Source organism: Pleurodeles waltl, chromosome 4_2 (genome assembly GCF_031143425.1).
Source record: "Pleurodeles waltl isolate 20211129_DDA chromosome 4_2, aPleWal1.hap1.20221129, whole genome shotgun sequence".
NCBI classification, from domain to species: domain Eukaryota; kingdom Metazoa; phylum Chordata; class Amphibia; order Caudata; family Salamandridae; genus Pleurodeles; species Pleurodeles waltl.
The window spans coordinates 472,415,394-472,542,764 of record NC_090443.1 but is presented as its reverse complement, the minus strand read 5'-3'; the positions used below and the strand labels follow the sequence as shown (position 1 = coordinate 472,542,764).

At 46.9% G+C, this 127,371-nt stretch overlaps 1 protein-coding gene across 3 annotated transcripts; it reads right to left on the bottom strand.

The window, feature by feature from the left end:
• Positions 1-18,160: 18,160 nt before the first annotated feature.
• Positions 18,161-91,147, bottom strand: EIF3G (eukaryotic translation initiation factor 3 subunit G). Of its 3 annotated transcripts, XM_069231805.1 has the most exons (12): positions 90,987-91,147; positions 90,798-90,898; positions 79,389-79,430; positions 42,581-42,604; positions 42,270-42,355; positions 33,348-33,407; positions 26,840-26,944; positions 22,350-22,542; positions 22,127-22,237; positions 21,228-21,364; positions 20,403-20,509; positions 18,161-18,266 (listed from the first exon to the last, which is right to left on the bottom strand). In XM_069231805.1, exons 1-12 carry the CDS (start codon positions 91,130-91,132, stop codon positions 18,251-18,253), a joined length of 1,128 nt encoding a protein of 375 aa, XP_069087906.1. In that variant the 5' UTR covers positions 91,133-91,147; the 3' UTR covers positions 18,161-18,250. The 3 variants fall into 3 exon arrangements, with proteins under 3 accessions (XP_069087906.1, XP_069087907.1, XP_069087908.1); XM_069231806.1 differs by lacking the exon at positions 79,389-79,430; XM_069231807.1 differs by lacking the exons at positions 42,581-42,604; positions 79,389-79,430.
• Positions 91,148-127,371: the final 36,224 nt, after the last annotated feature.

The window sequence follows — 127,371 nt, the reverse complement described above, 5'->3', positions numbered from 1 at the left end:
TGTTATAAAACCTGCTTATTCCCCTTGACGCCACTGCAGAATGATCAGAGGGAGGTACTGCCGCAGACGGGATTGGACTACAAACTCAACTCCATCAAGTATTTGGGGGTGCAAGTTTACTATGAACCCCATACCCTAACGGAAGGAACTTGGGAAAGTGGTAGCCTCTGTCCGCCACTCGCTTCCCATCTAGACTGAGGCACCACTGTCAACAATAGGCAGGATCGCCATCTATAACATACTGGTACTGCCCAGACTGTTTTACTACTTCGCTGCCATCCCATTGGTAAGGCAGAAGACATTCTTCAGGAAACTAAGATGGATTTTGACAAGCCTAATATGGGGCACTTGTCGGCAACATGTAGCCCTTAGCAAGCTATAGGCCCCCTTGAAAGAGGGGGAACTAAGTGCTCCCAACTACAAGCTTTATTATCTGGTGGCCTCATTGCAGTGGCAGATGAGATAACTAGTGGGTGCACCGCCACTCAAATATGCGGGGATCCTGAATGAGCTCGCGGACGACCACTCTTGCACAGATTCCTAGTCACTGTCCCCAGGACTTTGGACATTGTGCTACTGCGGACAACCCTATATATCTGGAGACGGTATGCCTCCGAAGGCGCAAGATCCATGTCCTATGCGCCCAGTTTACCAATCTGGGCCATGCTGGAATGTGCGCCACTGAGAGAGACATAGCGCACTAGGGATTGGGAAGAAACAGTGATTAGGTGCTTGGCAGATGTGGTGTTGGAGGAGGGGTTACATGCCTTTGTTGCTTAGTACTAGACCAGGGGGTAGGCCAGAACAGTTATTATATCACTTGTGATGCGAAAGAAGTGGGGGTCAGTCCCCTAAAGGGCGCCACTGGAGGCAGTCTTAACAGGGGGAAGCATCACAAACGCCAACACTCATCTATACTCCATAAGTCGAGGTAAAGGTATAGGGAGTTTTTAACTCATGCTAGCCACACATCACCAGCCAGTGTACTCTCTGACTTGGCTTCTTGTTTATTATTTATTCCATCCTTTCGTTCAGTATCTTAAGCAATTTTATTTGTATTATTAATTTTATTAGGTTAATGCTTGGAGGAGGATGTGTTCTCTTCTGTTTGGAAACTGAGTATGTTAATTGCATTTCTTTCAGGAATGTTTGCATAGGGCCATGCTAATGAAAGTAAAGTGAACATTTTTCATTTGTTTCCACCCAAGTTTAAGTATCCCCTGTGCTGCGCCTCAATGGTGCTCTGTTAGTCTATCATTAAATTTTGGCACCCCTGTGTTTCCATTACAGAGCCCTTTTCTTGTGATAGCTAACAAAGCTGAAATCGAGTACCTTCACTTACAACAACAGCGCCCTGGCACATATCGGTGGCATATTTAACTGTACCCAACCATGAAACTTCTCTCATTGAAAGAAGAACGAATAGAGTGATTATGGCACAAGAGCAACACGTAGTGTAAACTGATGTCGGTCTAAAGTGGAATAAAGTTTGTATAAACAGCTTTAACATATCCCTAGAGGGGATGATGGTGTTTATTTTTTGTAACAGGGGAGTTATGAGGGCTCAGCTTTTCCCCAGGAGTTTTCAACATATATTTGACTCCACATGCGTACCACAGTTATCTAAATTACAGTATAGATCACGTGCAGCTTGGTTAGTAAGATTGGGGGGGGGGGGTCAGGTTTCCCAACAATCTCGCAGGCATATAATGTTAAAATACTTCATGTGACAAAGAGGGGGCATGGCAGGGTTTTAAGGGGTAGGGAAAAGAAGAGGAATGCAAATTAGAAGGGGTACTAAGTGAGGGGAAAAACAATATTCTGTAAACTAACATTTTGTTAGGACGTTCAAACCAGTGTGTCTGTGTACTTGTCAAAATTCTTGGTGAAATCCAAAAGATTAATCGCCATACCTGACAGAAAGCATTGTAACACCCCAAACACCTTCCCTGAAGCTACGCCCCCAGACATCTGCTTTAAGAAGTGCTGGATGCCAGCACTTTAAACGGCGTGCAGAGTTAATCAAAAAGGCAAAAGGGAAATTTCCCTGCAAGGTGCTGACAGAGCAGAATGTATCTGCACACCAAGTCTGAATATGTGCCCAGCAAAGATAGGTGGTCTCATCTCCTGCTCCTCACTCAGAGAGTTAATGTGCTCCACAGATATTGAGGAGTATCTTCTCATGAGCACGGATATAGTCATTATCTTCAACCTCCATTGTGGGTCCACTCAGGTATACCTAAATTCCTAGATGAGATGTATCCACCAAACTTCTTGCCCTTGCTATGGTAGCTTGCTCAAGCCACAGAAAAACTGAACTGTTTTTGAGAATGACTTGATCCTACATTCATAGGGGGAACAGTCCATGTAAAAAAAAATCCCATTCTCTCAAAGTATATGTCTGCACAGGACTCTAAAATGTACCCTTCATCATGGATAGCATGGTCTTTGCGTCTCCTTTGGGAACCATTTGCCTCAGAGGATATTCTATAAAACTAACTTATCAAGTGTGTATACCACCATAGGGCTATTAGGTGCTGGAGAAGCATACAAGAGAGCCAATTATCGTTGTATGTGGTGGTATATATAAAGTGCAAACCTAGCTAAGCAGCAGCAGAGCTCTGTACGTTATATTAGGAAGGGGAGTTGGGAGACAACTGTAGATCATGTACATCAAGAGGATATTATTTAAAACTACTGAAAACACTACATTATCTGTAAATGAGTAATATCACAAGGGTAAATTTGCAGACCATTAATTGCTAATTGAGAAAATGTTCTTTTTTAGGTTGAGCATAGCAGCACAGAAGTGCTGCTTTTCCGACCTGTTGGTATGTATTTGGGCTTTTAACCATGCCCCCATCACGTGCATTACTACCACTCGTTCGTGGGCTTGCCCTTCAAAAATCCTTTGATGACATTGGTAAATGGTTTACACGTGTCCTTCCTTGGGGAGGTTTTTTTACTTCCTTGGCCATCGCCCGTGTTACATGGCTAATTGCACTTTTGCCACTAAGTGTAACTGCGAGAGAACTTCTTTTTCCTTTTGTGTCTCTCAGGCTGATATTCATGGTGGCCGAGGCACTGTGAATCGGCTCGTTTATGTGAAACTGTATTACTTTTAGTTTTCAATTTATGTGGCAAGAAAAGTCCAGTTAGGAGTTTACAACGCTAATACCTCTAACTCGAGCAAATGCGAGACCCGTGGATTTGGCAGAATAAACTACGTCTTTCTAAGTCAAAACTTGTTCTACTTGCAAAGTAAGTCACCTAGGCACTCACTGGAAATATTTTTGCCAAACAACTTTACAATTTTTCTGCTCATCAGCCATCAATCTATATCTATATGAGTTACAAGTGCAACAAAATATAGCTGATCCCATGCCCTCCGATTTCTACAGAAATACACAAATGCAAACCCAGCATCATGGAATTCTTTGCAAATGCAAACAAGAGATCCTGGTCTGATTCTGAAAGTAGCATAGTACAACTTAGGTCTTTCTTGCAAGATTTACCCACAGAAGATTTAGAGAGGATGATGGCAAGCAGAGGATTGATTCCACCAGCTCCACTGGAAGACGCTACAATCAAGAACCAAGATGCGGGTGCCACTTTTGAAAGGGATACCAGCTTGCCAGAATGTTGGGACCACAATCAGTGGCTTCAATTTAAAGAAAAGTATCCAAGGTTAAGCAATGAAAATGGACTCATTGGGTGCAAAATGTGCAATGAAGTTAAGCTGCTTGGAGTGTCAGCATCACAGAGTGTGAGTATGTCTAAAGAATGGGTCTCTGAGAGCATTTCTGCATTTGGTCTAACAAAAGCTAGCCAGCTAACCTCACTGTGGAAAAAGAATTGTAAGCACAAACTTTCCGAAGCACATTCTAAAGCATGTGATATCCAAGTTGCATCCAAGAAGGAGGTACTGCGGGTCAACTATCGTTGAACAACAGAGGCATTTCTCCAAAAATCTCTGTTTATATTGACGAGCCAACAACCCTTTCGTCCATGTCAGTTGTAATTCTTGATGTCCATTCTGCAATCAGTGGAAAGAAGCATTTTACCTTTTTCCTTAACTTGGTAGAGTTGACAAGGGGAGATGCAGAGTGCATTGAGGTCTCACTGTTGAAATGTCTTGAAAAATATGGATTTTGCAACAAATTCCTTGCAGACAATTGGATAGAGGTGTGCAGTGATGCCAGTGTAATGCTTGTGAGAAACTTTGGTGTTTTGGAAAAACTAGGTTCAAAATACCCTAAACTTGTAAACTGGCACTGTCTATGCCACTGACTTGAGCCCACTGTATCAGACACAGTTGATACTGTGCCAGGCCTTAAGCACCTTGCATCATTTTCTGAAAAACTGTATGCTTTGTACCACCAGTCTCCCAAAAATCAGTGAGAACTCTCTGAATGAGCGAAAGAGTTAAAAATTGCAATTCTGAAAATTGGGCGAGAATTTTCAGTACAGTGGATTGCTTCTAGCAAAAGGGCAATTAGAGCAGTGTGAAAGTCATAACCAGCCCTTCTTCAGCACTTTTATTCCAGTCAAGCTTAAACACTTCTCGTGATGTCAAACATCGTTTCACTTTCAGTGGGTTGAATAAAATCCTGACATCTTCAGATTGTTTGCTGAATCTAGCTGTTGTTGTGGATGCTGTTTATGAAATTGGAACATTGTCAGAAGCACTGCAAAGGGATGAAGTAACTCTACCTCAAGCTACCCAGCTCATCAATCGTTCTGTAAGGGCAATTGAAAATCTCAGGAAGGACGCTGAACAAGCTATTTGGAGGAGTGCCAATTAGCAGTGAAGACTCACATAGCCAATTAAAAATAAACCTTTCCCAGTTTTACTAAAACCTGGCAGATAACTTGCGCTCTAGTTTATGTGCACAATCATCAAGTAATAGATCTGCCACATCAACTCGGGCATATGAATTTGTAGCACTTATATCAGAGATAGATGTTCACATAAGTGGCCAAACGACATTCAGAGCCCATGGCATAAAGGTGAGGAGAAACTGCAAAACGTGAAGGAGGTTCTCCTAATTATAAGCTCATATCTGAAGGTTTCAGAGACTATGTTTATAATGGTGGTAATGAGATTCTAGATCAATGCAGTCTGTTATGATGGCTATAAACATGCTTCCTGTGACTTCAAGTGACTGCGAAAAGGGGTTTCAGCACCATGAACTTGATATTGTCACACTTACAAAACTGATTTGGTATTGCACACCTTTCTTCATTAATGTTTATAAACCTCATGGGCCCTCCTCTGCCACTTTGGAATCCAATGCCATATGTCAACAGTTGGTTGACTGTTCAGTGCCATGCTGATGATACTCGGTCTAGAAAGTTAGATCCTACAGCCCAGCACAATAAAAGATATGCAGACGCCTGGGAGCTTTTTAAATTGATGGTGGTTTTCAATGATATATGTGGCCTCGCTAACTACTTATTTTTCAGAATCAAACATCCTGTGGCAATATAGCACATTCCATAATGTCTGCAGGAACTGATGTGCAGAGTATCCGGTTCAAACTGTATAGTGTCCAACTTGCATTTTATTTTTCTAAAGGTCACAGTGTGTTACAATTGTCAGTTTATTTATTGGTGGTATGCTAGGTAGGATAATCCATTTTATAGCTTTGAAATTCACAATTGCAGTTTGGAGCTTTTTTTTTGCAATGCATAAACTATGCTTTGTTCATGGTGCCATGGTTTAGCAGGCCTATCTTGCAGTACCTAGTGGCTTAGCTAATGTAGTTAGATACTAAACGTCATCCACATTTGGAATGTTAGTTCCTTCAGACAGGGACCTCAAGTCACAGGCTTATGTACTGAGCATCTTCCATTGTTAAATTTCTCAATATGCTCAAATGATAGATCTGCTGAACATGTGATGTCACTTTCTGTGATGTCACACACTGTGATGTCACTTCCTGTGATGTCACACACTGTGATCTTATTTGCATACTACCTAACTGGGTGAGTCCCCCCACTTCTTTTTTTAGGATTCGTGCCCTGCTCACCTTGCATAAGATTGGGAGGATGCTCTCAGGAGCGAATAGCAAATGTCCCAGGTGCTGAACAGAAGAAGCAGACTTCCCAGACATAGAATGGTTGTGGAGGGGACATGCCCCTTCTGGTTGCAGGTCACACAGACAGTGTCAAAAGCGATGGACTGTCTGTTTCTGTTGGACCCTACCCGGTGCATACTCAATGTAGGGCACGCCCCTTAGAAAACAAAGTGTCTGATGTGGTTCTAAAACCTAGCGCTGGTCTTGGCTAAGTACTGAATTACTGTGACATGGAAGTCTGCCGTAGTGCCTCCAATGTAACAATGGCAGCCCGAACTGCATAAATGGGCACTGGCTGAACTAGCAGCACACAGAAAACTGCGCACAAGAGGGGGCAGGATATATCTGCTGGAATGTTGGGAAACCTACTTAGAAAAATTAGAAGCAAAAGCAGACAACCGCTTTCCATGAGAGCACTGCAGCTTGCTACACACAGTTAAGGGGTACAGGGACTGCATCCAACTAGCGCCACGGCCTGTCATTTGAAAAGGGGGAGAGGGTCAGGCTGACGTTGGTACCGAGTGGGGCCTTATGAGGAACAAGATGCAGGGGGTGGGGGAGAGACGAGGATTGAGTACACACGCATGTGCGTGTGTGCACATGCACGACTTGGGAGGGATATTTGTCATTTGGATTTTGGGGACACCACCACGTCACCTTTTTGTGTAAAAGGCCGCTTTATTGGAAACAGGTGCACTTACAATCCAAAAGAGCCCTTGGCCTATTGCCTTATAAAAACTAAAACCTCACTATACATCAAAATTACCTGCCAATTTCTCCCCCTACCTACCCTCCCCCCTCCCTTTTCCCTTAACCTTGTATTCTCTTAATACACTGTTCCTTTGTAATGATTTCTCTGCTGACTCCGTTTTGTCACCTTAATAATCTCCTGCTGCTCCCTACCCCTTTGAATCTGCAACTCACGAACCCCTAATGTCAAAATATTTGTCTGAGTTGTCCTGCTGTCATCCCTCCCCCCCTTTAAAACCTGAAGGTGTCTTGTCAGATCTGCCGTCCATCCCTGTTATCGTTATCATGTGAACTGTCTCAGTCTCCGCCACCAGAAAAAGGGGCTCTCCTTTTTCTGCCCCCCCAATTCCTCCCCACCTCTGTTGCCCCGGACACCAACCAAACGCCCGTCTTACTTGTAATTTAGGTCCCCTTAAACAGCGCCTTCATGGCTTCCTTCAATTGGAGCAGATACAACTCCATGCCCATGAAGGACAGGTGCACGCCATTGCCCCAAAAAAATCCTCGGTCCTCAAAACAAATGTCCCTGTGTTCTAAGTATGTGATGCTATGTGTCTCACAGAAAACCTTCATCTCCCCATTAATTTTCCTGCAAGCCCTCTATATAGCACCAGGCTTCTTTGCTCCCCTCCAAACTCTCCTTGGAAAAAAAGTCTTCCATACTACATGGCACCCGTACCAGTGTGGTCGTATTGCCAGGAAGTCCAACTTCATGGTCTTAATAACGTCCAAACCTGTCCTTTGCATCAAGTCATTCTCCCCCAAGTGGAGTAACAACATGTCCAGACAAAAACTTTGTCCCTTAAGCTTTTGTAAAATCACCAATAAATTCTGCCACCGCATCCCTCCTTTACCTTCCCAACGAACCAGGTATCTTTCCTTATCCAAACCCAGGTTGTCCCCAATCGCTGTGTTTCTCGCTTGTCTTTGAGCCCACTTGACAAAAGAATGTCCGACGACCCAGATGGACAGGAATTGCACCTCCTGGCCTTGGTACAGAATCTGCAGCAGGAGAAAAATATGTTACTGGGCTACTCTGTCACCCCTGCAATGTCTTGCCTGACATATCTTTCATATACATCCGACTTCCACCTCCCAAGCCTCATTAACTGACAGGTATTCCACCCCCTGGACCCTGCCTCAGTCGCCATGCATATCCAAAAAGAATGAGTGCCAAATTGAGAAGGATCTCCTGCTCACAAAATCGCTAAAAGCTGTTGCGCTGATACCCTTTTCCCATTGTTGTGACAAAAACCCTCCCCATAAATCCCAGACCTCTTGCTGCAAATTGCCGACCCAGCACCACTGGACATATTCCCGCCACCGGGTACGCTGTGAGCACAACCTTGGTCCCTTTACCACGTTTGTCCGTCTTCAATCTTGCAATACCAAACGACACCATGCTTCGACCTAGCGACACATCACGCCACTTCAGCCCTGCCATACGCTCTGAGCCCACTAGTTTTGAAACCCGGAAGGCCCCAAAAAACATCCAAGACATTAAGGTTCTAAAGAGGAGGCACTCATCCGCATTGTAGCAAACGCCTTCAAGTGCCTGCACCTCCTTTAGGAGGCCCAGAGACATAGGCTGTCTTGCCTTACCTTTTTTCACCTCTTCCTTGGCCCAGCGGTCCAGTACACGCCGGCCCAGCTCCCCTGCTGACGGTGAATATCCCCTTAATAGCTTCCCCATAAAAGCAATGCCCGCCAGTTTTCCTGAGATGGTGATCCTCGACTGTCGCCTCTCCACCAGCTCCATAATGAAACACACTACGTCTTCCAACCTGTCCTTCTCGGCTGCCCTCCTGCGTGCCCCAGACCGCCTAAGTTCCAGCCATGCCCGGACGTACGCTTGCAGTCTAGACAGCGCCAACGAATTTACCACCAGGCGCAGCATCCGCCATCGCCTACCGTCCACAGAGCTGTCAGCATTGGTGTCCTGCACAGGGGCTCGTCCGCAACCAGCCCATGGAATTTTTCCCACTGCGTACGAGACAAAGCATCCGCAATGTCATTGTTCACACCTGGAACGTGCTTTGCCCTAAAATAAATGTTGCGGCGCAAACATTCCAGCACAAAAACTCGCAGCAGCTGTAGAACCTGAACACCCCACGCCGATTGTTCACAACCTGCACCACCGCCAGGTTGTCGACACGAATCAGCACTTTTTTGTGTTCCAGTAGATGTCCCACACTGCGACCGCCAACGGAGACAGTTCCAAGAACGCTATGCCCCCCCCCCCTCCCCAGCCAGGCCGGGGGCCAATCCTCAGTGCAGTACCGTCCTTGCCAATACAGGTCAAAACCAGCTACACCTGTGGCATCTGAAAAAATGTGTACATCCCATTCACACACCTGCCACATTCGAATGGGAATGCCATTGAATTGCTCCAGGAAAACACACATCTGCAAATCCTCTTTCACACCCACACGGAGACGCACATGATGATGCGGTAAACGCTGGCCAGACAGACCCATGCCCAAACACCTACAGAATGTCCTCCATGCTTGCAGCATCCTACAAGCAAAGTTAAGCTGGCACACCAACACCTCAATGTCCCTAACTGTCACGTTATTCGGTCGTACCATGCCCTCAACCGTCACAATAATTTCCGTCCTCTTTTCCTCTGGCAACCTTCCTACCATCTACTCCGTGTCCAGTTCAACGTCCAAAAAGGTTAAGGCTGTGGGGCACACCCAGGTCTTCCAGGATGTCCTGAAACTGACGTAGCATGACCGCACAGTGGTCCGAGCCTACCGGTGCTGCAAAGAAACAAATCATCCAAGTAGTGCATCACTGCCTTGTAATGGACGAAAAAATCCATTGTAGACAAGTGCTGAAGCACTCAAATAATGAGCATGAAATTGAACACCACATAGGGAGAGCTTTGTCCAAATACCATCTTCCCTGGAACTGAATACCCAGGAGCTCAAAATCACTAGGGCTGGCTGGTAAGACACGAAAAGCTGATTTTATACCTGTCTTTGCCATCAAGGACCCAACTCCCAATGATTCCACCATAGTAATGGCCACGTCCACTGACACATATGACACATTCGTCATCTCCTCTGGGATGAAATCGTTCACAGAGGGCCGGCCAAGACAAGTGATGAATTAGCCTGATTTGTCCCGGCTCCTTTTTGGGAACCACCCCTATGGGGGACACCATAAGATTATCTAAGGGCCAGTCCGAAAAAGAACCTTCTGCCACCCTCTTGTACAACTTTTGCTGTACGATTGCCTCTTTCCCCTTGACGGACTTTAAATGATCAGCCCAACGCTGTTACCGTGGTCCCATGTAAGCCAAATGGAAACTTTCTGAAAAACCTTTAAACAAAACCTGTGCTGCCTTCTCATCCTCATAACGTCCCAGCCAAAAACACAGTCTGTTGAGTCGAACCGGAGTACCAGCTTTTTCCCCAGAGTACCTTTCCCTCCTCCCGGTTTTCCAGATCCCTGCACCTCCTCACCCCTCCCCCCCGGCTATCCCCATAAGGAGGCTGACCCTGTCCTGACCCCTGGGTTCCCTGGTTTGTCGAAGCATAGTAGTGAATAAGTGCATGTCTCCCGCCGCAACGTGAACATTCATGTTTGAATTTGCAATATTCACGGGTGCACAAGCCTTTGTTATAATCCCAGCATGCCCCTGATTTGGGTGACCCATTCCCCGCCGTTCCTGACCGGCTTTTTGTAATTGACCCCACCCCCACCCTGGGCGGGACGCTCATGAAAGGGTTGATAGGTAATAGGCAGACCACTAGCCGTGAAAACCGTTTTACCAAATTTGGACAGGCCCATCGTCTGCTGCCACAAGTCCGTATCAATCTCTCCCCATTGTGCCTCCGGATCGGCCTCCATTGTTGCCCAAAATTCCTCATCATATTGAACCCAAGCTTAGCCCCTATAATTCAGTTGGGCTTTTCTAATAACTTCCATATATTTAAAGAGCGCTACTGCCCTCTCGGGGAAACACTCACAATATACACTTGCATATACCAAGAAGGCCACCAGTTCTCAATAGTAACTGCCACCCTCAGTCGCTGAGCCAGTTCATACTCCTCCTCCTCCTTGGAACCGACTTTGCTATGCAGAAGTTTTAGCATTTCTACATACTCACCTTTACAAATAATCTCCTTCGTAGTTGACATCAAGTGCGCCCTCAGTGGCTTCGCTGTGCCCCTCTAGGACAGCTTTTTAGCCTTCTCACCACCCTGAGACTTACCTGAACCTTCCTTCGAATCCCCGCCACCCCCTCACTGAGGAAGAACCCTGTGCACTGCTATCACTCTCTGGGCCAACCGCTACGTCTTTGTCAATACACCCACTTACACAAACGCTCCTTAGTACAGTTCACCTGTGCCTCAACTGTTACTGAGACTATCTCATGTTGCACAGAAACCCTTACTTGGCGCCAAGGACAGGAGTCGCTCCTGAGCCGTCTGGCTTGCCAGTAGTGCTCCTCCTTTGTCCTCGCACACCGCCTGAAACGACTGAGGCACAGGATTAGACACCCCCCACGCTTGTCACACCACCAGTCATCCTCATCCCCTTATCTCTACTTTCTTCGTTGTAGTCCAATTCGTCCTCCAATTCAGCAAACACACCAGGCAGTGCGCCCCCAGAAGCCCTCACCTGTTTCCCACCTCTCGGTGTACAAGCTAGGCGTGGAACCCGCTTCCCAATGTAGGTCCATGCTGCTTCAGGCCAGGCCACTGTTCGTCATAAGCCGTGCCAATGGGGGGGTGCAAAACCTTCTCCATCCTGAGGCCCCCTCAGAACAACCTTGGCCCTCGCCTCCATCTGTGACAATATCCAGTCGGGCGCTCGGGGCCCCGCCTTCACTTCCTCCTGAGATCCCCAGGCCGCCCTGGACCCGCCTGGGACGCCTCTCAGCAACTTGCCGCCCTGCCATGAAAAGCCCAGTGTGCCAGTGAGCCCTGTGCCTACACTCCCTTCTTTTCCCTGCCCGCACCCCACGACCCCAGAACCACCACCCACACCCTCCCCCAGTCTGAAAACTCCCCTTCACCCCCATTGCGAACCTCCCACACCACGTCTGCCTCTTCCGCAAACCAAGCCTGCCCGAAAGTGCGCTGAGGACGAAGCACCTTTAAGGTGATCCCATCCTCCTCATCCTTGAGGCCTTCTGCCTCGTCGTCCCCACTCCATTCCAAACTGGATTCCCACGACTTGGATAACCCCCAACTCCCCCACCCGTACCCCCGAAGCGGAAGCACCCTCCGTCCACCCCCCAAATACACCCTCCCTGCGGCCACGTCCTTGCCCTCTTCACCTACTGCAAGCCCATCCTGGCCCCCCGAACCCCCCTCCCATGACCTTCTCCCACCCCTCCTCTTGAAATCCTCCATGGTACCTAATGGCCTCCATGAGAGGCATTCTCCCCCCCCCTCCTTTAATGCACCCTGCACAGCTCCCCCTCGCTGCCTCACTCCCCACCCTCCTCGGGGCTGTCACCACGAAGGCCTCCACCTGCCCCGCCCTCCATTTCAGTGCCAGGACTCCCCACTACGCTCCCGCCGCCCCCAGGGGCCTCAGGGATACTCCCTTTTTGCACTTTGCAACGCACGGTTACGCCGGAGGGAAGGGAAGGTGTCTTCCCCCAAACCTCCCGGGGGGAGACCTCCTTCTGTCGGTTATCCCCACCGGGACCGCTTCTCTTTTTGTTCTGTTCATTTTGGAATGTGAATGTAGTTACTGCATTCACCTTTGTTTTTATATAGTGCTTCACCAGCTTGTTGTCATAGGCTAATGTTTAACGTTTCTGGCCGTACATTCCAGCTCCTCTGGAATAGAAGAGTTTTTGTTAGTGGAGCGGGCAAACCTTGTGTTTTTTTTATTATTAGGTGATATGATCAGACACAATTGAAATGTATTTGACTTCCTTTGATACGGAGTGCTATTATTGAATGCCAAAAGTGGATTTGTTGAATCTACAGAAAACTAATAAACATGTTAATAAAATAGGGGGGGTGTTTCATATTTTGGGTGTTTAGGGAGATTCCTACTTCGGTTTCTTTTTGTTCCTTGCACTTCATCTTCATTGTGGAAATATTTTGGCTTCTGGTGTGCCATGGTTTGCCTCTGGAGGTGTCTTGGCCAGACATGTAGGGGTATCAATTTTAATAGCTGCAAGGAATGCAGGTGGTTTTGTAGTTGATGCGGGCCTGTAGGGAGAACCTGTGTAACCCATAAGCAGTGGCATTATGTATTCAAACTTCTGTAAGCTCTTAATGAGATTTGTAGCAGCAATGATGGTGCCTTTCATGGGTGCCACTATGGTGTCATGGAAGCCACTGAACAGAGCATGGTACCCATCTAGATAGGAGAGCAACAGTGCTAGCACTATTGTTCGGAAGCAGGCTTCCGGAAGGAAGGGTGTGGGAACTTTAAAGAAGTCACTGCGTAGTCATGTGTTACTGGGCTCAGGTAGTTTCAACCAAACTAGTTCTCAGGGGCTTAACCCTACTATTGACTCTCGGGGTAGTGAATATGAGCAGGCTGAGGCTTACTTAGGGAGGTGGTGTTTGTTTAGAGAATCAGCACTCAAACATCGAGCAACAAACAAACTAAATCAAACTACTATCCATTCAATACTTAAGGTTAAGAAAAAAGTATATCTTACATATGACACAGTAGGCGCTATCTATGGTGTATCAAGGGTAAACAGTACTTGTAATGATTAGGGAACAGTCTATTTAAGCAATAACATAGCCCAATGGGGGAAACACAATGCTACCTAATGGAGTGAATCTTGAGGGATTTGCTCTTCCTTTAGTTAGTCTCAGTTTTCTCTAACTTTAATTGCACTGTTCTCACCCATTGCAGGTGCAGTGCAATGGCACCTCTTTGTCCATTGTGGAATAGCTTGCAAGATTTCTCTTGCAGACGGTCCTTGTATGATTCGCTGTCAGCGAGTGGATTCCTGGCAGATAGCAGTAAATGGCTGAGCATGTGCACTTTGACTAGACTCCATCACCACTGAGTGGATCTCTGTATGTGATAAGCGCTGGGACATGCACCCTCAAATAAGTCACAGCTGTGGAGCAAGAGTCCGGCAGCCGTGAGCTGGGAGACAAAAAGCACAGTCATGGAGAGCTAGCCACTTGGGTCACCATCAAGCCAAATTTAAAACACTTGTGGTGGCCACACCAGGTCATAGCGGTTTTAGCACTTTAGCAATTCTCAGTACTAGCACACAAATGGGAATTCTGACAGCAGATTCTGAGATGCTCTCAGCACAGGTGTTGATCTAGTCTCTTCTTAGAAGTCTGGAATTCTGGACTTTCTTGCAGGTTCGGTAACTCTTCACCTCACTGAGCCCCTTCACAGCCTTGGGTTCTTCTGAAAAGGGGCACTGCTGAGAACCAGTCTCAGAAACAATCTGAAGGAATACACAGGGAATGTCTTCAGCTTGAATATGAAGTTTGGGGAGAAAAGTCTGTTAGTGTGCCAAGATTTCCTGATCGAAAGCTTATCTTCCCACACCAGTGGTAATTGGGGGTGAGCTTCCTTAACCTTCAGCTCTGTGGTGCTAACCACCAACTTTTCTTGGTTTAGGCCAAGTAACCTGGGGAAGAGTTGATTAGCTTGTCAGGAGGGGATGCTTGCAACTAATTTTAAAAAGGAGAGCTGACTGAAGGAGCATAGGTGTCAGTGCACGTTTGTGATTTCCACGTATATTGGTCTAGTCATTGTCTTTGTGACACGTGAGCAAAAAGGCATGGGGGAGGTGGGAGTATCTTCCCAGGACCCACCGAAAATAAAAGCACAAAGGCGACTCAGGCACCCCCAAGTTAACTACCTATTAATCTGTTGGTAGCCTCTACCAGAAAACAGTGGGTCGGGAGAATAATTTCTCTTTCCTAAGCTCAGCAACACTCCTCGGTCTAAGCCACTGAAAGATGTCTATAAAAGGTTCTGTGAGAGACCTCAATCATACATTTGCTGTCCAGGCTCGTCTAATCCTCCATCATAGTTACCACCAAAGTATGTTTAATATAAAATGAAAGCCGTAGTAGATTTAGCGTGTTAGACTTGGTATCCTTGGCAGGGTCTCCAGTAACTTTTTGCCTCTGTTTCCCAGGTAGTTGATGTGTGCTGGACTGCATTTTTGCTGTTTTTGTTACTCTGGGCACTTTACCACTGCTTTCCAGTGCTAAAGTGCAAGTGCTCCTATGTAAAATGTGTATGTAATTGGCTTTCCATGATTAGCATATTTGATTTACTGGTAAGTCCCTAGAGGTACACTAGAGGCGCCCACGGCCTGTGAATCAAATGCTACTAGTGGACTGTAGCACTGGTTGTGCCACCCACATGAGTAGCCCTGTATTCATGTCTCAGACCTGCCACTGCAGTGTCTGTGTGCAGTTTTAAACCGCCAATTCGACTTGGCAAGTGTACCCACTTGCCAGGCATAAACCTTCCCTTTTCCTACATGTAAGACACTCCTAAGGTAGGCCCTAGGTAGCCCATGTTCAGGGTGCTGTGTATGTTTAAGGTAAGACATATACTAATGTGTTTTATATGTCCTGACAGTGAAATACTGCCAAATTCGTTTTTCACTGTTACAAGGGCTATCTTTCTCATAGGTTAACATGGGGGCTATCTTTAAATATGATTAAAGCATAGATTCCCTTTGGGAGCAGATAGACATGTGGAGTTTGGGGTCTCTGAGCTCACAATTTAAAAAACACATCTTTTAGTAAAGTTGGTGTTGATATTGTGTGTTTGAAAATGCCACTTTTAGAAAGTGGTAATTTTCTTGCTTAAACCATTCTGTGACTCTGCCTGTTTATGGATTCCCTGTCTGGGTCAGTTGACAGTTGGGCTGTTTGCACCTCTCTCTAAACAGTGACACAAAGGGAGCTGGGGTGTAGCCTACATACCCTGATGAACCATCTGTGCTAGGAGGGAGGGAGTGGTCACTTACACCTGAAAGGGCTGTGCCTACCCTCACACAATGCAGTCTCCAACCCCCTGGTGTGTGTCTGGGGCCTGGACAAGGCAGGATTTCACAAACAAGCGAGACTTTCCTTTGAAGTAAGCCTACTTCAAAGGCCAATATGGTTATAGGAAGAGCACCCAAAACCACTGACTTTGGATCATTTCTGGACATCAAGAGGAACCTCTGCCTGGAGAAGAACTGAAGGGAAGTGCTTCTAACATCGAAATGTGTGGGAAAAGTGTTTTTATTTTTGCCAACTTTTGAGGTTTGCAAAGGATTCTGGTTAACAGAACCTGGTGAGAGCCCCACAAGTCACCCCATTCTGAATTCACCTAGGTGTCTAGTTTAAAAAAATGTATAGGTTTACTAGGTTTCCCTAAGTGCCGGCTGAGCAACAGGCCAAAATCCACAGCTACGCACTTTGCAAAAAAACAGGTCAGTTTTCTTTGGGGGAAAAAAGTGTGCATGTTGTGTTTTGGGGCATTTACTGTTGCAGGCACTAGGCCTACCACACAAGTGAGGTACCATTTTTATCTGGAGACTTGGGGGAATGCTGGTTGGAAGGACATTTTTGGCTTCTCTCAGATTCCTGAACTTTCTATCACCGAAATGTGAGGAAAAAGTGTTTTTTCCCCAAATGTTGAGGTTTGCAAAGGATTCAGGGTAACAGAACCTGGTGAGGGCCCCACAAATCACCCCATCCTGGATTCCCCTAGGTGGCTAGTTTTGAAAAATGCACAAGTTTGGTAGGTTTCCCTAGGTGCCGGCAGAGCTAGAGGCCAAAATCCACAGCTAGCTATTTTCCAAAAAACATATCAGATTTCCAAGTGACAATGTGATGTGTCCATGTTGCATTTCCTGTCGCGGACACTAGGCTTACCCATACAAGTGAGGTACCATTTTCACTGGGAGACTTGGAGGAACACAGAATAGAAGAAAAAGTGTTATTCCCCCTTGTCTTTCTCTACGTTTTTTTCCCCTTCCAAATGTAAGATAGTGTGTATAAAAGACATCTATTTGACAAATGCCCTGTAATTCACATGCTAGTATGGGGACTCCAGAATTCAGAGATGTGCAAATAACCACTGCTTACCAACACCTGATCTTGTGCCTGTTTTGCAAATACAAAGGTTTCCTTGATACCTATTTTTCACTCTTTATATTTCACCAAATGAATTGCTATATACCGGGTATGCAATGAAAACTCATTGCAAGGTGCAGTTCATTTATTGACTCTGGGTACCTAGGGTTCTTGATCAATCCTCAAGCCCTATTTATCCCCGCAACCAGAAGAGTCCAGCAGATGTAACAGTATATTGCTTTCAAAAATCTGCCATAGCTGGAAAAGGTTATAGAAGAAAACCTGGACAGAAGTGGATCTTTTTTCACCTCAATTTCAATTTTTATTTTAGCGGTTACTTTCTGTAGGAAAACCTTGAAAGATCTACACATGATGTCAGACAGGGAGCTGGTGGCCTTAGGCAGTACGCGGGATGGTCGGTGTTCCAGCCAATGTTTTTTTTTCATGGGTATTTGGGGCTCAGGGGGACCAAGGGATGTGGTGATTGTCTTTTTACAGTGGTGTGAAAGTTCAGTGAGCTGGGTAAATCAATAACCTGACTTCAGTGGACTGTTTCTTAGGGCGGTTCGTAATAGCGATACCAGGATGGATCTATAGAGATATTATTTTCTTTTTTTGTGAAGTGAGCTTTCACCAATTTTACTTCGGTTCGCCATCTGAGGGGAACAGTCTGCTTTGCTGCCAGGAGAAGATCGGTAGGGTTCAACCAATCTGCTCCTGATAAACTGATCAGCGAGCCCGAGTCAGGTCCGGCTAGCCAAGAAGAAAAGACGTGGCTCAGCTGACACTTATGGGCGTATCGACAACAGATAGAGCAGTCTAGTTATCACTCAGTTTCCCAGTGTGGAGGGGCGAGCAGAAATACCCCTTGGAAAGGTATGCATGTCTAAAGGGCTGTTTTTCAGATTCTCGAGCTGGTAGCTAATAAAAGCTCTTGTCTCCAATACTGTTGTCTGGGTTTCCAAGTAATCTGCTGCAGTCCTGTGCGCTTGGAAATAGCTTAATTTCTTACAACACGGTGAGCTGCCATTACCGCACTCCACAGGATTCTTAATGCAAGCCATACACTGAATGCAGAGAAAAAAAACACCACTTTGGTACCTTCTCTTCTGCAGAAAGTGAGATTTACTGTCGGAAAATTCATCAGATCCAACATTAGCGAAATAGGTTTTGGGAATTTGTCTCTATAAGTGTAATTTATGGCCAAAAAATAGTTTACGAAACTACATTTCTCAACTGTTATCTTTAAAAAGAGAATGTTTGACTTTAACAAAGACAACAAACTGTGAGTAAAGTATTTTTATTCAATATTAGGTATTTCTGGTCAACAAAATGGAATTATTCAATCGTTTTCAGAGTCCTGCCGTCAAGTCTTCAATTGTTTGAAGGTCTGTGGAAAAGAAGAATGAAATTTTAGTTATGGGGAAAAACAATGTCAAAAATCACAAGAAAATCTTTTAACGCCATTGTTTGCCAGTTTGAAACACGTTTACCAGGAGTCGCTTGTTGCAGTGTGTGAGAAGCCGCAGGACATGGCATCAAGAAAATTGGTCATAAATCAACTACATTCTCAGTTTTAAGTGGTGAAAAACAAAACATCAACACATGTCCCCATTAGGAGACCCAACAAAAAAAACTACACAAACGAGACATGTTTTTAAAACTTTAAAATGAATCCTTAAAGACCCAAGAGGCGTGCATGCGGCCTAATGTATAACTTACTAACATGGAGAAGGATGCAGTGGAAGAGAGTTTTGGATAATAAGGGGATGTAGTAAGTAAAAAAACTAAAGCAGTAGAGAGAAGACATACATTCCTAAGAGGAATTCCACGGTTTTATTTGCAGGAGCCATCTGTTTAGAAACACTCACCTAATGTTTAGGTTTATTTCTTTAAAAAAAAAAAAAAAAAAATAGGTCCCTGCGTAATGCTGCCTGCTCCTCTCTACCAAGTTTCTCCAGCATTTAGATTATAGTGCTGGCATGCTTCGACTTGCTCAATGAAGCATCACACCATATACAAAGACTTTATCGGTGTATATGGTGCAGCCTTGACAACAGCCAAGCAGAATTGTAATAAAATAGGATGGTGCCTGCAAGGGGCGACGTATAAAGTGCAGTTCACCTTCACCACTGGATTCATCAGCCAAGGTATCCATTGCAGCACTATAAAGACAAGGCTGCGGGTGGTTTATAATGCCTACTTGATGCGGCAGAACCAATTTAAAGACGTTCTTGGAGTGAAGAAATTCGCCTTTTGCATACTAATGGAGGCTAAAGCAGATGCTCCAGGTCAGACTACCTTGCACCAAACCTTTTTGCTACAGCTATAAATAATCCTATGTGCTACCTTATAAAAAGAAGCCCGTATTTATTGGTTGTCTATACAATAAAAGCCAGGGTTTGCTGTGAAGCAGGTGTTATGATGCACAGCCCTGGGCCAGCGCAGATCAGGCACTCAAAGCACCATCTGAGCAGTGTTAAATAAATACGCCCGCCCAATACCATATGGCCCTCTTACCACTAGACAAGGCTTCTGAACCTTGGTGTTATGGAGATATGAATTAAAGAACTCTACCGTGATGTAAGAAACCATCCAGAAGTGCATCCATGGTGACGCTTTTGAATAGACCACTTGATAAAGGCTGGATTGATTGCTATATTCTGTCCTCAAAATGAATTAAATCTGTATTTAAAGTTTTTGCAATAAACAGGCGTACATATCGATCATGTGCTTGATAATCCTATCCGCTACTACAGTGAGAGAAATTTCCTAACTTATACCGCAAGTTCAGATGCTCTAGCTCAGTGGTTCCCCACCTTTTGGCTTCTGTGAGCCCCCGCTTTATCATTATTGGAACCCTGAGAACGCCTACTGAATCATTAATAAATCCAGGGACCCCTCCACTGAGTCATTACTGGAAGCTGGAGACCCAAGCCTAAACACTGCTAATTATTTGAACCACAAAACAAACAAAAATACAATAGCAAGCATTCCATAAAACACATACACAAATGATAACATATTTTATTTAATTTGGAAAAAAAAACATTTTCATAGGAAGGCTGGAGCTTTTCTAAATTCATTTGAAGCCACACATCTTCCATTCCATATTCTGTTTGATGCACTTGCACTGCTCCCATGAAACAATGAGGATACTCATTTACTTTAGCCTCCAATTTCAAATTCCTTGACATTTACAGTTTGTTTTAAAATGTTCAACTGAATATTTAGCCACTTTATTTCTATACTCTGTATTAATCTGTTAATATTAGTTAATTTTCTAAGCAGTTGCGGACCCCTAGGGGTCCCTGGACCACAGATTGGGAATCACAGCTCTAGCCCATTCCCCAGGCTCGAATGCATGCCACCTAGAACACTGTAAAATGTTTGCTTGGTGAGCTTTCAAGAACTAGAAAACAGACAAGAACCATGGGCCTAAATGGGCCCTTGCAACAGAGGCACTCCATCTGCCTTCTGATTACCAAACGGATAAGGCAGTACAACAGCAGGATAAAATACTTACTTGGCCCATTCAACGTTGAGGATCAAGTGATCATAACCAAAACCAGACACCCCGGCAATAGCCCTGGCAGCATCTTCCCTGCGGTGGAAGCTGATGAAGGCAAATCCCTGAGTGGAGAAAAAAAATAGTGCATGAAGGTGTCCCAATTCAGGACATTGAAAAAACATAAGCAAGCACCCACCCACATATATACTTCTTTACACACAAGAAATGTGACACCCTAGCATATGGAATCTGAAATGAAGAGAGTGGCTCTAGTCCCCATTATCCATACCTCCACTCTTGTGATAGGTTTCTTGTTAGATATAATAATATAAAGGGGGGGGGGGACTAATTGTTTAAGGCACACTTTTAAATGCTAGGCACCCTACCTTGTGAGCTTCAAGGTGTACTTAAGAGATCCTTCCGGTCAAAAATTGGTATTTTGACAGTCCTACGTGCAGGGGTAAAAGCTGCAACATTCACACTACACATGTAGGCCATGTTTTCTTGCTCATCCAAGTGGATGGCACAATATGCTATTCAGTCCACAGATGACATTCAACTTTTCATGCCACAGGTGTATTTTCAGCACCATATACTACGGTTCTAAAGTTGGAAATGAGAGCTAGGATCTAGTCAGCAGTGCCCCAGTGTGCAGAGTTCAAAGGCCAGTCAGAAAAACAAATGAGGGTGGCTACGCATAAAGAGGGTGTTCCTCACCAAAAAACTGGTAGGCCAACTTATAAAGTGAAAGGACAGCTTAAAGACATCTGTACACTACATTTTCTGATCATAACTTTGCCCGTGATTTCTCTGTAACCTTTGTGAATCGCTGCTGATTACCTTTGACTGTCCAGTGGTCTTATCTTTGGCCAAGTAAATTCGGGAGATGGATCCAAAAGGCCGGAACAGCTCCTGCAAGTCAGTCTCACGAGTGTCCTCAGATAAGTTGGTGACTCGGATTGTAGCATTATCATCAGCTGGGAAAGGCAAAAGATGGTTACAACAGCATCCTTGCCACAGCTCATACTTGAGAAGCAAAGTACTTATACACAGCAACATTGAAGACCGAGATACAAACTCTTCCCATAATGCCACAAAATACGCATCAGGAAAACGGTAAAAAAAAAAGTAGCTTACAAAGCTCCATCTCTCAAATTCTTCTCAGATTACAGCTCTATCTACAGTTAGTGGCTTTGGATGTGCTCTGCTTTGCAACAAAACATTCACTACACAGTTCCCAAAACTCCATTTTCAACCTTGCGGCAATCAGGTTTCTTAATGGCATTGGTTTAAAGTTGGGATTCAAACCGATTCACTCACTTGCAACAAGCAGTGAATGATTCAACTGCAATTATCTGAAAACGTGGATGCAGAGAATAACATTTGGTTGCTTTTACAGTGGGTTCAGAAAAATGCTGTGAATGGGATGGCAAGCATACTGATCACATTTACTCATTCCAGGTTTATGTTGTGGGATGGGAGGAAAGGAGAGATTCCGTAGGGGATTCTACTTTAGTTGCTATCTTGCAGTCACTTCTATGGTTAAAAATTACTTTATAGGAAGTTGTGCAAGGCCAGACCAGAAAACCCAATCTATGTCGCTTTAAATGGATTTTATAGAAAATGCTGCTAAGTGGGCACTGGATTCTTTCTCCAAATTACCCACTGAAGGGTTAATTTAAATAATTTGATTATAAACTAAGAGGAGTTAGTATTGAAACTCTTCACCAGGGGTATACCTCTGCGATTTGGTTGCATGGATTCTCCTCGCCGGGTGGCCCCGTCTCGCAGGCTGGGAGGTACATATTTTCCTGTGGTGCTACTCTTCGCAGCTTGAGCAGCATCAGGTTCTGCACAGAAATAAACATAGTTAAACAGGACATATACTGGTAGTGGATTAATTTATTTAGGTGTATTTCAGGTTTCCAACTGCATTGGAAAGCAACAACTTTGGGCACCTACCTCCACCGGGAACTTTCTCCTTGTCTCCAGTAGTTAGCCCCAGCTGATCTGCCAGCTCTTTTTGCATTGGGCCCAAAGTGTCCTTGTATGGACATCGTGTTGTCCAATGGTCACCCTTGCAGATACGACAGGACACAATCTTCTGGCCCTTGAGCTTATTCATCGGGTCCTCATCCTCCTGAGGGTTCAGGTCCTACATGTTTGACAAAAGTAGCCAAATAGGTGAGCTCTAGGTTGTGAAGCCTTAGGTGAACAATGTCCATTTATTCAGCAAATCAAGTCCATTTATAAAGGTCTAACTTTACACCATCTTACACAAGTGACTGTTCTAAGGCTTACTTGTGGCTATTAATCTTTAGGGCCAATGTTAGTAAACTTTCGAGGAGAAACTTCTCACCTTGAACACAAACTTAAGTTAAACCGAAGCTTCCATATATCTCTTACAAATAGTCTAACTACTTTTCGTGTTTCAGAGAGTGCAATAGTCTTTAAAAGGTCACCAAAGCAATATCCATTTGACATAGGTGGCAAGCCGCTCCTGATAAAATATATATGTTACATACAAATCAGGCCTAATTGCATAATAAATATAAGGCCCTAACTCTTCAGAGTTTGCACGTAGGAGGCTTATAGCTAACAAAACTAATTTTATTGGATGGAATAACAATTACCACATTGACAATATTATTTTAGCAACGGTTTGGTATTAGTCATGCTAACAAAAGTAACAGAAATACTGCAAAGAGGAATCTTCCATTCTGCTTTCTTGCACGCTACGTGTAAGTGACTACCGTTGCAGGGTTATGAATGGAACAGATTTGAAAGGAAGATGGAAGTAAGGTTGAATAGATTTGCAAGCTTTCAGGACATGTCTCTGACTGAGACATTGATAGTTCTATATTGTGCAGATACAAAAACTGTACAGCAATTTCCGCCGCCCCTATCTACTGAGAATCATTGGGCAGTAGGGTATAAAGAGACCTGATGATGTGGGAGTGGTAGACATTGAGACAGATTGCATGAGGAGAGATGCTGGAGGGCCATTATCGGACTGCAGGCACAACAGCGTTCCGAGGGATAAGTACATGGCTTGGCATAAAATACCCAGGGTGATTACTATTCAATCAGCCAATACAACAACCATGAGGCTAATTACAGATCTTCAGGTGTTAGGTGGGGGATTAGACAAATTTAACATAGGTAGTGGGGGTGCGCGGTGTGAAATGCTTTGATTTTCCCTAATGGGTGTAAGGAAATGCCTCCTTGGCATGGTTGCCCCCTGACTTTTTGCCTTTGCTGATGCTATGTTTACAATTGAAAGTGTGCTGAGGCCTGCTAAACAGGCCCCAGCACCAGTGTTCTTTCCCTAACCTGTACTTTTGTATCCACAATTGGCAGACCCTGGCATCCAGATAAGTCCCTTGTAACTGGTACTTCTAGTACCAAGGGCCCTGATGCCAAGGAAGGTCTCTAAGGGCTGCAGCATGTCTTATGCCACCCTAGAGACCTCTCACTCAGCACAGACACACTGCTTGCCAGCTTGTGTGTGCTGGTGAGAACAAAACGAGTAAGTCGACATGGCACTCCCCTCAGGGTGCCATGCCAGCCTCTCACTGCCTATGCAAGTATAGGTCAGTCACCCCTCTAGCAGGCCTTACAGCCCTAAGGCAGGGTGCACTATACCATAGGTGAGGGTACCAGTGCATGAGCATGGTACCCCTACAGTGTCTAAACAAAACCTTAGACATTGTAAGTGCAGGGTAGCCATAAGAGTATATGGTCTGGGAGTTTGTCAAACACGAACTCCACAGCACCATAATGGCTACACTGAAAACTGGGAAGTTTGGTATCAAACTTCTCAGCACAATAAATGCACACTGATGCCAGTGTACATTTTATTGCAAAATACACCCCAGAGGGCACCTTAGAGGTGCCCCCTGAAACTTAACCGACTGTCTGTGTAGGCTGACTAGTTCCAGCAGCCTGGCACACTAGAGACATGTTGCTGGCCCCATGGGGAGAGTGCCTTTGTCACTCTGAGGCCAGTAACAAAGCCTGCACTGGGTGGAGATGCTAACACCTCCCCCAGGCAGGAGCTGTGACACCTGGCGGTGAGCCTCAAAGGCTCACCCCTTTGTCACAGCCCAGCAGGGCACTCCAGCTTAGTGGAGTTGCCCGCCCCCTCCGGCCACGGCCCCCACTTTTGGCGGCAAGGCTGGAGGGAACAAAGAAAGCAACAAGGAGGAGTCACTGGCCAGTCAGGACAGCCCCTAAGGTGTCCTGAGCTGAGGTGACTAACTTTTAGAAATCCTCCATCTTGCAGATGGAGGATTCCCCCAATAGGGTTAGGATTGTGACCCCCTCCCCTTGGGAGGAGGCACAAAGAGGGTGTACCCACCCTCAGGGCTAGTAGCCATTGGCTACTAACCCCCCAGACCTAAACACGCCCTTAAATTTAGTATTTAAGGGCTACCCTGAACCCTAGAAAATTAGATTCCTGCGACAACAAGAAGAAGGACTGCCCAGCTGAAAACCCCTGCAGAGGAAGACCAGAAGACAACAACTGCCTTGGCTCCAGAAACTCACCGGCCTGTCTCCTGCCTTCCAAAGAACTCTGCTCCAGCGACGCCTTCCAAAGGGACCAGCGACCTCTGAATCCTCTGAGGACTGCCCTGCTTCGACGACGACCAGAAACTCCCGAGGACAGCGGACCTGCTCCAAAAAGACTGCAACTTTGTTTCAAGAAGCAGCTTTAAAGAACCCTGCAACTCCCCGCAAGAAGCGTGAGACTTGCAACACTGCACCCGGCGACCCCGACTCGGCTGGTGGAGAACCAACACCTCAGGGAGGACCCCCGGACTACTCTCCGACTGAGTACCAAAACCTGTCCCCCCTGAGCCCCCACAGCGCCGCCTGCAGAGGGAATCCCGAGGCTTCCCCTGACCGCGACTCTCTGAAACCTAAGTCCCGACGCCTGGAAAAGACCCTGCACCCGCAGCCCCCAGGACCGGACTTTCACTGGAGAAGTGACCCCCAGGAGTCCCTCTCCCTTGCCCAAGTGGAGGTTTCCCCGAGGAAGCCCCCCCTTGCCTGCCTGCAGCGCTGAAGAGATCCGTTGATCTCTCATAGACTAACATTGCAAACCCGACGCTTGTTTCTACACTGAACCCGGCCGCCCCCGCGCTGCTGAGGGTGAAATTTCTGTGTGGGCTTGTGTCCCCCCCGGTGCCCTACAAAACCCCCCTGGTCTGCCCTCCGAAGACGCGGGTACTTACCTGCAAGCAGACCGGAACCGGGGCACCCCCTTCTCTCCATTCTAGCCTATGCGTTTTGGGCACCACTTTGAACTCTGCACCTGACCGGCCCTGAGCTGCTGGTGTGGTGACTTTGGGGTTGCTTTGAACCCCCAACGGTGGGCTACCTTGGACCAAGAACTGAACCCTGTAAGTGTCTTACTTACCTGGTAAAACTAACAAAAACTTACCTCCCCCAGGAACTGTGAAAATTGCACTAAGTGTCCACTTTTGAAATAGCTATTTGTCAATAACTTGAAAAGTATACATGCAATTGAAATGATTCAAAGTTCCTAATGTACTTACCTGCAATACCTTTCAAACAAGATATTACATGTTAAATTTGAACCTGTGGTTCTTAAAATAAACTAAGAAAAGATATTTTTTTATAACAAAACCTATTGGCTGGATTTGTCTCTGAGTGTGTGTACCTCATTTATTGTCTATGTGTATGTACAACAAATGCTTAACACTACTCCTTGGATAAGCCTACTGCTCGACCACACTACCACAAAATAGAGCATTAGTATTATCTATTTTTACCACTATTTAACCTCTAAGGGGAACCCTTGGACTCTGTGCATGCTATTCCTTACTTTGAAATAGCACATACAGAGCCAACTTCCTACAATGGGTTTTCTTAATATTCACCTTTCCTAATGTTAATCAGAATGACTGCTGAGGTTACCATGATTACCATTTTCAGATCCACATGGCTTCTAAGTTTTTTTGTTGTTTTTTTTAAATCTGTCCTGATATGTGCTGCTTGTCCTAACATCAAATCCATACCATGCCATGCCATCTTTGTTGTGATGGAATAGCCATACCTTACTCTTAGCTATAAAAAAATAATTAAAAAAAAGCCAGGTACAGCAATTTCCCCAAATGCACACCAACATCACCCTTTACTGAAAAGATGGTCAAGGCGTTTTTTTAAGATCACAAAGTAGGCAGACAACCTTTGCAACTACACCCCCCCCCCCCCCCCCCTAATTTAGGCTGATTGTGATAGTTTTTTTAGATAAAGGACTTTTAGAATGGAATTTATGAGTGCATAAAACATGTTTGAAGTGTTCCGGTACAATAAAATGTGTATTTCCTATTTAATGCGTCAATAAACATAGGCAAAATAGGCAAAGATGAAAAGGCTGATCTTCCACTGTCCCCTTGATAAGACTTTACTGGCTTTTAGACTACCTCTTTGCTGCTGATGAACGTCATGAGTACATCGTCGCTGACCGTGGTAGTGGCAACATTCGGTCCAGGTTGATCAAACTCAGAATTCCCAAACTTCTTCCAGTTCTAATAACGAAAACAAATAAAGAAGGGAAAGAAAACATAAGTATAAACTGTACTTTTTCTGAAAAATACACTTGCATCCCAATGCCTTTGATCACGCTCCACTTTCCCGGGGGAGTGAGCAGTGCAAGACGCACAGATCAAAGTATTCTGTGCAAAATATTATGCTGAAGTCCTTCAGTCTATCCCTGCCGCTCGAGTAAATTGTTTAGAGTAACTCAGCAAAAACACAACTGAAAATGCGGAGCTGAAGTTTCAGCACTAAACCTCACAAGCTGTTGGGCATATAGACTTGGGATATAAAAAAAAATAAAAATAAAAAAAAAAGTGCATCGATAGGGAGAACGGCTGCTCTTTTTAGATCTACCGTGTGAGGGCAAGCTCTACAGAGAAGGGTAGCATGTTGTGTTGCAAATATGCTATGGAATACTAGCAACCTTAAAGATTCAGTTTTGTGGTAACACCTCCCAAAGAGTGCAGAGACTTTGAAGATGGGGTTTTGTCACTGTAAATGTATAGATATGGAGCGTCCATGTTACAAATATGCCACGAATTAAAAGGAGTAGATCCCCAGTCCCACACCTGTGATGGAAGTGCAGGGACAGTGTTAAAGAACTCTTGACTTAGCATCGTGCTCTAGTCTGCTCCTAGGGTCTACAGTTACTACACAAGCACCTGTACTGGATCAGTGTTTTGCCATTATACAAAACATTTGTTTCCATTTAGTACCACAACGTGTGAGTAAACACTGATGTTTTAACAAGCATTTCCACCGGTTCAGCAACAGACAAACTGCATGGTGGATAGTCTGTGGAATGTTCCGTTTGCTTACATATGAAGGACTACATCTGAAACAGAAGTCTCACAAAAGAAAAGCGACGTCATTGAATGATGTTTAATAAACACAGAGTTTACTTCAAGTGATATCCCCGCACTGCCCACACCGATTACATACAATACCAGCTGTTTTCCCTATTCCATAAAGAGCGATCTTTATGCACTGCAACAAATGAAACAGACACCATGTCAAACAGCATTTTCATTGAGCCAATGTATTCTCTGGTATTTGAGAAAATACAGAAGGGGGTTTTGAAAACAACCATCCATCAGGAACCTATTCACAGATCTGATGGATGCAAATTCAAGCAAACATTTGGTGTGACCACTGAAAGAACCACAAGCTATTTTTTAAAAAGCACCCTAAAGCTGCTGTAATGATATGTACATCAGTGCAAAAGTTTATATAGCTATAAGAAGGGAAAGCCGTGGAGTGGAGATATGAGGCAGCGAAACTATTGGTGGGCCCAACATCAACAAAACAATTTTCATTGAGTGATTCTAAAACTAATCTTATAATATGCAAAATGGATTACATTGAAACAAGAAGGAGAAATATTTGTGTGTAATGTATTTAAGTATGAAGTGCTTAAAAGGAGAGGATTAAGAAGCAACACGATGCCAGACAAGTGAGCAATAATCATGTGTAAGTGTAAACCCTCGGACCATGCAAGACCTGTCAAGAGAAGGCTAAAAAGAGGGAGAGTAAATGACCCAAGTTTCGTCAGGAAGTGTGGATAAAGATTCAAAGGCGTGTGACCTATTGTAAAGAAATGGCTCCCTGTTGCAGTTACCCCCCACTTTTTTCCTGATACTGATGCTGACTTGACTGAGAAGTGTGCTGGGACCCTGCTAACCAGGCCCCAGCACCAGTGTTCTTTCACCTAAAATGTACCATTGTCTCCACAATTGGCACAACCCTGGCACCCAGGTAAGTCCCTTGTAACTGGTACCCCTGGTACCAAGGGCCCTGATGCCAGGGAAGGTCTCTAAGGGCTGCAGCATGTCTTATGCCACCCTAGGGACCCCTCACTCAGCACAGACACACTGCTTGTCAGCTTGTGTGTGCTGGTGGGGAGAAAATGACTAAGTCGACATGGCACTCCCCTCAGGGTGCCATGCCAACCTCACACTGCCTGTGGCATAGGTAATACACCCCTCTAGCAGGCCTTACAGCCCTAAGGCAGGGTGCACTATACCACAGGTGAGGACATAGGTGCATGAGCACTATGCCCCTACAGTGTCTAAGCAAAACCTTAGACATTGTAAGTGCAGGGTAGCCATAAGTGTATATGGTCTGGGAGTCTGTCAAAAACGAACTCCACAGCTCCATAATGGCTACACTGAATACTGGGAAGTTTTATACCAAACTTCTCAGAATAATAATCTTAGAGATGCCCCCTGTATTTTACCCAATTGTTCAGTGCAGGACTGACTGGTCTGTGCCAGCCTGCTGCTGAGAGACGAGTTTCTGACCCCATGTGGTGAGGGCCTTTGTGCTCTCTGGGGACAGAAACAAAAGCCTGCTCTGGGTGGAGGTGCTTCACACCTCCCCCCTGCAGGAACTGTAACACCTAGCAGTGAGCCTCAAAGGCTCAGGCTTCGTGTTACAATGTCCCAGGGCACTCCAGCTAGTGGAGATGCCCGCACCCTGGACATAGCCCCCACTTTTGGCAGCAAGCCCAGGAGAGATAATGAGAAAAACAAGGAGGAGTCACTGGCCAGTCAGGACAGTCCCTAAGGTGTCCTGAGCTGAGGTGACTGACTTTTAGAAATCCTCCATCTTACAGAAGGAGGATTCCCCCAATAGGGATAGGAATGTGCCTCCCTCCCCTCGGGTGGAGGCACAAAGAGGGTGTACCCACCCTCAGGGCTAGTAGCCATTGGCTACTAACCCCCCAGACCTAAACACGCCCTTAAATTTAGTACTTAAGGGCTCCCCAGAACCTAGGAAACTAGATTCCTGCAACCTAAGAAGAAGAGGACTGCTAAGCTGAAAAACCCTGCAGAGAAGACGGAGACACCAACTGCTTTGGCCCCAGCTCTACTGGCCTGTCTCCCCACTTCTACAGACACTGCTCCAGCGACGCTCTCCCCAGGGACCAGCGACCTCTGAATCCCCATAGGACTGCCCTGCATCTAGAAGGACCAAGAACTCCAGAGGACAGTGGCTCTGTTCACCAAAGACTGCAACTTTGTTACAAAGGAGCAACTTTAAAACAACTTGCGTTTCCAGTCGGAAGCGTGAGACTTGCTACTCTGCACCCGCCGCCCCCAGCTCGACTTGTGGAGAACAAACACTTCAGGGAGGACTCCCCGGCGACTGCGAGACCGTGAGTAGCCAGAGTTGACCCCCCTGAGCCCCCATAGCGACGCCTGCAGAGGAAATCCCGAGGCTCCCCCCGACCGCGACTGCCTGCTCTCAGATCCCGACGCCTGGTAAAAGACTCTGGATCCTTCAGGTCCTGGGGGCTGCGGGTGCAAACTCCAGTGCAGGAGTGACCCCCCAGGAGGCCCTCTCCCTTGCCCAGGAGGTGGCTACCCCGAGGAGCCCCCCCCCCTTGCCTGCATCGCTGAAGAGACCCCTTGGTCTCCCATTGATTCCTATTACAAACCTGACGCTTGTTTGCACACTGCACCGGGCCGCCCCGTGCTGCTGAGGGTGTACTTTCTGTGTGGACTTGTGTGTCCCCCCCGGTGCCCTACAAAACCCCCCTGGTCTGCCCTCCGAAGACGCGGGTACTTACCTGCTGGCAGACTAAAACCGTGGCACCCCCTTCTCCATTGAAGCCTATGCGTTTTGGGCACCACTTTGACCTCTGCACCTGACCGGCCCTGAGCTGCTGGTGTGGTAACTTTGGGGTTGCTCTGAACCCCCAACGGTGGGCTACCTTGGACCCAAACTTGAACCCTGTAGGTGGTTTACTTACCTGCAAAAACTAACAAACTCTTACTCCCCACAGGAACTGTTGAAAATTGCACTGTGTCTAGTTTTAAAATAGCTATATGTGATTTATTTGAAAACTGTGTATGCTATTTTGATTATTCAAAGTTCCTAAAGTACCTACCTGCAATACCTTTCATTTGAAGCATTACATGTAGAATTTGAACCTGTGGTTCTTAAAATAAACTAAGAAAATATATTTTTCTATACAAAAACCTATTGGCCTGGAATTGTCTTTGAGTGTGTGTTCCTCATTTATTGCCTGTGTGTGTACAACAAATGCTTAACACTACTCCTTTGATAAGCCTACTGCTCGACCACACAACCACAAAATAGAGCATTAGTATTATCTCTTTTTGCCACTATCTTACCTCTAAGGGGAACCCTTGGACTCTGTGCATACTATTCCTTAATTTGAAATAGTACATACAGAGCCAACTTCCTACACCTATAACCTGTAATTACCATAAAAATAAAATATATTCCCCAACAAGAGTGGTCTTGTTTTCTCACAACCACAAATCAAAACCAATTGTTCCTCTTAGCAACTATGAACAGGAGCTGAGCAAACGGCACAGCTTTTCAGTTGGCCAAAGATCCATTGAGGCTATTTCAGTAGCTTATGTACCGGGCTGGAATGCAGAAAGAGCAATTAGCTTCAGCAGAACCCTGAAATGAACAATAATTGTCCAAAGATGAACCTAGATTGGCAAAGATGAACCTAGATTGGCAAATCTGAAGCTCAGTAGCAGGGCTCGCATGGTTGGCTCACCACTAGGTGAAGAGTACAGATGCTTGAGGAAAAGAAAAAACAAGCATTTGCAATACAATAGGTCTCGGATTTGCTTGAGTTAAGAGCTATTGGTGTTGAAAAATTCATAACTGTACTTTTCTTGCCCCATAAATTGGTCAACCCTACACCATAATTTTATTGTCTTTTCCTGCCACATAATTCCAGTGTCCCTGCATATAACTAAAGCACTTCCATTTACCTTCTTCCTCTATCTGCAGCCAAAAACAAAATGTTGCCATTTGACATTTTAATTTAAATCTGCCATGCTAATTCCAATAGAATACCACTTTCACCATCCCACCATCCCACCATCAGAGTTGCTGGCTGGCTAACACAATTCCCCCCAAAAAGACACAAGACAGCCACGGAGGAGTAATGAGAGAAATAAACTAGAAGGGTTACCCAAACATATCAAGAGTGTTCACACTCTTAGTGTAATAAGGATGTTAAGTTGGCCTGAATCATAGTCATAACTACAATAAGGGGTGATTAATATAGACTGTAATGCTCAGAATAGTCCCTAGAGGACAGCACATTGAAAATAAAATTCATAAGAAACATGGCCATGTAACCATGTAGTTAGCACCTAGAGGGAGTAACCACGTGAAAAGAAAATATCAAAACGTAATGCAGTATAACCATATATTTAGCCCATAGAGGGCATAGCGCATTACACATTTTCCGAGCTAACAGGCCTACCACAATATTACTACAATCAAGGCCATTAAAACACAAACTACTCCCAGCTGTAAAACAAAAGTTCTAGCAATGAGAGAACTTAAACAGACACTGAATGGTGTGAGGGGTTATTATTTCAGAGTCCCCACTTACCTAGTGTGGGGATCAGAGTTGATGTAGACAGAAAGAGCATGTTGTCATCAACATTTTGGTGGTGGCCCTATTGTCACCACAGGCTGAGTTATGAACAAAAATGTTTTCTAAAAGTAATGGCCTGTGAAGCATTCTGGGACAAGTTTCCCAAGTGCAGTGAATACTGTAGTATGAGCTCTCCCGATGTTTCGGGAGAGCCGATTTGAGGATTTCTTTTTTTTTTTTTCATAAAGCATTTATCAATTACAAGTGTTTTCGTGAAAGCTATGGAGCGTGAAGGAGAGAGCCAAAAGAAACTACTGATTAGGTAACAGTGTGAACAATGTGACCAGCGCTTCAATACCGGCAATGGATTTCACACTGTTCTGCACTGTGAGCGTCATGGCCGCCACGGAGCATGAAGGGAAGAGATAAAAGAAAAACATAGTTCACCCACACTGAAGTATATTGGCAATCGTGCAATAATGCATGTAATATGGTCACTCTGTAAGGCAATAGCAAACCAGCCCCAAGGCAGGACAAACATAACGCATTTATAAATTAAATCAGGGATTTTTGAAAGGCAGGCCCATGAACGGGTGAAAGCGATGGGTGTGGTTTAAAGCCCACAGAATACTTACAACAGGTCAAAAAGTGCTTGCACACTCAACTTAACAAGGCTGCACATGCATCTGACTGATGATGCAACCCAGAAGAAGGGCATTGAAAAACAAGGCAAAGGATTGTGGAAGGGACAATATGACACAGAGAAGCACAAACTGTTTTTTCAGGCTTGGGTACAGTCATTGAAAGCAAAGTGTACTGAAATCATAAGCATGAAAAATGTTTAAGGAAGAAAAAAAAATAATAAAGAAGAAAAAAGTATGAGTTGGGTACAGAAAATCAATCAGCTTCTTCGATCACTAACAAAATATTATAAATAAATGTAAAAAAAAAGCCTTGTTTGAGAGAGAGATCATTAAAATCGACTAACAGCTTGACAACATAAATTTTAAGCTTACCTTCCTTCTTGCTACAGATTTGGAGGCCTTTCTTGTTTCAACTCTGAAAGTGCGGATAATCTGCAAGAATAACAAATTTGTTTGTTTAAGAGAGGTTGGAAGGCGACTCTCGTGAGGAGGGACACTGCATGTGGCCTTATGTGATTCAATAGATTTTGTCCCTTAGGGAGAATCTCTTTAGTAGGGTCTCAAAAAATGTTATTCTATGTTTGAAGGAGAACGCAGAGCAAGTAAAAGAGGTTGGACAAGGAAAGAACTAGTATATCAACTACCAATTAACCGAATAGGCAGCATGCTCGAAATACTTCAATGGAACAAATAAAATAAAAATAAAAAAACAAGTTTACATATATTACCACAGGTGAACATGTGTGCTCTACAATTAGTCTTTAATATGCAACAAGGCAAATTCATAGCAGTCAGTTAACATTTGCGCTTAAGCGACAAGCCTTTGTCGTCAAGACAAGTGTAATGCTATGTGTATTTGACCACCAACTGCATCTTGACTACTGACTCCATTTTGTGCTTAGCTTCAGGTACCGTCACAGCAGCGGCGCAAGGGTTTTCCACACAGAGTTTGTTTCCCCACATAGGACGTGCTTGTGCTTTTCTCACCAGCACAGGGTTACACCGTGTTGGAATACAACATGGGAGATGTCGAAGGTAGACATCAGAGTCTCAGCTTGGGAATGTTTTCAAAGAAAAGTACAACTCTGTCTCTGTAACGCGCATTGGGTGGGGCCCATTCTTTTGAATGATTTTGATGCAGAGTTCAGCCAGCTCTTGAATTTCATATACAAAGGGAGGGGGTGAGTGCTAGAACCTTCCTCTCGAGTTTAAGGTATATAAGGTGGGGAACTTGGCACTGAGGAAGGAACTCGCCTGAACGTGGCCGCACGGTTCAGGGAAAAAAATCCCACATTGGGAAGACTTCCAGCCTCACCGATTCAGAGTTCCTAGGCTTGAAGCTGGCAAGGATGAAGGACTCAAAGCCCATGGTGACGCATTTTAAGTCTTAATTATTTAGCTTGACTATATATATATATATATATAATTATTATTATTATTTTTTTTCACTGCATATATTCACTGTTGATGTATTGCACATTTTCTGCCCATTGTTTAACTGCTGTGAGTATTTTGGCATCTACACCATGTTTCACTGAATTCAAGTTAAATGTTTATGTTCGTATTTTCGTGTGCTTTTATTTGATATCTGGGAAGTGCCTTAATACATTCATTACTTAGACTAAGAGTGCTGCATTCTTTGGCATTGTTCCCCCTAATTTAAAGTAGAGCAACACAACGTGGCGTCACTCTGCAGGATTTTTGAAGTAAATGAGTAAAGAGTGAAATGTTTGGCAAAAGAAATTTACAAGGTGCCAAATGACATACCAAGGTGGGAAAAAGCACCCTACAATGATCTTGAGAATGAATGGGCATGTGGTGAGGGGTTAAATGAGAATTTTGGCCCAAGACTGGTAGATGCTGAACCAACTCAGGCATTAAATTGTCTGCAAAAGTGCCCATCTATAAGGGGCGGGAATTTATCTTTTAGGCAGACTGGGCTGGATCCTGTTATCTGATTATAGAAAAATGCATGAGAAATGTGTTCAGTTAGAACAAGAAAATCAGCAATTGGAGAGGCAGCTAGCTGACGCCAAGAATAATCTGACCTTGCTGCCATGTCAGAATAAATTACTGCAAGAAAAAATTGATACTTACCAGTCCATAGCAGAGAAAGCTGCAGTACACGTTGCTCAGTATATACACCAAATGCGCAAGGGAAACGTTAATAAAAAGAAAGAGTTCATTTAGCCATTGCTAAAGCAGGGCTAGACTGGAATACGGACGTTTGGCATGCAAATATTTCAGATTCCACTGACTTTTGTGATTCTGCTGAAGTGCTTTGTTAAAATAGTGGTGGTCAGGAGTGAGGACAACAAACAGAAAATGATTCATGCGGAGCTCATACACAGCCAAAAGTTACAACATGGACCTTAATACCCTGGGGGTGCAGTCATGGACTCTCTAGAGGATTATACACAACAGGAGATAAATTATATCATAGACAGATTAAGGCAGAGATCTGGGGAAACAATACTTACATGGATGGTGCGATTACTTGACACAGGAGCATCTGGAGTGATACTAGATGTAAGAGACGCTCCAAAGTTTTGCATACCTAGCACTGATCTCACTGTACAGGAGCAGTTTATGGGCTATCAGGGTAACCAACGGGTCACCCCACTGCAGTTATCAGTCATGGGGTGTAACCATAAGTATCCTACAGAGTCAGACTGGCCACAAAATGATAAGCCCTAGTATACATTAAAAGATGCAATGCAGTGAATTAAGAAGGGAATTAAAATTGCCATTTGTCTAGGTGATGCTCACCATCTGTTGGACGGACCGCTCTCTGTATCAGTGCGAAACAAAATCATTTGCAATGCTCCTCCAGCCTACAAACATGTGATAATGACCCTATTAATGAATCCGTCAGGTAATCCCTGAAAGGACGCACTGGAGGCAGTTCGTGAGTTAGGAGAGCTCGGAGACTGGACGAAACCTAAAAGACCATCTAGGTTTGAAGGTCGCACAGATAATAACAGAGAATCCAGATATGTTTATGGCATTGCTGAAGGATGGTGTCAACAAAGAACAGACAGATGGGCTAGATACCAAGATTCTGTGGGAGATGTATTGCAAGAGAGGAATGGACAGAAAGGAGGGGAGCAGAAAGGTGAATAAGCAGGATAACCAACAAGTGAATCAGGGCAAATCACAGATGCAGGAGGAAGAAAAAGACGGAGAAAAATGTTTCTCCGAGGTGGAAGGAGGAAGAAGATTTGAATACTGACTGGTTGACTGAGGAAAACAGAGAAGGAGAGGACTCTCCTCACAGACATGAGGGCATTTATCCAGACTTGACTTGGACAAAAGTCAACAGGTTTAAATCAGATTAGGAATAGGCTAAACAAGTGAGGCATGGACTCACAAAGATAATAGACCCCATGTTGATTTAGACATTCACTGGAAACATAAAAATGTTCAAAAGGTTCGGCCCTTAGCGGACAGCGGAGCGGGGGCCTCGTTAACATATGGTAATCTGAAAAAGTTTACAGATCAGCACTACACCAACACAGGGTTGGGTGGAAATCAAACCCAAGCAGTGCAGACTAATGTTCTATTGAAAATTTGGATAACGCCAAAAAGAGAATCCACTGTTCTGATTGTGCCCCTGCTATAGTATAATCTGGGAATTTACATTTTGAAGGGGATGACTTTATACTTGGATGATGGTTGCTATCAATTTGGATCCAGCTACGAAGGTGGTTTATTTGAAACAGTACAGAATCCCGGGAGGGCAGGAGGAGATAAGTAAGTCTGTATAACATTTGATAGAGGCAGAACACCTGGATGAAGTACCTGTCATTCCAGGGGTGCAGTTGTCTCATATCGATGATGTGATGATTCAGGGAGAAACACAAAAACAGGTGCAGACTCAGTTGGGCAGGGTTGTGGAACATTTGCAAAGCAAAAGGTGGATGATCAATCCAGATAAGACACAAGGACCCTCTCAAAATGTGACGTTTCTAGGAATTCAGTGGAATCAGGGACACAGGGAGGTGTTACCGCAGGCAAGACAAAAGATACTAGAATTTGCTACACCCCGTAAAAAGCAGGAGACTCAGCGGTTCATTAGATTGTTTGGTTTTTGGAGACAGCATACCCCTCACTTGAGTCAGATTTTGGCCCCTTTGTACAAAGTGACTTGAAAGAAGCATGAGTTTGAAAAGGGAGAGCAGTAGCAGTGTGCGTTTGAATTGGCAAAGGAGGCGATTCAACAGGCATTAGACTTATGGCAAGTACAGGAACTGAGTTACATGTAACCGTTCAGGGGCAATAATCAACTTGGAGTATGTGGCAAAAACAGGGAAGAAAGAGGGTGCCCCTGGGTTTCTGGACCAAAACGCTGCCAGATGCTGGAGAGGGATATACTCCCTTTGAGAAACAGTTACTAGCGTGCTACTGGGCTTTAGTGGATACTGAGCATATGATCATAGGGCATGATGTGATTCCGAGATCCCGATAATGCAGTGGGAAATGAGTTCACCGAAAACTCACCAAATAGGACATGCACAGGAAGCAAGTGTCATTAAGTGGAAATAGTACACAGAGGACAAGGCCCGAGTGGGACCAGCAGGAACAGTGGCCGTGCATGAACAACTGGCACAGGTCCCCATGCAGGATGATGAGATGGTGCAGGAGCTGCCAGAGACAAGAGTCACCCGTGAGGTGGGGTGAGCCATTTGAATCCTTGTCCCCTGAGGATAGGAAGCATTTATGGTTCACCGATGGTTCAGCCAAGTATGTAGGGGCCAAGAGATATTGAAAGTCAGTGTCACATAACATAGTAAACCAAGAAGCTGCTTTCCACTACAGGAGAAAGGAAGAGTAGCCAATTCGCAGAAGTGTACGCTGTATATCAGGAGTTAATACAGGAAATTCCTAGGACATGTCACATTTATACTGATTCTTGGTCAACCGCCAATGGGCTAGCTACTTGGCTTCCCACATGGCATGCACATACCTGGCAAATACATTCTAAGGAGATGTGGGCCAAAGAATTGCGGCAGGAAATTTGGGAAATGCTAGAGCAAAGTACTGTTTCGGTATATCATGTAGATGCCCACTCTCCCACCAATTCACTGGAACAATGGTTCAATTCCTTTGCAAACGACAAAGCCAAAATCTCAGAGGCAGGAGGGATGGCTAAATGGACACACCAAAAATGTGGACACCTGGGTGAGAAGGCAACTAACAGGTGGGCAGAGATTAGAGGGATGCACATTCCACTAGATATAATCAAAACTGTCATAATGCAGAGAATTCTTCTCAACACACACAACAGAGATCTGTCCCACAAACTGTCAGAGGTCAGTTAGGGAGAGGGAAGTTGCCAGGGCAGATATGGCAAATCGATTGCACTGGGCCAATACCAAATAGTTGCGGGTGTCAATACGCCTGCAGGGTGATGGATACTTATTCTGGACCTCTGATGGCATATCCACGTAAACTGCTACTCAATTCAACACCATCAAAACGTTGGACTTGTTAATGTTGCATTACGGAGTCCCACTGCAAGTCCAAAGTGACAATGAGTCACATTTTAAAGGCAAATTGGTGCAAGACTATTGTTCACAACACAATATTGTGTGGATTTATCATATTACACGCAAGCTGCAGGATTGATTGAGAGAACGAACAGCTTATTAAAAGCCAAATTACGAAAACCAGCAGACAGTACTCTGAGAAATTGGAGAGATCATTTGAATGAATTAATTTAATAGACCCTCGACAAATGCATAGACACTATTAATGAGAATGTTAACCCCAGCATTACAGATACAACCCCATGTCGCAACAAATACTATCATGTATTGGGAGACAAAAATAGGAGCCTTCGCTCCCTACCGAGCCACACCAGAATCTGCAGGTTTTGATCGTGTACAGATTGAAACCAAGAGACATGGCGCTTAAGGAGACAGGTGTTGGGATACGAATTACCCCAGAGCATTTCAGATTGATTGCTCCTTGATCTTGGTTGCCACTCAAAGGTATTCAGGTCTTGGGGGGAGTGATCGATGCAGACTACCAAGGAGAAATTATGGGAATTTTTATTGAACAGTGGAGACGCTGATTTGATAATACAACCTGAAGACAGAATTGCCCAGATTGTCATAATTCCAGTACATGGAGATATAGTTAAAATGGGACTGCCCCAGCCCTTCGTACAGTATGTGGGGAGGGAGGCTTTGGCTCAACTGACAAAAATCCTGGTGCTTAGGTGGGGGTAGAATCCCCAAATCATCCTCCTGAGCCAGCAGAAATCATAGCAAGAGGGAAGGACAAGGTGTTGGTAGTCATGAAACCAGGACAGGAGAAATGGGAGTATGTACCAGCTGATAAATGTTAATTGCGAGAATTATCATACTGTCTCTTTTACAGATCATACTATGAGGTGTCTGTGTGCTAGCTGTTCTGCGTGGCCACCCTTCGGACGTGTGCGACTGGGGTCGGGACAGACTGAAAGCTCCCAGTCCTGATGTGACTGCACGACAGCGCCAATCGACATCTCTACTGCACCAACCTCACAAGGTCTGGACTTAACTGGCACAAACTGTGCTTAACTGATCGGATTTCTGTATGACGAATATGAAAAGTACTGTTGACATAATTTCAATGTGTTTAGTTGCTACACCGACTCCTGCCAGCATTTTCTGCAAATCTTCAATGCCATCAACAAGGATAAAGAGTTGAAAGAAAGTGACGCATTGACACACTTCACACTATGAATATTGCCAGTTTATCCATGAGACAACGGATGAAAAATGGAGCAATCTAACACACGTGATTACTTACAATATTACTGCCGGTGATGTCTGCCACAGCTTAACCTGCGACACTTACAATATAGGAAAATGTGCTCAAATGCATCTGAAAGCGACAACGGAGTCTCCTCAAGAGATCCCGTGGGAACAACAAGTACTATGTCAGCAAAGAAATGATAAAACATGTAGAAATGTAAATAATAGCATGTATTGTAAACATAGAGTGACTGCTGCTAGTCACATCAAACATGTCAAACTACTGGTGGGGTGATTGTTTTCTGGTGGAAATACCACATATACGTACATTCCTGCCAATATAACCGGAGGACCATGTGCTTTTACGCAGTTAGAACTTATGATGTTTCCATTTCACTCTGTATTACATACTCGACACACAAGGGAAGCAGTTCAATTAAGTGAAGACTAACACTGAAATTCAGTTATTATCCAAGTCTGAATGTGTGAGTTTAAGTCTTTCTATAGTAGGAGTTCCAGGATTAGCTGTTTACAATACACACGTTATTCACAAATAAGCATGTTTGAGGGTCAAGAATATCAACTAAACTTCTATCGCTTCTGTAGAGTTATTATTATTATTAGATATACAAGACACTAGAAAAGCTGCATTGCAAAACAAGGCAGCCATTGACAACTTACTGTTGAAACATGACCACGGTTGCTCAGAATTTGATGGTATGTGCTGCTTTAACCTGTAGGATCACTCTAAATCCATCCAAACCCACACTGGGGCCTACATGAATTGGTGAAGGGAGTGAAACAAGATGTAGACGAAGGGAGTGAAACAAGATGTAGACAAAGAGTAACGGGACTGAGTATTTAGCTGGCTTCCTGATTTAGGTTACCTTAGGCCCATTTTAGGTGGAATACTAGTAGTAATCTGTATTGTAATCATGTTATGCTGTTGTATAGAATGCATACCTAACCTAATCACGATGTTAAGACAAAAAGGGTTACTTTTAGACCAATATGCTAGTAGAGTCATTGGTCAAGGGGTGGAGTGTAATGCTATGTGTATTTGACCACTGACTCCATCTGGACCACTGACTCCATTTTGTGCTAAGCTTCAGGTGCAGTCACAGCGGCAGAACAGGGTTTTCCCTCATCCAGCTCGTTTTCCACATAGAACGTGTTTGTGCTTTTCTCACCAGCACAGGGTTACACCGTGTTGGAACACAACATGGGGGATGTGGAAGGTAGGCATGAGAGCCTCAGCCTGGGAATGTTTTCATCAAGAAAAAGTACAGTTCTGTCTCTGGAATACGCATTGGGACAGGGCCCGTTTCTTTGCATGTTATCAACGCAGATCAAGTACAGCCAGAGCTTGAATTTCAAGTGAAGGGAGAGTGCTAGAATCTTCCTCTTGAGTCTGTTTAAGGTATATAAGGTGGGGAAACTTGGCACTGAGGAAGGAGCTTGCCTGAACACAGACGCATGACTCAGGGGGAAAAAAATCCCATGTTGGGAAGACCTCCTGCCTCAGCAATTCAGGGTTCCTCGGCTTGATGCTGGCAAGAATGAAGGATTCAACCCCCATGGAGATGAACTTTCTTTCTTAATTATTTAGCGTGACTATATATTTATTTTCACTGCATATATTCACGGTTGATGTACTGCACGTTTTCTGCCTATCATTGTTTAACTGCTGTGAGTATTTTGGCATCTACACGTGTTTCCCTGTAATCAAGTTAAATGCTCATGTTCATATTTTCGTGTGCTTATATTTGATATCTGGGAAGTGCCTTAAATTCATTACTCGAACTAAGAGTGCTGCATTCTTTGGCATAGTTTCCTCTTAGTTTAAAGTAGAGCAACGCAAAAAGTTATCAATGTAGTAGCATGATCCTCCCAAACATTCTGACTCAATAGGCTAAATGGTGAGCACAATATGATAAAGTGATGAGTGCATAAATGCCGAAGGAAATGGTTGTGAGAGCATTTTAAAAAAAACAAAGAAATGGATGGATGAAAAAGATGTAACGTGTATTTACTGAGCACAGTGATACGCCAAGCGCAAAAAGCGCATAGCCCCTACAAGCTTAAATCAGACAAGCCTTCAAAATCTTTTAAAAAGACAGGGCTCGGGTAGGCAATATTCTTACAAGAGCACAATCCAGAAAGCAGTCGCTCTGTGTGTGTGTAGGGGGGGAGGGGGGAGGGGGGGAGGAACTGCTGCCTGCTTGAGTGTTACATGCAATGTTGATTAATATGAAAAAGGTTGTCACCAGATATAAGATCACTTGCAGAGAGATAATTTTGTAATTGGTTTATCAAGTATGTAAAATAGATGTAGTGAACGCTTAGTCACCACAAAACATACGGAAACTGCTAAATTTTCCTCTAAACTACGCAAAGTTTTCAATTTTTAGACCCAAGTCAAATCTGCCTTCTTCAGGGAAGCCATATTACGATGAGAGCTGCAAGTTGCAGACTGATGCATTTTCCTAAAAGCCTTGGAATTCCAGTCTTAAGCTACCATGGATTTTAGAATAAAACATCACAGACTCACCTTGTACTTCTTGCCATCCTCGTCTGTCTTGTAATCTACAACAATCTTATGGTTTTCATCAAGAACTAGTTTTGGTGCATCCACGCCTGCAAAAAAGCAAGGTAAAGTGATGATAATCTACATGGATGTCCAGGAAAGCCACATACCAGATGTGTACACAGATCTTATACTGAAGATGGCAACTGCACTGCAAAGCGAGGGATGTGTTATGATCCTTTTAGAAACTGTTTTACAATTGTTTTTTCAGACTCCTGAGGTGTTAATATCAACCTCCTCACTTATACCAAAAATCTACTAAGACATCTACTTACCGGCAGCTTTCAAAATGCCAATACCTAAAAAACACAAAGCAAAAGCTCTATCAACACAATGGCTGTAGGAAGCTGGCCTGGTGTGTGGTGGACACCTATGGTGTGCGCACCTTATACCAGGTCCAGGCAACCCCTATTAGTTAGTGAAACAGTGTCTAGGAAGCCAGGGGTCTCTAGTGATAGCTGTGGTGAGCAGCCGAGACTTATCTAGGAGTGTAAAGCACTTGCAAAACCACAGTAGTCACACAGTAACATCTCACATGAAAGGAACCACAGTGTTGCAAAAATAAAGGTACTTAATTACAGTAACACTGAACTAGGTTACTTATAGGCAGTTCCCAACTTGAAGCAAGTACACACTATATATACATGGCAAGTATTAGGAATACAACAAGCACTGGCAAGAAAAAGCACAAAGTAAGCTACAGCCTTATGGTGGCCGGGGGGAGGGGGGAGCACAAACCATATAATAAAATAGTGGCATGCAAAGTGAGGACCCCCACACAAGGATGTGGAGCAGTTGGGAGGGAGCTGGGAGAACTTGGGACCCCTGAAGGTGAGTATCTAGATGACTCCCAGCGACCAGGGGAGCAGAGGTAAGTTACATGGTCTCCCCATAGACTAACAAGGGGACCCACCCTTCTGATGAAGATGATCCAGGTCAACGATGGAAGATGAAGGCCAGCTGTGGAGCCCAGAAGCTCCAGAGGAGCCCCTGAAGTCGTGCAGAAGCTGTCCCACGCCGGTCGCTGGGTCGCAGTTTGGTTCAGTGCTAAGGTGGACCACCAACAAGCCTTGGCAAATGCAAATCTGGACTGAAGAGGATTCGCAGAGCTGAAGAGGACCACCAAGGTCCAGGGGACTCGACCCTTGAAGGGGAGTCCAGGCTGACCCTCAGCAGTCAGGAGAGCCAGCAGAAGCAACTGTAACCCCCACAGGCAACCCACTGGCAGCAGGCACATTAAGTTGCAGTGAGACCTAGTCAGCACACCTGGAGAGGAGTCCCACATCGCTGGAGCAGCAGAGGAGAGACTGTCCTTGCAAGGATGCAGTGCTGGAGGCCGGGGCTACTTGGAGCCTCAAGATCCCTTCGAGTATGAGTCAACAAGCCGTGGTTGCTGCAAGAGTTGTGGTGCTCAGGGATACTGTCCTACAAAGAGAGGTAAGGGCTCACTGTTTCCAAAGTTGGAAAGAAGGCAGAGAGGACCAAGAGAACAACTCAGAACCATCACCTGTGTTGCAGGATCCACGCAGCTCCATTTGAGAGCAGATCCCGGCAGCCGGACATCGTTGCCTTAGGTGCCTGCAGATGCAGGAGAGCAACTCATTCACACCAAAGGAGATTCCTTCTTGCTTCTTTGGTGCAGCTGAAGTCTTGCCAACCCCTTTCGATGCGATTAACTTCTGATTCAGAAGCGCCGCGCAATGAATTGAACGCGGCCTTCTGAGGTGAATTACTCAATGCCAGATATCCAGAGCAAATTTAAGATTTTGGATTTATTAGCTGTGTTTAATTACATGAAAGCCCTGATGAAGTCTTTGAGAGCGATTATCTCATAGGACGAAACACGTGTTATCTGTTGTTGTAATAAGGATATTGGTTCCAAGGACTGCTGTTATAGCTCTGATGGACTTCCTATCTCAAGATTAAAATTGTGTTATTTTCCCACGAATCCCGGTCCGACTGATATTTTGATGCTATTTCCATGGAACAATGAGTTTGGAATTTAATAAGCTTTATTTCTTGAGTGCCCTGACACCTACTTATCAATATTTGGTTTCCATCCGAAAACACTAGAGGAGTGAGGAAGAACCGTGTTAGAATCTTTGTTCATTCTTGATTTGATGATTCACTGTGAGCGCTGTGTCCTATGACTGTCTTCCCATATGCTGTTTGTTGTGTCATTTCAACCCCAGAGGATGTACAGCCGTAGAAATGTTGCAATTGCTTTAAGGAGCCGGAGAAACAATGTTGCGACGTGAGGTTGGCTCAGGAGTTGCAGGCTTGTTTGGTTTCCATGAAGTCTAGCAGCGGTTTCGTGGCCAGGCGCAGAAGAGGTTGATGCAGAGAAGTTCTGGTGGAGTCTTGCATGCTGAATCTGGTGGCTCACCGACAGGGGAGTCCCTAAATAGCCCTAACAGGGGGCTTTGTCACACTGCAGGGAGACCATCTATTGTGGGGGTTGGGTCGCTGACATCAGTTACCTGTCCTGACCAACCAAATGCTACCAGGGCCTCTGAACATCTTGTTTCCAAGATGGCAGATTCAAGGGGCCACCTGAAGGAGCTCTGGGCACCAGCCGTGGGGTGGTGATGGACAGGGGAGTGGTCACTCCCCTTTCCTTTGTGTGGTTTCGCACAAGAGCAGGGACCGGGGGTCCCTGGACTGGTGGAAAATGGATTATGCAAGGAGGGCACCAGATGTGCCCATCAATGCAACCCGGTCCCCTCCCCAGCCTTGAAACACCTATTTACAAGGGAGAGGGTGTTGCATCCCCTTTCCCACAGGAAATCCTTTGTTCTGCCTTTCTCAGCATTAGCTGGACAAGCAGCAGGAGGGCAGAAACCTGGCTGGCGTGCTGCAGCAGCATGGGTTGTTCGCAAAACCCTGGAAGACTGGCAGGAGCAACTCTGGGCAGTCCTCTAAGGAGTCCCCAGAGTGCATGGAAGCATGCCACAAATATTGGTATTAGTATTGGGGTATAATTCTGACATGTTTGATACCAAAGATGACTAGGCTCAGACTTCCCATTATTTAGCTGGACCACCTATTGCCAGTACACGGGCAGAATGGCTTCCATGCACTTACAAAGTCCAGTGCATTGGAACTGGAGTTCGTAGGGGCACCTCTCCTCGTGTAGGGGTTCCCTCACACAGAGGAACCTGCACCCTGCCCTATGGGCTGAAAAGGCCTACCACAGGGGTGACTTACAGTGACCCGGTACAGTGACCAGCAACGAAAGGGTGCACAAACCTTTTCATGCAGACTGCAAACGGTAGGCCTGAAGACAGAGTTTGCATAGGCTCCTATCGGTGGCATATTACATGCTGCGGCCCATGGGGGACCCCTGGTGTACCAATGCCCTGGGTACCTATGTAACATCTACCAGGGACTTACAGCGGTACACCAGTATGCCAAATGTGGGATGTAAAGGGCACCAAAGCAACCACATTTAGAGGAGAGAGCAAAATCACTGGGGTCCTGGTTAGATTTAGTTCCCAGGTTACAGGCTATTAATGCCAGGAAAAACACAGGAACCATATTGTCTGGTTAAAATTTAATTAGTAGCCAAGTTTCACAAAATGTGGAGATGAATTCTGGGAAGCACCATGTCAGGCATAATTCACAACCAGGGATCATAACAAAAATGCAAGTTCTGACCTTTTCTTAAAGAAATTACTGCAATCAAAACAAAGGGTTAACATTTACGAGATAAAAGTTGATTTTATAGAAGAAAACTCCAAAATCAGGTACGAACACTAAGCAGGTGCAAACAGACCAAGAAGCTGCAACTGAACTTCCAGATCCTTTAACAACAATATACAAGTTAAGTGATTCTGTGCTTTCAAATTACACTACGTTCAGCTAGCCATGAGTCTGGGGCTAAGGCTAGTGAATGGGAACTCAAGGTCAGATTCCCCAACCTTACCTATGTTTAAAAGAGGCTCCTTCACAAGTCACCTTGACTAGATCTATGCTCTGGCCCCCTCTTTTGGATACGACTGTGGTCCTGAGAGCTGACAGTGATCATCAAGAGCTATGTTTTGATTTTGCAGCCGCCTGTTTAAATATAGTAGTAGGACTTCATGGATAATGGTTAACAATAATGAGGTGTCAAATAATAGGAGGGCCATAAAATGGTCACTGGTGGCAAATAACAGAGGTCTAAGCCTCAATTTACAACATGGTTATTGAGAGATTGGCCCAGATGGAAAACTGGAAACTATCAATTATACATTATGTTTTGGTACATTGTGAATTGAGGGAACAAATGAGGTCTCTTTTTACAGTACTAAAGTGTGACAAGGGGGGGGGGGGGGGGGAGATTTCTTGGTACAAATAAAATGCAGAGGTGGTTTATTTAAAAAAAAAAAAAAAAAAAAAAAAAGTCGCCTGGCCAAATCTTCGCTCTTAGTGGCTATAAAAAAGGGGAACATGGCTGAAATAAGAGCAGCAAGGGGGTTCTATAAAATTACGCTAAGAGATGCTAAAAGGTATTGGGAAGCTGAACAATGGGCAAGTTTAACTCGACAAGATGGTAAGCACACTAATAACAGTTTTTATTCAGTAATTCAGCCCGAGAGCTGGGTAAAGCACTTTGAGGACCTTTATATGGATTGGTCCAGTGGTATGGTGCAGCCACTAACATACAAGGGCAGAAGTGACACTTCCCATTTTGTGGTTCAAGGAAGAGGGGGGTGGGAGGTCATAGAACTGAGTGGCAGGCTTCACTTAAGAAAAAAATGCCCAGGCCCTAAAACTATTGCAAAAAGGTAAGGCACCTGGAATTGAGGGAATCCCTGGTGATTTGTTTTTGTCTCACCCAGAGATAGAGGTACTGGAATTTAAATGCCCTGTGGGGGGGTTGGAGTTCACACAATGCGAAAGGTTAGAAAGGGAGGCGTTTTGGCACCCACCCTGTTCAGCCTCTATATTAATGGTGCAGTGTACTCGCTAGCTCAGAGTAATCATGATGACCCCAAGTTAACTGGAGTCCCTGTTCCCATTCTAATGTTTGCCGACGATACCCATCTCATTTCAAGAACCCTGATGCCCATTCAAACAGAATTAGATGCATTTGCAGTGTTTTGTGTGAGCAGAGGTTTAGAAATAATCCCTGCTAAATTTAAGTTTAAAACCGCACAAATTATTTAGGGGAAAAATTTCCATAGGGGGGAGTTCCTATTGAACAGGTTAGGCTGTTTCACTACTTGGGGATAAGGTTGGCAGACAATTTAACGTGAGCCTCACAAATTGAGAAAAGTACTACTATCCCTCAACAACGGAAAATGGTAATTGGGAAAAAATACAAGGCTTCTAAAGGGGGGGGGGGGGGCACTTTCACCTGCCCTTATAGTGTATAAGGCCACAGCAGTGACAGCTGCAACATATGGTGCCAAGCTCTGGGGATATCATAATTGACAGAAGATAACCCTGATTGAAAATAAGTTTATTCACTCATTGCTACGTTTGCCCACAAGTATCCCGCTTATACTCCTTAGACTGATTTGGCCCTTAATTAAATTCATTGTGCAACATCACTAAAGCTGCTAATGTACTGGGTACGACTATCGACATCTGAGGATTTGAACTTATAAAGGGAATGCTCTGTTAGAATTACTCAGGTTAGATAAAAAAAAAATCCCTTCACTCAATGGCGCAAGCATGTTCAGAATCAGTACCAGTTACTTAACCCCTTCCCCGCCACGGACGTAATGGTTACGTCCATGGCAGCGCCCGTGTGGCGCCATGGACGTAACCATTACGTCCAGGGACTGGCAGTCGGGGGAAGCGCTAGCGCTTCCCCCGAGGGCCGCCCCCCAACACCCCCAGGCCAGGGCTGAAAGGGGAATCCCTTCCCCTTTCACGCCCACCCACCCCCGCCCCCCCCCCCATGACGTCAGCGCGCGATCGCGCGCTGATTTCATGGAAACGGGGAATGACGCGCTGGAAGCCATTTGCTTCCAGCGCGTCAAGGGAGAAGGTGAGTATTTCACCTTCGTGCGGGGTGGGGGTGCTCTCAGAGAGGCATCGAGGGAAAGGAAAGGGTTTTCCTTTCCCTCGATGTCTCTTTGAGCATTCCTGCTGCCCGATCGCGATGCGATCGGGCAGCAGGAATGCCCACTAGACACCAGGGATTTCTGTATGTGTGTGTGTGTGAGTGAATATTAGTGTAGGGGAGCGACCCCTTGGGCAAGGGTCGCTCCCCTTTGGGGGCACATGCTTTTTACGTCGTTTCTGCCCCCCCTGGGGGCAGATTGGCCCTATTTTTAGGCCGATCTGCCCCCAAGGGGGGCAGAAAGCCACTAGACACCAGGGATTTTATTGTTGCTGTGTATTTTTTGTGTTGGGGGGCGGCCCCTTGGGCAAGGGTCGCTCCCCTTTGGGGGCACATGTAATTTACGTCGTTTCTGCCCCCCCTGGGGGCAGATTGGCCCTATTTTTAGGCCGATCTGCCCCCAAGGGGGGCAGAAAGCCACTAGACACCAGGGATTTTATTGTTGATTTGTATTTTTTGTGTTGGGGGGCGGCCCCTTTGGCAAGGGTCGCTCCCCTTTGGGGGCAAATGTATTTTACGTCGTTTCTGCCCCCCCTGGGGGCAGATTGGCCCTATTTTTAGGCCGATCTGCCCCCAAGGGGGGCAGAAAGCCACTAGACACCAGGGATTTTATTGTTGATGTGTATTTTTTGTGTTGGGGGGCGGCCCCTTGGGCAAGGGTCGCCCCCAGGGGCCCTCATGTATTTTTGGGCAGTTCTGCCCCCCTTGGGGGCAGAGAGGCCTATTTTTTTTAGGCCTTTCTGCCCCCAAGGGGGGCAGAATCCCAATAGCGCCAGAAATAGTATGTATGTATGTGTGCTTTGTGTTGGGGGGTGGCCCCTTGGGCAAGGGTCGCTCCCCCCAGGGGCGCAATGTATTTATTGTCGTTTCTGCCCCCCTTGGGGGCAGATTAGCCCTATTTTTAGGCCGATCTGCCCCCAAGGGGGGCAGAAAGCCACTAGACACCAGGGATTTTATTGTTGATGTGTATTTTTTGTGTTGGGGGGCGGCCCCTTGGGCAAGGGTCGCCCCCAGGGGCCCTCATGTATTTTTGGGCAGTTCTGCCCCCCTTGGGGGCAGAGAGGCCTATTTTTTTTAGGCCTTTCTGCCCCCAAGGGGGGCAGAATCCCAATAGCGCCAGAAATAGTATGTATGTATGTGTGCTTTGTGTTGGGGGGTGGCCCCTTGGGCAAGGGTCGCTCCCCCCAGGGGCGCAATGTATTTATTGTCGTTTCTGCCCCCCTTGGGGGCAGATTGGCCCTATTTTTAGGCCGATCTGCCCCCAAGGGGGGCAGAAAGCCACTAGACACCAGGGATTTTATTGTTGATGTGTATTTTTTGTGTTGGGGGGCGGCCCCTTGGGCAAGGGTCGCCCCCAGGGGCCCTCATGTATTTTTGGGCAGTTCTGCCCCCCTTGGGGGCAGAGAGGCCTATTTTTTTTAGGCCTTTCTGCCCCCAAGGGGGGCAGAATCCCAATAGCGCCAGAAATAGTATGTATGTATGTGTGCTTTGTGTTGGGGGGTGGCCCCTTGGGCAAGGGTCGCTCCCCCCAGGGGCGCAATGTATTTATTGTCGTTTCTGCCCCCCTTGGGGGCAGATTGGCCCTATTTTTAGGCCGATCTGCCCCCAAGGGGGGCAGAAAGCCACTAGACACCAGGGATTTTATTGTTGATTTTTATTTTTTGTGTTGGGGGGTGGCCCCTTGGGCAAGGGTCGCCCCCAGGGTCCCACATGTATTTTTGGGCAGTTCTGCCCCCCTAGGGGGCAGATATGCCTATTTTTTAGGCCTTTCTGTCCCCAAGGGGGGCAGAATCCCCATAGCGCCAGGGATACTATGTATGTGTGTGTGTGCTTTGTGTGGGGGTGTGGCACCTTGGGCAAGGGTCGCCCCCCCCCAAAGGGTGCAATGTAATCTGGGTGATTTCTGCCCCCTCCCCTTGGGGGTAGATTGGCCTATTTTTTTTTTAGGCCCATCTTCCCCCAAGCAGAGAAGACTAGACTCGGGAAAATGAAAAAATGGTTAGTGGCGGAGTGTTTGTCAACTGGCGAAGTATTTACTTTTATGATAATAACAGTTTTTCTCCTTTTTGTTTTAGTTCTAAGCTTTTGCTGACTTTGCTGTGGCTTGTTGCAGTTTTGGCAGTAGTTGTCCTGCGGTTTGCGTAGTTGCATGTTTTAGGTAAGTAAATAAATTTACTCCAAGTGAGTATTGTTGCAATGCATGAATGACATGTTTGTAGGTGGTGTACTGAATGCAGGATTGTGTGTGAAATTGTCCTTAGAGTTATGCACAATGATTATTGTGTTGTCTTATGTCTAATTTGCTTTTTTTTTTCTCTTTTTAGTGGGATATCGTTGGTGATTGCTGTGGCTGTGCAGAGTAGTTGCTGGTGAGTCAAGCTTTTTCAGGCAAGTGAGCAGTATAGTTTTTGAGTTTATAATTCTTAGTGATAAACCTATACTTTGTTACTTATCTTACACAGTGCTGGTTGTTGGTGGTGTATTTGTCCAGTTAATTTTAGTAGGAAGGATCATGGCCAGCCGTAGGATGACCGCTCAGCAGGTTGTTAGTGTGCTTTTTGAGTCATCTTCTGACCATGAATATGAGACTGACTCTGCATCTGAGGCAGAGGAGGAAGTGCAGGATTCTGGAAGTGAATTTTCTGTCAGAGATGAATCATCTGATGATGAAGCCACTCTCAGTGCTGATGAAGGGCCTGTTTTAGAGGAGGACAGTGATGTGCCAATGGTGCAGGAGCCAGCGGCTGAAAGGCTTCCCATTGGAAGACCTGACGCATGGGTTGCACCAAACATGGAGCAGCCACAGTTGCCTGCGTTTACTGGTTTTCCAGGGTGTCGAGTTAATACGGAAAACTTTTTGCCCGTCAACTTTTTTGAGTTGTTTATGGACGATATATTTTTGGAAGAGATTGTTGAGCAGACTAATTTGTATGCAGAGCAGTTTTTGAGGGACAACGCTGCCAGACTTAGGCCACACTCTAGAGCTAGCCGGTGGATTCCCACAAATCTGGAAGAGTTGAAAAAGTTCTTGGGTTTAACTTTTTTGATGGGGCTGATAAGGAAGCCGTCGCTGTCTTCATATTGGTCTACTAGTCCCTTGATGGCAACTGCTATATTTCCTGCCATCATGAGTCGTAACCGGTATGAGCTTCTTCTTCGGATGTTGCATTTTGTAGATAATGCTTTAGCCTTGCCACGAGATCATCCTGATTCTGACCGTCTTTTTAAGATTAGACCTGTCCTTGATCATTTGGTAGATCGGTTTTCAGAGATCGATGTTCCAGGGAAAGAAATATCTGTAGATGAGTCTTTGGTCCTGTTCAAGGGTCGTTTGGTTTTTAGGCAGTACATTCCTAGCAAGAGGGCACGGTATGGAATTAAATTGTATATGCTGTCAGAAAGTAGTACAGGATATGTTTATAATTTCCGGGTCTACACTGGTAGGGATTCCAATATTGACCCCCCTGGTTGTCCTCCCACTTTTGGAGTTAGTGAGAAAATTGTGTGGGAACTTGGTAGACGACTGTTTAACAAAGGTCACCATTTATATGTAGATAACTTCTACACTGGAGTTCGGTTGTTCAAGGAGCTGTTCAGAGTGGACACTGTTGCTTGTGGCACAATCCGCTCTAATCGGAAAGGCTATCCAAAAGAGCTTGTCTGTAAAAAACTTGAGAAGGGACAGTGCAGTGCCTTGCGGAATGATGAGCTGCTAGCTCTGAAATTTGTAGACAAGAGGGATGTATACATGCTAAGCACCATCCATGATGAGAGTACTTCACCTGTGGCTGTTTGGGGTCAGGTTGCCGAAGTGCGCAAACCTGTGTGCATCTTAGACTATAATAAGCACATGGGTGGTGTTGATAGAGTAGATCAGAGGTTAGAACCTTACACTGCTGCTCGTAAGTCTTATGTGTGGTATAAGAAATTAGCGCTTCACTTGTTCCACTTGGCAACTTTTAATGCTTTTGTTGTGTTTAAGGATAGTTCTCCAGAGTCAAGGATGACATTTGTGAAATTTCAGGAGTCTATCATAGCTAGCCTTGTTGTGCTGGAACAGGCAAGAGTTCCTAGAGAAGCAGTGGTGGAGGATGTGGCTAGATTGAAAGATCGTCACTTTGCTGAGCACATTCCTCCCACGGCCAAAAAAAACTTTCCTGCTAAGAGATGTAGAGTCTGTGCTCGAAGAGGTATCAGGAAGGAGACTAGGATGTACTGCCCTGATTGTCCTTCAAAGCCTGGGCTGTGTGTGGGTGGCTGTTTCAGGAGCTACCACACACAGAAGAATTATTGGGAAATTCCGTGAGCGTAAACTGGTGTTTTATATTTTTATATGTTCGGTTTCACGGTTGGCATTAGTCATGTATTCAGTTAGAGCTTTTGTGTTTGTAGTTTTGTACTAATTTATGATTAGTGGTTTCTTTGTTGTTTAAAAACAAAAAAAAGGGGATGGCATGTGTAAAGTGGCGCTTGGCTGGCGGCGTGGGTGTGGTGGCGCTTGGCTGGCGGTGTGTGTGGGGTGGCGCTTGGCTGGCGGTGTGTGTGGGGTGGCGCTTGGCTGGCGGTGTGTGTGGGGTGGCGCTGGGCTGGCGGTGTGTGTGGGGTGGCGCTGGGCTGGCGGTGTGTGTGGGGTGGCGCTTGGCTGGTGGTGTGGGTGGGGTGGCGCTTGGCTGGCAGTGCCGGCCAAACGCCAGTCCACACACTCATCAGCTGGTGTGATTGCTGTATCAGGCATGTGGGCGTATGAAAGTGATGGGCCCTTGACTGGCGCTGTCTGTGGATGCGAGTCTTGTAATGTGCTGGGCCCGTGGCTGGCGGCGTGAATGGTCTAGTGCATGTCATGTATGAAAGGTGTGTGAATGGACTGTAAAGCGGTTGGTGCCTTGTCGTGGCTTTACAGCTCACGAGCTGTGAGTCATTGGTTCAGTTTTTTGGCCTTTCAGTTATTACCAGTGCATTTCACTTTTGTGAAATCTCTTGTTAATAAAATTTGATCTACTGAACCATCACTCACCCTCGTGCCAAATCCAACCAGTATGTGTGGTACAAATGACAAAACCTGCTCCGCTGTAATCAGGCGTCGCAGCACACTTGAGACACGCTAGGTGCCTCAGGTGGGACCCCGATGATGAAGCATGCCACCAACTTGGTTGGTGGGTGAGGGGTCTTCTTCACATAACCTAAGTGTGTTTCTTTTCACAATTTTAGTGTTTGGCACATCACGGACGTATGTGCACACATCAAAGTGATATATTCCAAAAATACCTGTGTTTGGGGGGGAGGGCCCACCTATGTTTTAGGTCCTGGGTGCGGCCGTCATGTAGGGAAACCTACAAAACCCAGAAACTTTTTAAAACTAGGCACCCCAAGGAGTCTAGGGAGGTGTGGCTTGTGTGGCTCCCCCAACATTTTCTTACCCAGACTCCTCTGTAAACCTCACAATTTGCATAAAAAAGCATATTTTCCTGATTTTTCTTAGTAGGATCACCGCTCCAGCACAAAATTCCTACTCCCCAGTTTTCCCCTCAGTCTCCCAAGTAAAATGACACCTCACTTATGTGGGTCCCCAAAGCAGAGTCCGTCTAAAGATGTATAAAAGAATATGCCCTTATAAACTTGCTGTGCTATCCCTTCTATCCCTTCAGGTTTTGGGCCTTATTATTTTGCAGGCACCTGGGCCACCCACACAAGTGAGGTATCATTTTTATCGGGAGACTTGGGGGAACGCTGGGTGGAAGGAAATTTGTGGCTCCTATCAGATTCCAGAACTTTCTGCCACAGAAATGTGAGGAACATGTGTTTTTTTAGCCAAATTTTGAGGTTTGCAAAGGATTCTGGGTAACAGAACCTGGTCCGAGCCCCGCAAGTCACCCCTCCTTGGATTCCCCTAGGTCTCTAGTTTTCAGAAATGCACTGGTTTGGTAGGTTTCCCTAGGCGCCGGGTGAGCTACAGGCCAAAATCCGCAGGTAGGCACTGTTTTCTCCCAAAATTGTGGATGTGTCCACGTTGCGCTTTGGGGTGTTTCCTGTCGCAGGCGCTAGGCCTACCCACGCAAGTGAGGTATCATTTTTATCGGGAGACTTGGGGGAACGCTGGGTGGAAGGAAATTTGTAGCTCCTCTCAGATTCCAGAACTTTCTGCCACAGAAATGTGAGGGACATGTGTTATTTTAGCCAAATTTTGAGGTTTGCAAAGGATTCTGGGTAACAGAACCTGGTCCGAGCCCCGCAAGTCACCCCTCCTTGGATTCCCCTAGGTCTCTAGTTTTCAGAAATGCACAGGTTTGGTAGGTTTCCCTAGGTGGCGGCTGAGCTAGAGGCCAAAATCTACAGGTAGGCACTTCGCAAAAAACACCTCTGTTTTTTTCCAAAATTTAGGATGTGTCCACGTTGCGCTTTGGGGTGTTTCCTGTCGCCGGCGCTAGGCCTACCCACGCAAGTGAGGTATCATTTTTATCGGGAGACTTGGGGGAACGCTGGGTGGAAGGAAATTTGTAGCTCCTCTCAGATTCCAGAACTTTCTGCCACAGAAATGTGAGGGACATGTGTTTTTTTAGCCAAATTTTGAGGTTTGCAAAGGATTCTGGGTAACAGAACCTGGTCCGCGCCCCGCAAGTCACCCCTCCTTGGATCCCCCTAGGTCTCTAGTTTTCAGAAATGCACAGGTTTGGTAGGTTTCCCTAGGTGGCGGCTGAGCTAGAGGCCAAAATCTACAGGTAGTCACTTTGCTAAAAACAGCTCTGTTTTCTGTGATATGTCCACGTTGTGTTTTGGGGCATATCCTGTCGCGGGCGGTAGGCCTACCCACACAAGTGAGGTATCATTTTTATCGGGAGACGTGGGGGAACGCTGGGTGGAAGGAAATTTGTAGCTCCTCTCAGATTCCAGAACTTTCTGCCACAGAAATGTGAGGAACATGTGTTATTTTAGCCAAATTTTGAGGTTTGCAAAGGATTCTGGGTAACAGAACCTGGTCCGAGCCCCGCAAGTCACCCCTCCTTGGATTCCCCTAGGTCTCTAGTTTTCAGAAATGCACAGGTTTGGTAGGTTTCCCTAGGTGGCGGCTGAGCTAGAGGCCAAAATCTACAGGTAGGCACTTCGCAAAAAACACCTCTGTTTTTTTCCAAAATTTAGGATGTGTCCACGTTGCGCTTTGGGGTGTTTCCTGTCACCGGCGCTAGGCCTACCCATGCAAGTGAGGTATCATTTTTATCGGGAGACTTGGGGGAACGCTGGGTGGAAGGAAATTTGTAGCTCCTCTCAGATTCCAGAACTTTCTGCCACAGAAATGTGAGGGACATGTGTTTTTTTAGCCAAATTTTGAGGTTTGCAAAGGATTCTGGGTAACAGAACCTGGTCCGAGCCCCGCAAGTCACCCCTCCTTGGATCCCCCTAGGTCTCTAGTTTTCAGAAATGCACAGGTTTGGTAGGTTTCCCTAGGTGGCGGCTGAGCTAGAGGCCAAAATCTACAGGTAGTCACTTTGCTAAAAACAGCTCTGTTTTCTGTGATATGTCCACGTTGTGTTTTGGGGCATATCCTGTCGCGGGCGCTAGGCCTACCCACACAAGTGAGGTATCATTTTTATCGGGAGACGTGGGGGAACGCTGGGTGGAAGGAAATTTGTGGCTCCTCTCAGATTCCAGAACTTTCTGCCACAGAAATGTGAGGAACATGTGTTTTTTTAGCCAAATTTTGAGGTTTGCAAAGGATTCTGGGTAACAGAACCTGGTCCGAGCCCCGCAAGTCACCCCTCATTGGATCCCCCTTGGTCTCTAGTTTTCAGAAATGCACAGGTTTGGTAGGTTTCCCTAGGTGGCGGCTGAGCTAGAGGCCAAAATCTACAGGTAGTCACTTTGCTAAAAACAGCTCTGTTTTCTATGATATGTCCACGTTGTGTTTTGGGGCATATCCTGTCGCGGGCGCTAGGCCTACCCACACAAGTGAGGTATCATTTTTATCGGGAGACGTGGGGGAACGCTGGGTGGAAGGAAATTTGTAGCTCCTCTCAGATTCCAGAACTTTCTGCCACAGAAATGTGAGGAACATGTGTTTTTTTAGCCAAATTTTGAGGTTTGCAAAGGATTCTGGGTAACAGAACCTGGTCTGAGCCCCGCAAGTCACCCCTCCTTGGATTCCCCTAGGTCTCTAGTTTTCAGAAATGCACAGGTTTGGTAGGTTTCCCTAGGTGCCGGCTGAGCTAGAGGCCAAAATCTACAGGTAGGCACTTCGCAAAAAACACCTCTATTTTTTTCCAAAATTTAGGATGTGTCCACGTTGCGCTTTGGGGTGTTTCCTGTCGCCGGCGCTAGGCCTACCCACGCAAGTGAGGTATCATTTTTATCGGGAGACTTGGGGGAACACTGGGTGGAAGGAAATTTGTAGCTCCCCTCAGATTCCAGAACTTTCTGCCACAGAAATGTGAGGAACATGTGTTTTTTTAGCCAAATTTTGAGGTTTGCAAAGGATTCTGGGTAACAGAACCTCGTCCGAGCCACACAAGTCACCCCTCCTTGGATTCCCCTAGGTCTCTAGTTTTCAGAAATGCATAGGTTTGGTAGGTTTCCCTAGGTGGCGGCTGAGCTAGAGGCCAAAATCTACAGGTAGTCACTTTGCTAAAAACAGCTCTGTTTTCTGTGATATGTCCACGTTGTGTTTTGGGGCATATCCTGTCGCGGGCGCTAGGCCTACCCACACAAGTGAGGTATCATTTTTATCGGGAGACGTGGGGGAACGCTGGGTGGAAGGAAATTTGTGGCTCCTCTCAGATTCCAGAACTTTCTGCCACAGAAATGTGAGGAACATGTGTTTTTTTAGCCAAATTTTGAGGTTTGCAAAGGATTCTGGGTAACAGAACCTGGTCCGAGCCCCGCAAGTCACCCCTCCTTGGATCCCCCTAGGTCTCTAGTTTTCAGAAATGCACAGGTTTGGTAGGTTTCCCTAGGTGGCGGCTGAGCTAGAGGCCAAAATCTACAGGTAGTCACTTTGCTAAAAACAGCTCTGTTTTCTGTGATTTGTCCACGTTGTGTTTTGGGGCATATCCTGTCGCGGGCGCTAGGCCTACCCACACAAGTGAGGTATCATTTTTATCGGGATACGTGGGGGAACGCTAGGTGGAAGGAAATTTGTGGCTCCTCTCAGATTCCAGAACTTTCTGCCACAGAAATGTGAGGAACATGTGTTTTTTTAGCCAAATTTTGAGGTTTGCAAAGGATTCTGGGTAACAGAACCTGGTCCGAGCCACACAAGTCACCCCTCCTTGGATTCCCCTAGGTCTCTAGTTTTCAGAAATGCACAGGTTTGGTAGGTTTCCCTAGGTGCCGGCTGAGCTAGAGGCCAAAATCTACAGGTAGTCACTTTGCTAAAAACAGCTCTGTTTTCTGTGATGTGTCCACGTTGTGTTTTGGGGCATATCCTGTCGCGGGCGCTAGGCCTACCCAAACAAGGGAGGTATCATTTTTATCGGGAGACTTGGGGGAACATAGAATAGCAAAACAAGTGTTATTGCCCCTTGTCTTTCTCTACATTTATTCCTTCCAAATATAGGGGTGTGTGTAAAAAAGACATCTATTTGAGAAATTCCATGTAATTCACGTGCTACTATGGTCACCCCGGAATTCAGAGATGTGCAAATAACCACTGCTCCTCAACACCTTATCTTGTGCCCTTTTTGGAAATGCAAAGGTTTTCTTGATAGCTATTTTTTACTCCTTATATTTCAGCAAATGAATTACTGTATACCCGGTATAGAATGAAAACGCACTGCAGGGTGCAGCTCATTTATTGGCTCTGGGTTCCTCGGGTTCTTGATGAACCTACAAACCCTATATATCCCCGCAACCAGAGGAGTCCAGCAGACGTAACGGTATATTGCTTTCGATAATCTGACTTTGCAGGGAAAAGTTACAGAGTAAAAAGTAGAGAAAAATTGATGTTTTTTTCACCTCAATTTCAATATTTTTCTTTTTCAGCTGTTATTTTCTGTAGGAAACCCTTGTAGGATCTACACAAATGACCCCTTGCTGAATTCAGAATTTTGTCTACTTTTCAGAAATGTTTAGGTTTCTGGGATCCAGCATTGGTTTCATGACCATTCCGGTCACTGACTGGAAGGAGGCTGAAAGCACAAAAAATTGCACAAATGGGGTATGCCCCAGTAAAATGCCAAAATTGTGTTGAAAAATTGGGTTTTCGGATTCAAGTCTGCCTGTTCCTGAAAGCTGGGAAGCTGCTGAGTTTAGCACCGCAAACCCTTTGTTGATGCCATTTTCAGGGGAAAAAGCACAAGCCTTCTTCTGCAGCCCCTTTTTCCAATTTTTTTGAAAAAAACGAAATTTTCACTGTATTTTGGCCAATTTCTTGGCCTCCTTCAGGGGAACCCACAAAGTCTGGGTACCTTTAGAATCGCTAGGATGTTGGAAAAAAAGGACGCAAATTTGGCTTGGTTAGCTTATGTGGACAAAAAGTTATGAGGGCCTAAGCGCGAACTGCCCCAAATAGGCAAAAAAAGGCCTGGCACAGGAGGGGGAAAAGGCCTGGCAGCGAAGTGGTTAAGATGGATGAGGTATGGGATTTCCCTCAGAAAATAACGAAAGGAGTACTACCACGTATAAAGCATGCACATCGGGAAGCCGTAATATCTCAGATCTGGAGAGATTGGGCAGTATAACTGGGCAATTTTTTAATTATTAGTGCTCTCCCAAGTACAAGCAATATTTGGATAAAAAATATCCACCCCAGGCTAAATACCTGTATATAAATTTCAGGCTGGGCATTCTTACACTGAATTCTGTTACAGCAAAATGGAAAAATGTTGGTTGGAAGAGCAGTATTTGTATGTTCGAAGGCATGTGTAGCTGCAGATACATATGCATTGCATTATTCTGCCATCTAGTGTTAGGTTTGGAGTGTTACAAGTTTTTTTTTTCTTCAAAGAAGTGTTTTCGAGTCACAAGATCGAGTGACTCCTCCTCTTTGGGTCCATTGCGCATGCTCCATTGTTAGACTGTTTTCTTGCCGCCGTCGGGTTCGGACATGTTTCCTCTCGCTCTGAGATTTCGATTCGGAAAACTCTGTATAACTCTCTTTTCATCGGCATTGTATCGTTCGGGCTAATATCTTCCATCGACACAGCAGTACAGCCGGGAAAACAACTTTGTTTGCCCTTCGGGGCGCGCACGCCCAACTCGAGCCTATACGGGCCGACAGCGTGGAAAGCCTTGTGGACCGGAATCCATTCAGATTCTGTCCTCAGTGCCACGCAAAATACCCGTACACAGACCAGCATCTGGTTTGCAACCTTTGCCTTTTCGTGGCTCATCGAGAAGAAAATTGTGAGGCCTGTCGATCAAAAAAGACTCTGTGACAGGAGGGCACGAAGACTCGAAATGGTGTCAAGAAGCAGCGAGCATCTCAACGTAGAGGAAGAAGAACTGATTCAATCAGCGGTCTCGGTTCGAGATTCCGAATCTGAACAGGAATCAGAAGAAGACAGACCAGTCACTGCTGCACAACATGTGAGTATGTCTGCCCCTGTACCCTCACAAAAGGTGAAACACAAGGCCTTGGGTATGCCACTGCCAGAAGGCCATGGCTCGACCCGAAAAAAGACTAGCAGTGACCAACTTTCCAGTTCGGCACCGAAAAAGTCCACTCCTACGAAAACAGAGGCAACAAAAAGCTCCGTGCCCGACTCCAGTAAACACCATTTTTCGGAGTCGAAGATTAGAAAACCCCTTTCGGAGTCGAAACCTTTGTCTGCAAAATCTTTTTCGATCCCGAAAAAGCATGCTTCGGAGCCGAAAAGGCCAACGTATACAGTGGAGCATGCACTTTCCCAAAAAAACTTAAAGAAAGCCACAAAACCTCTGAAGAGGAGTTTGAATTACAACCAATAATTGAAGTTATGGATGAAAGACAATCCAGAATCCATATCGATAAGGAAACTGGGAGAATTCAAACAGCACCTCCTTTGAAAACAAAAAGGAAACTAGCCTTTCAGGAGTAATTATAGGCACTATGCAACCTCCAGCAAAAGTGCCAAAACAAAAGGAGAAACCACCACCTCCTCAGTCTTCTCTGCCTCATTCTCCACACCTACCTACCTCTCCTCCTACTAGTCCTACACCAGTGCAGTCACCCACTCACTCTTATGACTCACAACAGGACAATGTGGATCCATTGGATCTTTATGATCCAGATCCCATTCCTAGTAATGATCCAGACAGCTATCCCTCTAAACCATCACCACCTGAGGATAGCACTGTTCACAACCAAATTATAGCTAGGGCTGCAGCATATCATGGTGTCACCATGCATACAGAACCCCTAGAAGAGGATTTCTTTTATTTAACACCCTATCCTCAACACACTCTAAATATCAATGCCTTCCCAGGGATGGTAAAACACACAGATCAGATATTTAGTGAACCTGTTAAGGTATGTATTATAACACCTAGGATAGAGAAAAAATATAAACCTGCACCTTCCGACCCTTATTACATCACCCATCAGGTACCTCCAGATTCAGTGGTAGTTAGCGCTGCCAGGAAAAGAGCAAACAGCCAGTCATCAGGAGATGTGCCCCCACCTGATAAAGAGAGCAGGAAATTTGATGCTGCAGGGAAAAGAGTTGCATCCTAGGCAGCAAATCAGTGGAGGATAGCCAACTCACAAGCACTTTTAGCTCTCTATGACAGAGCCCACTGGGACGAGATGCAAGACATAATCCAGCATCTCGCCAAAGAACACCAAAAAAGGGTACAACAAGTAGTGGAGCAAGGGCAAGCCATTACTAACAATCAAATTCGATCTGCCCTAGATGCAGCAGACACCGCTGCTAGAAGAGTCAATACTGCAGTCACAATACGCAGGAATGTATGGCTCAGATCTTCTGTATTTAAACCAGAAATACAGCAGGCTGTGTTAAATATGCCATTTGACAAAAAACATCTTTTTGGGCCAGAAGTTGACACAGCCATAGAAAAATTAAGAAAGGATTCAGACACAGCAAAAGAAATGGGCGCACTTTCCTCGACACCATACAGGGGATCCTTTCAGAAACCTCAGTTTCGAGGTGGGTTCAGACCACAGAGGCATCCACATCACAGGGAAAGCCAACCTACCAACCACAATACCAACGGGGTGGTTTTAGGGGCACATATAGAGGACAGTACCCAGGAAATAGAGGGAAATTTCAGACCTCTAAGCAACCTCCACAGCACCCTAAACAGTGACTTACCTTATTCTCTTCCACTCCACACCTCTCCTGTGGGGGGAAAGACTACAACAGTTCCACACAAATTGATAAAACATTACCACAGACAATTGGGTACTGTCAATTATCCGCAATGGCTATTGCCTAGAATTGATACACAACCCTCCAAATATTCCACCAAGGTCACACAAACTATCCACAGAACACATCAGTCTGTTACAAGAAGAGGTCCAATCTCTACTAATCAAACAAACAACAGAATAGGTACCACAATCTCAGATAGGAACAGGAGTTTACTCACTATATTTTCCAATTCCCAAAAAAGATGGCACCCTCAGGCCAATATTAGATCTCAGGGCCCTCAATCTTTACACCCTGTCAGAACATTTTCACATGGTAACGCTACAGGATGTCATCCCAATACTACAAAAACACGATTTCATGACAGCATTAGACCTCAAAGATGCGTAGTTCCATATACCGATCCATCCTGGACACAGAAAATATCTATGGTTTGTCATTCAAGGAAAGCACTACCAGTTCAAAGTGCTGCCCTTTGGAATAACACCAGCTCCAAGGGTATTCACAAAGTGCCTAGCGGTAGTCGCAGCCTACCTAAAAAGACAACATATACATGTCTTTCCATATCTAGACGATTGGCTAATAAAAATCAAACAGTCATATGCAATGTCAAAATCATACGCATTATGTACTACAAACCTTGCACACACTAGGGTCCCCATTAAACTACCAAAAATCACACCTACAACCTGCACAAATACAACAGTATTTGGGTGCAATACTAAATACTCAGCAAGCGCTAGCATGTCCAAATACACAAAGGATACAAGCTTTCCAAAATGTAATCACACAAATACAGACAGATCAAAGAAACACTGTCAGATTTGTCATGAAACTTTTAGGGATGATGGCATCATGTATTGCAATTGTTCCACACGCAAGACTAAACATGCGGCCCTTACAACAGTGCCTTGCACAACAATGGTCACGGGCACCCGGTCAACTTCAAGATCTAGTGTTGATAGACTGCCAAACATGCATGTCCCTTCAGTGGTGGAATTCCACAAATCTAAGCAAAGGGCGGCCATTTCAAGACCCTGTGTCTCAGACCACAATTACAACAGATGCATCAATGATTGGTTGGGGAGCTCACCTAAACAATCACAACATTCAAGGGCAATGGGATGTCAAACACAAACAGCTACATATAAAACACTTGGAGTTGTTAGCAGTCTTCCTACCATTCAAACCTTTTCAACCTCTTCTCACACAGAAGAATGTTCTTATCAAAAGACACATATCATCTAAAAAAAACAAGGAGGGACACATTCATCCCAACTCTCCCTTCTAGTCCAGAAAATTTGGAAATGGGCAATCGACAACCAAATTCACCTGTTAGCAAAATACATTCCAGGGATAGACAATCAATCAGCAGATATCCTCAGCAGAAATCACCAACACACACACGATTGGGAGAATCATCCTCAAGTACTTCAAAACACCAAACATAGATCTGTTCATCACAAGAGAAAAACACAAAATGCCAAAACTTCGCATCCAGACACCCACATCCCCTATCCAAGGGCAATGCTTTATGTATCAATTGGTCAGGGATATTTGCTTACGCTTTTCCCCCGCTCCCACTCATTCCGTTTCTAGTCAACAAGTTGCGTCAAACTTCACTCAACATGATACTCATAGCACCAACCTGGGCACGTCAACCGTGGTACACAACATTATTAGACCTGTCAGTAGTACCAAACTCCCAGACAGACCAGATCTGTTGACACAAAACAAAGGCCAAATCAGGCACCCAAATCCCAAGACACAATCTAGCAATTTGGCTCCTGAGGTCATAGAGTTTGGATATTTACAACTCCCATCAGAATGTATGGAAGTTATTAAACAAGCAAGAAAACCCACTACTAGACAGTGCTATGCAAACAAAGGGAAACGATTTGTATATTACTGTCAATCTAAACATACTGACCCTCTTACAGCATCAACACAAGACATTGTATGCTTTTTACTTCATGTAAAGAAATGGCTCCCTGTTGCAGTTACCCCCCACTTTTTGCCTGATACTGATGCTGACTTGACTGAGAAGTGTGCTGGGACCCTGCTAACCAGGCCCCAGCACCAGTGTTCTTTCACCTAAAATGTACAGATGTCTCCACAATTGGCACAATCCTGGCACCAGGTAAGTCCTTTGTAACTGGTACCCTTGGTACCAAGGGCCCTGGTGCCAGGGAAGGTCTCTAAGGGCTGCAGCATGTCTTATGCCACCCTAGGGACCCCTCACTCAGCACAGAGACACTGCTTGCCAGCTTGTGTGTGCTGGTGGGGAGAAAATGACTATGTCGACATGGCACTCCCCTCAGGGTCCCATGCCAACCTCACACTGCCTGTGGCATAGTTAAGTCACCCCTCTAGCAGGCCTCACAGACCCAAGGCAGGGTGCACTATACCACAGGTGAGGGCAAAAGTGCATGAGCACTATGCCCCTACAGTGTCTAAGCAAAACCTTAGACATTGTAAGTGCAGGGTAGCCATAAGAGTATATGGTCTGGGAGTCTGTCAAAAACGAACTCCACAGCTCCATAATGGCTACACTGAATGCTGGGAAGTTTGGTATCAAACTTCTCAGAATAATAAACCCACACTGATGCCAGTGTTGGATTTATTAAGAAAATGCACACAGAGGGCATCTTAGAGATGTCGCCTGTATTTAACCCAATTGTTCAGTGCAGGACTGACTGGTCTGTGCCAGCCTGCTGCTGAGAGACGAGTTTCTGACCCCATGTGGTGAGAGCCTTTGTGCTCTCTGAGGACATAAACAAAGCCTGCTCTGGGTGGAGGTGCTTCACACCTCCCCCCTGCAGGAACTGTAACACCTAGCAGTGAGCCTCAAAGGCTCAGGCTTCCTGTTACAATGCCCCAGGGCACTCCAGCTAGTGGAGATGCCCGCCCCCTGGAAAGAGCTCCCACTTTTAGCGGCAGGTCCAGGAGAGATAATGAGAAAAACAAGGAGGAGTCACTGGCCAGTCAGGACAGCCCCTAAGGTGTCCTGAGCTGAGGTGACTCTGACTTTTAGAAATCCTCCATCTTGCAGATGGAGGATTCCCCCAATAGGAATAGGGATGTGCCCCCCTCCCCTCAGGGAGGAGGTACAAAGAGGGTGTAGCCACTCTCAAGGACAGTAGCCATTGGCTACTGCCCTCCCAGACCTAAACACACCTGTAGGAAGTTGGCTCTGTATGTGCTATTTCAAAGTAAGGAATAGCATGCACAGAGTCCAAGGGTTCCCCTTAGAGGTAAAATAGTGGTAAAAATAGATAATACTAATGCTCTATTTTGTGGTAGTGTGGTCGAGCAGTAGGCTTATCCAAGGAGTAGTGTTAAGCATTTGTTTTACATACACATAGACAATAAATGAGGTACACACACTCAGAGACAAATCCAGCCAATAGGTTTTGTATAGAAAAATATCTTTTCTTAGTTTATTTTAAGAACCACAGGTTCAAATTTAACATGTAATATCTTGTTTGAAAGGTATTGCAGGTAAGTACATTAGGAACTTTGAATCATTTCAATTGCATGTATACTTTTCAAGTTATTCACAAATAGCTATTTCAAAAGTGGACACAGTGCAATTTTCACAGTTCCTGGGGGAGGTAAGTTTTTGTTAGTTTTACCCGGTAAGTAAGACACTTACAGGGTTCAGTTCTTGGTCCAAGGTAGCCCACCGTTGGGGGTTCAGAGCAACCCCAAAGTTACCACACCAGCAGCTCAGGGCCGGTCAGGTGCAGAGTTCAAAGTGGTGCCCAAAACGCATAGGCTTCAATGGAGAGAAGGGGGTGCCCCGGTTCCAGTCTGCCAGCAGGTAAGTACCCGCGTCTTCGGAGGGCAGACCAGGGGGGTTTTGTAGGGCACCGGGGGGGACACAAGCCCACACAGAAATTTCACCCTCAGCGGCGCGGGGGCGGCCGGGTGCAGTGTTAGAACAAGCGTCGGGTTCGCAATGGAAGTCAATGAGAGATCAAGGGATCTCTTCAGCGCTGCAGGCAGGCAAGGGGGGGGCTTCCTCGGGGAAACCTCCACTTGGGCAAGGGAGAGGGACTCCTGGGGGTCACTTCTGCAGTGAAAGTCCGGTCCTTCAGGTCCTGGGGGCTGCGGGTGCAGGGTCTTTTCCAGGCGTCGGGACTTAGGTTTCAGAGAGTCGCGGTCAGGGGAAGCCTCGGGATTCCCTTTGCAGGCGGCGCTGTGGGGGCTCAGGGGGGACAGGTTTTGGTACTCACAGTCGTAGAGTAGTCCGGGGGTCCTCCCTGAGGTGTTGGTTCTCCACCAGCCGAGTCGGGGTCGCCGGGTGCAGTGTTGCAAGTCTCACGCTTCTGGCGGGGAGATTGCAGGGTTCTTTAAAGCTGCTCCTTTGGATAAAGTTGCAGTCTTTTTGGAGCAGGTCCGCTGTCCTCTGGAGTTTCTTGTCGTCGTCGAAGCAGGGCAGTCCTCAGAGGATGCAGAGGTCGCTGGTCCCTTTGGAAGGCGTCGCTGGAGCAGAGTTCCTTGGAAGGCAGGAGACAGGCCGGTGAGTTTCTGGAGCCAAGGCAGTTGTTGTCTTCTGGTCTTCCTCTGCAGGGGTTTTCAGCTAGGCAGTCCTTCTTCTTGTTGCAGGAATCTAAATTCTTAGGTTCAGGGAAGCCCTTAAATACTAAATTTAAGGGCGTGTTTAGGTCTGGGGGTTAGTAGCCAATGGCTACTAGCCCCGAGGGTGGGTACACCCTCTTTGTGCCTCCTCCCAAGGGGAGGGGGTCTCATCCCTAATCCTATTGGGGGAATCCTCCATCTGCAAGATGGAGGATTTCTAAAAGTTAGAGTCACCTCAGCTCAGGACACCCTAGGGGCTGTCCTGACTGGCCAGTGACTCCTCCTTGTTGCTTTCTTTGTTCCCTCCAGCCTTGCCGCCAAAAGTGGGGGCCGTGGCCGGAGGGGGGCGGGCAACTCCACTAAGCTGGAGTGCCCTGCTGGGCTGTGACAAAGGGGTGAGCCTTTGAGGCTCACCGCCAGGTGTTACAGCTCCTGCCTGGGGGAGGTGTTAGCATCTCCACCCAGTGCAGGCTTTGTTACTGGCCTCAGAGTGACAAAGGCACTCTCCCCATGGGGCCAGCAACATGTCTCTAGTGTGGCAGGCTGCTGGAACCAGTCAGCCTACACAGACAGTCGGTTAAGTTTCAGGGGGCACCTCTAAGGTGCCCTCTGGGGTGTATTTTGCAATAAAATGTACACTGGCATCAGTGTGCATATATTGTGCTGAGAAGTTTGATACCAAACTTCCCAGTTTTCAGTGTAGCCATTATGGTGCTGTGGAGTTCGTGTAAAACAGACTCCCAGACCATATACTCTTATGGCTACCCTGCACTTACAATGTCTAAGGTTTTGCTTAGACACTGTGGGGGCACAGTGCTCATGCACTGGTACCCTCACCTATGGTATAGTGCACCCTGCCTTAGGGCTGTAAGGCCTGCTAGAGGGGTGTCTTACCTATACTGCATAGGCAGTGAGAGGCTGGCATGGCACCCTGAGGGGAGTGCCATGTCGACTTACTCATTTTGTTCTCACTAGCACACACAAGCTGGTAAGCAGTGGGTCTGTGCTGAGTGAGGGGTCTCTAGGGTGGCATAATACATGCTGCAGCCCTTAGAGACCTTCCCTGGCATCAGGGCCCTTGGTACCAGAGGTACCAGTTACAAGGGACTTATCTGGATGCCAGGGTGTGCCAATTGTGGGATCAATGGTACATTTTAGGTGAAAGAACACTGGTGCTGGGGCCTGGTTAGCAGGGTCCCAGCACACTTCTCAGTCAAGTCAGCATCAGTATCAGGCAAAAAGTGGGGGGTAACTGCAACAGGGAGCCATTTCTTTACACACGCCCCCCCCCAGCCCACAGGCCAGGAGACTCAGCCAAAGCTGGGAGAGTCTTCCTAGTCTGTCAGGCGAGGAAGAGTAGAGGAAATAGGCTGGTTTGTTGCAGGGCCTACTCTGCCTTATATCCTCCTGTCCAGGTCATTCCCTCTGGGGAACTGACCCACTTCCACAGTGATAGGACCTAATCTGAACTGCCTCTTGTCTGTGCTTTTTATGTCTTCACCCATTCTCTCTATTTTGGGGTTAGAGGTATCCACCTCTGCTAATCTTATCTTAGCCAGGGTCACCCCTAGCTTACCCAAAGAGGTTACCCAGAGCTGGAGTAACCCCACCATGACCAACAGGGTCAGGGGGCCTAACTTGTTATTTGGCATGGGGTCAGACCACCATGCCAAGGATAGTGCAGCCATAAAGGCTAACACCCAGCAGAGGCCACTGACAGCTGTCAGTGCCCAGAACCACACCTTTAGCTCTTCACCTACAAGGGAAGGGGCTAAGTTACAGGCTTCTTTGGGTTCAGGGTGCCTGTCTGCTGTATTAGAGTGGGGGGTTACCACATCTTGTAGTAAACACCCTTCTTCCACTCTTTCTTCTGTTAGCTGAGGAGCCACCCACTCAGGCTTAACAGTTGCCTGACTAGCCAGGACTTCTTGTGGGTCAGGTTGGACTTTATCAGAGCCACTTTTGGAGTTCTCCTCTACTGGAGCAGAATCTCCTTGCCTTGCTGGACCCTTGGCTAAAGGTTGTCCACCTTTCCTACTCTGTTTCCTTTTCTTTTTCTTCTGGGGCCTACTTGCATTTACTGCAGAGGCAGGCACTCCAGAATCCTTGGGAGAGGACTGGCCCTGGACCAGTTCTTCTCTTGGGCTCTGACTAACCTCTGGGTAGTCATTTCCAAGGAGACAATCAAGGGGGAGGTATGTACTGACTACCACCCTTCTCCAGCTAAAAGTCCCACCCACTTCTATGGGCACAAAAGCCACTGGCCTACAAGTGACCCTGTCTGGGCTAACTCTTACTCTGGCCATCTCACCTGGGATGTATTGGTTTGAGAACACCAGCCTGTCATGCACAATAGTGTGACTGGCACAAGTGTCTCTCAGGGCAGTGGCTGGGATTCCATTCACCAGTAGGTGGTGGAAGTGTCTACTTCCCTCTGGAATCTCCAACTCACCTGTTGGGCCCTTTTTCCAGTTGAAGGCTATGAAGACCTCCTCATCTGAGGAGTCATCTCCAATGGCTACACTGGTTACCCCTGGGATTTTGCTAGGGGGTTTGTTTTTGGGACAAGAAGTGTCCTTGGTGTGGTGCCCTGTCTGTTTACAGTTATGGCACCATGCCTTAGTGGCATCCCAGCTCTTACCCTGGTACCCACCTTTGTTTTGGGTTGTGTCTCTGGGCCCACCCACCTGGTCTGGTTTTTGGGGGCCTACAGGGGACTCTCTTTCTTTGTTTCTAGTGTCACCCACTTTCTCCTGGGGAGGCTTTGTAACCCCTTTCTTTTGGTCACCCCCAGTGGAAGTTTTGGTTACCCTAGTCTTGACCCAGTGGTCTGCCTTCTTTCCCAATTCTTGGGGAGAAATTGGACCTAGGTCTACCAGATACTGATGCAACTTTTCATTGAAGCAGTTACTTAAAATGCGTTCTTTCATAAACAAATTATAAAGCCCAACATAGTCATACACTTCATTTCCAGTTACCCAACCATCCAGTGTTTTCACTGAGTAGTCAACATAATCAACCCAGGTCTGGCTCGAGGATTTTTGAGCCCCCCTGAATCTAATCCTATACTCCTCAGTGGAGAATCCAAAGCCCTCAATCAGGGTACCCTTCATGAGGTCATAAGATTCTGCATCTTTTTTAGAGAGTGTGAGGAGTCTATCCCTACACTTTCCTGTGAACATTTCCCAAAGGAGAGCACCCCAGTGAGATTTGTTCACTTTTCTGGTTTCACAAGCCCTCTCAAAAGCTGTGAACCATTTGGTGATGTCATCACCATCTTCATATTTAGTTACAATCCCTTTGGGGATTTTCAACATGTCAGGAGAATCTCTGACCCTAGTTATGTTGCTGCCACCATTGATGGGTCCTAGGCCCATCTCTTGTCTTTCCCTTTCTATGGCTAGGATCTGTCTTTCCAAAGCCAATCTTTTGGCCATCCTGGCTAACTGGATGTCCTCTTCACTGGAGTTATCCTCAGTGATTTCAGAGTTGTTGGTCCCTCCTGTGAGGGAACCAGCATCTCTGACTATTATTTGTGGAGTCAGGGCTTGAGAAGCCCTGTTCTCCCTAGATAGGACTGGTGGGGGGGAATCACCCTCCAAGTCACTATCATCTTCATCTGTGTTGCCATCCACAGAGGGGTTGGCTCTGTCATACTCTGCCAACAGCTCCTGGAGCTGTAGTTTGGTAGGTTTGGAGCCCATTGCTATTTTCTTTAGTTTACAGAGTGACCTAAGCTCTGTCATCTGTAGATGGAGGTAAGGTGTGGTGTCGAGTTCCACCACATTCACATCTGTATTAGACATTATGCTTCTAAAAGTTGGAATACTTTTTAAGAAACTAAAACTAGTTCTAGAATCTAATTCAAACTTTTATCAAACTTTTAAACTCTAAAAGAAATGCTAACAGGGACTAACACAAGGCCCTAGCAGGACTTTTAAGAATTTAGGAAACTTTTCAAATTGCAAAAATCAATTTCTAATGACAATTTTGGAATTTGTCGTGTGATCAGGTATTGGCTGAGTAGTCCAGCAAATGCAAAGTCTTGTACCCCACCGCTGATCCACCAATGTAGGAAGTTGGCTCTGTATGTGCTATTTCAAAGTAAGGAATAGCATGCACAGAGTCCAAGGGTTCCCCTTAGAGGTAAAATAGTGGTAAAAATAGATAATACTAATGCTCTATTTTGTGGTAGTGTGGTCGAGCAGTAGGCTTATCCAAGGAGTAGTGTTAAGCATTTGTTGTACATACACATAGACAATAAATGAGGTACACACACTCAGAGACAAATCCAGCCAATAGGTTTTGTATAGAAAAATATATTTTCTTAGTTTATTTTAAGAACCACAGGTTCAAATTTAACATGTAATATCTTGTTTGAAAGGTATTGCAGGTAAGTACATTAGGAACTTTGAATCATTTCAATTGCATGTATACTTTTCAAGTTATTCACAAATAGCTATTTCAAAAGTGGACACTTAATGCAATTTTCACAGTTCCTGGGGGAGGTAAGTTTTTGTTAGTTTTACCCGGTAAGTAAGACACTTACAGGGTTCAGTTCTTGGTCCAAGGTAGCCCACCGTTGGGGGTTCAGAGCAACCCCAAAGTTACCACACCAGCAGCTCAGGGCCGGTCAGGTGCAGAGTTCAAAGTGGTGCCCAAAACGCATAGGCTTCAATGGAGAGAAGGGGGTGCCCCGGTTCCAGTCTGCCAGCAGGTAAGTACCCGCGTCTTCGGAGGGCAGACCAGGGGGGTTTTGTAGGGCACCGGGGGGGACACAAGCCCACACAGAAATTTCACCCTCAGCGGCGCGGGGGCGGCCGGGTGCAGTGTTAGAACAAGCGTCGGGTTCGCAATGGAAGTCAATGAGAGATCAAGGGATCTCTTCAGCGCTGCAGGCAGGCAAGGGGGGGGCTTCCTCGGGGAAACCTCCACTTGGGCAAGGGAGAGGGACTCCTGGGGGTCACTTCTGCAGTGAAAGTCCGGTCCTTCAGGTCCTGGGGGCTGCGGGTGCAGGGTCTTTTCCAGGCGTCGGGACTTAGGTTTCAGAGAGTCGCGGTCAGGGGAAGCCTCGGGATTCCCTTTGCAGGCGGCGCTGTGGGGGCTCAGGGGGGACAGGTTTTGGTACTCACAGTCGTAGAGTAGTCCGGGGGTCCTCCCTGAGGTGTTGGTTCTCCACCAGCCGAGTCGGGGTCGCCGGGTGCAGTGTTGCAAGTCTCACGCTTCTTGCGGGGAGATTGCAGGGTTCTTTAAAGCTGCTCCTTTGGATAAAGTTGCAGTCTTTTTGGAGCAGGTCCGCTGTCCTCTGGAGTTTCTGGTCGTCGTCGAAGCAGGGCAGTCCTCAGAGGATGCAGAGGTCGCTGGTCCCTTTGGAAGGCGTCGCTGGAGCAGAGTTCCTTGGAAGGCAGGAGACAGGCCGGTGAGTTTCTGGAGCCAAGGCAGTTGTTGTCTTCTGGTCTTCCTCTGCATGGGGTTTTCAGCTAGGCAGTCCTTCTTCTTGTTGTTGCAGGAATCTAAATTCTTAGGTTCAGGGAAGCCCTTAAATACTAAATTTAAGGGCGTGTTTAGGTCTGGGGGGTTAGTAGCCAATGGCTACTAGCCCTGAGGGTGGGTACACCCTCTTTGTGCCTCCTCCCAAGGGGAGGGGGTCACATCCCTAATCCTATTGGGGGAATCCTCCATCTGCAAGATGGAGGATTTCTAAAAGTTAGAGTCACCTCAGCTCAGGACACCTTAGGGGCTGTCCTGACTGGCCAGTGACTCCTCCTTGTTGCTTTCTTTGTTCCCTCCAGCCTTGCCGCCAAAAGTGGGGGCCGTGGCCGGAGGGGGCGGGCAACTCCACTAAGCTGGAGTGCCCTGCTGGGCTGTGACAAAGGGGTGAGCCTTTGAGGCTCACCGCCAGGTGTTACAGCTCCTGCCTGGGGGAGGTGTTAGCATCTCCACCCAGTGCAGGCTTTGTTACTGGCCTCAGAGTGACAAAGGCACTCTCCCCATGGGGCCAGCAACATGTCTAGTGTGGCAGGCTGCTGGAACCAGTCAGCCTACACAGACAGTCGGTTAAGTTTCAGGGGGCACCTCTAAGGTGCCCTCTGGGGTGTATTTTGCAATAAAATGTACACTGGCATCAGTGTGCATTTATTGTGCTGAGAAGTTTGATACCAAACTTCCCAGTTTTCAGTGTAGCCATTATGGTGCTGTGGAGTTCGTGTAAAACAGACTCCCAGACCATATACTCTTATGGCTACCCTGCACTTACAATGTCTAAGGTTTTGCTTAGACACTGTAGGGGCACAGTGCTCATGCACTGGTACCCTCACCTATGGTATAGTGCACCCTGCCTTAGGGCTGTAAGGCCTGCTAGAGGGGTGTCTTACCTATACTGCATAGGCAGTGAGAGGCTGGCATGGCACCCTGAGGGGAGTGCCATGTCGACTTACTCATTTTGTTCTCACTAGCACACACAAGCTGGTAAGCAGTGGGTCTGTGCTGAGTGAGGGGTCTCTAGGGTGGCATAATACATGCTGCAGCCCTTAGAGACCTTCCCTGGCATCAGGGCCCTTGGTACCAGAGGTACCAGTTACAAGGGACTTATCTGGATGCCAGGGTGTGCCAATTGTGGGATCAATGGTACATTTTAGGTGAAAGAACACTGGTGCTGGGGCCTGGTTAGCAGGGTCCAAGCACACTTCTCAGTCAAGTCAGCATCAGTATCAGGCAAAAAGTGGGGGGTAACTGCAACAGGGAGCCATTTCTTTACAACACCCCTAAATACAGTATTTAGGGGCACCCCAGAACCTAGGAAACTAGATTCCTGCAACCTAAGAAGAAGAGGACTGCTAAGATGAAAAACCCTGCAGAGAAGACGGAGACACCAACTGCTTTGGCCCCAGCTCTACCGGCCTGTCTCCCCACTTCTAAAGACACTGCTCCAGCGACGCTTTCCCCAGGGACCAGCGATCTCTGAATCCTCAGAGGACTGCCCTGCATCTAGAAGGACCAAGAACTCCCGAGGACAGCGGCTCTGTTCACCCAAGACTGCAACTCTGTAGCAAAGGAGCAACTTTAAAACAACACGCGTTTCCCGCCGGAAGCGTGAGACTTGGCACTCTGCACCTGACGCCCCCGGCTCGACTTGTGGAGAACAATCACTTCAGGGAGGACTCCCTGGCGACTGCGAGACCGTGAGTAGCCAGAGTTGCCCCTCCTGAGCCCCCACAGCGACGCCTGCAGAGGGAATCCCGAGGCTCCCCCTGACCAAGACTGCCTGCTTCTAAGAACCCGACGCCTGGTAGGGACACTGCACCCGCAGCCCCCAGGACCTGAAGGATCCGACCTCCAGTGCAGGAGCGCCCCCCAGGTGGCCCTCTCCCTTGCCCAGGTGGTGGCTACCCCGAGGAGCGCCCCCCCCCCCTTGCCTGCATCGCTGAAGAGACCCGTTGGTCTCCCATTGCTTTCTATTACAAACCTGATGCTTGTTTGCACACTGCACCCGGCCGCCCCCGTGCCGCTGAGGGTGTACTTTCTGTGTGGACTTGTGTCCCCCCCGGTGCCCTACAAAACCCTCCTGGTCTGCCCTCCAAAGACGCGGGTACTTACCTGCTGGCAGACTGGAACCGGGGCACCCCCTTCTCCATTGAAGCCCATGCGTTTTGTGCACCACTTTGACCTCTGCACCTGACCGGCCCGGAGTTGCTGGTGTGGTAACTTTGGGGTTGCTCTGAACCCCCAACGGTGGGCTACCTTGGACCCAAACTCGAACCCCGTAGGTGGTTTACTTACCTGCAAAAACTAACAAACTCTTACTCCCCCTAGGAACTGTTGAAAATTGCACTGTCTAGTTTTAAAATAGCTATATGTGATTTATGTGAAAAGTGTATATCTATTTTGATTATTCAAAGTTCCTAAAGTACCTACCTGCAATACCTTTCATTTGAAGTATTACATGTAAAATTTGAACCTGTGGTTCTTAAAATAAACTAAGAAAATATATTTTTCTATACAAAAACCTATTGGCTTGGAATTGTCTTTGAGTGTGTGTTCCTCATTTATTGCTTGTGTATGTACAACAAATGCTTAACACTACTCCTTTGATAAGCCTACTCCTCGACCCCACTACCACAAAATAGAGCATTAGTATTATCTCTTTTTGCCACTATCTTACCTCTAAGGGGAACCCTTGGACTCTTTGCATACTATTCCTTACTTTGAAATAGTGCATACAGAGCCAACTTCCTACACTTCATTTCTTTCATAAAAATTCTTCTTACTGCAATTTCAGCATATTTACAAAATATACAGCACAGCTCCTTATTTAGAGTTCCTGTCATTAAAGCTTTCATGGAAGGTTTAAAACGAATCATTCCACCCAGGACACCTCCAGTCCCCTCTTGGAATTTAAACATAGTGCTTACACGACTTATAGGACCACCATTTGAGCCCATGCACTCCTGCAAATGCAATTCTTAACATGGAAGGTTGCCTTTCTAGTGGCAATTACTTATTTAAGAAGAGTAAGTGAAATCCAAGCCTTTATTCTTGAAGAACCGCTCTTACAAGTACACAATCATAAAGTTGTACTAAGAATAAACCCAGCATTTCTTCCAAAAGTCGTATCACCATTTCATATAAATCAAACAGTAGACTGCCAGTCTTCTTCCCACAGCCAGATTCTGTAGAAGAAAGAGCTCTACATACATTAGACATCAAAAGAGCTTTAATGTACTATGTAGACAGACCTAAACCATTCAGAAAAACTAAACAACTATTTGCAGCCTTCCAAAAACCTCATGCAGGCAATCCCATATCAAAACAAGGTTTAGCAGGATGGATTGTAAGATGCATTCAAACATGCTACATTAAAGCCAAAAGACAACTCTTTGTTACTTCTAAAGCACATTCTACAAGGAAAGAGGTGCTACAATTACTTTTTTTTTTTAGGGAATGTAACAATGGCTGAAATATGTAAAGCAGCCACTTGGTAAACACCACATACATTCGCTAAACACTACTGTGTAGACGTTTTATCAAGACAACAAGCCACAGTAGGCCAAGCTGTATTCAGAACATCATTTCAAACAACTTCAACTCCTACAGGCTAACCACCGCTATTTTTATGAGAGGACAAACTGCTTTGTAGTCTATGCACAGGATGTGTATCTGCAGCTACACATGCCACTGAACTGAAAATGTCACTTACCCAGTGTACATCTGTTCGTGGCATGTTCTGCTGCAGATTCACATGCACCCTCCCACCTCCCCGGGAGCCTGTAGTCGTTTAAGTTACAAACATTTATACATATATATGTGTGTGTGTGTGTATATATATATATATATATATATATATATTTGCATTAGCATGGACATCTCTTATCTTTTATCTATATACTCTATCCCTCCTTCTTTACCCTCTGCGGGAAAACAATCTAACAATTGAGTCGATGCGCATGCGCAATGGAACCCGAAGAGAAGGAGTCACTCGATCTCGTGACTCGAAAACACTTCTTCGAAGAAAAACAACTTGTAACACTCCGAGCCCAAAACTAGATGGCAGAATAATGCACAGCATGTGAATCTGCAGCGAACATGCCACGAACCGATGTACACTGGATAAGTGACATTTTCCATATCGCCCACTGGATAGTGAGACTATAGAACATTTCGGGTTTTTTCTGCCCCAAATATTTAAAGCCCCAGAGAAAGTGGATTGTTCCCTTGAGTAGGAATCTTGATGCTTAGAATTACCGGAAGATGCTTAGGATCCTAATAAGTGATTAAGGTGAAACGATTGTGTTTGAAGTCTCCCAGTATTTACCATGGGATTAGAATTTGAGACTGAAGGAGCCTTCTATCTAGGTAATTGCAACTAATTATGTCTTGGCACCAGTTGTCTGTTTTTTTAAATGGTTTTAATTGTTTGTTATAATGATTAATTGCCTTCTGTCTGATTTAATTGCTGAAGTCAATTCTGTTGAAGAGGGTATTATTGTTCATTATTTTTTGTTAAAACTAAATGCATTTGACCATCTGTAAATAAATGATAGGCTAGTTTGTATGTATGATTTTTATTGTTGCTATCCTTGCTTTTATGGCTTTTAGCTGAAATAAGGAGATATGATGATGATGATGAAATGACACTAAACGTAACCTAGTCTTAGCCAAACACCAGCACACCTATCCTAAAGGGTTAAATTGTACCTCAACAAAAATGCAATGTTACTTTTATAAAAATACACTTTACTAACAGAAAGTTTCCTATTCTGTTTTCACTTCAAAAATCTAAACGGACATTCTAGATCCTAACTTTAGCCTCTAAGCAGGAAGTCGTTCATAATGATCGTCCATAATGACTGGCAGCTGGGGAATGGTATCAGCCAACAGACAGATGAGATATGACCACACTAAATGCTTGATTGTAGAATCCAGCCACACACTGGCTGGAAAGCTGTGACCCAGAACTATTCATGCGTACAGCTTTACTTTTTCAGATTGAGCACTCTTTGGTGTGGTCTTTTGCTAGAGGAGAAACCGAGCGGGATATGGAATTTCAATTGCAATCGTCCCCAGCTTGTAAGTTTGCAAAGATGCCTCAAGTTCATAAACTCTTTTTTGTTGATGTTAAATGCTACTGTGTTGTTGGGGGCCGGCACTGAGACGTTTAGGGACTTTTGTAAAAGGGACATTAGGCATGCTGCAGGATCTTCAATATATGCATGGACTGTGCAGGAGAATGGCTTGAGTAAAATACCCTGATATATATGATCAGATACATAAAAGGTGAGACCCGAAGAATGGGTCGTATCGGCTGCACTGCAGCTACTGATCACACATGGCCGATGAAGGAGGGCAGTGTCATGTATCTATGCTGCACTATTACTGCCATGTGTAACTTCCTAGCTGCCCGCATGCGGAAAGTGAGTACAGGACTCGAGAGACAGGACATAACGGATAAAGACTGAACTTTTGTGTTGGAAATTGTAAAAAGGGTGTCTTGACACTCTAGACTGAAAGTGAGGTATGTCTACGGGATGTAGTTGTATTGGGTATATTTCAAACGCATAGGAGGTATATTGAATGGACTCCTTATGGCTGTCATCAGACAGAAGCAGACCTTTTCAGCATGGTGCGACAATACCCACACATGATACAGTTTTGAGGCGAGGTATTGGAGTTGTTGACAGTAATAGCAGGAATATGACTGTCCATAGAGCCAAGGATGGGTTTGATAAGCCTTATGCCCCAACTAAAGAAGACAAAACATGCCAACATGTTCACAGACCTGGCACTAATGCTGGCAAAACTAGGTCTTGGAAGTCCCCAGATTTGGGTGTCTGGTTGAGAGACTTAAATAACCCATTGCAAAGACAACGTATCTTATGGCAATGCCCGACAGGCAAAGTGAAAGGGGGATGAGGGTGGACCTGATCATGGCTTGGAAGAAGTTTCTGTTGAAGGTGGAAGCCAAATCGGACACTAGACCACCTAGAGATAAAACTCTGACAGTATAAGTGATTAAGGTTGGGAGTGACGGCAAACGGTGGAGAGGTCCTTTACTGTTAGATTTTGCTGGAAGTGCCTAACTACTGGGTCAGGCTAAATGAGAAATGTGGACCACAGGCTGGGCTAGATAGGCAGGAGAGATACATAATCTGAATCATGAGTGGGTAAATAGTTGTATGATAAGTAAAAACTTTGTTTTGACAATGTGCATTTGTGTAATTGATTTAACTTCTACTGCTGACCTTATTTTGTTGCCCGACTGTCGGTTGTTGCTGCAAAACATTATGCAACTGTACAATGGTTTATTGTAAACCATTAAAATAAATAACAAATAAAAGTGCAATTAAAAAAACACAACTGCAGTGTTCTGTACAAAGTGGTACTCTGCAAACGCTTTGCCATTTAAAAGCCTGCACGGCTCTTCGCATATGTGCATCAAAAACGTACCTAGTTTTATGTGTTAAGTCACATCTTGATGATACTAAATAAAGGTTATGTACCTCTAACTCTCCCCAAGGGATCCGGAGTAGAACAACTTCCTATAAACTTGGCCCCAGTTTCCTCCATTCGGGATTATTTTAAGGAGGTTTCTTTTCAAATCCAGGCCATTTTGTTCTACAGCTTTTCACCTTCTTGGTTAAGGTGGTCTCTACTTAGATTTTGTCTCATCCTCATTTCTTGTAAACCCCCTCCGGTTGCCTTCTTGCCCTCGCTACATTTCTCTACAGTGCAGTCTCTTGGTTTTGATTATTTTCCAATATTTTCCAATACCTTCCCCTATTCCTTTTTTCTTTCTTTACTTTCATTCTTTACTCGTTCTGTACTTTTCTTTTTTTTTTCTGTTTGCTTCTTCCTTTTGCCTCTATCTTTTTCTACTGCAGAAATATGCCCCTTACTCCCAACGGAGAGAGAAGTCGGCACAACCGTTCACTACATATTCTGAACTGTTAAAGTAACCAGGTGCAAGTTAGCGCTTGGGTGAGAAGGATTTATCAGTGGTAGACAGAAGTGTACAACATTTTGGCAACAGTTGTTTAGTGCCCGAGTAAAAAAATGTAGCACGACACTAGTGGCCATTGGGAACAAGTGGCATCTGCTCCCTGGCTGCCACATGACTAATTGTGTCTGACTATTGTCTTACGAGCATTAATACTGTACTGTTATTCATGATGTGGTAGGGTCTCATGTCTGAGAAGGCTGCAAGGCGTGCAAGACATGAACTGTTGTGCAATAATTGTCACAATCTAGTTGTCATCTCATGTTTTTTGTTTAACATAAGGTGTGGGGAGGCCCATGTCTTTACCCTTTGCCGATTATCTGACTGCTACTTGCTGTCTTTATGTCTGCTTGGGCACTGGAGAGTTTAGCAGGTTGTAAGGTGAATGTATAAGATAGATTTGTTGGAGATTGAGTGACTGTGAATGATTATTCCTGTACTTTATATGCTAGGGCATGGATGTTTTTAGTTTTGTTATTTGTAAGAGAGAGGTGTATAGTATTCTGTATGCTACCATTCCATGCATGTCTGATGTAACAGAATGTTGGCGTGAGGTCTAAAGTAGAAGCCATGAGATTGGATGAGATGGGGGTGGGGAACAGGACCAACCTGCACTTGATGTAACCAGAGGGTCTAAGATGGAATAAATAACTTACCAGAGTTGCTGCAGACTCTTTTGTGACGACCCTGCCCTCCAACTAAAACAAGAAGCAAAGAGCCACCACTGTGAAAAATCGATGAGCCACAAAAAACATATTCCCTCAGATGTTTGCCTCAACTCTTTTGCTGGCCTTAGAACTTGGTGCCTTCTATTCCTGTTAGCAAGCAGTGTGTGTCTGTGCTCCTCCTTTAAGCATGATGGAATTGGTTTCCATCAGATTGGCACATTCAGCTTACCTACAAATCCATAATACATGGTACCTAGGCCCTTTGTAGCCTGGCAGTGCAGTCTTAACTGCAAATTCGACCTGTAAAAATAACCACTTGTGACAGGCCTAAACCTTTTTTTTGTAAATATTTATAAGTCCCCCATAAGCAGGCCTTATTGCCAAAAAGGCAGGATGCATGTTATGTAAAATTAAGACATGTGAAAGTTTGATGCTAAGCATGTCTTAACAATAAAACAGCCTTCAAACCCCCAGTCATAGATCTGGGTTTAACCCATTGTTCTTTTGCTCACCATGCCACCATAGTTTGGACCTAGCCTTTTGCAAATCAGTCCTGATCCTGCTCCCCATGGGAACAGCCCAGCCCGAACTGCCAGACCAGGACCCCCTGAAATGGAAACAAGCACCCTGGGAGCAGTGTCGGGGTATCACCCCTCATCGGCCAGGCTAGCTTGAATCCAGTAGCACAGCAAGAAAGGGACCCATGTCTGGGCATACCCTGACCAATTTACGGTGACTTTAGCAATAGAAAAGGATGACGGACAGAGTGTGAAACTTCAAACACTCACCCCCAGTCACAGATCAGGGTTTAATTGATCTTTCTCTTTTCACCATGCCATCCCATCATCCTTTTGTGTTGTTAAAGTTGCCCTAAGTGGGAAGGGTATGCCCAGAAGTGGGTCCCGTACTCACTGTGCCACTGGATTCAAGCTAGCCTGGCTGATGAAGTGTGATAATCCCTAAAGTGGGTAGGATTAGCCCCAGGAACCACTACCCCATTGGTTAGGGCTTCCCCAAGAGTAATTGACACTGGAAGAGCAGCAGAGGACAGAATCTGCTGCCTGCGACCTGAGAAGAGCCCTGGAAGACTGAGGACTGGGTCTTTTTTTCCCCTCTCTCTCGACATGGATTCCAAGGGTTACAAGGCAGAACTCCAGTTAAACCTGTAAGGACACAAGCGTCAAGAGGCTTTTTTCTGCAACTGCTCAGTGGCAACTAGACAAGGACATGACTCTACCTTTGGCTTGCCACCTTGTAAGTCCTTAAGTGGCTCCCATGAGGAGCCTTAGAAGTGTACTCCTGTGGTAGATTGTGGCTTAAAAAACAGAAGTCAGAATGTAAAATCTTTGACCAGAACAAACCAAGGGCCAGATGTATCAAAGGGTTTTACCCATTCTCTGTCTATGGGAAAATGTGTTCATACATATGGCCCCAAGTGTATAAGGCCCACACTGCAAACGCAGTCACTGTCAAACTGCAACTAGGTCCTATTTTACTATGACTATGGACCTTCACTAGACACTTTGCGATTCTAGGCGCTATTGCTTCTTAAAATTTTACACATTCATATTTCCTGTTCTTCTTACTGATTTTTTGACATTTTGTGACAACTTGTTTGCTCAAGTTTATTTAGTGACTTAAGTGGTTTACCCTGACATGGACTGTGATCATTCCTTGTGCCCCCCCCCCCCTTCCAATAAATAACACAACATTTCTTAAAACCCAATCAAAAACAGGAATCTAGAGATAACACCATCATTAAAGCTTTCCTTGCATCAGTTGCCCTAAAATCAAAGTATTCAACTAACATGATCCACCACCGAGAGCACAAATTCCAGACTGCCCTCCCCCCCAAAAAAATAAACTAAAACTTACAAAAGGCCCAAATGAAACTAACAACTGTCTGAATAATTTGCAAAATTATACTTCAAAGCAGGGGGTTTCATTCAAGTGGAACAAAATACTACTGTCTGCTGGCTTTACCGTGAACAATGTATATTAGTGGGACTACATTGTGGTTGTACTAGAGACAAAAATACACACTTTCAGGCTTGGATCGCACTAGCAGTAAATGGTAAGAGAATTCTTCCAAATTTAAGGGCAAAATGTTGCCCTTAGTTCCAAATTTATAGCACCACGAGGCACCATCTATAAATACCCGAGATACTTCTCTACAAAACGTGATGTGGACATTGAATCAGCTTTCTCCACATCACCCCCTCCCCCAAACCGCTCGTCACTCTCTGCAGAACTCTTTCACTGTAAGAACACCATCTCCAAGCCTGGTGCGCCAATGTTACTTTCTACAGACCCCTGGTCCCTTAGAACATTAACTCAAGGCTCAATGCCCCAGTGACCTTCCACACAAACCACTAACCTCTATATAACACCATCTTCAAAATACTATGTCCGTCTTTGCAGAGCCCCCTGAAAAGCAGTCTCTAGGGCCAGGTGTCCAAATAATTATTTCTACGGATCTTTACTCAACTGATGACAGACCCAGCAACCCCACCCCCCCCACCCCACCCCAATGTTACTCTCATCAGTAGGATGGCACTTTCCATTATCACTTCGCAGGACACACTGCACGTGGAGACACACTGTACACATTTAGACACTGGGCACACAGAAACACTACATATATATATACACACCACGGTTGACCACCTTCAATATGTGGTCAACACATATATACATATATATTTGGTGGTAAATATGCTTGTTTTGTGAATGGGAATTGCTTGTATGCAATTTATTAGCATATAAACTCCCTAAACCAATGAATTAATTATAATGTCATGGTCTATCATGGATGACATGTGCAGAGCTATGGAGAGCTGCAATTTATCTACATCATGTTTCTTATGTCACAAGACTTTTGTTCTGGAGATGAATCTATGAATCACATAGAACATTTTTTGCGTTTCATTCTATACCCCAATCCCCTAATTCAGACCATCAAAAAACATAACTCGACCAGAGATTTAGCTTACTGAGTTTGATTACTATTCATACTGTATTAGAGTTCTCATCTCTTCACCATCTCCCGGAAGAAGCCTTGCATGCTTGGTATTGCAAATTTTGAGACAAGTTTAGAAAATGCACAACTAGTTTTAAGCTTTCAAACACTAGTCATAAATATCCTTATCAAATATATTGCCTAGTAACCACCTACTGCCACCGGACCTGGTCTTGTGGGTTTTAGCTATGGAACTAGGATACTTGACATCCAATCTCAGCTTTACTACTGCTCCTAAATACACTGGAAATAAATACAAAGTGGGCAGGGCCACAACACTGTGAAGAACAGCCACTTGGCCTTGCTATCAGAATCACTGCCATCCCAGTTGTGCTCTAGTGTGGAAACATGGACCCAGGAGACTGTATTGAATCTTGGAGTCCCATTTTCCCAAATTGTGTGCTCTTGGGCAATCCCTTTTTTTTTAAAGACGTATTGCTTTGTTCCTTTTTGGCAAGACTGGGAGCATTTGGAATCAGTGGAATCCTCCCTCCCCCCTCCCTTCTTAATGGCTGGCGCTGCGCGTCGCGAGTGAGCGAACTCTGACCTGTTTCAGGTCCTGAGCTCGCCCCCCACGACCGCAGCACCAACCTGCTGCCTCCTGCCTGTGTCCCCCGTCCACGCTGCCGTTTGCGTGTTCGAGGCCCTCCTCCACCCGCAGGCATCCTCCTGCGCCTCATCCCTGGTGGCTAGTGGGCTCACTTGACCTGTGTGCCGCTTCCGCCGTCCTGTAAGTTGTTTTTTTCGCTTTTTCTGCGCCTCGCCGCCGGCGCTTCTGCCCCCATTGTGCCCCCCTGATTGCTGTCTCCCCGATTGTGTATTGTGCCATTATTGTATTTCTGATGGTGTGGTTTTCTTATTGTGACTGCCTTTAATTTTGCTCGTTTTCTGCGTTTTTGCCCCTTGTGCGCTCCCCGATCCCTGCCGCTGCCTCCCTGCGGCCCCGCCCCCCTTGCGCCCCCATTTGCCGCTCCCTCCCGCCTCCCAGCTGCTCCTCCCTCCCCCCTCCCTTCTTAATGGCTGGCGCTGCGCGTCGCGAGTGAGCGAACGCTGACCTGTTTCAGGTCCTGAGCTCGCCCCCCACGACCGCAGCACCAACCTGCTGCCTCCTGCCTGTGTCCCCCGTCCACGCTGCCGTTTGCGTGTTCGAGGCCCTCCTCCACCCGCAGGCATCCTCCTGCGCCTCATCCCTGGTGGCTAGTGGGCTCACTTGACCCGTGTGCCGCTTCCGCCGTCCTGTAAGTTGTTTTTTTCGCTTTTTCTGCGCCTCGCCGCCGGCGCTTCTGCCCCCATTGTGCCCCCCTGATTGCTGTCTCCCCGATCGTGTATTGTGCCATTATTGTATTTCTGATTGTGTGGTTTTCTTATTGTGACTGCCTTTAATTTTGCTTGTTTTCTGTGTTTTTGCCCCTTGTGCGCTCCCCGATCCCTGCCGCTGCCTCCCTGCGGCCCGCCCCCCCATTTGCCGCTCCCTCCCGCCTCCCAGCTGCTCCTCCCTCCCTTCTTAATGGCTGGCGCTGCGCGTCGCGAGTGAGCGAACTCTGACCTGTTTCAGGTCCTGAGCTCGCCCCCCACGACCGCAGCACCAACCTGCTGCCTCCTGCCTGTGTCCCCCGTCCACGCTGCCGTTTGCGTGTTCGAGGCCCTCCTCCACTCGCAGGCATCCTCCTGCGCCTCATCCCTGGTGGCTAGTGGGCTCACTTGACCCGTGTGCCGCTTCCGCCGTCCTGTAAGTTGTTTTTTTCGCTTTTTCTGCGCCTCGCCGCCGGCGCTTCTGCCCCCATTGTGCCCCCCTGATTGCTGTCTCCCCGATCGTGTATTGTGCCATTATTGTATTTCTGATGGTGTGGTTTTCTTATTGTGACTGCCTTTAATTTTGCTCGTTTTCTGTGTTTTTGCCCCTTGTGCGCTCCCCGATCCCTGCCGCTGCCTCCCTGCGGCCCCGCCCACCTCGCGCCCCCATTTGCCGCTCCCTCCCACCTCCCAGCTGCTCCTCCCTCCCCCCACCCTTCTTAATGGCTGGCGCTGCGCGTCCGCGCCGCTGGCGCGCCAGAGGCAAGCCCGTCTGCGCCCGTCCGCGCCTGGACCGCGCCCAGCGCCACCCCCCCTGGTCCTCGCGCCCCCCGCGTCCGCTACTCAGCCAACGAACTCCGCGCTTTCAACACCGGCTCCTCCACGGAGTGCTTCCTGGCGTCCTCGAAGCACACTAAAGGACCTTTTTCCTGCCGCTCCTGCAACTTCTCCTGCATCAGAACGACAAAACCAACAATAGAATCACTCAACCCCAACCACCTGAACTGCATCCTCATCAACACCCGCTCCGCACGAAAACACGCCATCGAGCTCTGGGATTTGCTCGACTCCACTGCACCCGACGTGGCCTTCCTGACCGAAACCTGGTGGAACGACTCCTCGGCTCCGGACATCGCCATCGCCTTACCGGACGGTTACAAAATCACCAGAAGAGACCGAACCAACGGAATCGGCGGCGGAATAGCCATCGCTCACAAAGCTACCCTCAAAATCCACACCCACACTGACGACACCCTCAAGACAGCCGAACACCTTCACTTCCAGATCCACACAGACCCCAACACGACCCTCAGAGGAACCCTCATTTACCGCCCTCCAGGATCAAGAGCCCCCTTCAGCGACACCATCGCCGACCTCGCAAGCACCCACGCCCTCGCTTCCCCGGATTACATCCTCCTGGGAGACCTAAACTACCATATGGAAAATAACAACGACGTCAACACCGCAGAACTGACCTCCAACCTCCTCAACCTCGGACTCCGCCAGCTGGTCAACACTCCCACCCACATCGCTGGACACACCCTCGACCCCCTCTTCACCTCAAGCAACCACATCTCTTTCAGCCACACCTCCGAACTCCACTGGACCGACCATCACTGCGTCCATTTCTCCTATAAGAAAATTACCGAGCAGCACCGCATCCATCTACCCCCCTACCGCCGCTGGGGCAAAGTCACCCAAGACCAACTGACCAGCACCCTCGTTAAAAACCCTCCACCCGACGCGACCGACCCGAGCACAGCCGCCATCAACCTCCATCAATGGATCCTCGACTGCGCCAACACCTTAGCCCCACTCAAGAAGCCCACCGCCAACCAAGGAAAGAAAAAACCAGCCTGGTTCACAGACGAACTGACCACCTCCAAAAGCCGTTGTCAGAAGCTCAAAAAGAAATGGATCCTAGAACGCACGCCCGACAACCTTACCTCCCTCAAAGACGCAAACCGTGAACACCACCAACGGATCCGCGTCGCCAAGCGCACCCACTTGACCGAACGCATCAACAACAACGCCCACGACTGCAAAGAACTCTTCGGCATCGTGAAAGAACTCTCAAATCCAAAAGCCAACGCCAACGACATCCCGCCCTCCCAGAAACTCTGCGACGACCTCTCCACCTTCTTCCACCAGAAAATCGCTACCATCCACAACAGCTTCAACACCGGCCCACCACCAGATCCCCCCCCCCCCCGACGTCTCCAACCGCGACTGCCGCCTCACCGCCTGGACCCACGTGGACGACGCAGAAACCATGGCAACCATGAACACCATCCACTCAGGCTCCCCCACGGACCCATGCCCTCATCATGTTTTCCACACAGCCAACGCCACCATCGCCCCCAAACTCCGCAAGATCATCAACCTCTCCTTCACTTCCGCCACCTTCCCGGACAGCTGGAAACACGCTGAAATCCAACCCCTCCTCAAGAAACCCAAGGCCGACCCCAACGATCTCAAAAACTTCCGTCCAATCTCTCTCCTCCCTTTTCCAGCAAAAGTCATCGAGAAGATCGTCAACACACAACTCACCCACTTCCTCGAAGACAACTCCATCCTGGACCCCTCACAATCCGGATTCAGACGAAACCACAGCACGGAGACTGCTCTCCTCGCCGCCACAGATGACATCAGACATCAAATGGACAACGGCGAAACCTCGGCCCTCATCCTCCTCGACCTATCAGCCGCTTTTGACACAGTCTGCCACCGCACCCTACTGACCCGCCTCCAGGAAGCCGGCATCCAAGACAAAGCCCTCCACTGGATCTCATCCTTTCTCTCCGACAGAACTCAGAGAGTCCGACTCTCCCCCTTTCGCTCCAAAGCCACCAACCTCATCTGCGGCGTCCCCCAAGGATCCTCCCTCAGCCCTACTTTGTTCAACGTCTACATGGCCCCCCTCGCAAAACTGGCCCGCCAGCATCACCTCAGCATCATCTCCTACGCCGACGACACCCAGCTCGTCCTCTCCCTGACCAAAGACCCACTCACCGCCAAAACAAACCTCCACGAAGGACTAAAATCCATCGCCGCATGGATGAACAACAGCCGCCTGAAACTCAACTCCGACAAGACGGAAATCCTCATCCTCGGGCGCTCTCCTTCGGCCTGGAACGACTCATGGTGGCCCGCCGACCTCGGACCCCCACCCACCCCTGCCAGCCACGCAAGAAACCTCGGCTTCATCCTGGACTCTGCACTCACCATGACCAAACAGGTCAGCACCGTCTCCTCCTCCTGTTTCAACACCCTCCGCATGCTCCGCAGAATCTTCAAGTGGATTCCAACAGAGACCAGAAAGATGGTGACCCAAGCCCTCGTCAGCAGCAGACTTGACTACGGCAACGCACTCTACACAGGCATCCCAACCAAAGACATCAAACGACTCCAGCATATCCAAAATGCCTCCGCCCGACTGATCCTCGACATACCCCGCCGATGTCACATCTCCCCTCACCTGAGGGAACTCCACTGGCTCCCGGTGGAGAAGAGGATCACCTTTAAACTCCTCACCCACGCTCACAAGGCACTTCACAACGCCGGACCCGCCTACCTCAACTCCAGACTCAATTTCTACGCTCCCACACGTCAACTTCGATCCGCCAACCTCGCCCTCGCCGTCGTCCCCCGAATGCAGCGCAAGACCTGCAGCGGCAGATCCTTCTCCTTCCTCGCCGCCAAGTCCTGGAACTCTCTCCCCACATCTCTACGCCAGACCCAGGACCTCCTCGCCTTCAGGAGACTCCTCAAAACCTGGCTCTTCGACCGCTAACTGCAGCACACCTACACCCCCCACCCCCTTCCCCCCAGCGCCTCGAAACCCTGACGGGTACATAGCGCGCTTTATAAATATTGTGATTGATTGATTGATTGATTGAGTGTAAAGGCTGCTAGTAAGTGCGTGAATAAGAACAGACTGGGTGTTACCTGTGGCAGTGTAGAAATGCCTGTTCTCATGGTATACTCACCAAAGTACAATACCGTGGTAAATGTATAGCACTTGCAGCAGGTAGGAGTGTGCTGCATTTTCAGGTCTGTTAATTTAACAAACTGTGTGACCATAAGCAAACTATACTATACTATGCCTGTACCTTTGTCCACTGATCTGACAATGTGACAGTACTTTGAAACAACCACAATGGAAGAAATATATTCCCAGTACAGGCTCCGGCATGGTTTTCATCCACACATTCATGCATGTTTATCTGTAGGTGGCAAGATTTACATCTCAACTAAACGCACTCCTGAAGCTGCATTGTGCAGGTCTCCTCCTGTGCCCCAGTTCCCAGTTACTTATACAGCTCATAAAAGCAGCCCAGCTTTTCGCAAATTGCATATTTACCGCAAAATCAGCCATGGTGCGGGATGCCCACAATGTCATGCCCGGGGGCTGCAAAAAAGCAAACGCGTGGCTTCCTTGACTTAGGTATTGTTTTGATGCAGACTGCCTAGTGTCCCTGAATACCAACACACTATTGTGTTCCTTTGTGTGTTAGAAAGGCAGCAGAACAGAATATCTGTTTGCAAATAGCCAAAAACATGGTTTCAATAATGTAACATCACCTTCCTGTGTTCTACCTCCTCCTCCCTTTTACTGGAGTTGCTCCAGGGGCTGGGGAGAGCGAGGGAGCCAAACCAGCATCAGTATTTTCTTAAGAGTTTCCAGAAGAAAGTACAAGCTTTTATGTAATAAAGTCTGCTATTTTTTTTTTTACTACTACCCGCTTTTACCCATCACTTTGCCTACTCCTTAAACTTCCTTCAAAAAGCAAATGTGTTTCACTTTAGAACATCAGATTATATTTCTGCATTGAGAAGTACTGATTCAAATGAAGAGTTTTCAAACGTGCAATGATAAACATTCCTGCTCCTGCGCAGATGATAAAGCTATTAGTGAACTAACAGGCAATTCAGCTGTCATGTTTGCTTCATCAGTGGCCTGGAATCTTATTATAATTGAAGCAACATTTCAGATTAATATATCAAACATAAGAAAAGTTGTTGTGAAAGCGCACACCCTGAATTTATATATTTGACGGTGCTATCACGTATGGTAATGAACAAAAGGGATGCTCAGTGAAATTAACTGTTTGCCCAAGATCACACAATTTGATCAAGAAGGGAAGCCACGATTGATCCCAGATTTTCCAGTTTCAAGCTGTGCAATTCAACGACTAGATGGGATTCTCTTTCTGACATCAAAGGTTAATGCTTTATCCATAAGCCTCAGAGGCTGAATTTAGAGCCTGGGTGAAAGGCAGAAGCCACATATTTTTGACAGTTTACATAGTAAGAACTTTGCCAAAGGCCATAAGTGTGTTTCACAGCAGACAGAAACTAGGTTAAATTTTTTTCCACACAAGGACGTGATATTTACAGGATGCTGAGCCGAGGTAAGGATTTGAACCTGGTTCCTCATGTTACATAGATGGCAGCTGTATCCACTATGCTACATCACCTCACATTAAAGCTCATTTCATTTTGGGCTTAAGGTTCCAAGAGTACCTCAAGCAAAGCCAGGCATCTGGCTCAAGCTTTCAGTGGCTCACCCACCTCTAATCAGGGGTCAAGTTTGCTGCAGAGGCGACAGTGAGTACGAAGCCATAACAAATTCTGAAAGTAAATATCATAATTTTGCATTCTGTTCCTGCACACAAATGTATTGAGTTTAACTGTTCCTTTCCTATCATTGACAGGTGGTTATCAGATATTTTGTTAACATGCAATTGCCCTGTCCTCAGTTACTGGCCCTGCTGTCTCTTGGACGAGGAGATGGTTTGATGTTTCTTCTGACTTTGAAGCTGTAATCTCTGCACGTAGGTAAACACATTTGCCCTCTTACACCGTTTGAAGAGCAGGTGAGCAAATTCTGGCTACTCAGGATAAGGTCATGATATGAAGCTTCGCCACCAACATTAAAATCGAGCCCCAAGTATAATTAACCCATGACACTTTTGCCAGTTATTTTTCAGCATTCTGCTTATATATTTGGATTATTATGTTTTTTGTTTTTTTTAAAGCTTGTAATTGTGACTGTTGGTGAGGGTCAATTGTAGCACTAGCATCTACCAGGCAACCATCATAGAATGTAACCATCTGCGGTCACATCTGCCCAGTCTGAAAATCGTTTTGTTTTAATTAAATGTTAACACCACATGCATCATCTCCACAGACCGTCAGTCAGAAGCTAAAAGTCTACATAACTGTTAAACAACACTAAAAAGAATACTTCAGGTTATGTGTGACTCAAACTGAAACATTAGTCTCAAATGTATGGATTTAACCTGTTTAAGTACAGCAGCCCTCACCCTCCCCAGTGGTCGCATGTTTCATCGCAGAGCTCTTACTATCATCCACTGGGAGCAATAATAAAATGTGGGGTCGATCATAAGTAGTTTTAGCATTTATACTCCAACCCCTCTGTCCATCCCACTTAATTAGACTTAAACATGCATACCATGCCTCATAAAAAATGCTCTTGCACACATTTTACACATCAAGAGCATTCTTCACCACGACTGTATCCCACGCTAGTACATCGACATGTAGTCGGCATAAGAGCCTTATCTGCTTTGATTATAAGAGCATACATCATGTTTTTGTAACCAGATCCCTTTTTAATCGGACATAACTGTTAAATTAAGGAAAGTAAGATGCTGCAAAAATGCAAGTGCGCCGCAAAAGGTCCTAATAAATGCCGAAATATACTAGGGGTGCTTAAGCTCGGACACTGAGAGTTGCGTGCCCTTTGCTGGGGTTAAAAGTGCCATGGAACCAAAATATGGATCAATAGGCTGAGCCGGCAGCGGGAAAGGAGCCACGACTGCAGGACTAACCAGCAAAATGCGGGATAGTAGCCCACCCTTCTCAGCACGCTCATATCAGCAGCTAATCCTACTCAAGCACGTCACACAAAAGTCCCGATCCCTGTCCCACGTCACACTTCGTAGTGCTGTGACCTGCGTCACCGTCCTCAGTAACTTGGTCCTCCGCGTTAACGTCTTCAGAACACCCTGTCACTCTTTCAAGAACCATATGCCACCGTGCACGCCCCAGGCACTCACCAGGGGAGCTGGGTAGCTCAGTGGAAGCGAGCAGCGGAAGGCTCCCGGATTCTCCATCCTCGCCCTCTTCCTCCACTTGATCTGCCCAGCTGGGCTTCGAGCTGAAAAAGAGAGGTGTTGGATAAGACACGGAGCTCCACTCAACTTCCCCTCCCCGTGATAAGGCATATTGCACGGTCTTCCACTCACTCGTAGTCGCCGGTCGGCATGGTTGCAGGAAGGCCTACGAACACAGCCCAAAGAGGAAAGAGAAACCTCACACGCGTGCGCGGGCCTCGAGCTTCGATGGGATGTAGTCTCTTTTCCCTCTCCATGCTAGAGTCATCGAGCGCCATTTTGGATTGGGCTATATGCCTTGAGGTATACTGACGGAGTATTTTTGGATCGTTGAAGAGTTTACTGGTGTAGATTCATTGTGAGGGAGAGAGAGAAAGATATATTTATAATGGATTCATGGGACATATACTGTTTATGGTGTTTTCTCGTTAACCTTTGAACGTGCTGTTAATAAAGTGTGAAGAAAGAACTGCATAATCCTGGCCTCCATGTCCTTAACCCCTTCGCTGCCAGGCCTTTTCACCCTCAGGTGCCAAGCCTTTTTTGGGCTATTTGGGGCAGTTCGCACTTATGCCCTCATAACTTTTTGTTCACATAAGCTACCCACGCCAAATTTGCGTCCTTTTTTTCCAATATCCTAGGGATTCTAGAGGTACCCAGACTTTGTGGGTTTCCCAGAAGGCGGCCAAGAAATTAGCCAAAATACAGTGAAAATTTCGTTTTTTTTTAAAAAAATGGGAAAAAGGGGCTGCAGAAGAAGGCTTGTGGATTTTTCCCTGAAAATGGCATTAACAAAGGGTTTGCGGTGCTAAAATCACCAGCTTCCCAGCTTTCAGGAACAGGCAGACTTGAATCAGAAAACCTAATTTTTCAACACAATTTTGGTATTTTACTGGGACATACCCCATTTTTACGATTGTTTGTGCTTTCAGCCTCCTTCCAGTCAGTGACAGAAATGGGCATGAAACCAATGCTGGATCCCAGAAACCGCAACATTTCTGAAAAGTAGACAAAATTCTGAATTCAGCAAGGGGTAATTTGTGTAGATCCTACAAGGGTTTCCTACAGAAAATAACAACTGAAAAATACAAAATATTGAAATTGAGGTGAACAAATCAGCAATTTGTTCTCTACGTTTTACTCTGTAACTTTTTCCTGCAATGTCAGATTTTTGAAAGCAATATACCGTTACGTCTGCTGGACTCTTCTGGTTGCGGGGATATATAGGGCTTGTAGGTTCATCAAGAACTCTAGGTACCCAGAGCCAATAAATGACCTGCACCCTGCAGTAGGTTTTCATTCTATACCGGGTATACAGCAATTAATTTGCTGAAATATAAAGAGTAAAAAATAGCTATCAAGAAAACCTTTGTGTTTCCAAAATGGGCACAAGATAAGGTGTTGAGGAGCAGTGGTTATTTCCACATCTCTGAATTCCGGGGTGCCCATACTAGCAGGTGAATTACAGGGCATTTCTCAAATAGACGTCTTTTTTACACACTCTCTTATATTTGGAAGGAAAAAATGTAGAGAAAGACTAGGGGCAATAACACTTGTTTTGCTATTCTATGTTGCCCCAAGTCTCCCGATAAAAATGATACCTCACTTGTGTGGGTAGGCCTAGAGCCCGCGACAGGGAATACCCCAAAACACAACGTGGACACATCCCATTTTTTGACAGAAAACAGAGGTGTTTTTTGCCAAGTGCCCACCTGTAGATTTTGGCCCCTAGCTCAGCCGGCACCTAGGGAAACCTACCAAATCTGTGCATTTTTTAAAACTAGAGACCTAGGGGAATCCAAGATGGGGTGACTTGTGGGGCTCTGACCAGGTTCTGTTACCCAGAATCCTTTGCAAACCTCAAAATTTGGCTAAAAAAACTAATTTTCCTCATATTTTGGTGACAGAAAGTTCTGGAATCAGAGAGGAACCACAAATTTCCTTCCACCCAGCGCTCCCCCAAGTCTTCCGATAAAAATGATACCTCACTTGTGTGGGTAGGCCTAGCCACAGGAAATGCCCCAAAACGCAAGGTGGACACATCCCATTTTTTTTTTTTTACAGAAAACAGATGTGTTTTTTGCAAAGTGCCTACCTGTAGATTTTGGCCCCTAGCTCAGCCGGCACCTAGGGAAACCTACCAAACCTGTGCATTTGTGAAAACTAGAGACCTAGGGGAATCCAAGATGGGGTGACTTGTGGGGCTCTGACCAGGTTCTGTTACCCAGAATCCTTTGCAAACCTCAAAATGTGGCTAAAAAAGAAATTTCCCCACATTTCGGTGACAGAAAGTTCTGGAATCTGAGAGGAGCCACAAATTTCCTTCCACCCAGCGTTCCCCCAGGTCTCCCGATATAAATGGTACCTCACTTGTGCGGGTAGGCCTAGCGCCCACGAAAGGAAATGGCCCAAAACACAACATGGACACATCACATTTTTTCACAGAAAACAGTGCCTACCTGTGGATTTTGGCCTCTAGCTCAGCCGGCACCTGGGGAAACCTAGCAAACCAGCACATTTCTGAAACCTAGACACCTAGGGGAATCTACGATGGGGTGACTTGTGGGGCTCTGACCAGGTTCTGTTACCCAGAATCCTTTGCAAACCTCAAAATTTGGCAAAAAAAACACGTTTTCCTCTCATTTCGGTGACAGAAAGTTCTGGAATCCGAGAGGAGCCACAAATTTCCTTCCACCCAGCGTTCCCCCAAGTCTCCCGATAAAAAGGGTACCTCACTTGTGTGGGTGGGCCTAGTGCCCACGAAAGGAAATGGCCCAAAACACAACGTGTTGTTTTTTGCAAAGTGCCTATCTGTGGATTTTGGCCTCTAGCTCAGCCGGCCCTGGGGGGGGCAGAAATGGCCTAAAATAAATTTGCCCCTCCAGGGGAGCGACCCGACCCTTGCCTAAGGGGTCGCTCCCCATCTCTAAAAAACAAACAAACTAAAAAAACAAAAAAAAAGAAATTTGCCCTGGCACCTAGAGGTTTCTGCCCCCGGGGTGGGGGGGCAGAAATGGGCTAAAATTTGCACCCCCACCGGGGAGCGACCCTTGCCTACATGGTCGCTCCCCTTGCGTGACGGCGCAAAAAAAAGATCCCTGGTGCCTAGTGGTTTCTCCCCCCCTTGGGGGCAGATTGACCTAAAATCGTCCGATCTGCCCCCAAAGCAGGCAGAAATGGCCTAAATACAATTTGCCCCTCCAGGGGAGTGACCCTTGCCCAAGGGGTCGCTCCCCACACCTAAAACAAACAAAAAAAATAAAATACAATTATCCCTGGTGCCTAGAGGTTTCTGCCTCCCCTGGGGGCAGATCGGGAGCAGAAAAGGCCTTCAAAAAAATGCCCCCCCCTGGGAGCGACCCTTGCCCAAGGGGTCGTTCCCTTATGCCAGTTTCCAAAAAAAGAATATATCCCTGGCGTCTAGTGGGCGTTTCAAAAGCTGGATTGCAAGCAATCCGGCTTTTGAAACGCTTGGAGAGACTTCAAAGGGAAGGAAATTCCTTTCCTTCCCTTTGAAGCCTCTCCGGGCCTCCCCCACGTGATCGAAAGAGAAATGCTGAGCATTTCTCTTTCGATCGCACTGGAAGCTGAGCTTCCAGCGCGATGGGGGAGGCTCCTGTGATTGTCAGCGCGTGCTCACGCGCTGATGTCACGGGGGTGGGAGGGGTCGGGGGTGGAAGGGGAAGGGATTCCCCTTTCAGCCCTGGCCTGGGGGGGTGGAGGGGCGGCCCTCGGGGGGAGCGCTAGCGCTTCCCCCGAGGGCTGGTGGCAGGACGTAATGATTACGTCCATGGTGCCACACGGGCGCTGCCATGGACGTAACCATTACGTCCATGGCGGGGAAGGGGTTAATACAATTGAAACTTCCCTTCTGGATAGCTAGGAAATTTCTCATTCTATGTCAGGACCGGAGGCTCAGATTATGCTTCTGTTTCTATGCTTTATTACTCCAGGAGCCAATCAGAGAAGTTTATCTCAAACAAAACATATCCCATAATTCAACAGATCACATGACTAACCATAGATACATTATATAAAAGGCACTAGCACCAAAACCCATCCTCTTTCTTTGCTGCTTCTGCAGCCAGTTAAGTCCCCTTATCGTTATTGTAAATTTTGCTTGTATTGTTCTTATTGTGTACTTTGCAAACGCGCGCTGCGCTCGCGTTCATTATATTGTTGGAGTGGGAGCAGACGGCGGTGCTTTGCACCAGCAGTCCTAGTTTTACTCCCTCTGGAGTATGAGCACACGCGTGCGCTTGTTTTTCCGATTGCCACACGCTTCAGTAAGCGCGGCGGTGCTCGGTCGCGAGCAAACGCGTGGCAATTTTTCAAAGGATCAAAGGGAAGGCTCCCTTATTATTGCGTGGCCCCCTGCTGCTGTGGCTGATAATTTTGCCTGATAATTTGCTGGCTCTGTTTCAGGAGCAGCTTCAAATTGCTCTTCTTTCTCCCTGAAGCTCAGGATTGCTCAGGGTTGTAAAATATTTCATAGGCTCTGTCTAGAGTGCCACAGGCAGCTCCCTCCATGCTTTATTGTTTCACCTTACGTCTGCTGGGGTTGTGCACTCCCCCTGACTGTATCCCTTGGCTATCCATAATTGGCAGTCCTTTTGGGACCCTTCTGAAGGAAATTATGGCACACTCATATTCCTATGATGAGGATGAATAATTTGGTGGTGATGTTCCTTCTTTAGAGGAAAACCTGGTTGGGGCCTTAGATAATAGAGTACAACTCTCTGTCAATAAAGCCTCAGTGAAGGCTCTAGGACCCCTTACCCACCATTTTGAAAGTTTTGCTGACATAAAGGTTGGCTGCCGCCCTCGCACCATCAGATGACAATCAATCTGGACAACCTGCTACCACGAAGGGTAAATCAAAAGCCGAAAAATGGCCCCATTCGGAAATCTTTGATCGGTTATCAGCCTCCATTCAGAAAGAACATGGGTATAGTTCCTACCAACAACAAGATTGGCAAGAAGCTGATCATTCTTCAGATCAGTCAGTTTCAGATCCCGCATCGGATTCCGATTCAGATCAAGGGGACCTCCCGGGTCAAAGTAAGCGAAAAAAATAAAAATAAGTCCAAAGGTCACGCCACAAAGGTTGCCCAAGTTCTGACATTCAACATGGGGGACATTGTCCATCCTCGCTCGACTAGTTGGACCCCGCCTCCTGAGGTAGTGTTGTACATCCAAGAGAACATCAGAGCAGGCTTTGAAAAGGAGGTGAGAGCCAGACTTCTAGCAGAGTACCCCAGACCGGACCTTGAAGGAAAGGTCACCGATACGCCAGATATTGACCCCACGATGGTCACATTCATGAAGAAATGGTCCAAAGACCCCAAGAAAGGCCTAGACCATGCTTGGAGGTCTTGTCAGGACAAGTTACTTGATTTATCAGGCCCTCTTGCAAAAATTCTGGAGCTGGCCTTCATGGCTAAGGAATCTAACACTCTTATTGATCCTGATATACTGGTGGGATGGGTGCTAAGAGCTATTTGCGACCTGGGTAATGCTAATGTGGCAATCTCCACGGAAAGGAGACGATCCATCCTTATTCAAATAGATCCCCAACTAAATGAGCTTGCTACCTTGGAGGCAGGGCCAGTGGCTCAGGGACTGCCTTTTGGAGCTCCCTTCATCAAGGACCTTTCAAAATTCGCAGCTGCATTTAACTCAATGGATAAAGCCCAGTTGTCTCTCAAGAAGGTATTTCGAGACACTCTTTTTCAAAGGACCGGACATATGCGTGGTCGCTCCTGCTACCAAGGCCCCAGATGTAAGTCCTTTGGTCGTGGACAAGGATACGATAGGGGGCGAGCTGCAGATCCAACTTTCTACCCCTCCTGTTCCCGTGGGGGACGTCTAGATATCGCAAGAACTACCATAAAGGACATCAAAATGCCTCTCAAGAGTCCTCCAATGTAGGTGAGAATTATTCCTTATAAGGAGGTTATTCTTGGGGCAGAGTTCAGTTATTTCTGACAGAATGGCAAACATTGACCAAGGATCCTTGGGTGTTGGAGACAGTGCAGGGCTTCAGGCTGGAATTCTATCAATTCCCATTCCAGTTTCCCCTTCTCCATTTTTCCCTGCACAATCAGCATAACATAAGCTTAGAGGTGCAAACTCTTCTAAAAAAAAAAGGGGCCATTTGTTGGTCTTCTTCCCATCCCAGGGGCTTTATCAGCCCCATATTTCTGGTGGACAAGAAGGGAGGAGGTTCAAGGTTAGTTTTAAACCTAAAAGAGTTCAATGCTTGGAAAGTTTACAGGCATTTTTAAAATGGAAGGAATCCATCTTCTGAGAGATATCCTACAAGAAGGAGATTGGATTGTCCGTTTGGACCTGAAAGATGCGTATTTGAGCATTCCAATATTTCCTCCACATCGGTGTTTTCTCCAATTCATTTGGCTAGGCCAATGTATCAAGTTCCAGGTCCTTCCCTTCGGACTTTCTTCCACTCCTTGGTACTTCACCAAGGTGATGAGACCTGTGGTAGAGTCCCTTCGCACCTGAGGAGTAAGGTTAATCGTTTATCTCGACGATTTGATCCTCATGGCTCAGGACCTTTTAGTTCTCCACAAACACCTTTCGTGGACGATTCAACTACTCCAAGACCTGGGGTTCTTGATCAACCAATCCAAATCTTGCCTTCTTCCATCCCAGCAGATAGACTTCTTTGGGTTCCAGATAGTCTCTGTAAAGACTCAGTTTATTTTGCCCCAACAGAAAGATTGCAGCAAAAAGAAATAATTACGCCTCCAATTGTCCAAACAATTTGTGCCTCGAAGGAACTTAGCTCAGATGGTGGGACTCCTATCGTCCTCGATCCAAGCTATCTTCCCGGGTCCCCTTCATTACAGAGCTCTTCAGAGGCTCAAGATATCTCATCTTCGAAGGAGATTGTTGTATGCGGACAAGGTCCCTCTTTCTGAGGAAGCAAAGACGGAAATAGCCTTGTGGCTTGAACATATGGAAGCCTGGAATGGCAGAGCGATCTTCGGCAATTCTCCGAATGTCATTCTGGAGTCCGATGCAAGCAGATGGGGTTGGGGAGCCCGTTGTGGGACCATGACTACAGAAGGCCAGTGGTCAGAGGAGGAACTCCAGCTTCACATCAATTGTTTGGAACTACTAGCAGGTTCATTTCCGATCCGGAGTCTATTGCCTCTTCAGTCGGATTGTTGCATTCTGCTGCAGATGGACAATATGTCAGCAGTCAGATATGTCAACAAGCTAGGTGGTACGAAATCAAGGAAGTTTGGCAATTTTGTCTTCAAAACTGAATTTCGGTGATAGTGGAATATCTCCCGGGAGTGAACAACCCTATAGCGGACTGGAACACCAGATTTCTCCGGGATGGCAGCGACTGGAAGTTCCTCCCTTAGAGTGTTTCACTGCCTCAACCAGTGTTGGGGCCCGTATTTGGTGGACTTGTTTGCCTCTTGTCTGAACCATCAATTTCCAAGGTTCTTCAGTTGGAGACCAGATCCGGAAGAGTTAGCCGAGGATGCTTTTCTTCAGGATTGGTCCTCTCTCCTGGGCTATGTGTTTCCTCCCTTCAGCATGATTCCCCGATTTCTGGCGGAGGTTCGCCGGCAGCAGTCAGAGATTCTCCTGGTAACCCCTCTATGGAGGGCTCAGGTTTGGTTCCCTCTTGCTTTGGAACTATTATGCAACTTTCCTCTTCTGATTCCATTTCAGGACAACCTGTTACAGCACCCGTTGGGGAATCCTCATCCCTTGATTGTGACAGGCAAACTCCGGCTAGTAGCATGGAGAATTTCCGGCAATAATGGCCCCTGCCAGGCATTTCAACGCAGTCTTTGTTCTACATTTGCCAAGCTTGGTCCTCTAGCACACATAAACAATTTGCTTCATCTTGGAGACAATGGGTACATTGGTGTACAGAACGGTATTCCGATCCCTTTAAAGCCAATGTCAATTTAGTCGGTAATTTTCTAGCACCATTGGCAGCATCTGGCCTTGCTTACAGGTCTATTAATAATTATAGATAGTTGGTTTCTCTTGCAGACCAATTGGCGAACACTTGGTGATTTGTAAACTTATGAGGGGCATTCGTTTATCTAATCCTCCTCTGCCTCGTTATTCATCTCTTTGGGATGTTAATGTGGTGTTATCTTTTCTTATTTCATGGCCAGAAAATAAATATTTGTCTCGCAAACAGCTGTCAGCCAAACTCACTTTACTTTTATGTCTTATTTCTTGTAAAAGAGTAGCGGATGTCAAGTCTCTAGATTTAGCAGTAAGGATTTTCTCCCCGGACATGGTTTCCTTTTTCATTTCCAGGCGTACTAAAACGGGTACTAAATCGGTGTCCAAACCAGCGTTTCTACACAATTCTAAGTTATGTGTGGTGCAATATCTGACGCCTTATGAGGCAGCTACGAGTGAATTCAGTAGAGACCCAGGTGGTCAGGTTTTAATTGCTCTCTTAAAAGCGTTTAATCCGGTATCTTCTGCTACCATGGCTAGATGGATTAGATGGTTATTATCTGAAGCGGGCATTGATATCTCCATTTTTGGAGCCCATTCAGTTACACGTGCCATGGCTTCTAAGTCTTTTAATTTGGGGGTCCGGTTAGTGGATATTATGAGAGCGGTAGATTGGTCGTCTGAATCTACATTTAAGGCTTTTTATTACAAGCCTATTGTAGATATCGCATCTGTGGCAGTGGATCAGCTTTAAACAAGCATATTCTGAGCCTCCAGTCCTGACATAGAATAAAACATTTTCGAGCGTACGCATCAAGAATTTTCAATTCTATTAAGGACACGGAGGTGAGGATTATACCACCCTGTTTCAATTGATGTCTCGTCTTACAAGTTAAGTATCACTTTTACCTTGAGATGTCATTTTACTTTACCCTCCCTGCTATGATAAATGTTATATCAATGATTTTACCATGTTTAAGTTTGTTATATCCCTTGTGGGTTCTATGATTGGTTTTTTATGTTGTCTTTTTCCTAGGGTTTGAGCAGAAATAATTCTGGAATCTTCAGTTCGTGGTGGTCATTGGACTATGTTCGTTCTTCCTAAATTGGACGTCTTATGTTTGGATGGATCTTCATGTTCCGGTGTGGGATTCTTTTCATGTTGGAGCACCTGGTTCAATTTATTGACTTTAGTTCTACTGTGCTCATTGACTCTTTTGTCTGTTTGAAGGCGTACGCAAAGAAAGAGGAAGGGTTTTAGAGTTACTGCCTTTTATATAATGTATCTCTCTATGGTTAGTCATGTGATCTGTTGAATTATGGGATATGTTTTGTTTGAGCTAAACTTCTTTGATTGGCTGCTAGCGTAATAAAGCATAGAAAGAGAAGCATAATTCTTGCCTCCGTGTCCTTAATAGAATTGAAAAGTCTTGACGCGTAAGCTCACATTTTTTTTATTCTATGTCAGGACCGGAGGCTTCGGATTATGCTTCTCCTTTTTTACTGTTTATTACTGTCAAACTTACAGCAGCTAATAAAACCAAACTTAAAAAAAAAATACATTTCCCAACAATATGACATCACATTCTCAGTGCCAATCACAGCATACACAGCAATATAAACACGGCGACCATCATAACCCTTCCTCTTTCTTTGCTGCTGCAACAGAAAGATAAGTACATGTCCTCACCTTTTTCTATAGTATTCACACGCTTTTAAGCTTATGAGCTAACGTGCTCACTCTAGATGGTGCATTTCGGTTCAGTTAGTGTGTTTTGCTACCCCTCGCTAATTATTCCCATTGATGCGCAGGGTGTCAGAACGCCCTTGATTTATAGGAACAATCTCTTAGATCCCTGCAGAGCGGAGTGACAGTATCAGTTACACAGGCAAGCCGCTTCCCTCCGGCAGCAAGAGAAAGGCCATTTATCCACTTAAGGGACACAGGGGAACAGGTCTGAAGACGTGAGGACGGTTGTCCACTTTTTGGCTCGCTGCGAGTGTGCTGCGTGTCAATTCCAGATTCGAATTCTGGAAAGCACGACTACGCCACTTGACTCTACAGGTTGGAGTCGGCTCCTGTGTGCTGTGTGCGGTAGAGCAGAGCGTTCCCCTCACACCTGTGGGCCAGGGCGGTTATCATGCTACAACAGGGACTTTGTTCCTGAGAGGGAAATTGACTTAAGACTAGAATTAAAGGGTTTAGAAGCAGAAGCTTCTCTACCTGTTACGAGTGCCTTCCAAGTACGGCCTAATTTTGTCTGGGGTACCCCCTCCATATACTTGCTGTACAAAGGAAAACCCCCTTTTTTCCTCTGGGTTCACGACTGAAAAACACAGAAATGATTGACAGGCAGAGCCACGAAGATGCCTCTTTCGCCTAAGACCAGGAGGACCTACTCCTTGCGGAGGACATCATACATGCCCTAGATGCCTCTGTGGTGCAATCGGTTAATAGGGCCTTATCTGCTGCCCTACAACCGATTGCTGGACAGCTCAAGAGGTACACCCTGATGGTTCCTCCCTATGGACAATCCAACCCCATGCCTATCACTACACATAATGAGGAAAGGTCTCCTCAGGGCCCTGAATGGCCTCACGCAGCTCCCATGGCCCGACTTTCTCAGTCTTTAACAGCGGATCACCAGTACTCGGCGCAACCCTCCACCAGCACCCAAGCCCTCTCTTTTTCTCCCCCTGATGACTCCACAGATGACTCACATTCCCCTAGGTCAGACTCGGACAACAACTCACAACCACAAAAACGTTGTTGCCATTCATCTGATGATCAGGCACTCCCCCGACAAAGTAGACCACACGTCATCCCTTACCTTTGACCCAGATGCAATTATCCACCCCAGATTCTCAGAGAGGACTCCCCTTCCTGCAGTAACTGATTACTCCAATACGTGACTACGAAAGGCCCTAGACAAAGACGTAAGAAACCGCCTTCGGTTGGAATGCCCACGACCTGATATCGCCAACAAGGGGGCCATGACTTCTGAATTAGACTCTAGCCTAGCTACTATTATAAAACACTTTATGAAGGACCCCCCCAAAGAAGGGCATCAACAGATCTTGGAGGTCCAGTTAGGACAAAGTTCTCGACCTTGCAGGATCATTATGCAAGATCTTAGATTTGGCGGTTCACACCAAAGAGTCTGGCTCCGGGATAGACCCTTGCTGGTTGGGCCCAGTGTGCTTTATGCATTCTTGGTAATGCGAACTGCGGCATATGCATGGAGCAGAGAAGGTCCATTTTGCTACGTATAGATCCCAAATTAGCGGATTTTCCTAACACTGAGCTGGGACCTTTCGCCAATGGTCCCCTTTTCGGGGACAACTTTGTCAAGGACTTGGGCAAGTTTGTCCACACGTTTACGGCCCTTGACAAGGCCCAGACCTCCATGAACAAAGTGTACCAAAATCGCCCTTTTGCCAGGGCCGGCAGACGTAGAGGGTGCTGTCCGGCCGCTTTATCGCTCGCAACTCTCAACTATGGTATGCCCCTGAAGGCAGGAAGGACACAGGGAAGACGTGCCCGGGGCAGCAGAGGTGGCTACCCGAATAATATTTATAGAGACGAAGGGTCACGCTTAGTAATCAACCTGAAGGAGTTCAACAGCTGGATCCTCTATTGCCACTTCAAGATGGAGGGGATCCATCTTCTCAGAGACATTCTCAGGGAAGGTGACTGAATGGTTCATTTGGACCTCAAAGATGCCTATCTTACAATTCCAATTTTTCCATACCACAGGAAGTTCCTTCAATTCAGTTGGGAGGGTCAATGGTTCCCTTCAAGGTTCTCCCTTTGGGTCTTTCTTCTGCTCCTTGGTGCTTCACCAAGGTTATGCGTCCAGTGGCAGAGTGTAGGAGGCTGGACTGGCTTGTAGTGAGTACCAAGGGGTACTTACACCTTGCACCAGGCCCAGGTATCCCTTATTAGTGTAGAGGGGTGTCTAGCAGCTTAGGCTGATAGAAAAAGTAGCTTAGCAGAGCAGCTTAGGCTGAACTAGGAGACGAGTGAAGCTACTACAGTACCACTAGTGTCATATGCACAATATCATAAGAAAACACAATACACAGATATACTAAAAATAAAGGTACTTTATTTTTATGACAATATGCCAAAGTATCTCAGTGAGTACCCTCAGTATGAGGATAGCAAATATACACAATATATATGTACACAATACCAAAATATGCAGTAATAGTAATGGAAAACAGTGCAAACAATGTATAGTCACAACAGAATGCAATGGGGGCACATAGGGATAGGGGCAACACAAACCATATACTCTAGAAGTGGAATGCGAACCACAAATGGACCCCAAACCTATGTGACCTTGTAGAGGGTCGCTGGGACTGTAAGAAAACAGTGAGGGTTAGAAAAATAGCCCACCCCAAGACCCTGAAAAGTGGGTGCAAAGTGCACCTAAGTTCCCCAAAGAGCACAGAAGTCGTGATAGGGGAATTCTGCCAGAAACAACAACACCAGCAATGCAACAACGATGGATTTCCTGACGAGAGTACCTGTGGAACAAGGGGACCAAGTCCAAGAGTCACGATCAAGTCGGGAGTGGGCAGATGCCCAGGAAATGCCAGCTGTGGGTGCAAAGAAGCTGCCACCGGATGGTAGAAGCTGAGGATTCTGCAAGAATGACAAGGGCTAGAAACTTCCCCTTTGGAGGATGGATGTCCCACGTCGTGAAGAGTCGTGCAGAAGTGTTTTCCCGCAGAAAGACCGCAAACAAGCCTTGCTAGCTGCAAGGATCGCGGTTAGGGTTTTTGGATGCTGCTGTGGCCCAGGAGGGACCAGGATGTCACCAATTGCGTGAGGGGACAGAGGGGGCGTCCAGCAAGACAAAGAGCCCACTCAGAAGCAAGCAGCACCCGCAGAAGTGCCGGAACAGGCACTACAAAGTGGCGTGAACAGGAGCTCACCCGAAGTTGCACAAGAGGGTCCCACGAAGCCGGAGGACAACTCAGGAGGTCGTGCAATGCAGGTTAGAGTGCCGGGGACCCAGGCTTGGCTGTGCACAAAGGAAATCCTCGGTGAGTGCACAGGAGCCGGAGTAGCTGCAAAACACGCGGTTCCCAGCAATGCAGTCTAGCGTGGGGAGGCAAGGACTTACCTCCACCAAACTTGGACTGAAGAGTCACTGGACTGTGGGAGTCACTTGGACAGAGTTGCTGCATTCAAGGGACCTCGCTCGTCGTGCTGAGAGGAGACCCAGAGGACCAGTGATGCAGTTCTTTGGTGCCTGCGGTTGCAGGGGGAAGATTCCGTCGACCCACAGGAGATTTCTTCGGAGCTTCTAGTGCAGAGAGGAGGCAGACTACTCCCACAGCATGCACCACCAGGAAAACAGTTGAGAAGGCGGCAGGATCAGCGTTACAAGGTCGCAGTAGTCGTCTTTGCTATTTTGTTGCAGTTTTGCAGGCTTCCAGCGCGGTCAGCAGTCGATTCCTTGGCAGAAGGTGAAGAGAGAGATGCAGAGGAACTCTGATGAGCTCTTGCATTCGTTATCTAAGGAATTCCCCAAAGCAGAGACCCTAAATAGCCAGAAAAGGAGGTTTGGCTACTTAGGAGAGAGGATAGGCTAGCAACACCTGAAGGAGCCTATCAGAAGGAGTCTCTGACGTCACCTGCTGGCACTGGCCACTCAGAGCAGTCCAGTGTGCCAGCAGCGCCTCTGTTTCCAAGATGGCAGAGGTCTGGAGCACACTGGAGGAGCTCTGGGCACCTCCCAGGGGAGGTGCAGGTCAGGGGAGTGGTCACTCCCCTTTCCTTTGTCCAGTTTCGCGCCAGAGCAGGGCTGAGGGATCCCTGAACCGGTGCAGACTGGCTTATGCAGAGATGGGCACCATCTGTGCCCATCAAAGCATTTCCAGAGGCTGGGGGAGGCTACTCCTCCCCAGCCCTGACACCTTTTTCCAAAGGGAGAGGGTGTAACACCCTCTCTCTGAGGAAGTCCTTTGTTCTGCCTTCCTGGGCCAAGCCTGGCTGGACCCCAGGAGGGCAGAAACCTGTCTGAGGGGTTGGCAGCAGCAGCAGCTGCAGTGAAACCCCGGGAAAGGTAGTTTGGCAGTACCCTGGTCTGTGCTAGAGACCCGGGGAATCATGGGATTGTCTCCCCAATACCAGGATGGCATTGGGGGGGCAATTCCATGATCTTAGACATGTTACATGGCCATATTCAGAGTTACCATTGTGAAGCTATACATAGGTAGTGCCCTATGTATAGTGCACACGTGTAATGGTGTCCCCGCACTCACAAAGTCCGGGGAATTTGCCATGAACAATGTGGGGGCACCTTGGCTAGTGCCAGGGTGCCCACACACTAAGTAACTTAGCACCCAACCTTTACCAGGTAAAGTTTAGACATATAGGTGACTTATAAGTTACTTAAGTGCAGTGGTAAATGGCTGTGAAATAACGTGGACGTTATTTCACTCAGGCTGCAGTGGCAGGCCTGTGTAAGAATTGTCAGAGCTCCCTATGGGTGGCAAGAGAAATGCTGCAGCCCATAGGGATCTCCTGGAACCCCAATACCCTGGGTACCTCAGTACCATATACTAGGGAATTATAAGGGTGTTCCAGTATGCCAATGTGAATTGGTAAAATTGGTCACTAGCCTGTTAGAGACAATTTGGAAAGAAATGAGAGAGCATAACCACTGAGGTTCTGATTAGCAGAGCCTCAGTGAGACAGTTAGTCATAACACAGGTAACACATACAGGGCACACTTATGAGCACTGGGGCCCTGGCTGGCAGGGTCCCAGTGACACATACAACTAAACTAAAACAACATATATACAGTGAAATATGGGGGTAACATGCCAGGCAAGATGGTACTTTCCTACACAGAGCACCTCCGATCCAAAGGAGTTCAGATGATACTCTACTTGGACAACATTTTGTTCATGGCCCAGAATGCCCGGACACCTGTACAACATTTAAAATGGACCATTTGCTTGCTCCAAGATCTTGGTTTCCTGATCAATTCAAAGAAATTGGCTCTGACACTGTCTCGTCATATAGAATTTCTGGGTTTCCAGATTGACTCCTCTTCTCTTGCTTCCAATCCAGAAGTTACACTCAATCCAGAAGGAGATTGGGTCCACTCTCCTCAAGGACAAAATCTCTTGCATGGTCCTAGCCAAGATATTAGGCATTCCGGCATCTTCTATACAGGCCATCTTTCCAGCGCCTCTGTATTACAGAGTGCTTCGACGTCTAAAGATCCATCATCTCCAGAAAGGCCTTTCTTACTTAGAACTTATAGGTCTCACCCCAAAGACTCCCAGCGAACTCCAATGGTGGCTGGACCACATGTCAGCGTGGAACAGCAGAGCTATCTTCGGCTCTCGTCCGGATGTCATATTAGAGCCAGATGCCAGCAAGTGGGGCTGGGGCGCAAGGTGCAATTTCCTCTCCACAGGAGGCCGCTGGTCGCAAGAAGGGTCTCTCCGGGACTCTTGCTAGATCCGGCAAGGGTGTCCCATCCTCTTCTCAGTCAGAACAGGCTGCAACTCGTGGCCTGGATCCCTTGGGGGCCCCCATTACTGCTATAGTAAATTTCCTAGCAGGGATGGCTTCTGAAGGTTTTAGCTATTTCTCACTCAATAATTAACGGTCAGTCATTTCGGCAGGCCACACATTCTTGGAGGGCAAGACGGTAGGAGAACACCCCCTAGTAAGTAGGATAATGAGTAGTATCCGTTTGGCTAATCCTCCACAACACAAATATGCACAATTATGGGATCTTAAGATTATCTAACATTTCTTACGGTGCTGGCCTTGCAACACCGACCTATCCAGGAAACAACTCTCAGCTAAAGCTGACAATGCTATTGTGTTTAATATCATGTAGACGAGTATGAGATGTGAGAGCTCTAGACATTTCTGGACGTACCAGATGGAGTTACCTTTTCTATCTCCAGAAGAATGAAAACTTTTTTCCAGGCAAGCATCATATCCTAGTTTTCCTGAAGATCCTAAACTTTGTGCGGTACAATGTTTTTGGAAATGGCCTTTCTGCAGGGTCACCCTGTAGGAAAGTACCATCTTGCCTGGCATGTTACCCCCATTTTTACATGTATGTCAGTTTGTTTTTGTCTGTCTCAATGGGATCCAGCCAGCCAGGACCCCAGTACTCATAGTTTGTGGCCTGAATGTGTATACCTGTGTAGTGACTAACTGTGTCACTGAGCCTCTGCTAATCAGAACCTCAGTGCTTATGCTCTCTGTGCCCTTAAAATTGTCACTATAGGCTAGTGACCACTTTTACCAATTTCAATTGGCATACTGGAACACCCTTATAATTCTGTAGTATATGGTACCTAGGTACCCAGGGTATTGGGGTTCCAGGAGATCCCTATGGGCAGCAGCAATTCTTTTGCCACCCATAGGGAGCTCAGACAAACCTTTACACAGGACTGCCACTGTAGCCTGAGTGAAATAACGCTCACGTTATTTCATTGCCATTGTCACTGCACTTAAGTCACTTATAAGTCACCTATATGTCTAACCTTCACTTGCTGAAGGTTAGGTGCAAAGTTACTAAGTGTGAGGGCACCCTTGCACTAGCAAATGTGCCCCCACATCGTTCAGGGCCATTTCCCCAAACTTTGTGAGTGCGGGGACACCATTACATGTGCGCACTACATATAGGTGAATACCTATATGTAGCTTCACAATGGTAACTCTGAATATGGCCATGTAACTTGTCTAAGATCATGGAATTGTCCCCCCATTCCAAATCTGGTATTGGGGAGCCAATTCCATGCATCCCAGGGCTCCACTATGGATCCCAGGTACTGCCAAACCAGCTGTCTGGGGTTTTCTCTGCAGCTACCGCTGCTGCCACCCCATAGACAGGGTTCTGCCCTCCTGGGGTCTGGGTAGCCCAGTCCCAGGAAGGCAGAACAAAGCATTTCCTCTGAGAGCAGGGTGTTATACCCTCTCTCTTAGGAAATAGGTGTTAAAGGCTGGGGAGGGGTAGCATCTCCCAGCCTCTGGAAATGCTTTGAAGGGCACATATGGAGCCCTCCTTGCATAAGCCAGTCTACACCGGTTTAATGAACCCCCCGTCCCTGCTCCAGTGCGAAACTGGACAAAGGAAAGGGAAGTGACTACTCTCCTGTCCATCACCACCCCAGGGGTGGTGCCCAGAGCTCCTCCAGTGTGTCCCACACCCCTGCCATCTTGTTTCCAGAGGTGTGAGGGCACTCTGGAGGCCTCTGAGTGGCCAGTTTCAACAGGGGACGTCAGAGACCCCTCCTGATAGGTGGTTACGCGACTAGGTGGCTAATCCTCCTTTAAGGGCTATTTAGGGTCTCTCCAGTGGGCTTTTCCTCAGATAACAACTTGCAATAATCCAGCAGGACTCCTCTGCACTTCTCTCTTTGACTTCTGCCAAGGATCAACCGATGACTGCTCCAGGACGCCTGCAAAACTGCAACAAAGTAGCCAGAAGACTACCAGCGACATTGTGGCGCCTAATCCTGCTGGCTTTCTTGACTGTTTCCTGGTGGTGCATGCTCTGGGGGTTGCCTGCCTTCACCCTGCACTTGAAGCCACGAAGTAATCTCACATGGGTCGACGGAATCTTCCCTCTGCTTCAGCAGGCACCAAACTTCAGCTTCACCGGTTCTCTGGGACCACTCTCACCCTGGCGAGCGTGGCCCCTGGTACACAGGTGGTGGACCCAAGTGACCCAGACTGTCCAGTGGTCCAACTGTCCAAATTTGGAGGAGGTAAGTCCTTGCCTCCCCTCTCCAGACAGTAATCCTCTGCACCGGATGAACATTTCCAAGAAACCCTGCATGCACAGGCGAGCCTAGGTCCCCAGCACTCTGTCCTGCGATGCTCAGCTCCCTGAGTTGATCTCCGGTGTTCTGGGACCTCCTTTTGCAGTGTTGAGATGACCGCCGTGTTCAGTCTTCTTAAACCCGTGTTCAAGGACTTCTGTGGGTGCTTCCTGCTTGTGCAGGGGCTCTCTACGTTGCGGAGGGCCCCCCCTGTCTCCTCTCCCAAGTGGCGACATCCTGGTCCTTCCTGGGCCCGGGCAGCACCCTATTTCCCCAACGGTGACTCTTGCATCTAGCAAGGCTTGGTTGCGGTATTTTGCCAAAGAAACACTTCTGCATCCTCTGGCACGCCGTGGGACATCTTCTGCACGAAGAAGAACTTCCTACCTCCTTTCGTTGTTGCAGAATCTTCAGCTCCTTCCAAACGGAGGCAGCCATTTTCCACCTTCATCCGGGGTTTAGTGTGCTCCTGCCCCCCCTGGACACTTTAGCGACTTTTGGACTTGGTCCCCTTCCTTTGCAGGTCCTCAGGTCCAGGAATCTGTCTTCAGTGCTTTGCAGTCTGGTGTGGTGTTTGCAAAATCCCTTATCATGACCTTAGTGTGTTTCTGGGGAAATAGTAATACTTTACTCATACTTTCCAGGGTCTTGGGGTGGGGTATCTTTTACACCCTTAGTGTTTTCTTACCTTCCCAGCGACACTCTACACACTACACTAGCTTAGAGGTACCATTCGTGGTTCGCATTCCACTGTCTTAGTATATGGTTTGTGTCTGTTGCCCCTAGGCCTATTGCATCCTATTTTATTCTACAGTGTTTGCACTACTTTCTGACTGTTTTACTTATCTCATTTTATTTGTTGTGTATGTTTTGTGTATTTTACTTACCTCCTAATGGAGTATATCTTCTGAGATATATTTTGGCACATTGTCACTAAAATAAAGTACCTTTATATTTGGTAACACTGAGTATTGTCTTTCTTATGATATAGTACCTATATGATATAAGTGGTATTGCATGAGCTTTGCATGTCTCCTATTTCAGCCTTGGCTGCTCTGCTATAGCTACCTCTATCAGCCTAAGCTGCTAGAACACTACTACTCTACTAATAAGGGATAACTGGACCTGGCACAAGGTGTAAATACCATTGGTACCCATTATAAGCCAGGCCAGCCTCCTACATTGGTGGTGCAGCGGTGGGATAAGTACTTGTAACTGCTTTACCACATTGTCATTGGTGCTTTTAATAAGAAAACCATATTCTAAATACTTAGAGATATACACAAGTAACCTTAACAGTCTTACTTTCATTCTAAAAACTTTCTAAAAGGTTTCAGAAAAGTTTGAAAAAGTTTTTCTCTTTTCTTTAAAAGTTTTCTAAACTTTTTCTCCTACCCCTAATCTCTTTCTTTTCACCATGTCTGCGGTAGAGGCCACCCCCAAAGTTGTGCAGACAACTTATGATAATCTAAACTTTAAAAGTGTCAGAGGTCTCTGTATAGAAAGAAGTTTGGGGATTGGTAAGAACCCTACTAAGGATCTTTTTCTTAGCCTTCTCCTTGAAAGTGACCAGACTGGTCAAACCCAGGATCAGATGGTAGAGGAGGGGGTACCCAGGTAGAATCAGGGGAGGGCCCTGAGGACTCTGGGGAGGGTACTTCCAAAGACCTTTCAGCTATCAGGCCACCTAGTGAAGCTGGTAGTGGGAGGAGGTCACACATCAGTAGGGCACCTTTCACTCCAAAAGGCCAGGTCACTGGTTGTAAGGAAATGCCTCCTTGGCATGGTTACCCCCTGACTTTTTGCCTTTGCTGATGCTATGTTTTGATTTGAAAGTGTGCTGAGGCCTGCTAACCAGGCCCCAGCACCAGTGTTCTTTCCCTAACCTGTACTTTTGTTTACACAATTGGCACACCCTGGCATCCAGGTAAGTCCCTTGTAACTGGTACCCCTGGTACCAAGGGCCCTGATGCAAGGGAAGGTCTCTAAGGGCTGCAGCATATCTTATTATCTTATGCCACCCTGGGGACCCCTCACTCAGCACAGACACACTGCTTGCCAGCTTGTGTGTGCTAGTGAGGACAAAACGAGTAAGTCGACATGGCACTTCCCTCAGGGTGCCATGCCACCCTCACACTGCCTATGCAGTATAGATAAGTCAACCCTCTAGCAGGCCTTACAGCCCTAAAGCAGGGTGCACTATACCATAGGTGAGGGCACCATTGCATGAGCACTGTGCCCCTACAGTGTCTAAGCAAAACCTTAGACATTGTAAGTGCAGGGTAGCCATAAGAGTATATGGTCTGGGAGTCTGTCAAACACGAACTCCACAGCACCATAATGGCTACACTGAAAACTGGGAAGTTTGGTATCAAACTTCTCAGCACAATAAATGCACACTGATGCCAGTGTACATTTTATTGTAACATACACCCCAGAGGGCACCTTAGAGGTGCCCCCTGAAACCTTAACCAACTAACTGTGTAGGCTGACTGGTTTTAGCAGCCTGCCACACTCGAGACATGTTGCTGGCCACATGGGGAGAGTGCCTTTGTCACTCTGTGGCTAGTAACAAAGCCTGCACTGGGTGGAGATGCTTATCAAAGGCTCACCCCCTTTGTTACAGCACCACAGGGCATTCCAGCTAGTGGAGATGCCCGCCCCCTCCGGCCACGGCCCCACTTTTGGCGGCAAGGCCGGAGGAGATAATGAGAAAAACAAGGAGGAGTCACTGACCAGTCAGGACAGCCCCTAAGGCAACCTGAGCTGAAGTGACTCTGACTTTTAGGAATCCTCCATCTTGCAGATGGAGGATCCCCCCAATAGGGATAGGAATGTGACCCCTCCCCTTGGGAGGAGGCACAAAGAGGGTGTACTCACCCTCAGGGCTAGTAGCCATTGGCTACTGCCCTCCCTGACCTAAACACACCCCTAAATTCTGTATTTAGGGGCTCCCCTGAACCTAGGAACTCAGATTCCTGCAACCTAAGAAGAAGAGGACTGCTAAGTTGAAAAACCCTGCAGAGAAGACTGAGACACCAACTGCTTTGGCCCCAGCTCTACCGGCCTGTCTCCCCACTTCTGAAGACACTGCTCCAGGGACGCTTTCCCCAGGGACCAGCGACCTCTGAATCCTCAGAGGACTGCCCTGCTCTAGAAGGACCAAGAGACTCCAGAGGACAGCGGCTCTGTTCACCCAAGACTGCAACTTTGTTTCAAAGGAGCAACTTTAAGACAACTGCGTTTCCCGCCGGAAGCGTGAGACTTGCTACTCTGCACCCGACGCCCCCGGCTCGACTTGTGGAGAAACAACACTTCAGGGAGGACTCCCCGGCGACTACGAGACTGTGAGTAGCCAGAGTTGCCCCCCTGAGCCCCCACAGCGACGCCTGCAGAGGGAATCCCGAGGCTCCCCCTGACCGCAACTGCCTGACTCCCAGATCCCGACGCCTGGAAAAGACTCTGCACCGCAGCCCCCAGGACCTGAAAGATCGGAACTCCAGTGCAGGAGTGACCCCCAGGAGGCCCTCTCCCTTGCCCAGGTGGTGGCTACCCCGAGGAGCCCCCCCCCCTTGCCTGCCTGCATCGCTGAAGAGACCCCTTGGTCTCCCATTGATTCCAATTGAAAACCCGACGTGTGTTTGCACACTGCACCCGGCCGCCCCGTGCTGCTGAGGGTGTACTTCCTGTGCTAACTTGTGTCCCCCCCGGTGCCCTACAAAACCCCCCTGGTCTGCCCTCCGAAGACGCGGGTACTTACCTGCTGGCAGACTGGAACCGGGGCACCCCTTTCTCCATTGAAGCCTATGTGTTTTGGGCACCACTTTGAACTCTGCACCTGACCGGCCCTGAGCTGCTGGTGTGGTAACTTTGGGGTTGCTCTGAACCCCCAACAGTGGGCTACCTTGGACCCAAACTTGAACCCCATAGGTGGTTTACTTACCTGCAAGAACTAACAATTACTTACCTCCCCTAGGAACTGTGAAAAGTGCAGTGTCTAGTTTTAAAATAGCTATATGTGTTTTATTTGGAAAGTATATATGCTATTGTGATTATTCAAAGTTCCTAAAGTACTTACCTGCAATACCTTTCATGCAAAGTATTACATGTAGAATTTGAACCTGTGGTTCTTAAAATAAACTAAGAAAATATATTTTTCTATACAAAAACCTATTGGCCTGGAATTGTCTCTGAGTGTGTGTTCCTCATTTATTGCCTGTGTGTATGTACAACAAATGCTTAACACTACTCCTTTGATAAGCCTACTGCTCGACCACACTACCACAAAATAGAACATTAGTATTATCTCTTTTTGCCACTATCTTACCTCTAAGGGGAACCCTTGGACTCTGTGCATACTATTCCTTACTTTGAAATAGTGCATACAGAGCCAACTTCCTACATTGGTGGCAGCGGTGGGATACAAGACTTTGCATTTGCTGGACTACTCAGCCAATACCTGATCACACGACAAATTCCAAAAATTGTCATTAGAAATTGATTTTTGCAATTTGAACTATTTTTCAAAATTCTTAAAAGTCCTGCTAGGGCCTTGTGTTAGTCCCTGTTAGCATTTCTTTTAGAGTTTAAAAGTTTTGTGAAAGTTTGAATTAGATTCTAGAACTAGCTTTAGATTCTTAAAAAGTATTCCAACTTTTAGAAACATAGGCCCTCATTCCAACCCTGGCGGTCATAGACCGTCAGGGTGGCTGTCCACGGAAGCACCGCCAACAGGCTGGCGGTGCTTCATGTGGTATTCCGACCGCGGCTGTAAAGCCGCGGTCGCCCAGCCGGGTCCGGCGGTTTCCCGCCGGATTAGCCCCGGCTGGGAGAATCCTCCATGGCGGCGCTGCAAGCAGCGGTGCCATGGGGATTCCGACCCCCTTCCCGCCAGCCTGTTTCCGGAGGTTTTCACCGCCAGAAACAGGATGGCGGGAACGGGTGTCGTGGGGCCCCTGGGGGCCCCTGCACTGCCCATGCCACTGGCATGGGCAGTGCAGGGGCCCCCTAACAGGGCCCCAGCATGATTTTCACTGTCTGCATAGCAGACAGTGAAAATCGCGACGGGTGCAACTGCACCCGTCGCACCCCTGCAACACCGCCAGCTCCATTCGGAGCCGGCTTCTGTGTTGCAGGGCCTTTCCCGCTGGGCTGGCGGGTGCTCCCTTGGCGGGCGCCCGCCGGCCCAGCGGGAAAGTCTGAATGGCCCGTGGTCTTTTGACCGCGGAGCGGTCATTTGGCGGCGTAAGTTTGGTGGGCGGCGACTGCCGCCCACCAAACTTAGAATGACCCCCATAACGTCTAGTGCAGATGTGAATGTGGAGGAACTCGACCTCACACCTTACCTCCATCTTAAGATGAGGGTGCTAAGGTCACTCTGCAAACTAAAGAAAATCACAATTGGCTCAAGACCCTCCAAACAACAGCTCCAGGAGCTTTTGGCAGAGTTTGAAAAAGCCAACCCCTCTGAGGATGACAACCCAGAGGATGATGATAGTGACTTGGAGGAGACTTCCCCCCCTCCAGTCCTACATTGGGAGAACAGGGCCCCTCAAGCCCTGTCTCCAAATATACTAGTCAGAGATGTTGCTTCCCTCACAGGAGGGGCCAGCACCTCTGAAATCACTGAGGATAGCCTCAGTGAAGAGGACCTCCTGTTAGCCAGGATGGCCAAAAGATTGGCTTTGGAAAGATAGATCCTAGCCATAGAAAGGGAAAGACAAGAGATGGGCCTAGGACCCATCAATGGTGGCAGCAACATAAATAGGGTCAGAGATTCTCCTGACATATTGAAAATCCCTAAAGGGATTGTAACTAAATATGAAGATGGTGATGACATCACCAAATGGTTTACAGCTTTTGAGAGGGCTTGTGTAACCAGAAAAGTAAGCAGATCTCACTGGGGTGCTCTCCTTTGGGAAATGTTCACTGGAAAGTGTAGGGATAGACTCCTCACACTCTCTGGAAAAGATGCAGAATCTTATGACCTCATGACGGGAACCCTGATTGAGGGCTTTGGATTCTCCACTGAGGAGTATAGAATTAGATTCAGGGGGGCTCAAAAAACCTCGAGCCAGACCTGGGTTGATTTTGTGGACTACTCAGTGAAAACACTGGATGGTTGGATTCAAGGCAGTGGTGTTAATGATTATGATGGGCTGTACAATTTTTTGTGAAGGAACACCTTTTAAGTAATTGTTCAAATGATAAACTGCATCAGCATCTGGTAGACCTAGGACCAATTTCTCCCCAAGAATTGGGAAAGAAGGCGGACCATTGGGTCAAGACTAGGGTGACCAAGACTTCCACAGGGGGTGACCAAAAGAAAGGGGTCACAAAGCCTCCCCAGGGGAAGAGTGTTGAGACATCCAAAAACAAAAATAGTAAAGAGTCTTCTTCAGGCCCCCAAAAACCTGCACAGGAGGGTGGGCCCAGAGCCTCTTCATAAAACAATTTTGGGTACAAGGGTAAAAACTTTGATCCCAAAAAGGCCTGGTGTCGTAGCTGTAATCAGCCTGGACACCAAACTGGAGACAAGGCCTGTCCCAAGAAAAGTACCACTTCCAACTCCACTCCAGCTAACACTGGAGTGGCTAGTCTCCAAGTGGAATCAACAGTGTGCCCAGAGCAAATCAGGTGTCACAGTGAAGCTACATTAGTCTCTGAGGGTGGGGTGGATTTAGCCACACTAGCTGCCTGGCCTCCTAATATGCAAAAATACAGGCAGCAGCTCTTAATTAATGGGACAAGCGTAGAAGGCCTGAGGGATACAGGTGCCAGTGTCACCATGGTGACAGAGAAACTGGTTTCCCCTGGTCAATACCTGGCTGGACAAACTTATCCAGTCACCAATGCTGACAATCAGACTAAAGTACATCCCATGGCTATGGTAACTTTAGAGTGGGGAGGGGTCAATGGCCTGAAACAGGTGGTGGTCTCCTCAAATATCCCAGTAGACTGTTTGCTTGGAAATGACCTGGAGTCCTCAGCATGGGCTGAGGTAGAACTGAAAACCCATGCAGCCATGCTGGGTATCCCTGAACTGGTGTGTGTCAAGACAAGGGCACAGTGCAAGGCTCAGGGTGAAAAAGTAGAGCTGGAATCTGGAAAAAGGGCCCAGCCTACCAAGAGGAAAGGAAAGACAACTGGGAAACCAGCTGCAACACAACAACAAAAAGAGAACCTGTCTTCTCAGGAAGAAGTTCTGCCCTCTGAGGGAACTGAGCCTATGGAGTTGGAACCTTATCAGGTTGAACTCTTAGGCCCAGGGGGACCCTCAAGGGAGCAGTTGTGTAAGGGGCAAGAAACCTGTCCCTCTCTTGAAGGCCTTAGGCAGCAAGCTGCTGAAGAGTCCAATGGCAAAAAAACTAGAACACATAGGGTCTATTGGGAAGATGGACTCCTGTACACTGAGGCAAGAGATCCCAAACCTGGTGCCACTAGGAGAGTGGTAGTGCCTCAGGAGTTCAGAGAGTTCATACTGACCTTAGCCCATGATATTCCTCTTGCTGCGCATTTGGGACAAACCAAGACGTGGGAGAGACTAGTCAACCACTTCTACTGGCCCAACATGTCCCAGAAAGTCAAGGAGTTTTGTGTCTCCTGTACCACCTGTCAAGCCAGTGGTAAGACAGGTGGACATCCAAAGGCCCGCCTCATTCCACTTCCAGTGGTGGAGGTCCCCTTTGAAAGAGTGGGTGTTGACATAGTGGGTCCACTTGAACCTCCCACAGCCTCAGGGAATATGTACATACTAGTAGTAGTGGATCATGCTACTAGGTACCCTGAAGCTATTCCCCTTAGGTCGACCACTGCCCCTGCAGTGGCCAAGGCCCTCATTGGTATCTTTACCAGAGTGGTTTTCCCTAAGGAGGTGGTATCTGACAGAGGTACCAACTTCATGTCAGCATACCTGAAACACATGTGGAATGAGTGTGGAGTGACTTATAAATTCACTACACCCTATCATCCACAAACTAATGGCCTTGTTGAGAGATTCAGCAAGACATTAAAAGGCATGATCATGGGGCTCCCTGAAAAACTCAAAAGGAGATGGGATGTCCTCTTGCCATGTCTGCTTTTCGCTTACAGAGAGGTGCCTCAGAAGGGAGTAGGGTTCTCACCCTTTGAACTTCTGTTTGGCCACCCTGTAAGGGGACCACTAGCTCTTGTGAAAGAAGGCTGGGAGAGACCTCTTCATGAGCCTAAACAAGACATAGTGGACTATGTACTTGGCCTACGTTCAAGGATGGCAGATTACATGGAAAAGGCAAGTAAAAACCTTGAGGCCAGCCAACAGCTCCAGAAGTTTTGGTATGACCAAAAGGCTGCAATGGTTGAATTTCAACCAGGGCAGAAAGTCTGGGTTTTGGAGCCTGTGGCTCCCAGGGCACTTCAGGACAAATGGAGTGGCCCTTACCCAGTGCTAGAGAAGAAGAGTCAGGTCACCTACCTGGTGGACCTAGGCACTAGCAGGAGCCCCAAGAGGGTGATCCATGTGAACCGCCTTAAGCTCTTCCATGATAGGGCTGATGTGAATCTGTTGATGGTGACAGATGAGGACCAGGAAGCTGAGAGTGAACCTCTCCCTGATCTCCTATCATCAAACCCTAAAGATGGCTCAGTTGATGGAGTGATCTATTCAGACACCCTCTCTAGCCAACAGCAATCTGACTGTAGGAAGGTCCTGCAGCAGTTTGCTGAGCTCTTTTCCCTAACCCCTTGGTCAGACACACCTGTGTACCCATGATGTGGACACAGGAGACAGCATGCCTGTCAAAAACAAATTTTTCAGACAGTCTGACCAAGTTAAGGAAAGCATCAAAGTGGAAGTCCACAAGATGCTGGAATTGGGAGTCACTGAGCACTCTGACAGCCCCTGGGCCAGCCCAGTGGTCTTAGTCCCCAAACCTCACACCAAAGATGGAAAGAGAGAGATGAGGTTTTGTGTGGACTACAGAGGACTTAATTCTGTCACCAAGACAGATGCCCATCCCATTCCAAGGGCTGATGAACTGATTGACAAATTAGGTGCTGCCAAATTCTTAAGTACCTTTGACTTAACAGCAGGGTACTGGCAAATCAAAATGGCACCTGGAGCAAAACAAAAGACAGCATTCTCCACACCTGATGGGCATTATCAGTTTACTGTTATGCCCTTTGGTTTAAAGAATGCCCCTGCCACCTTCCAAAGGTTGGTGAATCAAGTCCTTGCTGGCTTGGAGTCCTTTAGTGCAGCTTATCTTGACGATATTGCTGTCTTTAGCTCCAACTGGCAGGATCACCTGGTCCACCTGAAGAAGGTTTTGAAGGCTCTGCAATCAGCAGGCCTCTCTATCAAGGCATCCAAATGCCAGATAGGGCAGGGAACTGTGGTTTACTTGGGACACCTTGTAGGTGGGGGCCAAGTTCAGCCACTCCAGCCTAAGATCCAGACTATTCTGGACTGGGCAGCTCCAAAAACCCAGACTCAAGTCAGGGCATTCCTTGGCTTGACTGGATATTACAGGAGGTTTGTGAAGGGATATGGATCCATAGTGACAGCCCTCACAGAACTCACCTCCAAGAAAATGCCCAAGAAGGTAAACTGGACTGTAGAATGCCAACAGGCCTTTGACACCCTGAAACAAGCAATGTGCACAGCACCAGTTCTAAAAGCTCCAGATTACTCCAAGCAGTTCATTGTGCAGACAGATGCCTCTGAACATGGGATAGGGGCAGTTTTGTCCCAAACAAATGATGATGGCCTTGACCAGCCTGTTGCTTTCATTAGCAGGAGGTTACTCCCCAGGGAGTAACATTGGAGTGCCATTGAGCCAACTTCCTACACTAGGGTTCAGGTAGTTAGAGAAAGATCCACTTCTGCCCGCTCTCACATTACCTCTGTGTCAGAGAATTTCCAAAACTTCCACCCTGAGGACAACACCCTAGACAGGGGACTCAGAAAGCTGAGGTTGGAAGAGGCCAGACTGAAGCTAAGGCAGCAGCAGTTGGCCACAGATAGGGAATCTTTAGATGCAGAGAGAGAGAGAGACAGAAGTTGGGGTTAGTTCCCCATGGTGGCAGCAACAGCAGCATTCTTGATAGTCATCCTGTTAGAGAAACAGATTCAAGAAATCTGCACAATATTGTCCCCCCTTACAAGGAGGGGGGTGACAAAAACAAGTGGTTTTCTACACTTGAGAGGGCCTGTATGGTACAGTCGGTCCCTCAAAGGCAGTGGGCTGCTATATTTTGGTTATCTTTCACTGGCAAATGTAGGGACAGACTCCTTACTGCCAGGGAGTGTGATGCCAACAATTACAAAGTTTTGAAAGATGCACTCTTAGATGGATTTGGCTTAACCACTGAACAGACATCAGAGATACCAGAAAAGAGTCCTCTCAAGACTGGACAGACTTTGTAGACTGTTCAGTGAAGGCCTTGGAGGGATGGTTACATGGCAGTAAGGTGACTGACTATGAAAGCCTGTATAATCTAATTTTGAGAGAGCATATTTTGAATAACTGTGTGTCTGACTTGTTGCATCAGTACTTGGTAGACTCAGATCTGACCTCTCCCCAAGAATTGGGAAAGAAGGCAGACAAATGGGTCAGAACAAGAGTGAGCGGAAAGGCTCATACAGGTGGTTACAAGGATGGCAAGAAGAAGGATAGTAAGTCTCATGACAAGGGTGGGGACAAAGACAAAATGAATTCTGAGTCTTCATCAGGCCCACAAAAATCATCTGGGGGAGATGGGTCCAAATCCTCTTCACACAATCAAAAGAAGCCATGGTGTTATTTATGTAAAAGTAAAGGCCATTGGGCAAGTGATTCCACTTGTCCAAAGAAAAACACCAAGGCTCCCACCACCACAACCCCAACTGCGTCTACTAGTGCCCCTAGTAATAGCAGTGGTGGTGGGAAGAACACTGCAAATAGCCAGTCAAAGGGTGTAGCTGGGCTCACCATTGGTGAATTAGTGGGGGCTGGTCTTGTTAGGGAGACCACAGAGGCTGTTTTAGTCTCTGATGGTGGTATTGATTTAGCCACCTTGGTTGCTTGTCCCCTTGGTGTGGGTAAGTACAAGCAACTGCCCCTAATAAATGGTGTTGAGGTTGAGGCCTACAAGGACACAGGAGCGAGTGTCACCATGGTGATAGAGAAACTGGTTGCCCCTGAACAACACATACTTGGTCAGCAGTACCAAGTGACTGATGCTCATAACAACACTCTTAGCCACCCCATGGCTGTTGTGAATCTCAACTAGTGGGGGGGGGGGTTACTGGCCTAAAGAAAGTTGTGGTAGCCACTGATTTACCTGTACACTGCTTACTAGGAAATGATTTGGAAACATCAGCTTGGGCTGAAGTGGAGTTGGAGGCTCATGCAGCAATGCTGGGCATTCCAGGGCATATCTTTGCTCTCACAAGGGCTCAGGCCCAGAAGCAAGAAGGACAGGGAAACCTGGATCCTGGAAAAATTGACCAAGTGCTCCCAAAAGCTAGGGGTAGAAAGGGTAAATCCTTTCCCACTATCCCTCCCTCTCCAGAAGATTCCCCTTTTGAGGAAGATGAATCCTCTCCCTGTGCAGAACCTACACCAGATGAGCTAGCAGCAGACACTGCTGAGCTTTTGGGTGCAGGGGGCCTGCTAGGGAAGAGCTGAGTGTGGCACAGCAGACCTGTCCCACACTAGAGGGTAACAGCAGAATGGGGATGTCACTGATAGCCACAAAGTCTATTGGGAAGATAACCTTCTCTATACTGAGTCAAGGGACCCTAAGCCTGGAGCTGCCAGGAGATTGGTCATCCCTTTGCAGTATAGGGAGTTTCTTCTGACTTTGGCACATGACATTCCTTTGGCTGGGCATTTGGGCCAAAGTAAAACTTGGGACAGACTGGTTCCATTGTTTCATTGGCCTCATATGTCAGAGGACACCAAGGACTTGTGTCGCTCCTGTGTGACCTGCCAAGCCAGTGGCAAGACTGGTGGGATACCTAAGACCCCCTTAATTTCACTCCCAGTGGTTGAGTGCCCTTTGAGTGGGTAGGGGTTGACATTGTTGGCCCCCTTGACCCTCCAACAGCTTCAGGAAATAGATTTATCCTTGTGGTAGTGGACCATGCCGCTAGGTATCATGAAGCTATACCCTTAAGGACCACTACAGCTCCTGCAGTGGCAAAAGCCCTCCTGGGAATATTTTTCAGAGTGGGTTTCCCTAAGGAAGTGGTATCAGACAGAGGTAGTAACTTAATGTCTGCATATCTCAAGGCAGTGTGGAAGGAGTGTGGTGTTACCTACAAGTTCACCACCCCTTATCATCCTCAAACAAACGGATTGGTTGAGAGGTTTAATACAACTCTCAAAGGCATGATCATGGGACTCCCTGAAAAACTCAGGAGATAGATGGGATGTCCTGTTGCCATGCCTCCTTTTTGCTTATAGGGAGGTACCCCAGAAAGGAGTGGGCTTCAGCCCATTTGAACTCCTCTTTGGACACCCGGTAAGAGGTCCCCTTGCTCTTGTGAAGGAGGGTTGGGAACAACCTTTAAAAGCTCCCAAACAGGACATTATGGACTATGTACTTGGCCTCAGATCAAGGATGGCTGAGTACAGGAAAAAGGCCAGCAAAAACCCTCAGGCCAGCCAAGAGCTCCAAAAGAAATGGCATGACCAGAAGGCTGTCCTGACTCAGTACCACCAAGGACAGAAGGTGTGGGTATTGGAGCCTGTGGCACCAGGAGCACTCCAGGATAAATGGAGTGGACCCCATCTCATTGTGGAAAAGAAAGGTGAGGTCACCTACTTGGTGGACCTGGGCACTGCCAGAAGCCCCCTTAGGGTGCTTCATGTCAATCGCCTGAAACCTTACTATGACAGGTCTGACTTAACCCTGCTCATGGCCACATATGAGGGGCAGGAGGAAGAGAGTGACCCTCTCCCTGACCTCTTCTCCACCACTGAAGCTGATGGCTTAGTGAAGGGAGTTGTATTAGCAGATTGCCTTACTGCTGAGCAGAAGGACAACTGCATAAATCTCCTTGATCAGTTCTCTGACCTCTTCTCACTGATTCCAGGTATAACTACCTGGTGTGAGCACACAATTGACACTGGAGACAGTTTACCTGTCAAAAGTAAAATGTATAGACAGCCTAACCATGTCAGAGACTGTATTAAACAAGAGGTACAGAAAATGTTAGATCTTGGCGTGATTGAACCTTCTGAAAGCCCCTGGACCAGCCCAGTGGTACTTGTCCCCAAACCTCATAGTAAAGATGGGCAAAAAGGAAATTAGGTTTTGTGTGGGCTATAGGGGTCTCAATCAAGTAACAAAAACTGATGCTCACCCTATACCCAGGGCAGATGAGCTGATAGATACACTGGCTTCCGCCAACTATCTAAGCACTTTTGATTTAACTGCAGGCTACTGGCAGATTAAGTAATCAGAAGATGCCAAACCAAAGACAGCATTTTCAACCATTGGAGGGCACTGTCAGTTCACTGTTACGCCCTTTGGATTGAAGAATGCACCTGCCACTTTTCAGAGGTTGGTGAATACAGTCCTCCAATGATTGGAAGCCTTTAGTGCAGCATATCTAGACGATATTGCTGTCATTAGCTCCACCTGGGATGATCACCTGGTCCACCTGTGGAAAGTTTTGGAGGCCCTGCAAAAGGCAGGCCTCACTATCAAGGCCTCAAAGTGCCTTATAGGACAGGGGAAAGTGGTTCATCTGGGCTACCTGGTAGGTGGGAAACAGATTGCACCACTGCAAACCATTATGGAATGGGCTCCCCCTTCGACTCAAACCCAATTGAGAACCTTCCTGGGCCTCACAGGGTACTACAGGAGGTTCATAAAGAATTATGGCACTATAGCTGCCCCTCGTAATGACCTCACATCAAAGAAGATGCCTAAAAAGGTATTATGGACAGCTAGTTGTCAAAAGGCTTTTGATGAGCTCAAACTGGCCATGTGCTCTGCACCTGTCCCAAAAAGCCCTTGTTACTCCAAAAAATGTATAGTTTACACTGATGCTTCTGAATTAGGGGTAGGTCAGTTCTACCACAGCTTAACACTGAGAGCCAGGATCAACCTGTTGCTTTTATCAGCAGGAGGTTGACCCCTAGAGAAAAGCGTTGGTCTGCCATAGAGAGGGAGGCCTTTGCTGTGGTCTGGGCCTTGAAAAAGTTGAGACCATACCTCTTTGGTACTCACTGTATTTTTCAAACAGACCACAAACCTCTTTTATGGCTTAAATAAATGAAAGGTGAAAACCCTAAATTGTTGAGGTGGTCCATCTCCCTACAGGGAATGGACTATACAGTGGAACATAGACCTGGGAGTACCCTCTCCAATGCAGATGGACTCTCCAGATATTTCCACTTAGACAATAAAGACTCATCTGGGCAAGGTTAGCCTTAATGTCCCTTATTTGGGGGTGGGGGTTGTGTAGGAAAGTACCATCTTGCCTGGCATGTTACCCCCATTTTTACATGTATGTCAGTTTGTTTTTGCCTGCCTCACTGGGATCCTGCTAGCCAGGACCCCAGTGCTCATAGTTTGTGGCCTGAATGTGTATGTATACCTGTGTAGTGACTAACTGTGTCACTGAGGCTCTGCTAATTAGAACCTCAGTGCTTATACTCTCTCTGCCTTTAAAATTGTCACTATAGGCTAGTGACCACTTTTACCAATTTCAATTGGCATACTGGAACACCCTTATAATCCCCTAGTATATGGTACCTAGGTACCCAGGGTATTGGGGTTCCAAGAGGTTCCTATGGGCTGCAGCAATTCTTTTGCCACCCATAGGGAGCTCAGACAAACCTTCACACAGGACTGCAGCCTGAGTGAAATAACGCACACGTTATTTCACAGCCATTTTCACTGCACTTAAGTAACTTATAAGCCACCCATATGTCTAACCTTGCTGAAGTTTAGGTGCAAAGTTACTAATTGTGCGAGGGCACCCTTGCACTAGCAAAGGTGCCCCCACATCGTTCAGGGCCATTTCCCCGAACTTTGTGAGTGCGGGGACACCATTACATGCGTGCACTACCTATAGGCCAATATGTAGCTTCACAATGGTAACTCCGAATATGGCCATGTAACATGTCTAAGATCATGGAATTGTCCCCCCATTCAAAATCTGGTATTGGGGAGCCAATTCCATGCATCCCCGGGGCTCCACTATGGACCCCGGGTACTGCAAAACCAGCTCTCTGGGGTTTTCTCTGCAGCTACCTCTGTTGCCACCCCACAGACAGGGTTCTGCCCTCCTGGGGTCTGGGCAGCCCAGTCCCAGGAAGGCAGAACAAAGCAATTCCTCTGAGAGCAGGGTGTAATACCCTCTCTCTTTGGAAATAGGTGTTAAAGACTGGGGAGGGATAGCCTCTCCCAGCCTCTGGAAATGCTAGACAAAGTAAAGGGGAGTGACCCTTCCCCTCTCCATCACCACCCCAGGGATGGTGCCCAGAGCTCCTCCAGTGTGTCCCCGACCTCTGCCATCTTGTTTCCAGAGGTGTGAGGGCACTCTGGAGGCCTCTGAGTGGCCAGTGCCAGTAGGTGACATCAGAGACCCCTCCTGATAGGTGCTTACCTGACTAGTTGGCCAATCCTCTTCTGAGGGCTATTTAGGGTCTCTCCATTGGACTTTTCCTGAGATAACGACTTGCAAGAATTCAGCAGGACTCCTCTGCAATTTTCTCTTCGACTTCTGCCAAGGATCGAGCGCTGACCGCTCCAGGACGCCTGCAAAACTGCAACAAAGTAGCCAGTAGACTACCAGCGACATTGTAGTGCCTAATCCTGCCGGCTTTCTTGACTGTTTCCTGGTGGTGCATGACCTGGGGGATGCCTGCCTTCACCCTGCACTGGAAGCCATGAAGAAATCTCCAGTGGGTCGACGGAATCTTCCCACTGCTTCAGCAGGTACCAAACTTCCACTTCACCGGTACTCTGGGACCCCTCTCATCCTGACGAGCTTGGACCCTGGAATACAGGTGGTGGACCCAAGTGACCCAAACTGTCCAGTGGTCCAACTGTCCAAATTAGGAGGAGGTAAGTCCTTGCCTCCCCTCTCCAGACAGTAATCCTCTGCACCGCGTGAACTGCAGCTACAAGGGCTTCTGTGCACATTTCCAAGAAATCCTGCAGGAACCAGCACTCTGTCCTGCGATGCTCAGGTCTCTGAGTTGATCTCCGGTGTTGTGGGACCTTCTTTTGCAGTGTTGAGTCGACCGCCGTGGTCAGTCTTCTTGAACCCGTGTTCAAGTATTTCTGCGGGTGCGTCCTCCTTGTGCGTGGGCTCTCTATGTTGCTGAGGGCCCCCTCTGTCCCCTCTCCCAAGTGGCGGCATCCTGGTCCTTCCTGGGCCCAGGCAGCACCTTTTTTCTGCAACCATGACTCTTGCAGCTAGCAAGGCTTGGTTGCAGTATTTTGCCAAGGAAACACTTCTGCATCCTCCAGCACGCTGTGGGACATCTTCTGCACGAAGAAGAACTTCCTACCTCCTTTCGCTGTTGCAGAATCTTCAGCTTCTTCCAACTGGAGGCAGCCATTTTGCACCTTCATCCGGGGTTTAGTGGACTCCTGTCCCACTGGACACTTTAGTGACTCTTGGACTCAGTCTCCTTCCTTTGCAGGTCCTCAGGTCCAGGAATCCATCTTCAGTGCTTTGCAGTCTGGTGTGGTCTTTGCAAAATCCCTTATCATGCCCTTTGTGTGTTTCTGGGGAAATAGTAGTATTTTACTCCTACTTTCCAGGGTCTTGGTGTGGGGTATCTTTTACACCCTTAGTGTTTTCTTACACTCCCAGCGACCCTCTACACACTACACTAGCCTAGGGGTCCATTCGTGGTTCGCATTCCACTTTCTTAGTATATGGTTTGTGTTGCCCCTAGGCCTATTGCATTCTATTGTATTCTACAGTGTTTGCACTACTTTCTGGCTATTTTACTTGCCTGATTTGGTTTGTTGTGTATATTTTGTGTATTTTACTTACCTCCTAAGGAAGTATGGGCCAGATGTAGCAAAATTGCAAATTGCAACTTGCAATTTGCGAGTCCTTCCGACTCGCAAATTTCAAGTCGCAATTTGCAATGCAGAACGGTGTCTCAGACACCGTCTGCGAGTCGCTATGGGGTCGCAAAGACCCACCTCATTAATATTAATGAGGTGGGCCGCAGATTGCAGCCCCATAGCGACTATGGGCACTCGCAAACATGGAGGCCTGCTGTAGTCAGCAGACCTCCATGTTCGTGACTGCTTTTAAATAAAGCAGTTTTTTTTTTTTAAGTGTAGCCCGTTTTCCTTAAAGGAAAACGAGCTGCACTTACAAAAAAATCCAAAACCTTTAGTTTCGGTATTTTTTCAGGGCAGGTAGTGGTCCTTTGGACCACTACCTACCCTGAAAAAATAATTTGTGGTCCATTCACAAAGGGGAAGGGGTCCCATGGGGACCCCTTCCAATTTGCGAGTGGGTTACCATCCACTTCAAGTGGATGGTAACTGCGACACCATTTGCGACCGCATATGCGGTCGCAAATGGTATTGCATACTACTGCGAATCGCAAATAGGAAGGGAACACCCCTTCCTATTTGCGATTCGGAAATGCATTTTGCGAGTCGGTCCCGACTCGCAAAATGCATTTCTGCGTAGGAAAATGTGATTTGCGACTAGCAAACGGCAATTTTTGCCGTTTGCGACTCGCAAATCCTTTCCTACATCTGGCCCTATATCCTCTGAGATATATTTTGGCACATTGTCACTAAAATAAAGTACCTTTATTTTTGGTAACACTGAGGCCCTCATTACGTCCTTGGTGGCTTCAGATCGGACCGCCGGGCGGCCGCCAATGCAGCCGCACTCCCGCCGCGGCCATCAGGAGAAAACCTTGTTTTTGCCCGCTGGCCCAGTGGGGATCTCGGCTGCAACACAGGAGCCGGATCCAAATGGAGCCGGCGGTGTTGCGGCCGTGCGACGGGTGCTGTTGCACCCGTCGCGCTTTTCACTGTCTGCATAGCAGACAGTGAAAAGCTGCACGGGGCCGTGGCAGGGGGCCCCTGCACTGCCCATGCCAGTGCAGGGCAGTGCAGGGGCCCCGTGACTCCCCGTACCACCAGCCTTTTCCTGTCAGTTTAAACCGCCAGGAAAAGGCGGGCGGTAGGGGGACTCGTAATCCTGCTAGCAGCGCTGCCCTGGCGGATTAAAACCGCCGGGACCAATGTGGCGGGATACCACCGGTCTCGGCGGTGCGACCGCAGCGCTTTCGCCGCAGTCGTATTACTGTGGATTTCACCGCCAGCTTGCTGGTGGTGAAATCCGCCACAACAACCCTGGTGGTCCAAGACCGCCAGGGTTGTAATGAGGGCCTGAGTATTGTCTTACTTATGATATAGTACCTATATGATATAAGTGGTATTTCATGAGCTTTCCATGTCTCCTAGTTCAGCCTTGGCTTCTCTGCTATAGCAGTAAGTTGTTCTTACTTTCAGCCTTACAGCCCTAAGGCAGGGTGCACTATACCGCAGGTGAGGGCATATGTGCATGAGCACTATTTCCCTACAGTGTCTAAGCAAAACCTTAGACATTGTAAGTGCAGGGTAGCCATAAAGAGTATATGGTCTGGGAGTTTGTCAAACACGAACTCCACAGCTCCATAATGGCTCCACTGAAATCTGGGAAGTTTGGTATCAAACTTCTCAGCACAATAAATATACACTGATGCCAGTGTGGGATTTATTGTAAAAT

Bases quoted from the DNA above. Each gene is read 5' to 3' on its own strand.
- EIF3G (XM_069231805.1), bottom strand. From the start codon at position 91,132: ATGGCGCTCGATGACTCTAGCATGGAGAGGGAAAAGAGACTACATCCC. The intron at 33,408-42,269 runs GTGAGTCTGTGA...TTATTCTTGCAG, and splicing joins AGGATGGCAAGAAGTACAAG to ATTATCCGCACTTTCAGAGT. The intron at 26,945-33,347 runs GTAAGCTTAAAA...TTTCGTTATTAG, and splicing joins AATCTGTAGCAAGAAGGAAG to AACTGGAAGAAGTTTGGGAA.